The sequence below is a fragment of the Hippichthys cyanospilos genome, chromosome 7 (genome assembly GCF_059441005.1).
Source record: "Hippichthys cyanospilos isolate Australia breed blue-spotted pipefish chromosome 7, RoL_Hcya_1.0, whole genome shotgun sequence".
In the NCBI taxonomy this organism is placed as follows: Eukaryota; Metazoa; Chordata; class Actinopteri; order Syngnathiformes; family Syngnathidae; genus Hippichthys; species Hippichthys cyanospilos.
The window spans coordinates 9,527,013-9,667,759 of record NC_142375.1 but is presented as its reverse complement, the minus strand read 5'-3'; the positions used below and the strand labels follow the sequence as shown (position 1 = coordinate 9,667,759).

General features: G+C 39.1%; 3 protein-coding genes across 5 annotated transcripts; 2 read left to right on the top strand and 1 right to left on the bottom strand.

Moving 5' to 3' along the window:
• Positions 1-1,651: 1,651 nt before the first annotated feature.
• Positions 1,652-6,814, top strand: notum2 (notum pectinacetylesterase 2). 2 transcript variants are annotated; one of them, XM_088419843.1, is made up of 12 exons: positions 1,652-1,861; positions 1,892-1,959; positions 2,159-2,211; positions 3,155-3,250; positions 3,330-3,390; positions 3,479-3,591; positions 3,688-3,790; positions 4,139-4,327; positions 4,469-4,569; positions 5,332-5,479; positions 5,567-5,614; positions 6,511-6,814. In XM_088419843.1, the coding sequence occupies exons 1-12, from the start codon at positions 1,652-1,654 to the stop codon at positions 6,812-6,814; spliced, it is 1,494 nt and encodes a 497-aa protein (XP_088275969.1). The 2 variants fall into 2 exon arrangements, with proteins under 2 accessions (XP_088275969.1, XP_088275968.1); XM_088419842.1 differs by having other exon boundaries at positions 1,652-1,959.
• A 1,521-nt stretch (positions 6,815-8,335) lies between these two features.
• Positions 8,336-13,698, top strand: rps15a (ribosomal protein S15a). Its single transcript, XM_088420439.1, has 5 exons — positions 8,336-8,380; positions 9,115-9,252; positions 9,359-9,438; positions 9,591-9,676; positions 13,566-13,698. Exons 2-5 carry the CDS (start codon positions 9,120-9,122, stop codon positions 13,657-13,659), a joined length of 393 nt encoding a protein of 130 aa, XP_088276565.1. The 5' UTR covers positions 8,336-8,380; positions 9,115-9,119; the 3' UTR covers positions 13,660-13,698.
• Positions 13,699-38,231: 24,533 nt separating this feature from the next.
• xylt1 (xylosyltransferase I) lies at positions 38,232-126,384 on the bottom strand. Of its 2 annotated transcripts, none has more exons than XM_088420161.1 (11): positions 126,012-126,384; positions 84,281-84,851; positions 77,342-77,514; positions 75,332-75,510; positions 70,041-70,121; positions 67,248-67,464; positions 66,050-66,226; positions 59,344-59,609; positions 51,657-51,855; positions 45,344-45,677; positions 38,232-41,107 (listed from the first exon to the last, which is right to left on the bottom strand). In XM_088420161.1, the coding sequence occupies exons 1-11, from the start codon at positions 126,300-126,302 to the stop codon at positions 40,785-40,787; spliced, it is 2,811 nt and encodes a 936-aa protein (XP_088276287.1). In that variant the 5' UTR covers positions 126,303-126,384; the 3' UTR covers positions 38,232-40,784. The 2 variants fall into 2 exon arrangements, with proteins under 2 accessions (XP_088276287.1, XP_088276288.1); XM_088420162.1 differs by having other exon boundaries at positions 75,332-75,534; positions 126,012-126,369.
• Positions 126,385-140,747: the final 14,363 nt, after the last annotated feature.

Sequence of the window (140,747 nt, the reverse complement as noted above, 5' to 3'; positions counted from 1 at the left end):
CAATGACATCTTAAATTTTGAAGGTGCAAGGAATCGAGACCTTTATTTGGGTGTGTAGCTGCCAGTGTTTATTATTGTGATATACGCACTCTTAGTATTTGTGTCTTACTCTTTCGCTCTCCAAACATCCTGCATTCCATTCAGTCCTATCAACCCACACTGCCTTTGTATATTTGGCCTTTCAAGCATCCATCATTTGCTGTGATTGGCATGTTAGGATGGTGTGCATATCATTGATGAGAATTTCAGAGCCCCAAGGCTCATGATCAGCGCTATGTCACCACTGAGTTATCCCATGGGTACAGTTGAGGATCAGTTTCAAACGGTCTGTCTGTCTTCATCAAACGCACTCTCCAAGAGTCTGCAGGCTCCAGACTGACCTGGATGGAAACACAGCCACAGGTAAAACCCTTATGGCACTATCCTTAAAACATCTCAATCAAAGCCGTAAAGTTAAACATTTACTTTATGGCGCACAAGTCTCAGATAAAATTTGAGTATTTCCATTTCTAAATGGAGATAAAACAGTCAAATGCTCAACACTGACCAGCCCTAATGTTAGATACACCTGAACAATTTAAATCGGATTCATTTAGTATAAAAAATTCTAAACATGAGAAGTGAATGACAAAGTGATAGAATTGAATAAATTATATAAAAAAAATATACGAAATGATAAAGATAAAATGAACATTTGAAAGTTTGGTTTCAGTTTAATGAATTACTTGAGATTTTTTTGTTCACAATTGCCCTGCAACATACTGCTACAGTATATGCTTCTAATAGTTTGCCCTTCTCATATCTCAAAGTAATTCAAGTATAAGAAACAACTTCCAGGAAGATACTGTATAGTGCATCATTGCAAAATACACCCGCAACAATAGACTAATTGTTCCATGTAAATGTAAACAGAAGTATGAACTTCATAAAGGTTTATGCTGTGTTTTCTCTTGTATTCACCAACAGAAAAAGGAAATTTGCATTTGCGTCATTTGTGTCTTTAGCTTATCATAACAGAATAAACTGGCAAGGCACAGTGAATTGATGGTTTCTTGAATAAATAACATTTGGATTTGAATGACTTTTCAGTTATTAAAAAAATGCATTTAATATTTTGGATAACCTGTATCAAAACTAGTGTTTTACTTAACTGTTAAAAAATGAGAAATTAGCACAGTCGGGCAGTTGAGCAATCAGACGAGAAAGTGGGGAGAGGTAAGAAAGAAAAGGACGTGGGGGGCAGATATGTTCTTGAGCTGCGGTCAGATGGCAAAGTGCTTTGCTGCTGAATGTGTGCAAAGAAATATGTTAAGGAGATCTTTTCTCCTCACTACTGGTCATCCAGTACCTCCCCTTGACGTGTGTCGTCAGTTGGAGCTTCAAGAGAAAATGGGAGGAACTCAGATCCATATGGTGGCACTATAAAGCTCAGCGATGATTTGCAGGCTTCATAGAAACATAGTCCAATCTTCATTACACCTCAAGACTGCTGTCATCTTCTTCCACCTGATTTCATCATCAGGCCAACGTCTGGGCAACTTGAGCAACTGTCGTTGCTTGTTTTTAAAATAGGTATGTCCACTTCTTATTTTGACAGCTTTTAGCAGAATTTGTGAATGAATTTGTTCGTTGCGCTGTTTCATCTGCAGACATGAGGATAATTGGACATATTGCTTTCCTGCTTTTGCTGGATGGGAGCTGGAGTAAAAATACAAAAGTTCAGTCCACTAAGAAATCTCCTACAAGGGCCCAAGCAGGCAATGGTATCCCGCCTTCACCAGGGGTTGCTCTCACTGCTGGGAGCAATTCAAATAATCGATCAACTGGAAGCACCGGCGAAGTTGAATCTACAAGGGTTCATGTGGCAGGAGCTCGTGGAGCTAAAGTGCAGACAGACGAAATGAGACTGCACTTTCTTACAAACCCGCACGTGACATGTAATGATGGGACACCTGCCGGGTGAGATGGTTATTTGGAATATGAATTCACCTTTCTGTCATATTTCTTCTTTTAATATACAGCAGAGCGTGAATTCCGTTCTCCTTGCGGGATTGTAAACAACTGTAACAAACTTAAAAATGTGAAATGCTAATGGGAGCGCAACACGCCCACCTGTGACTCTCATTGTTCTCAAAGAAAATTATTTGTTCCTGTTCAGGTTTTACCTAAAAGAGAGCAAAGGAAGCCGCAGATGGCTGTTATTTTTGGAAGGTGAGTATTTTAAAAGCACTCTGGTTAATTTGGTCCCCAAGAGGTCAACTTGTTAGGCGTTGACGCCCCCTTTGGAATTTAGAAGGGGATGTCATCTTCTGTTTTTGTCCTTGTTTGGTTGCTGTCATCCTTCTGTGTATTTCGGATTGGGGATATGCATCAAGGTCGCTTCAACTAGATCGCTTATATATTGTAGTCTACCTCAGTGGTTCACAAATGGGCCTAGGTAAGATTTAAAAATACCGTATATTTGAAAAGTAGCATGCATGCAAAAATTGAACAGTAAATTATGTATATCTTTGAAGAAAATGTGTCAATATGAGTAAAGTAAACAAATGTTATATTAGGTAGGCCATTCAATTTCATGATTTACCCCCCCCCCCCCCCCCAAAAAAAAAAAAAAAAAACAGCAACCCATATCAGAATGGTTCAATGAAAACAGTCAATTTGCCACAACTATCGGTACCACCACCTGCAGCACTTGAAAACATAATTTAGCAGAATAAATTAATATAATTGAACTTAGATTAGACTTAGTTATGTCACCAATTTATTTTTGACAGCAAATTAAAAATAATTTCCTTTTTGTTATCCTTTTCTCCCAAATAATTCAAACAAAAACACTATACAAATGGAGTTCTAAAGTTCAATGAAAGAGACAATGTTGGTACTGCACTGGTTTATCTGATTAAACCATTGTAAGTTAGTGTTAGTGGAAAGTTGGGAATAATTTCACAAAATATGCAACTTCTTCATTATGTCAACGATGAAATACAACAAAGTTCAAATATTTAAAGCAAACTTAGTATTAAGTAAAAGGATACTGTACATAGCTGAATCAAGGCTGCAGTTGCACTGCCCTCCAACTATTAGTTATGGAATGATGCAGTAACATTTGGTTCTCATTCTACGCATATTTCATATTGGTCTCTTCTATTTTAAGGGGGCTGGTGCTGTTACAGCAAAGATACTTGTGATTCAAGGTACCAAAATATTCCTCGACTAATGAGCTCATCCGGGTGGCCCCTGACAAAAACTGGTATTTATTGTAAAGAACATTGTTACAATTCCCATAATCAATCCTCCACTTTGCATGTTAAACACTATTTGATTCACAGGTAGCGGCATACTGTCCTCGCAAGCAGCAGAGAATCCGTATTGGCACAACTCAAACATAGTGTAAGAACCTGCATTATCATGTTTTTGAGTAGCTGAGGGATCGTTTAAAGATAGTGGATTCATCAGTGGATGTATCTGTTTTCTGTAGAGTCATCCCATACTGCTCCAGTGATGTTTGGAGTGGCACTGGGCCCGCCCCGCCCCCTCCTCCAAACCAACGACAAGGAAGAGAGGCTCAACAGAATAGAGATGCAAATGCAAGTGCGTCTTTGCAGAAAGGAAATTAGATTTAGTCTGTCGTGTACACAACAGCACGTGCGTACCTCTCCTGCATTCACTGTCTGTATTTCTTCCCAGCTGAGTATGCTTTCATGGGATCGCTCATCATCCGTGAGGTTATCAAAGACCTTGTTCCCAAAGGTATCAAGCAGGCCAAGGTTGTTGTGTTGTCTGGCACAAGGTAAGCTCATTTCAGTGCTCAAGCTGATGGCACCATTTGTAGAAAAAAAAATAAAATATTGGCTCATTAGCAGGGCACTTTTAAACATCAAATTTTGACAAAACGCCGCTTGAAATAGAATTCCATGTTACTTTTAATTCCTTTTCGTGAGTTGACCTGTTGGACTAGTAGTTGTGTGTAGTTTGTCTTTCACAAGCCTTCAGGCTTCAGCCGCTAGGCCCTGACAATGATTTGGACATGTTGTACAAAAATGGATGGAGTTGGACTTTTGGACTTCATTAGTTTAGGGCACAATTCCTGTGGACTCGTGATATTGTGCGCTTAATGATCATTCTGATCTTCCTGCAGTGCTGGGGGTACAGGAGTCTTGCTGAATATCGAGAGAGTGGCCAGTTATTTGGAGCAGCTTGGTGCAGAGGCACAGGTCCGAGGTGTGGTAGACTCAGGCTGGTTTCTCGAAAGTAAACATCAGAGATCACCCAACTGCCCTGAAACAGTTACCTGTTCCCCTGAAGATGCTATCAAGATTGGCCTACGGTAAAGCTATCAAATCTGTTGGCCTGGATTTGTTTTTCTAATTTTTCCGCAAATGGTAATGCATGTCTTTCAAACTTTTCAGATCTTTTGACAATTCTAACGTCAATAAGTAAATCTCATATGTGATTTGCGGTTTTTCAGGCTGTGGAATGGCGCGGTGCCTGATAGGTGTCGTCGGCTCTATAAGAAAGGGGAAGAGTGGCAGTGCTTCTTTGGCCACAAGCTGTATTCTACCCTAACCTGTAAGTTGTCTTCAATATCAGATTACTGGTAAATTTTGTTGAATAGCTCAGTTTCACTATCAGACTAGCCCTCTTGATTATTTTATGCTTTGCAAGGTTGTTGTGAATGTATTGCATCTGCAATCAAAGGGTCCGATTGTTTGGTACAAGGTTTGCAAGTATGCGTATGACAACAAAAAAGTTGAAAAGAGTATTATTAAGAGCTAACATCCAGCCATTTTTATTGTATTCTTGATACTAAGCACCAAAATCACCCCACCCCCATTCGTTACATGACACAAATTTAATTTAATTCCAGGCGTTAAACAATAAAGTGAAGAAAACAAGGTTATCTGATATTTCTTTTCCATGGCCGCAAGTTGATGTTTTCATTTTTCATGGCATTTGAGTGGCCCGGATTGACCTTGCTATTATGGTTAGATCACTTTTTGGATGGCACGATACCTTGTGCTTGTTCAGATGACAACCAGCCGTGGCTTATCTTGCAAACGTTCATAACCACTCACAAAACAGGTGAGCCATAATTGGTCGTCACCTCATTCCTGAGCAACAGTGACGTAGTTTTCACAGCAAGTTGCATAAGGGCTGACCCCTGAGATGAATTAAAAACGAGTGGATTTTGTTGTTTAATTCATATTCCACAAACACAATTTTAATCAGATTTCTGTGCTTGGACTTGTGAGGCCACATAGAAAAAAGTACATATATCTTTTTTTTTTAAATACTAACTGCAGTTACAGCACATCCTTTTTTACTCCGCAGCCCCTCTATTTGTTGTGCAGTGGCTCTTTGATGAGGAACAGCTGAGGGTTGAGAACATCTACATTGGAGGACAGCACATGAGCAATGAGCAGTGGCAATACATACAAAACCTAGGCAGGGAGTTGAAGAACTCCCTGAGAGATGTCACGTATGTTGTCCATCAATAATTACTGGAGCATAATATCATTTAAAAAGGACCCTAACAAGTTACATTCTTGTGTGTGTGATTCTTTAGAGCAGTTTTTGCTCCTTCCTGCCTCTCCCATACAGTGATTACTAAAAGGTAAGATTAGATATGTGGTGATTGCACATTATACTAAGTTTTGTAAAATTGTTGTACCTGACAAACAGGGCCCACTCACCCATTAAGCAATATTATATTGACAGATTCTGTCCACAATCTAATACAAAATGTTATTTTACATAATTCGGTTCTTTGCAGCGACTTATGTAAGAAAGGAAACCTCTTGAATAACTGACAAACTACAGCGTTGAAATAAAAACTGATAAAAAAATATTATTGACCTTTGAATAAATTCCAGAAGTTTTCTGTGGACAAATAAATCTTTTTTCAAGTTGAGAAGCTGTCCAAATTTACAATATTTTGACAACTATACTTGTAACAAAAAACACCTAACATAGATTTAAATTTAAAGCAATGCTTGATTAATATTTCTACAAATGATAATAGTAAATACTTCTCCTATGGCTGATTGCTGTACTGCTAAGTCTCTGTTGAGGCAAGGGCAAATTGTGTGACCATGTCAAAATTAAATTGTGTGACCATGTCAAAATTACTCAGCAAATTAACTATCTTAGTGCGCTGGGAAGCAAAAAAACTGGACAGTAAGTTTCTATTTGCTATTGCTATTGCTATTCTATAGCAACATAACAATCATGAATTGAAGAGAACTTTCCATTTTATTTTTTGTGTGTGACATCCTAGTAAAGGTAATGTTAAAGCTTTAACTTCTCTTAGAAGTGTATGTAAATCATCAGTAGAGTGAGGTCCCCAAATCAAAACTCACCTCAGGTGCCGTATTTACTCGGGCCGGCCCAGCTAAAAAATATTTCTTCCTAAACACGAGAGATACCTCTAGACACATTGCAAGTTTTCACTTCTCACATTTGTCTTTACTTACATCCAATTACTTACTGCACTACTTGCTGCTTTCTCAGGAACTGGATGTCTTTCCAAGTTCGAGGCACTTCTCTGCCGAGGGCCCTCCACTGCTGGGACAGGAGCTTGGAGGCCACTCGTAACAACAGAACTCCAGCCAAAGGCTGTCCTTTCCACTTGGTGGACGGTTGCCATTGGCCTCAGTGCAACCCTACCTGCCCCACACTAGTGAACCAAGCAACCCAACAGGAGCTCACCTTACTCCAGCTTCTGGTAGCCATGGGTCTTGACCTTCGGAGGCTTGGCTTGAATCCCAAAGGAGACACAGCTTTCCTTGCGAGCATGGGGAGCAACGGTGGCTAACATTATAAACCAAGTGCAGCAAGAGTCAGATGTTCACTTTCAATGTTAACATCCAAATAGTACACAAACATTGCTCATGCCATTATTTTCCATTTGGCAAGCTTGTGATCTAAAGCTCAAGCTCTTTTCTCTTTTTTGTTGTTTTTCTTGAAACTTGTTTCAAGTTTTAGCAATGAGTAGGCAAAACAACACTTAAAAACTTGAACTGTGGAAATGAATGGGACTTTTTTTGCAGGACTCGTGGATCATACAAACATCAGCATCACTTAAACAAAAGTTTGTTTTCGCATGGTATTCAACTTTTTTTCTTAAACTTTTTTTTTTTACTAGCTTACCTTATATATTTGTACACTTTCTAAACAGTCATTCGTTAGTTCAGTTGTGTATTTAAACTGAAATTGAAATAGCCAAACTGAAAATGTTTCTAGAAATAAAATACAGTTTGCTGCTGTACATAATGTGAGTTTAAGAAATAAAAACATTTGGTTGTATAAAAAATAATTGTTCATTCATTATAGCATCATATTTTTATTAAGACTATATTAAGACTAGGTAAAACTTATTCATGCATTTATTTTTATTGCATCCTTGATGTACTGAACATCAAGTTGGTATTATCCATCCATCCATCCATCCATTTTTTTTGGAGCTGCGTATCCTCACAAGGGTAGCAGGCTTGCTGGTGCCTAGTTAAAATTTTTGTCCAAAAATGTTCCATTAATAATACATGTGTGTGATCTTCAAATAAATAAATGCAACAAAATCAATAAGAAAACATTTAAATGAATTTTATCACTGTTATCACTGTATCCCGTGCTTCCTGTGATATACTTTAGTTTCGTTCCCTTTTTGTTAAACAAAAAATCAAACATCCATCTGTTTTCTTTTCCATGTATCCTAATGCGAGTGAGCCCGAGCCTATTTTAGTTGTTGTCAGGTCAGGTGAGAGGTACACCGTACACTTTGGATTGGTCACCAGTAAATTGCAGTGCACATACTTTGCAAGCAATAATTCATAATCACATCCACACCATCAATGACCATTATATAAATGTTTTTCGTACGTGGGAATATGTGGTAATAACATACAGAAATTATAAACTACTCACAGCAAGGTCAGAGTACAGCTTCAAACCACCAACCATAAAACTGTAAACTGGATGTGCAAATCACGATCCAACAGACCACTATAAAACAACAATAATAAAAACATTAAATTATCCAATGAATAAGTTAACAATTTAATTAACTATGTTCTCAATAGTTGGGAACTTTTTTGAGGAAACATGTTATAGAAAAAAAGCTGTAGTTATTCATCCTTACCGCTGAAGGGCGCCCGTCTGAATTTGACGTATGTATTCTTAAAAAACAAAATAAATATTCTAAAACGACAATAAATACCAGAAAATGAACAAAACAATATGAGTGTTTAACTACAAGAAGTTAGAGTAGTTTTCTGAGAACATCTGAAACAAGGATTTTGTTATACGTGAAAGACGGTTGCACATTTCCCATAACGCATTGCAACAGCAGTCGACTTCCTCTTTCCGCCATATTGCAGAACCGGTGAGAAGTCTTTGATTATTGTCACGCACAATCCAGTTTATATCTACTTAATCTTATTATCAATACTTACATGTTGATAATAAACTCGAAGTATAATTGTATGATACTCATTAAAAGTGTTTATCGTCTTCTTTCTATCACTTAACGGTATCATTTGGGCGATCTTTTCTTCAGTGCCATCCGTTCTGCTTCGGCCGAGCTGTGCTTACCTTATAGGCGGCTTGGAAATGGCGAACTATTTGCAATGAATATGTCATTTTTGCCTCGTAAAGACAGCACTTCGTGCGCCGTACGGCGAACACTTTGAAGCGCTGTACCAATTTTTGCGTGTTAGTGCCGTCGTGTAAGCTGTGCCTCCTGTACCTCATATCTACACACAGCTAGTGTAGACATGGGATTGGTGGCGGATGGTGCTCCTAATTTCTTTCCAACCTAGTGTATAAAAAGCTTGCGTTTATACGGTGGCGGGTTTGTAGTGAAAATGAAATTGCAACAGGATCTTGTTTGTTCTCATCAGTACGTATTGGTGTCGGGTCTTGCCAATGTTCAGTATGCTTGCATGTGAATCGATGTGTTAATCCCTGTATTAATTTTCTCGTAAATGCGCAAACTACATTTATCTTATGATGCATTATCATAAAGATGAACCTATCCACACAAGTCTTGGGACAAATGAGTGAAGCTGAAAGTGAATTACAGATAGACTTTAACATCTCGTATTTTGTGTTCTGTAGGCATCATGGTGCGCATGAACGTTCTCGCAGATGCTCTGAAATGCATCAACAATGCTGAGAAGCGAGGGAAACGCCAGGTCCTCATCAGGCCATGTTCCAAGGTCATTGTGCGCTTCCTAACTGTCATGATGAAACACGGTATGTGTTTAGAGCCTGTGTTGTTGTCCATGCATGATTTGACACATTTGCCACTAAAATCCTGTTAACATATGTACCCGAACTGGGATTTTCACATTTCTTCCAGGTTACATTGGTGAGTTTGAGATCATTGATGACCATAGAGCCGGGAAAATAGTCGTCAATCTCACAGGAAGGTTGAACAAGGTAAAGTTTGAAGTTTATCAAAGTAACTCAATGACTGTTGCTTTTACTCTTACTTGCTTGGGGTCAATTTAAGCTTGATGTCAATGATATTTAAACGCATTAGTAGTCTCGATATTAATTTGATTTGATATTTGTGCTTTTGTTTCTTGTAGTGTGGCGTGATCAGTCCACGATTTGATCTCCAACTAAAGGATCTGGAGAAGTGGCAGAACAACCTTTTGCCCTCAAGACAGTTTGGGTGAGAATTGCATTTGTGCCTGTGCATTACACCACTCATTAGGTGTGGCTCGATACAGTTAACAAACTGTCCTGTCCAAACTGTAGTTTTCGGGCCCAAGTTTGGAATCTTTCAAGAATTAAAAAAAAAAAAAAAATCAATGTTCTCTTTTAATTTTGCGTGTCAGCAATCATAGCATTTTGTAGTATCTTCCAGGTCTACTATTTTTTTAAAGATGTTTGAATGAAAAATTGGCTCTCATTCATTGACAAATTGTGCATAAATTTGAAAGATGCTGTGAAAGTTAGCCTCCCGAGACCCAATGTGCTCACAGAAATTATTTTTTTGGCTAGGTTTAGGATTTTTTTTTTTTTTTTTTTAAATAAACCTTAAATCAATCTGATTACCGCAGTCAATAATTCCTTTACTACCTGTACTGTTTTTTTTTTTCCCTTTAAAAAAAGCATGTTATTTGTCCCTTTTAGAAGCCTTTGAGGCGCTTGACTTTCTTGCGTGCTTCATTACCAGGTTGTGAGCACAGGAGCAGCTTGGTAGTATTGTGTGTTACCTTAAAAGTAGGAACACTTTTCAAGGCCAACTTGAGAACAGTAAAATGTCATAATGGTTTTCATTCCCTTTTTGTCATTGAATTTGAAGCTGAAATTAATCCACACTGAATTGAGCGGTAGAATGTGGACCACTTACCATCAACTACCCCTTGCATTGATGTTTTAGAAGTTGGCTGCAATGCTCTGGAAGTTGATTTTTAGTCTAGGTTTTTGTGACTGCAGCACTGGTTAGCACACGCACACAACACACACACATATTGGTGCAACAATTTTGTTAGGCTTTCCCTGGTAAATGGCAATAGTTGCATTAACTCATGAACTTATGTTTTTGTGTCCACTGTTCATGAACAAAGAAGTTAATGTATGAACACGTTTTTTTAGGGCTTTTTTTTTTTTTTTTTTTACATCATTTTGCAAACAGTCACAGCAAGTGCCAACAAGTACACACTTTTTGCTCACAAAAACCCTCAATGACTTGAGAGCGCTGCTATTGAGCTGCCACGGATTGTTTGAATTGTTTCCTCTGAAAAGCTGGTCGTGCTCTCTTTGCAGTCTGGTGTGAGGAGCAGTTGGTGGTAATGCATGTCAAATGCTATTGGCAGGGCAATGTGCAGTGATGCTCTCCTTAGCTAGAGATCCAAGAAAACAATACTGTAATGAAAATCCTTTCATTTGATGAGCAATAACAAGCGCCTGTAGCCAGTAGGACCACTCTATCTTGAGACAATCAATGGTGCTGTCAAACATGAATTCTTTTCAGGTCATTTGTCCAAAAACCATTCAATTAGTGCAAAATCTCTTTGTTTATGCTATGAGTGTTGCGTCATGGTGGTGTGCAAGTTTATACAATTCAAGAATATTGAAATAATGCTCTTGCAATGTATGAAATACAGTTGAGCAACGGCTTTAGGACTACTTCATCATTATCTGACTCATTGTCAGAAAATATTTGCTTTACGTGCCGGTGAAGTGCAGTGCTAAGTGCTGGTTAACACCGGGGTTAGCATGACTGTCAATTTTACACCATGTATCCATCCAAAGGTGTTTGACCATGTTAGTGTGCTCAATATAATCTTAATGCAACCGTTGTACTTCAGTTTTACTGAGGTGACTGGCTCAATTCTTTGAAAATTGGAAAAACGTTAAGATACTCTTTGATTTTGCATTCAGGTTCCACATCCTTGTGTGTGTACATAATGCACTTCTTTGCTGGTTTGGTAGACATTGTTCACAAAAAGGATTCTTGTTCACTCAGAGCACTCCTCTGTGCTCCAAAATTCTTCTTGCGTGTAGCACAAATGTAACATTGTGTCTCCCTGCAGCACGTGGAAAAATGGAATCTGATTTTTCGCCCTGATTATTTTCTTATCAAACATTTTATTGAAGGCATTTTTATATTGATACCAATTGTTTCTATCATGATACCTATTGATATTGAATTTTTGCAAAGCCCTGATTCCTTCAAACAAAATTTAACAAAATCAAAGCTGGGAATTAGGCAAGGCTTTTTGCTTTCATTTCATGGAGATCATTTCAAGACCACATTATTGCTGCATGTAAATGAACTATTCACATGGCTGAATTGGTATTATCACCACAAATGTTAACTTTCACATACTCAAAACAAATTTGTAGATTCCCGAATTGGCAGTAGTCTTTCTGAACAAGCACCCCTGCCAACGCATAGAGGGATTTTGATGTATTTTTTTTGGATGTACAGCACATTCAAATTGCAGATGCATCGCATACTTTATACATAATTTATATCCACATCCAAGAGACCCAGTTTGCTTTAAAAAAAAAAAAATAAGATTGAATTGGACAGTTCACACTGCTTGGCTAAGGGGATGCATGTTGCATACGTGCAAAAAAAAAAAAAAAAACGTAATTCCTGGCAATGAGCATGGAAACAATTCAGTACAAACCATGTAAATTTGTCTGTTTAAATTGTTCTCAAACTGCCTGTTAGGGATAGGTATGGAGCCCTGGTACTAAACTGTCCCAACGGCTCTAATTTGAAAAAGCGCGGTGTAAACAGCTCCCGGTGTGATCATCGATCAATGAGGGCAGGAGTTATATACTCCCGCCCCAACTTCCACTACTTAGGTTGGATTAGGTTGTCCAAGATACCAGCGCCGATCTCAGTCAATAAACACACACGCTACTTTGCGGTTTTTCACTTATCGCGGGAGGGGGCGGTCCACGAAAAATGAGGAATCACTGTATTTTGGGGTGACATGGTGGATGATTGTTTTGAACGTCTGCCTTTCAGTGAAGTTAAATTTTCTTTAGGTGTATTTGTGCATATAAATGGTTGTTTTTCTTACTTAGTGCGCCTTTCGATTTGCTCACATACAGTTAAAGATGTCCCCCGCCTACTACCCGAAGACAGAAGGAATAGGGTAAAACTGAGTAAATAAATGGTGACACTTCTTTCTTTGATCATATTACATGTGTAGTATTCTATAAAAACCTCCATTGTGGCTTATAACCCTACTGTCGTTTTTTTTGAAGTTATTTTGACATGTCGCATTGGTATTTGTGTATCGTATAGTTTTCGCTGTTGTGACTGTCCCAAACCTATCTGATTGGGAGCATACACTGCAAATTGGCTGCCTTTGAAGGCTCCAAGGAGTGAGGTTTTACTGACGGCATTTACGTTAGTTCAGCTCTGTTGCGCGGCTGTGGCTCAGACAACAGAGCGGGTTGTTCAGTAACCGAATGTTCGGCTCTTCGAATCGCGCTCTGTGTCGTCGCGTCCTCTGGTAAGACGGTTCACTTTCCTTGCCTCCAGTGGTTGCATGACCGGCCGTAGGCTGAAAAATGGCGGACACACTTCTGTCAGTAGTCAGACAGTAACGCCTGCGAGTAGTTCTACAAGGTGGCGAGAGAGGAACATAGGGATGATGTCGATGCCCAATGCATGACAGTCAGTCGGTCCAAAAGAAACACAAGCCGTCTTGAACATACTGAAAATGTGCATCTCACCTCACAGGAGCGCTTTTTGCAAACCCAGCGACACCGGTCTTGTTTCTTTCACACTAAATTGTTTTTATGGGTACAAGTGATAATGATTTGTCAAATTTTCAATGCAAATTGTTTTACGGTCGTCATTGTAGTTGCAAAACATTTTTTAAAAAGTGTTCCAATATTTTTTGTGTAAGTTTTTGAAAGAAAAAAAAAGACCAATAAGCAAACTAATTATGGCACAGGATCAAAAAGCAGTTTTGTTAAGAGGAACCATATTGATAGAATCTTACCAATTCCCCATCCCAACTGATTGTATTTGCTGTGCGGGTCAAACGGACAAATTGTGAATTGTGGCCTTTCTTTCCTTCCAGATACATTGTCCTCACCACCTCAGCTGGCATCATGGACCATGAAGAGGCCAGACGAAAACATACAGGAGGCAAAATCCTTGGATTCTTTTTCTAAAATGTAAACTGAAAATAAAATTAACCAGGGGAAAAAAAATCTTGGTCTGGTTGAATTATTTCTTTTCACTCAACATTCTTAATCGAAAAAGATTTTTCCCTAATTGGGTTGTGTGTGCATTCGCACTGTAATTTCTGAAATACTCATTTTAGTATTTTATGTGCGCCAAAAGTGAACTTTTTAGTGCTAAATCTATTTGTACTCTTATTATCAAAATGCCCTGAATTGCCAGTATCCATGCTACAAATGGCCATTTGCTAGTTTCGTGGTTGCATGGCAATACGTTTCGAAAACACCGGCCCTTGGCAGAATTGTCAATACCCCTGCAAAATTTTCTCATAAATTTGCAATATTAAACATTTTTTAAATAAATACACTCCGCCCCCACCTACCAGCTACTAGTAAACATTTATACAATGGCGCTTATCCCCCCTGATTTTATTAAAGCAATTTTCGTGAAATAAGGTAAATATCGGATGTAATGTTGGCCTCGGCGTCAGTGTGATTGAGCAGCTCTCTGGTGACAATTTTTTTTTCTTTTTCTGAAAACGCCAATTAAACCTATTAGGTACCAATTTTACCTAACATGCGCCTAAGTTGTACCTCAATTGACCTTGCTTTATAACACTCCAGTGGCTACTAAGTGCGAATTCTTGCAATATGTTGTGCTGCTTGTACGAAGCGAAAAAGTCTTCCTCTTGTAGTCCTGGGACGTTGCAGAGTGTCATCTGAGTATTTTGTCTGGTTTCCACACGCCTTGTAGTTGTCATTTGACCTCATAGTGGACTTGAACTAACGGGCTGCTAATGGAACATTGCTGTCTTGCACACCGCACCGGTCCCCAATGGCTTCACCTCACTACACACTTGCACACTTGCTGCTGCTGCTTAGGTGTTTGTTTTTTCCCCTCTAAGGACATAACGTACAAATGATCTTTAACTGCTAATCAGACCTGTTACTCGCCGTGCGGGACCCCGAGAGCGCCTAAATGCTTCCGCCATTTTTTCCCCCTCGGAAAGCAATGTCGTAGCTTTGAAGTGTTGACTCAGAGAAAGCGTGTTTATATATGTGTGTGTATATATATATATATATATATATATATATATATATATATATATATATATAAACAAAAACACGCTCTCTCTCTCTCTCTCTCTTTCTCTCTCTCTCTGTCTCTCTCTCTCTCTCTCTCTCTCTCTCTCTCTCTCTCTCTCTCTCTCTCTATATATATATATATATATATATATATATATATATATATATATATATATATATATATATATATATATATATATGCAAATTATGTTTTGTCATTCGCAACTTGAGCCTCTTTGAGGGTCAGCATTATCAGTGAAGTCGAGATCCGACGATGTATACCAAGCCTAAGTGTAAAAAAGTGGCATAATCTTGTGGTAAAACATTTCCGCTCAGGTAAATGTATAGAGGTGTCGAACTCAAGTCCTCGAGGGCCGGCATCCTGCATATTTTCCGGTTTTCTTTCCCCAACACACCTGATTCAAATGATTAGCTCATTAGCAAGCTCTGCAGGAGCTTCAAAATGATCCCAATCGTTTGATCAGGTGTTTTTAAGGGAAAAGGTTTGAAAACATGTAGGATATCGGCCCTCGAGGACTGGAGTTCGACACCTGTGGTATATATGTGGTATATATGTGTGGACTATGAGGGTGGCGTCTGGACTTTCAGCGTGACCACACGATGGCAGTAGCGACGCGTTTGACTGCGAGTGTGATTGACCGATCCCGCATCAAACTGCTCGGCAAGCATCAGGACAATGAAGAAAAATAACGTAATTGTGACAAACGTCCTAAGTGGATCTGTCTGCTGAGTGTATCTATCTGCTAAGAGTCTCTATCTATCTATCTATCTATCTATCTATCTATCTATCTATCTATCTATCTATCTATCTATCTATCTATCTATCTATCTGTCTGTCTGTCTGTCTGTCTGTCTGTCTGTCTGTCTGTCTGTCTGTCTGTCTGTCTCTGTCTGTCTGTCTGTCGACCTCTGTGTGTGTGTGTGTGTGTGTGTGCGAACAACAGAAAGAAAGGGAAAACGGTCGCACCCTACCTAACCCACTGAATCCAAACACTTAAAAAAATGTACTGTATTCCCATTTGGTGTTCCCCACCTACTACTGCTTGAAGTCAGCTGGGATATGCACTGGCAAGCCTGCTGAATGCATAATAACATATATTTTTATTTATTTAAAAAAAACAAAAGAATTTCAAAACCCGGTGTTCCATGGAAATAGGGGTAAATGGCTAAGAAAATTCTGAAAAAAAACAGGAGGTTCGAAAATGTAAAAAAAATAAAATGAAAAAAATCTGTTTATGGGCAAACTTACTAGTGCCAAACTGCAAATATGTAGTGGTCAAAACTGTAATTTTAGGCTGTAATATCAGCATTCGCCACTAGATGGTCGACATGGCTTGCTGTGCTTACACCTTGGGTTAAGGGAGTAGATCATTAATACATGTATTGAAATTCTATTGAGTGCATATATTTTGCATGTACGGTACGTGTGTCCATATTTGAAAAACAGCAGCAAGTATTAAAACGTGTGAAACCTTTCTCCTTTCTCAGTGACTAAGAAAGAAGGAACATTTTTTCACTGACTGTATACTTGACTGTAGTTTGCCTTGCATATCAACCAAGTGATTGTATCTGACAGCCTCCATATTTACGAACACCTGTGGAAAGTGAACTGATTGGTCGTGAAGCTGAATATGAGTAAACCAACTACACAGCTATGACCAGATACCATCAAGATGGAGCTTGTCATGGAGAGCTTTTGACTGGAGCGTGAAGTTAATCCAGAATGACATTCGTCAGTGGTGCTGGAACGAAGAAGAGCTCTTCTCCCAATTGTTCCCACCGAGATAGAATAATGGAAATGTTGTGTCACCTGATACCCCAGGTATCAATAAAAGCTATTTTTGTCAAGGTGAAATAAGAACAGTAACTGCTTCATGCTGATAAACTTTCTTTGCACAGTATCAATTTCGCTTGCTTCCTTTTTTCACACGCTCCCTTGGTCTGTCCGCCTAATTTAACAGCTTGATCCAGGGTGGTGGGAGGTAGATGCACGCGGGGTGCAATATGATGAATGGGATAGTTAGGAGGCAGTGAATTTATAGCTGTGAATGCAGCCATCCATCGTGGCGCGCATCCCCTCGCTGTCCTCCAGGGCGTCACGCTCCTCCGGAGTACCATCTTCGGTGACTAACCTGGGGATCCCTTCGCTGCCGCTGTGGAAGCGATGCCATGCTGCAGCTGTCCTCATTGCATGTTAAACAACGCTTAATTAGCAGGCATTGAGCACAGGCTGTTAATGTACACATAATAGAGAGAGGCCATTGGGTGCCAGCGAAACGCTGAGTATATTAATTAGGCCTCTCATTTGTTCGCCATAGATCACCTTGAACAAACAGTGCAGTCTGGCCATCTCTGTGGACGGCGTAGGCTGTTTAATTGTCCAGCCATAGGGTAAGAGGTGCTAAGTGATGACTTTTCATTGATATTGAATAAAAAATGTTGGCATATGGTAGTTCCTACTGTGGTGAGAAGTCAGGGTCAGCAAAGCTTTCTCTGCTGTCCTAAACTTGGCTGCACTGCATGGACAGTGTAAATTATGTATGTACAGATATTTTGTCCAATCGGATTTCAGAGAATTGAAATTAAATTTCGATTTGAACGTCACAAGACATGGTTTCTGACTTTCCGTCTTCTGACTGGTTGATGACAGCAAAACTTGTTACAGCCAACGTTGATTAGCAAAACACAACAATAACATATACTGCCAGGTCAATTCAAACATATTTTTCACTTATATAGCTGTCAGTGGCAGCCAATGAGTTAATCTATTCCCTGCCCAGGAAAACCTTTTTTGTAGTGAAAAATTTGACGCATAATAATCAGCATTTCTGGTTAGTGTGATGTATTTTATTCATGTTTTATATTCATAGATTGTATGATACAGTGCTAAACATTCTACACATACCAGTGAAAATTGAACATTGTCATTCTTGGCAAAACCAATATGTTAGGAGCAGTTCTTGTGTCTGACCTCATTAAACTGCTAGGTCAAAATAACTCATACTGTTTTGCTTGAACTGAACAGAATGATAACTACTGAATAATAAATGATAATGGAAACTATAAGGAAGAACATAATTCAACCCGAGACACTGGTCGATTTTGAAGAATATGTGAATATTTTCTCATATCGAGTAATGTAAATAGGTATGCAGAATTAAATCATCAATATCTTAATTCCCTACCACAAATATTCAAACAATAAATTAGTGTATGCCTAACTTTAACCAAGGGCTCTTTTTTGGTAGACAATGCGTGTGTGTGTTGCCAGTGCCAACCCTTGTGCACCGTGTTTGGTGGATCAAGGGTGTTTTCTTTCTCTTTGCACACCTGACATTTTGGTGACTGAAATTAGACCAAACATTAGACCAGCTGAAAGTGCCTGATTCACAGAGGGGATCTGTTATCCCTGAACAGCTTGACATCATCTGCAAGTGGAGATCTGGCAAATACTAAATGTACAAACACATTTTGCGCATGTCAATACCCTGCATGGACTCCAGCCATTTAGACTGTGAGCAGGAATAAGAGGAGCAGCTTCCATTGGCCGGGAAGCAAGTCAGTCATGTTTATGTTCTTAACAGCCTAAACTCCCATGTCTGACTGTGCACATCTGCGTAAATAATAACTAAAAAAACAGAAACTGAAAACTTCACCACAGTGCAGAGTTTGCCTGTGCTTTGTGCTAGAATTGTGCTGGACTGGATAATGAGGCCCTCTATGTTTTACGTGGGAGTGCTTATTTCATTTTTTTTCTTTTTCATCTTGACATCTCAAATTCTTTGTTTTGTAACTTCCCTTGTTAAGCCTAGACTTTTGTTCAAAGTTGTACAAATAATACAAAGTGACAAAGATGCACAAAACCACAGAGTTAATGTGTAATACTCAAATATCAAAATTCAGCGTAATTCTGAATGTATATCGCCACGTTCTTTTTTCCCCTCAGAAAACCGAATTCTACGACCATAAATTTCGAGGCGTAACCATAAATCAATGTTTGAACTGAAACGAGCTCGAGCAAATTCAAGCTGGTGTGGGTTGAAGCAGTCTACCAATGTTTAAATAAAACAGAAACCAACAATTAATGTAAGCCTTTGTCGGGAAGTCTTCACTACTGCGTGGAAAGGCTTTAGACTACAGTTGAAATAATGTAATCTAAAACTGAGTAGACAAACCACTGCCGTCAAACTTGTTTGCACATTATTCAGACATTTTCTGCCAACTAGGAGGAATACTGCAGGCTCAGTTTGACGTGGCTGATGCAACACAGAAGGTCATTCATTCCTACACGAGTTAGTGAAGTACTGTGTGCTAAAATAATGGATTTCTCTCCATCATTTACACGCTCGCAAGCTAATTTGCGCTATTAAAAAAAAAATCTAAAGTTCATGCCCTATTTTGATTTGCAGTGTTGGATTTGATATGAATGAATCCACCACATTTATGTTACGTTTGTCAAATGACATTATCTTTGATTATCTCTGGATTACTTTCATTGATTTTATTCAGCATTTTTTTTTTTAATTTCAGGATAGTACCTCTATTTTTATTTCTGGATTTACTTTTATCTCCTTGCATATATATATATATATATATATATATATATATATATATATATATATATATATCTATATATATATATATATATATATATATATATATATATCTATATATATATATATATATGAATTCACCAATATATAATGAATGTTAGCGCTTTATTCTGATTGCCTAACTCAGAACAAAATTGAACTCTTCAGTGTTTTCCTTGATTTTTCTTGTATTATTTTTTAATTACTTCTTAATAGAGATTAAATGAATTCATAAATAATTGTGGTTACAGTGGTGTGCACAGGCAATGAGGTAATATTAATAACAATACTGTATTATTGGAGTTGAAGCTTGAAGTTCATTTTGAGGGTTTTTTTTAATATTTTGTTAATGTTATTTAGTATGATGAGAAGCAGATGCTTTTTTTTAAACCGAAGCAATCTTCAACCGCAATTATAAACACACGAACATTATTAAATACATACTTCACTGACACCAACACACACACACACACACACACACACACACACTGACGCATCACAAAGCAAAACTAAGCTCTCATATTGGATCTCCTTCGATGATGGATATTTTAAATAAAGTGTGTTGCAGGTGTAGCATGACCCACCACCAATTGCGTTTCATCATTTGCAAACTCATCCAATCACATTTGTTTTTGTTCAGAACCTGACTGTTTGATATTGAAATTGCCTATTGGTACTTTCTGTATAATCACAAAATGCTGGCCAAACATCTTGCTCCTTTGAGGATGCAACATTAGCTAGGGTTGGTCGCCGACTGGATTGACAGCAAAACCAGCATGATGACAGAGTCTAGTTGACGGTCGGCTTTTCACATAAATATCTGCGGTTTATAGTCCAGTGTAGTTTACCCACGACAAAAGATTATTTTGGCAAAATTTTTGCTGCTGCGGCTTATATACCAGTGCGGCTTAAATTCCGAATATCTGGTACTTTGATGCAAAAGCGAGAGTTGCAATATTTTTATATGTTCAATAAAATAATCAATCAATTAAACAAAGTTAGACAGAAGAAGGAGCTAACAAAATATTGATTTTGACTAGGAGATACTCCAGTCCGGCTAAAAATACTAACAGGAGTTTTGGGTCTTTAAAGGGAGCTGTTCAATCACAAACTTTTCAATAAAATGAGCTGTTCAAAAGACTTGCTATTTTATGTTTTGTTTTTTTTTTCCTCATAATTCCTCATAAAATAACCACTGGGATTAGTGAGTCACAAATCATCTCATACTTCAAGTCAGAGGTCATTAACGCAGTGCCCGTGGGCACCAGGTAGTCCACAGTGGCTTACAAAGAAACATCTATCACAATCGAAAAGACTTGATTAGTTTTTCAACCTCATATCGCTAGTCCAAAATCTGGTAGTTCCAGATAAGCGCCTCCAGCCTTGTATAAAATATCTTTATTGGATTTAGAGTCATTTGGTCCCTGTAGGGAAATTCATTTTCACAACTGTAGCGCAGACATTGTTCACACATCATGCAACAAGTAAAGTGAACAATTAAAGTTTTGTTGAAGTTTAAAATAATAACCGGTTCACAAGCTTGCTATTCTTTTCGAGTCCAATCCTTGCTTCCGTGTTTGTGCTGCACCTGTACACTGTGTGTTTGGGAAAAGAGGGAAAGCAGGGATGGTGCAGGGGAGACCTTCATTTACTTGACTTTCGGTCAAAGATTTTTGCCGTTGTACCATGGTCACATGTAATGATTGCATTTCATTTTTTAAAAATATTCTTTGGACAAATTCAGTTCAATTCAGTTATTTGTTTTTTATTGACTACGTTCAAATTCTTAACCTCGGAAGTGTTGCACAGCCAGGGGACCACTTGTTCATTGTGCTGTAGAGATCGATGGGTGGATTGATTGATTGATTGATTGATTGATTGACGTTGATTTGACAGGTTGCATGAGATAAGCTGCTGTTGCTGCTTCTCATCTTGTTCAAAGATAAAGAATTCCCTAGCAATGTGCTCCTAATAACAAAAATCCATGTGTAAATGACCTACCCCCCAAAAAAAGATTTATAATTGCTCAAAGCAACGCAACAAGATGGTACTAGTAGCTCCACAACTGACATCAGCAAAGTTTTTTTTTGCACAAAGATGACACGGGAATGCCCTAAAGCACTTCATGCAGCTTCTAACCTTACTTTGACGTACTTTCTTCTCACCAAGTTAACGCCAAAGCATATAAGACCCGACGGCTGTAGCTTTACCACAAAAACAGTGAATTATGAGGAGAGGTTCAAATCTGTAAACAGCGTTTATTTTGGAATTACAGCAGCATGTCACTGCTAAGTTTGACTTGAAGGTTTACCATTCAACTATGTTTGAACTTTTATGTTTTGAGCGAGGCAGCGTGACCAGATACATGCCAATACAAAAAACTGCGTGGGGCTTATGTTAATACTTTTTTTCTTTGATTCAATCATGGCTGTGTATTTGCAGAAAGATCACAGCTGTATGAATGTGGCTAGTGGCGTTGAAAATGTAGGTTGGTGTGGGTTCTTGGAGATGTCTGAGGTCAGAATGTGTTGACAGCTCCCTGAGGCAGATGAAGCAAAAGATGGTGTGCCTCACAACAAAACAAATTGTATTTGTCAGTATATAACACTTTCCAATGGTTTGTTATGGGATGGAGGTGTTTGATGGAACGCTGCGCATGTTAACTCAATATTCAAATGAAATCAATGAGTGCGACGATCCCTCTGAAGCCACGTATCCCCATAAGTAAATGACCACGATAAAAGACAACGTTTAATTCAAACTCTCACCTCCCAGGTTTGATCCCTCTGTAGAGGCAATAATTACTTCACTCCGTTCGGTCGTCATCTGGCCTCATCCTTTCTAGCTTCCAGGTGCAAAGGTCAACGAAGCTGTGATCCAGACAGCTATCCCATGAAGTAGGTGCCTCCCTCTTTACTTGGCGGGCTCCATATTGATTTGATTAGTTGCTAATTAAAACTTGGCAGGCTGGGTTGGGTGAAAAGGAGATCGCTCAATTAGCAAGGTGTCAGAAAATCTAATCCTCCAACCCAACCCCTTCTCTTCTTCTGCCTTCCTGCTCCATCACACATCTCCATGCTGTTTAATGAGTAAGATGAAAGAGTAAGGAGGGGGGCTAAGCATTTGAGTAAAGACACAGAGCATTCTCCAGGAGCTAAGGCATCCAGCCCTGTAATCCTTGGACTAATCTTTGCTTAAAGATGTGGTTTGTACATTGTAAAGAAATACAGCAGCTTCCAGCATACGTTTTCTTGGGCACATTGCCTCCAGCAAGTCTTGATGCTTGCACCATTCTCCTCTTCTGGCACAACAACTGAGAAACACATGGGCTGTTGCAGCTTGAGGTGTGCCTCTGGCAACACCAGTTATGAGCTTTAACACCCTCTCTTTGTCTGTGTCAAGAAATCTCTTTTGTTGTTCTTGTTTTCTTTTCTAAGTAGAGTGGAGGAGTGGTTAAAATGCATCCAATTTCTACCGAGCAGCCCAACCAAGTACATTTCACTTTCATAATGTGTTGCTATTGACAGAGGTGTAGACCAAACTTCCTGACATCAGTTTTTCCTTAGATGTTGCTCTTCAAAAAAGTTGTATTGAAAAAAGTTTAAAAAACACATACATTGTAAAGCGTTCTCCTGTTTTTTTTTTGTTTTGTTAATGGGGACAAGAAAACTGCGCCAAGCGATTTCTGTAGGATTTACCACCTGACAGACATTGTACATATATAAATAAAGTGCATACATTGTGTTTAATAATCCCTGTTTATTTAATGTTACATTTGCAATTGAACTCTCTTTCTCTCTCTCAACGGAATTGCCTTTTGTGTCTTTTGAAACTAAAGCAACCTATCAGGCAATAAAATAAATTACTGTTTGTTGTCATGTAAGACATATTAGCTATGAGCCTTGTGTGATCTCTAAAGCCAATGCGCTGAAATGTAACAGCTTTGAGCGGAAGGAAAAGAAATGAAAATTGTGAGTTGGCAGCAGGAGGTTTATGATTTTCAGGTCTACTTATTTATTTATTTTAGCAACACTGCGTTGTCAGTATACACGTCAGCCCGGCTTTTCAATGATCTCCCTCAAAGCGTAACTGGGAAGTCCGTGTCAAAATATATTAGGACCCGTATGTGACAAATCTAGGTTGACATACACAAAGAAGGTGAAACAATATCTTCTATAAGAAGAACTTTTCAGAATTTACAGAATTCAGATCCCACCGTATGGGCTTTCTCCAGAAGAAATTTTGTATGCTGCAAATGAGAAATTCTTCCCAAACTCACGCCTACATTTACAAACTGCACCACAGCTCTCAGAAATGTCTTTAGTATCAAGACTGGCTGCCACAACCCCACTAACCCTTTGCTGCCGCTAAACCAGACAGGCCCTGCATTCATTAGTTAACGTCACGCTCTTATATAATATTTACAAGTAGTACTTAATGAGACTGCAGAGTGAAGACTGAACCGGGCCCTGGCAGCAGGGGTGCTGGCAAAGCTCAAACCTCATCAACCGTGGCTTTTGCAGCAGTCCATTTTGTCATAGGGCAGCTGGTCTAAAATGTCACTAACCTGCCGGCTGTTGGTTCTTGATGAAGTTGACAGAAGGCCTGTAGCCCTTTCCTTTAAATAAGCCTACAAAAATCCTGCCTCTGGCGCAGATGGCCAGCTGTTGTGCATATATATAAAGAAACCTTTTCCCCTGACATGCAGATCTACCCTGTCATTCATACTGATACTGACTTTCAATTATTCAAATTCAGCGTTTCCCCAAGTCTGTTCAGCACAATTTACAAATGGAAAGATCTTGTTGAGAGAAGTCGAGTGTTTGGAGGATGGGAGGCTGGTAGGTGCGTGTGTGTGTGTGTGTGTGTGTGTGTGTGTGTGTGTGTGTGGTGGTGGTGGTGGGGGGGGGGGGGGTATCAGTGTCCACAGGTGGATCCATCCACACGTTAATTGTACTTTCTGCCATCTAGTGGAAGAGATTGATGTAAACGTTCTGCTTTTTGCCACATGTTGTTGGCATACAATCAACAGTTAGTTTGCACCAATTACATTCAATTAGGTAATTTCTCGAAGCACAACTGATTTAGCACACCTGTCAATGATCACTGTTAAACTGCTAAAGAGGGTAGGACAACTGCTTCTACTGTGCTATGATTTATTATGGAGCTGAGAGTGATATGGAATTCAGAATTTTTATATCGTTCTCATTTATCAGTGTGAACTACCGTAATGAATTTATTGCATGTGCAAACCATTTTCTGCCTATTCTGTCATTACAACGTTTGTCGGTTTGTGTAGATTTGGTACTTTGACCTGTCATTGCCTCCACCCTACTGCGCATGAGCTTAAAAAAAGGAATCAGTGCCCATTTTTATCAAGCAAGATTGTTGTGCATTGATATGTCAAATACAGACATCAAGAGTATTCTAGTAATCACAGAAACGTTTGAGAGGCAACATGATCAATCAGATCCATGTTAAGCAACGTTAGAGAATCTGAGAAGTCACACAGGCTGCGAAGTGAAGGATGTGTGTGTTTGAGTGTTTGTGCATGCGTGTGTGTGTGCGTGTGTGTGTGTGCATGTGCGTCTGTGTATGTGCACAAGCGAATCAAGTGACAATGAAGAATGGGGACATGGGCAGGTCCTGGTAATGAAGGACTGATAAGTCCTTATTTCCTGGGCTTGGGTTAATTGTGCCTACAGATAAAGGGTAATAAATTGACACGGGGTAATGGCAGGAGCCTGGACTAGGACCTGTTCCACATTCATCATGACTGGCTATGTCTCCGAGCAAGAATGCAGCAGGACGGAAAGGTGAGAGAGCTTGGCAGGAGTGTGGGGAAAAAAAGAGGACGAGAGACATGAACACGGTCTTTGTTTTTCAATCAAATCAACCTTTTAATTGTTATGTTCCGCCGATTTTGGAACGGCGTTACAAAGTTTGGAATATATGTATAAAGTGCAACTATTTTCTAATAGGGAGTCACTTTTCAATCTCTGCATGTTTCTTCTCAATGGTTTTCAATCAATCATATGGAGATTTTTACAATTTGAGGACTGCTTGTCCCTATCCACAACTAGTAGGCAGCCTGTGTGTCCAGTGAGAGTCAATCATAACCAGTAAGCTGTTCTTACTGAGCAGCACTGTGAATGAGTGATTAATACATCTGCCTCAAAGGTCTGGTTGGTGGAATGAATCCCGGCCTTGCAAAAACTCGTATGAATGTGAGTGAATAACTTTTTGTCTCCTCAGTTTGTGCATTTATATAGGAATGGTGCACAGCTTTTGAATCCAAATCCCTGTGTGAAAATTGAGCACAAAGATGATGAAAAATGTCTGCTTCCTCCCAACTTACCTTTGGTTTCTGCTCTTAAATGTCACTTTGGTTGTCTGTGTTAAAGGCAAATATGCAAAAAGTGATGTGTGATAAATGTGGCTGTGAGATCAAACTCAGTGCATAAAGAAAACAATTTACTGTGCATGTTTAGTGCAGCTCAAGGTGCCGCCTCGCCTGTGTGACAGCTCGCTTCCTCACACTGAGAGATTGTGCATGTTAGAAGGCGGCGCAGTGGCTGAGGAATGATGCATCCCTGCCATTAAAGAGCAGCGAGGCCCCGACTGAGCAAGTCGATGTTGCCCCAATGCGATGATGACACTCGGTGCGACGTGACGAATGTTTAGTGTACAAACGGTAAGCACATAGGGGATGGCTGATGGTCCTTTGACTGTTTGGTGCAGGTCACGGGCAGGGTAGAGCACGGCGCGGCTAAGAAGAAAGGGCATCCCTCATGCAATCCATAGGAGAAGGGAAAAGTGTGCCCTTGAGTTATCACGTCTTGTCTCACCAGAAAACAGCACACAGAGTTATGGGATGCGCCGCCCACAATACTAATCCATCAGAATTGCTGAACTTGCCCATAAAAATCATTTAACTGACCAAGAATGTTTGGAAGTGCAAGGAAATATACGTTGCACTGTCTTATGAAATTAGTTGTTGAGTAGAAATGGAATAATATGATTCTAGGTGAAAGAAAACTTGATTCTTGAAGGCATATCGATGCTGCCGTGTGAAAAACAATACCATAATGTTCTTTTGTTTTCACAATTGTAAACTAATGGTCAGTCCCCACTTACTTGAGGGTAAATCTATCACTCGCTTGGAAACTATACTGAAAAGATTCAAGCAACTTAGTTTCTTCTTCAGTGTAGGAACCTTGTGTTGTCTCCAGAATGGAAGCATGGATATTTTGGGTGATTTATGTCCACTTATTCAATTGTCTAGTGAGTTCTTTAGTTCTTAAAAAGAGAGAGAGAGAGAGAGAGAGAGAGAGAGAGAGAGAGAGAGAGAGAGAGAGAGAGAGAGAGAGAGAGAGAGAGAGAGAGTGAGAGAGAAAACCTTATTTTATTGCAACACTCAAAGCTGTCCAATTCTAGACTTTGGTGGGATGATGAAATCACTGTTGCTGGCATTTGTTATGCAATAAAGCCTGTTCTCTTCTCTGACACTCCTAACAAGCACAGACTTTTGATGGGCACAGCTGGTGACAGCAACATGCTCATGAAATTCGAATCAATGACAGTCTAATGAACTAGCAGTTTTAAGCTAATCAACAGCATTAACAACAACCATATATACACAAACAAGATAGGCACCAGCAAGCCTGCGACCCCTGTGGGGATAAGCGGCTATCGGAAATGGATGGATGGATGAACAAATATATAATATCTGGTTATAATGAGCTACACAGTCATCAAAACGTGCAATCAAAGTGGTTGGTTACATTTTTCCAGGCTTCTGATTGGATAATAAAACTTGACTGTCGTCAAGTGATCTTTACGTGTAAAGACTCCATAGATGTTGATCCATCCTATTCCAAAATTCTAATCCAGAACCCATAATACGTATATCCTAGCCAGTAACCACTAAACCACCATTCTGCATTTTGTCAATTTAATGTACAGTTTGTACTTTCGTATCCTCTGATTCAGCCACATAGGTGTAGATGTCAAATTATTAAGTTTTTATTTTTTTTTTATTATAAAGTAAAACACATTTTATACTTGTGTGAGCATTTTCTTAATGGCTTGGTTCTTCTGATTCATTAGATTGTAGGATTTGTTTTTAATTTAAAAAAAAAAAACACCAGAAGGTGTCTTTTTCTTTCTTTCTATTAAAACATATTTAATACTTAATTTTTTGTTTCAAATGACTAAAAGACGATATGAGCAATATAAATAAAAAGCACTAAATGTAAATATAAAATAATGGAGCTCAAAGGTCCATGCTCTCCTCCTGTCTGGACGCATGCGCTGTCTTCTCCCTGCACCAGTCAGTTTCTAAATCTTAGAATGACATTTTAACCAACGATCGCCTGGTACACATAGCAAAATGTCGGTAAGAAAGGCAGAAGAAGTTGATCGAAAAAGAAGGATCATTGAGACAATAATGCCACAGCACTTAAACCACCATCAGTTTTCTCAATCAGTCATCTGTCTCTCCATCCCTCTTGACAAAGAGGATTTCTGTCATTTCAGATAATAATAAAACAAAAATCAACACCAATAATCTGGAGATTCACTCAGAAGTAAAGGAAACTTTACTGTAGATTGTCGACCACTACCGAGCACCATTGACCGCCACAATCTTTTTTTCTGCCCAATTTCATGAAGCCAAGGGTGATAAAGCACAGAAGATTCAAAAAACGACACTCTTAATCACAAATTAAAACCTAAAGAGCCTTCAATTCTTTCACTCTTCTTTTTTTTATTTCTTTCACATCTCTCTCTTCTGCGCAGGCAGCCAATTGATTTCTCAATGAATCATTGGCAAGGTCTAGTTAACGGCCCTTTACACATCTCCCCAGTCGCTTCTTAGATGGACTCGTGTCTTGCCTTTCTCTATCAGTTCCTTTCTTTTAATTTATTTTGCCGCAAGAAAGCTTAGTCAAACTTTTGCGCCTGAACCGTTTGTTCACCTTGCCTGTCCACGCAGCACCTCTGGAATTGCTTTCTTTGGGGTGGTGGTTATTGCACATGTATTTGCAGGATTTCACAGACATAGCAAAAAAAAAAAAAGTGTGAGCTTCCTCTTATTCTTGCCATCTGTTGAAAACACATGTCAGTTTTGGAGTGTGCTATTGCACACATTTATGATGCCCAAACAGATGCAGAAACTCTTACAACTGAAGTTGTCTGAGGAATGGGACTCCTTTTTCCTTTCCTTTCCTTTCCTTTCCTTTCCTTTCCTTTCCTTTCCTTTCCTTTCCTTTCCTTTCCTTTCCTTTCCTTTCCTTTCCTTTCCTTCCCCTTCCCTTCCCTTCCCCTTCCCTTCCCTTCCCTTCCCTTCCCTTCCCTTCCCTTCCCTTCCCTTCCCTTCCCTTCCCTTCCCTTCCCTTCCCTTCCCTTCCCTTCCCTTCCCTTCCCTTCCCTTCCCTTCCCTTCCCTTCCCTTCCCTTCCCTTCCCTTCCCTTCCTTTCCTTTCCTTTCCTTTCCTTTCCTTTCCTTTCCTTTCCTCAGGAGCTCACGGACTGGTCGCATGGCTGAGCAGCCGGCCTCAGCGTATCATTCGTCAACAAGACGTGTTGTTGTGTTGAACTTCTGCTGGGAGCTGTCTCCTTGTCTCTGTCTCTTTCTCTGTGCCTCTTGCACATGTACGCATGCGCACACACGTATATACAATAGCCTTTTTCACTTACTGCCTACTTACTCATTCAAACACACTATTGATTGATATTGTATTATCAAACTTAGGGTCTTGCTGCAAGAAAACTGATGGAGTCATCTAAATGTGATAATATAACACAGAGATTTTGAGCTAATTATCTGCTCTGTCAACACTATTACACATATCGTATATATACCATGTAACTATTTTGAAGTACATCTAACCAGTTGATCTTCATCCTAAGACCTTTTTATTAGCTTGGGCACTGGTGCCTCAATGAAGTAAAAAACAAAACAAAAACAAAAAACAAAAAAAAAACACTTCGGAGGTGTTTAGGGTTAGCAATCCTTATAACATGGTTGAAATCTTTAAAAAGTTTAACTTCCATGATACGGTCCCTTGAAAAGTACTCAGTGATTTCTTTTTTTGTTTTTATTTTGTGTATTTTACAGTGTTTACTATTATTTATTTATTTTTTTTCTGGCCACAGTTGACAAACAGGAAGAAATGATTTCTAATAAATTAAGAAAAAAATAGCCATTTGTAAGAGACCTATTGTAATTGTATTTTCAATAGTAGTTTATTGGGATTTAATGGGATTTATTTGCAGTTGTATTTGAACTGTATTTTTCTACTGTTTGTTGCAGAAATAAACAGAGATAGACATATGACATTTTTTGCTGGTCCATCATCTATCAGTTGTCAGTACCCTGCTCCCCTTCTGTCATGGTGGGTCTTCCATTTTATCAAGCCAAAAATTGCAATCGTTGGTCCATCGCTCACTCCCTTCATGAATGCCCCCAGCCTCCCCCAAAAAATAAACCTACCATCCTAACAAAAACAAAAGTAAATCAACCTATGAGAATATACTATTAAACAGTATAGCTTGGCTTTAAACAACAAGCAAAAGCTGAACTTCACAGTTTCCACTTCAGTCATCCAAATTAAATGGATGAGTATAAAACAAAATAATATACTGGTAATCACGCACCGTAGTGCTTAGTGTGTGGCCCCTTAGCTGCCATTAGCAATATTGTTCATTAGGAAGCATACACATCAAACAGCATGTATGATCAATGTGTGACATTGGGACAAAACTGCCATTAGCAACCATGTCCAGTAGGAATCATTATTGTCCTTCAAAGGGATCTCAACCTCTGCAGTCTGTACATCCAAACTACGCATTTTCACAACTTGAAAAACAAATCTGTGACGGACAATTTAGCTCTTTACCTGAAGCTCTTTTGACAAGCCCTTGCAAATTTTCTCCAGAAATTTGACATGAGACATGTTGCATGCTGAGATTTTTTTCTTCCAGGTTGTTGGTTCAAACGTTTAAAAAAAGGGAGGTTTCATTCGCATTTTCAAGCTAGCATTTGAAAAAAAAAAATGATAGAAGATGAAATAAATGTTTATGTCCAGATCAAGACCAATATGGATAGCCTGCATTTAATCTTTATTAAGACCCAATTTTTTTTTGGTTTTGTGCCGACACTTTATTGTCCTTTTATGTATGTGGGCTTTTGTATTGTCGATTTATTGTTTTATGTGTAGCATGTTTTTTTTTTCATTTTAGATTATTGTTTGTAAGATTCCTATTGTCCTTTTGTTGTAATATGTTAGTGTTTGTTATAAAAAAAAATACTTTGCATTGCATGACGTTTTTTTTTTTTTTTTTTTTTTACCTTACCGTTGCAAGTAGTGTCCTGAAATCTGTCCTAACATTTTTGTCAGCCTTAAAGTGAACTTATCATTTTACTGGTGTGCAACCTTATCCCTTCTAGTTTGTATGAAAATTAGGTGTTGTTAATGCAATAGTGTCCCTTGCATGAAGCTTTGTTTGCAAATATCATCCTTGAGCTTTGCAACTTTTCTCCCTCCATACAAATACTTCCAGCTCTTCTTGTCCACCAAATTAGTAAAGGCTTGAGGTTTTCTCAGCTGCACCGCCTACTAGCTGTCAAACTTTGTTGATGAGGCTGAAATGTTGAAAAACACTGACATTTTACAGCGAGGTTTGACTTATCATGGGATCAAGAATAATTTTGTTAATTTATTTCTTTGATTTCATTTGTTTATTTATTTTCGAAAATACATCCATTATGATGACATCATTACTTTAGACATGCAATGCGTAGAGGGCAGTTGTATTGAAAAAAAAAAAAAAAGAGCTACCATATATCTAAGTAGACATTCAACAGTGTTGCTGGTCGAAAGCTCCCTTCTAGCTCTTAACGTTCTGCTGCTGTTATCTGTCGGACTGCTGATGTTTTCGGATGTTTCCTGGTCTAACACCCACACCAACCTGTCACCTCTCACTGCAACTCCCACAGTGCATCGGACCGAGCCTGCTTCCATCCCTACATTGCTCTTTCTTCGCTGTCTGTCAGCTCTTATTGAAATATTTAGCAACCACTCAGACTCACAAGGGTGTCCTGTCTTTCTTCTGCTTGGCTGGAAATACACTCACTGGGCAAACGATTTTCACCGCAGAGAGGTGTTTTGAATATGTTGCATTTTTCATGTAGCTAAATAAGGTAACCAAAATATTAGAGCGTGATGCTGCTTGTAGATTTTATCAAATGATAAATAAGGAAATAATGCCTAAAAACAATTTTCAACATACAGTATTTTCTTTCTACTGAGCAGAACGCAACAAAATGAATGATTCAGTGCATAAATGTAAAAATTCCAGAATCATTTTTTCAGCTACAGCTGAGATCTTCCCTAATACTTGAATAGTTTTAAAAAATTGCATTATTAGCTCTTAGCTGTGGTGTACGGCCTTTATCTGAGTCTTTAAAAACAGCCTTGCCCATATCTGTCAATATTTTACAATCCATTTATGAATATCGCCACTGGTGATTTAAAAGTAATCTGTATTTCTCCTGATATGTTTTGATTTAGCTTGGTGACAACAAATATAAACACAATTGACCAAATGCTCATTCATTTTGGTGGAAACAATGACCATCCAATGTGATTTCAGGACAAGGTTCCGTTGCTTGTAGTGACTGTCCACTTGTGACTCTCTTGCTGCAACAGGTTGTGCGTATTAAGTCAGCCATCCTCGGACATTCGTTCCGGCAAAAACTTCAAGATAAAAGCTTTTGTATCAAAATAACAAGGTTTTTGACCATACTGTACATTATTCAGTATGGTAAAATGTATTTTTAAGTCTCACCACAAAAGGCCGTGTTACCCTCTCAGAGCATTTAAAAGCTATACATTCTACAGGGAGACAAAATCTCCTGTCGTTCTAACCTCATGAAATCTCGTTCCATCCCTGACGCTATATATGCCCAAATTCCCAATCCACCTCACTCTGGTCTGTCTGTGTCGAGTTTGCATGTTCTCACCGAGCCCGCGTTTATTCTCTCCGTGTACTCCAGCTTCCTCCAATGCTATGAACATGCATGGCAAAGGCATTGGACATACCTAATTGTCCTTAGGTGTGATTGGGTGCGGAAATCATTGCAAGTCTTTTCAGCCAACTGACAACGCACAAAAAGGCCCTCGGGTGGGTCCTGACTATTGGTGGTGCCTCTGCACCAGACAGCAGTTCCGAGAACCCACCCTTTTTGGAGCGGGACTATAAGCCGCAGGTATATGGTGGTAATATGAAACTTTTAAGTTTTCTTCATATATATTTTTTTAATTGTCTACCAACATTGCACACACTGCAAATACATGATATATACAGTCATGGATTTATAAATACAATCATATATACTATATACCATATATCAAATTCAAACATCACAAACTTTTATACAAGATCTTATTCAATTTGGACATTTTAAAAAATTGTTTTAATAATATACTTTGAAGCTCTTTTTGAGCACAGTCATTGATTCACATCGTTTCAGTTCTATTTCATACTTGTTCCATAAACTGACTTCTTGAACACACCTTTGCTTGATCGGTGGGAAAAACCAGCAATAAACTCCATTGGACTATAAGCCGCAGGGCTCAAATCATGATGAAAAAGTCGCGGCTTCTAGTCCAAAATTTTTCTTAATGTTTTTTGATTCTAATGTAATCCTGTTGTACCTGTGCAAGTACTTTGAGAGAGTGAGGAGCCTGTTCTGCTTTCGATTTTTGTTTTCACCACAGCTCTCCCCTAGGGATATTCTCCATCAAGCTAGGCCTCTCAGCCTTCACCGCCTGCAGAGTTTTCCCCCTGCCTTTATGAATAAACTGTTGTCAGACTTTTATCCTGACATGCCTGACTTTTGTCATTGCGGTTTTCGAATGTCCCAGATGCCAGGCGATAGTTGAGTATGTCACACTACAAGGCTATGGCACGTCAAGCCAACTCAACGTTGGCCAGGCCACATTATGTTTGTCTCTGACACATCCGGCAGGTCAAAATCAGGCGACATTTATTCAGTCTGACCTGACGATTACTATACGCGGTAGTTAAAAACCTTACAATACATGGTTGTTGCCTTGAAAGTGAGAGGAGGAGAATAAGGGATGAATTGAGGGAGCCTGGCAAGAAAAGGCGCAAATTAATGAATGTCGGTAAATGACTGCCTGCAGCATATTATTAACAATTGTAGCATTTGTTTTTTTTAATTCTGCATACTGCAATTCCAGCTCTGGCCAGTCATGTCTTGTACTATGACACAACTTATTAATACTGGGGCTTGTGCCCCAGTAAAAATGGTCTGGCGATTTCACTCATATGAAGCACATCTCAGTTATTCACTCACATGTTTGTCATTATCACTATACTACCAGAGCACCATATTTTTCACATTTGAATATCTTTATGAAAAACTAACATTCAACTTAAATACACAATTATTTTTCAAAATTCCAGAGAGCCACAGCAGAAGGATGAAGTAGCCACATGTGGCTCTGGAGCCGCAGGTTGCTGACAACCGATTTAGAACTTTCAGCTAAAAATACCCAACAATGATTCACAGCCTATTGCGAACTGGCATTCAGTGTGCTGTGATCTAAATCTGATTAAACATCTGTGGAAGGATCTGAAACATGCAGTCAGATGGCACACTTCAAGCCCGGGAGAATTGGATGACTTTTGTCACTCTGAGGAGCTATTTAAAATATGTCAAGCATTGGCAATGAGTTAGAAAGAGATACATAGTTAAATTTTGTTAGGGCCAAAATTGGTCACTTTTGATATTTTATCAGAATTCTTTTGTACCACAAAAATATTGGTTTTAAAAAACAAATTTTGCATGGTTATATTTACTTTCTTTACGAAAGGCAAAATTGAAGAGAGGAGTTTCGCACTGCTGTCCGGGATGGAATATTTTGGGCTATATTCCTCATGTAAACACAAGAATTGCTCGACTGCAAATCAAATGCCAACTGATCTTCGCAAACGATTTTTGAATGACAGTTTATTGATGTTAAAGAGTGCTCAGTTCATCGATTGCTTGATGAAAATAAAAATGAGTGCGTTTCATGAAGGCGGCATGTTCAATTGACACTGTGCGTCTGCTGTTGAAGGAGGAGTAGTCATTTCAAGCGATCATGTAGGTCACATGTATAGGATATCCGTTTCTTGGGGTGAAACAAGAACTTACAAACGTATGCATGGATTTCTTGCTCCTAATTTTCTGCTCCTACATTTATGTTTATTTGAAGCGCACCGCTATAACAACAACAATAACAACATAACACGCCACAAACATACATTATATTGACATCAATGCAATATACTTACTAAGCTTTTATTTTGAAGTGTTTCTTCAACTCCATCATTCTGAATTATTGTCATCACATCAACTCTTTACCAAAATCAACACATCACCTTTAAGGAATCATATACTAACTGCATAGTTTCGCTGTCATTGTATGATATGACACGTTAAATACGCTACTAATGTGAGAATAGACAGACAGGGAACCAGAAAACTTAAAGAAAAGCCATGCAGGGATGGGGAGAAAAGTCCAATGGAACTAACAGACTTTTGTGCAGTGTGGGCATGGGTATGTGGTGTGGCCTTGTGCATGGTGGTTTTCCTCTCCTTCCTGTGCTGTCTCTTCACTGGAGCAGCGGAGAGTTTGGCTCCTTTATGTAGACTGCCTCTCCACGAGAATGAACAATCATTCATGCACCCAGTCACACCTAAGGAAAATTTAGAGTGTCCAATATACCTATCATGCATGTTTTTGGAATGTGAAGTGCCCGGAGTGCCCCATGCGGGCATGGGGAAAACATGCAAACTCCGCATAGGAAGGCTGGAGCCAGCTGGAATTTAACTGAACTCTAACGCTGATATACTTAACACTTTTTCACTGTGCCACCAATAATAGTCATAAAAATACTACTACCGCTACTACTACTACTACTAATAATAATAATGCAGTGCTATTATTGTTTAATAAAAACTGTTGCTTCAAGCTCCTGGAATGAACCTGCAAAAATTTGCTCCACAAATTAGAAAATTGCTCCTCATATGTAGTCAATGATTCACAAAACCGCATTGCAAAAAATGCCAATATTTTGAGCCTAGAGAAGTGTATCAAATATTGTAAATATATGACAATTCTTCTACAATGAACACCATGTGCAATTTGCCACGTAAGCAGTCGCTCCACTTCCAGGGTTGTTAATGAATCAGGCAGCGTGCGTGTGTGTGTGTGTGTGTGTGTGTGTGTGTGTGTGTGTGTGTGTGTGTGTGTGCGTGATGAAAATGATCATGTTTTGTCTGCCACGAATCCAATTCAGTTGCTCCCAACATCAGCAGGACAACTTTTAGTGGCTCACATCGCAATCAAGCAAACCAACGCAGAATGGAGCGGAGTGAAGTACAGAGCGAGCTCTTAAAATGTATCTTCCTTGGCTCACATGCATGTCAAGCTGCACGCTATGTTTTGACTCACTTCCATGCCTACTCAGGAGACACGCATGTGGCCCACAGGACTAATTACAGAACGCCTCTTGGGGCAGTCGCGATGTGTTGATTCTGTACCGGTGCTTTGATGAAGATCCGTCAAACACTCACTAGTGTGAGGAGCCTTCTGGGGAACACACATTACAGTCAAGTATAAAATGTCACCGTACTGCTCGATTTAATTTTTACTTTCAGTTTATCGTCCACAATGTGAGTAAGTTTTCCTCTTGTTACATTTGCTGGAAATGTTCTTTTAAGTGTTCTTTTCGGAGGCGCAATGTGGGTGTTGTGGTGAGAAGCTCAGTGGGGGGACATCTGTGGGTGATGATTTGGTGAAGCAAACCTCAGAGAAACTTAGAAGAAACTTAAGTGGTTCAGTTCATGGAAAAGCAAAGCCCAAATTCTTGCAGTCTTGCGTTTCACCGCACTGCTTACAGGAGAGCTGCCTCCACAATTTAAATAGTACTGTACATCATATACACATATACATAAACAGTATGACCTATAAATGAATCCATCAAAGCATTCATCAAACTTATCAAAACTCATCAAAATTTATCACCAACACAGTAAAGGGTGAGAAATAATGAAAGACCAAAATCACCATTTTTCTCATGCATTTTCAAATAAATGTATTTCTTCCCACAATATTTTATCATGTAGATGTGCATCAACAAACCGCAAAGCCAATAAAGTTGGGATATTGTGTAAAATCATCTAGAGTACAGGCTAAAGGTTTGGACACACTTTCACATTCAATTTCTGAAGGTAACGATGGCCACTTGTTTTTCTTTAGATAGGTGATTTTTCCTTTCCATAATATGAATTTTAACAGTTATCCATGATATGAATTGTCTGTGTTTTTATGTACAAAACAATTAATGGTCCCAACCCCAATGATACAGCAATAAATTCCACGAACTAACCTTGGTCAGTCATAAATGAAGTGAGCAGCATTATCGGTGACTACCATTTAAAGCTCTTCAAAAGACTGTGCGAAAGCTGTAATCAGAGCAATGGGTGGCTGTTTTGCCGAAACTACAGTACAAAATATGTTTTTTAGTTACTTCAGCTTTTTTTGTTAAGTAAATAACGCCGCATGTTCATTCTTAGTTTTGATGCCTTTATTGAGACTCAATAATGTATTCATGAAAATAAAGAAATAACATCAAATGAGATGGAATGTCCAAACCTTTGGCCTGTATCGTACATAAAGATAGAGTATATTCTTTTGCAAATCTTTTTAGTCATCGTAATATATTACACCAAAGAGATATTTATTATTTGTGGGAATATTCCCTCATTTTGAATTTGATGCCTGTAAGACACCCACAAAAATGGAACAGGTACATGCTAACCACTGTGTTACGTCAACGTCTCTTTTAAAAACACTCCAATGAAGAACTGGGATACTTATTATTGAAGGTCTGGACTGCTGGCATACCATCTCCAGACTCACTCTTTTACTGTTGTGGACTGTTGTAACCCGTGTCAAGTGTGGCTTGGTATTGTCTTGCTGAAATAAGCAGGGATGTAGCTGAGATTATGTCTTCAGTGCCATCATAATTTGCTCCAAAATCTGTGTGTCTCACTATTAATGGTGCCTTCAAGAACTGCGCAATTTACCTATAATTTGAGCATTACACCAGCCATACCCTTCAAAGTTGCCAGCTTTGGAACTTTACAATGACAGTGGATGGACAATCTGGATGGTCCTTCATCTCTTTGGCTTGTAGGATACAAGATAAATGATTTGCCAAAAAAACATTTGGACAATTTTGTAGTTTTTATCAGTTGACCTCTCTCATGTTCTGTGTTTGTGTTAGTTTTGGTTAGGTTTTCAATTGTTTTGTTAATATTTTCTTACCCTTTGTGCCCGTGGGGAGTCCACCTGTGCTTGTCGACCTGCTCCCTTGTATTATCCAATCAGTTCCCTCAACCAATTGTCTCTTGGCCAGATGTTCCTTGTTGTCCCATCAATTTGTCTTGTATGAAGTTCTCTGCTTTCTTTCAGTCTTTGTCAGATTGTTATTATGCTCACCTGTCTTTGTCGCTTGGTTGCTGCCCCGAGTTTGCCGCATCGTGTCTGGTTTCGTCTTGTTTAGATTTTTTCATTAAATGGTCTCCCGCAAAAACTCCCTACCTCCGAGCTTCCATATACTTGGGTCCACAATCTCCACATCACCTCTGATGAGCCGAAAGAAGCTGATGATATTTCTAGATGTTGTCACATTTTTGTTTGAGCGAGCCTTTTTTTTTTTTTATTCTATTCTTGACACGAAAAAGTCTTTCGTTGCATTACAGTACCACAAAGACAGTGCATTAGCAGGTTGCCCATTGAATTTTATTTAAAAACGCAGTCAAGAGAAAGTAAGACAAGCCAGCCACGGTCAACAAAACAAATCTCCCCCGAGGGAAGACAAATAAAAACAGATAATGACAGAAGGCCTGATGATATATACAACAACAGCAGACATCTTTTTTGGTGTTGCAGTACCAGTATGATATTAACTGATATTAACATCAGGTTTATTTTTATTTTTTTAATGGGGCAGAGAAGGTTCTAAAAGTCAGCTAAGGCACACAGAGCCTCCCCGGAAAAAAAACAAAAACAAAACAAAACAACCATAAAAGAAAGGTCTCAAAATGATGGGGGAATAATTTGTGCAACAGTTGCTCGACGATACATTCAAGCAAGAACAACAACAATCCGGCATGAACTTTTCTCTGAGAGGCAAACAGGCCCCAACACTGGAGCGGGTTATGTACTTTGATCAATACATCACAAATCACTCTATTTGCCCACATCAAAAACTCCTCATCACTCAATGTCATTGAACCACATATGTATTTACACATACTTCATCTTTTTTTCACAATAGTTCAGTACAAAATACTTATATACAATTGCTTCATTGTTGATCATTTGTGTTACAAAATAGGACTCTTACAGTGAGTTACAGCTATTATAATTTTCCTTTCACAAAAACTACCATTACATTTACATACATAATGTGGGCAATGCAATGCAAAGCACTGAGCAAAGATTGTGAACATTGTGTTGTACTCTTCTGTTTAACATTGGCAATAGGAGCAAACCAACAGAGAGCAACAAAATGTCCTTTAATAAATCAGCCCATCTAGTGCTGCTGCACGAGGGAGGGATGTGTGCTTTGTGTTAAGGGGAAGCTGAATTGGACATTAATTAGTACTAAAAATCTATTGATGAACGCGGGAAAAAACAAAACAAAACAAAACATGCTGTATGGTAACTAAACATTGGTGACAATAGACTGAATTCTAATTGACTCCAGTTGGTATTCTTAAAACATGAAAAGATTCTCAGGGTGTTGAATCTCAGTTTCTCCTAGTGATGATTGTCTTGATGACAGCTAAAATAGTTTTATCGTAGGTACTGTATTGTTTGAAAGCTTCGGATCTAAGTTTGCATTTATGCAATGAGGACACGGTACTATATTCACATGAAAATTTACATAGTTGTCACAGCATGAAGACCACAACCGCTCACGTGCATTCTGAGACTCACGGGAAGCAGGAGACACTAGTAGTGTCTCCTCACAACAATTTTTTCAAATGTTTGAGGTCACCGTCAGTTTTGGTGAGGTCGCAAAGTAGCTGACCTTTAACCCCTCAGGTTAAGAGTTGCTTTCCTTGGTAAACCAGGACAAGAAAATCTATTCTGGCACGATAATATTACTGACACGCGGGTATGGGCCGTAAAACATTACAGTATATGTTTGGGTTGTTGGCCTTTGTAAATAAAGGCAGTTTTTAAAAAAAAACAACAAAAAACTAAATAACAAAAGTAACCTATCATGCTGCCAAGGCAGCTTCGCACTTATTTAGTCATTGACTAAAAATATCAGTATAAATATAAACTTAAATTAAATAGCGACTCATGGACCCTCATTCACACAATTTTGAGACTTCTTTTCAGAACTTTACAACATAAAGTGTCACTGAAATGATCCGGAAAAAAAAAATATAACATTTAAGGTCAGCTTGGAATTATTGTGTTTCAAGTTTTGAGGCAGGCTGGTAATAAAAGTGAGCGGGACATAACAAATTATTTGTCATATTACCGAAAACTGCCATTTATTAAAGACAAATCCTAAACTGCTACCACATATTTAAGGAATGCTGAACCCCGTCTTGCCTGACTTCAAATTTTGCAGTCACAGTAAAGAGTGAGCTGAGAACGCCTTTGTCTTTGCATTTCTCTACGTATTTGTGACTGCGGCAGATGGTTTGGCCAGCCACCACAGTCCCTGATCAGGCACTCAACTGAAACAAGTTGTGATGTACTGTATTGAGTCTACTGATCACATGTTACACTAATTGGCTTTTAGAGAGATAACACGCATGTAACTCTCTTAAAGGCAATGATTCTTGGTTGATCTTGGAGTCATATGAAAATCTTTCGCTACCCCAGATACGGTGCTGTTTATGCAGGCATAAACCTTGGGAGGCACATAAGTTAATCTGGTACTAGGCATCCTGCTCGCAAGTCGCGCAGCTAAGGCCTTTTGTGGAGCACAATGTCACATGAGCCACTGTGCCCCATGCGTGAAAATCGAGATTCAGAATTTTTATCAGCAGCAAAGTAAATGCTTCAAATTGCAAGATTTGATCACAGTAAACGTGACACGAGAAGACAAATAAATACACCGCGAAACCGAAACAGCAGAGTCCCATAAATGGATGTCGCTAACACTGATCACCTTCATATGTTCCCTTCGTCTCCCGAGACAGAAGGAGAACATGGCCCCCCTCGAGGAGCTGCAACCAAGCCCATAAATAAATTAAGATCAACAGTGAATCTTGGGGCCTCCTGTCCAGCTGGAGGCCTCGCTGCTACCTGATGCGCCCATCGGCATGCGGCGATCTCATTTGGGATTTGGGGTCGGGGCTTAGGGAGCTCCAAGGGTTCTTGCTGCAGGTCTGCATGACGGGGCAGGCGGTCGGGCCCACGGCGCAGATGTCTGCTGCCTCCCACAGCTCGCCCACAAGGCTGTCGACCCAACGCTCCAGCTCCGGGCCGGTCAGGGCAGCGTTCCTCTTGGCCTGTTCCACGTAGCCCAGGCTGACTGGGATGTTGAGCACTGGGTTGAGACCGTGGAAACTCTGCTCCATGTAGCTGTTCTTGGAAGGCCCGTTGTGCAGCTTCAGAGTGTCCTCTGGACGAACGCAGCAGATAACCAAGAGAAGAGAGACGGATGAGAATACTCAGAGATTGGTTATTTGACTTTAAAGACAAAAAGCAAGCAAAAGAACACTGAAATATTCAAGCGTAGAGTGTGATTTTTTTTTCATGGTACTTGAAACTGCAGCTCAATCTGCTTGGACACATTTTCTTGACCCCAAATCTCCTTTTAAATGACAGACTGGATGGGGCTTTTAGTAGGGATGCACCGAAATGAAAATGCTTGGCCAAAACCAAAAACGGAAAAGAGAAACACTTGCTCAAAAACCGAAAAAAAAACCACAACAAAAAACTTTTTTCTGTCTGAGTTTGAACTGTCCAACTGCATATGAATGCACCACATTTAGTGGCTAGTGCAAAGGCAGGGGACTTGTTCCGTACCATACAATGACAGTGTAATTGTGTCATGATTTCTCAGCGATCAAATGTTTTTGTCTACGGCTATGGCATTGATGCACATGTATTATTTGCTGTGTTTGTTTTGAAGATCTTGTGAAGGCCCTCTCAACATGCCATTGGGCAGTGATGTGAAGTTGTTCATCTTTCTTGGTAGGTCTTTTTTTTTTTGCCTCATCCGTAGTTCCAGGAAAGAAGTAAAAGCTTTGCAGGGTGCTTTATTCTGCCCACTAAAATTCCAACAATAGTTGTCTACCCAGCGATGCTCCCCTCCTTCTCCGGTGTGGATGTGTGAAATACAGACAGATGCTTGTTTGGTTTTTGCATCATCGCAGCATCTGTCTTCAGATATTTTGTTCTGATTCTAATTGTCTTTAACCCAAAAAGCAAAAATGACATTTTTGTCCCTTTTTGAATTTCGAAAATTCGGCACATGCCTAACGCTTAGTCATTCTTCTCATAAAAGTAAAGTCCTTCAGGAAAGGTCAAGAGACACAATTCATCCTAAAATCAGCTTGAGCTCCAGTTCAGCTGCAAATTCCTCACTGGTTCTCTAACTGGAGTGCTAGCCATCCCTTTTAAGCTTGCTTGTGGAACACAAACGCTGTAACACCCGCATGCGAGCAGACATCAGCGCTTTTCATGTGCTGGTGACACAAAACAAAAAGAGAGTCAGACATGTAGGTGCTCCATCTGATGAGATGCCCACAATGACAGGAGCAGTGTTTGTTCCCTTGTCATGCACTAGTGACTTTATGTGGTTGTGTGTGTAGTCGGGCAGGGTCCAAAGTGAGTTTTTTTTTTTTTTTTCCCAGGTGCCTAAATCACTAGCAGCAGCAGCAGCCTTGTGTGTGTGTGTGTACATGCTGCTGCAAGTGCAGGTAGAGGGTCACGTTGTTAACTTTTACTGGCACAGCATGTAAGAGGATGCCAGACACGGCAGTAAATAACCAGCGTGCGGAAGGAGGCGCTTAGAAGAACAAACCGTAAAACTTCTTCAACACAGTGGTCCAAATTACAAAATCAAAAAACAAAAGCATGACCTATAATACCAACCTTATAACCTCATCTCAACTTTTTTAATAGGATGTTTACAAAAGCAGATAAATATTGTATTCATTTTCTACTGTATTTATAAATTGCCAAAAGGACAGCTGGGTTTAGCCTTGAGTCATAGCACATACATATATCAATTTGACCTAAAATCAATGTTTATGTAGTTTTTGATGCGATCTGTGTTTTAAGTGAGTTGTGATATGACTCTTTGGTTAAGGTCTTACAGTACTTAAATCCACTGATGGCTATCGTAACCAGAAGACCTAATGAAACATAAGATCTTATTTGGTATTCCTCTTGATGTTTAATTCAGTGTCACTATTTAATACAGAATGACATGTAGCATATTTTGGAACTCACATGACTTCAACAAGACTGGCCACTGAACGAGCCCAAGAGTGCTGCGCTCCCTTTTTTCCCATGTTGGCTGATTGACTTAAGTATGTCACGGTTTTGGAAGACTGAAATGTGCTGTTGTTAAAAATTTAGGTTTATCATTTATGAGTGTCTTATTTTGGTTACCGGGCCTCACTTCATGACGAGCAACCACAGTCTGCACGAGCCCATACAAAGAGCTTCATTGTGTAAGCATAACCTAAGGCTCGCTTGTGTGTACGGATTGCTGAGTATTCTGGAACACTTAAACGGTGAAGGGACGTCTTCATCGTAAAAACAAATATATTTTGGAGAGTCAGACAGATAATTGGCCCTTCAAAAATCATTGCTCTAGCTATGTATAAGAATGCGCTGACTGACTGGATGCAACATAAAGACCCCTTGTGCAATCTATCATACACCCATTTTCTATGGTACTTACCATCCCTACAATCGCAAGTGAGGGGGAGCCTACCCCAACTGTAGGTGGTGAGTAATTTGTATTTGTGTAATTGTAAAAATTAGCGCTCTGATTAATTTTCACCTAATATTTAATCAGTCCTCAAAGACTGGACAAAAACGCTCCAGTATTGAGTACTGATTTCTTTAATCAAAGCATTAATGTCAAATAAAATAACTATACAATAGAAATGTGATTTAGAAACTAAAAATAGCACTCTAAAACAATAATAAATTAACATTAAAAAATAACACACATTTGAAATCTAATTTATAAGATATAAAAAATAGTCCTAAATTCTTCATTGCAACATTACTATATCCATGGTCTTCAATGCTTTGACCTGTTCTTGAGTTGCCACATAAGGAGCAACTCAATTGTCTTAAATGTGCATCAAGGATCGATTAATTGAGACTAAGTAAAATTGCGGATTCACTGATATAACCTTGCAGAAATCTTTTACCAGCTCGACATTGATATATATTACCTGCTTTTTCATTTGTTTTTCTTAAAGCACACTCCTGCCATGGCACAGCTGATTTATATGGCTTAATGATTTCACCTTACAAACGTGGCACTTTCCTTCACGTGTTACAAACTGTTTGGATCAATTTCTTAATCTTCGGCAAGTTTACATAACATGTTTCATGAAACCTCAAGTTGGATATGTTGAAAGAGTAAAGGCACAGATTTGTTTAGATTAAAGCAGCGTTATAGATTGTGTCGATTCTTATTGATTAACTGTGCTTATGTTGTCATTGAGAATGCTCATATGACTCTTAAGTCAAGGTATTATAATAGCAAGTTTATACATACCTGTAAGTTTATACTTGGCTTGGTTTATAAGTTTTGATATCAGTGCTTCATTTACCTTATCCTATACAGCACATTATAATACATCTGATATTGTTTGTTGAACAAAGATGAAGTGAACTGCGCACTAACAGAAAAAAAAAAAAATATTAGAAAAGGAACATGCCAAAAAGTGAATTGCGATTTGCAATTTTGGAAAGAGGTGCCAGGTGTGTATGTGCGTGTGCGTGTGCGGACGCAGGGGGTGGGACTGAGGAGTCCACAATTTGATTATTTTCCAGTCCAAATGTAATTTTAGCCTGTGCCTCTTTTGTTTCTGCCAATGTATTTGCTTTCCAACTCTACTATGACTTCAACAAACAGTAGCTGAATTTAAACCCATTCCTAATAGGATGGCAATTACTAAACCAGGCCATAACTGACCCCTTATATCGAATGCTCATAATTATTTGGCAAAGTCTTGAGCTGGATGACATTCCTGAGGCAAACCACTGCATTTATTTATGTGTCCAATTTATAAGGGCTTTTGCTGCCTGAAGGAGGCAAACTCATAACATTGTGCAAGTGGTCTAAACGTTGAGGCCAGTACATGTATAATTGTCATCAAGTCTAAACGAATGCACCACTGCCCGCCGGCCCGCCTGTCCATCCATCCATCCATCCATCCATCCATCCATCCAAGTTTTTTTTTTTTTTTTTTTTTTTTATGTTTTTATCGCAATAGCCTTTGCCGCTTCATACCCAGCCCTACCTCAACTAAGGAGGCTGAATGGCTGCTTTGTCAGAGGCCTTATAAGAAATGATCGTTGTGCAGTATAGGGTAGTTTGGTTCATTTCCCAACGGTATGCAATTGCACAATCTTATTGTGCTTGTAATAAAAGAACAATGATGACTTTCCTCTATTGTTGACCTTTGTTTACTGTGTGATATTTCTCTGTTGAATTCAAATACCACACTATTATGATGATGACATGCTAGCTAACAGCTGTCAAATTCTCACCTACACACCCCTCAGTAAAAGCCCAAGAGTTTAACGATCAAAACTATATAATGGAAAGCTTAATAGAACTTGGCTTTTTTTGTTGAAAACGTTTAAAAAGCTATCTCACCTTGTCGTATAGGCTGGTGCTTTTTATAGGCCAAAGGGGCAATAAGGAAGCGCATCTCAGCCACGGGGCTCCAGTGGTGCAGGATGCGGACACTCCAAACACCGGGACGCAGAGGCTGGTTGAGTGGTGGGCGGTAGTGGGTGAACTCAGCGGTCGTGTCGATAAGAATGTCGTAGGTGGCCGCGATGACGTTGGTTGGGTCGATCCACACGACCGTTACTGTAACGTTAGGCCCTTTTGCCCATTTCTGCATTCCCACCGTCTCATCCATGGGACCCATCAGGCCGCCAAAATTTCGGAAAATCCTTTCTTTGGCATCCCACTCTGTACCAATCTGACAATAAAAAAAGAATTGGAAAGAGGAAAGAGGAGAGACAAATGTAAGAGACGAGGATGTATGAAATCCCTCCAGTGAACAGAAGGCAGTAACAGACTGCATCACCATTTCACCACACTATTAAGATAAGCAACACCCGAGCGGAATTATCATGGGAAATAATCGTCGGCACGTATTTTTCACCAAACATCCCAAGCCTGCACGCCGCAGTTATACAGACTGTAGTATAGATGCAAACAGGTCGATCGTTTCTTTTTTTTTTCATGTATTGGAGTCTGTTTGTCAACAGTTGTTTGGAGGAATGCATATAAATTCACCAGACATCCACACCATGTCTTTGACTGCATGCAGGGACATAGAATGTAAAAGCAGAGACGAGAGATTTCAGTATGACATTGAAGGGGAAAAAAAAAAAAAATCAAAAATATGGGAGGAGCCAGTTTTATCTGTATTGACACAGTGATGACAGGTTGTCTTTCGCACCAACTGGGGTAAACCGCATTGTCTGGGTTTAATAAATGAAGCAGTAATACATCTCATTGATGAGTGAGGAAAATATACCCTCTCTCTTTGGAGATAACCGGCTGCATTTATCACACTGGAATGTTTGCGCCAATGCAACACCTTTCTGTATGCAGAATGAGATGCAGAAAATAAATATTGATGGGGGAGGGTTGAACGGATGGCAGAGGTGGAGGTCGAACCCACAAACATGCGCTTGCACACATAGATAGGTGCTGGCAGAAATGTGAGATGGATGAGAGCTTTAAGGAGTGATCATCCTTACAATAGTGGCTGATTAACAAAGCCTCACCCTGCCGTACGATCAATGTCTGACTGGAATAGACTCTGTATGCCTTCCTTTGAGAGTTGAGAATAGGCTGTAGATGATAAATATAGACCGCTAAAATGAATGAGTGTGAATCATGTGTCTTGTGCAAAGGACAAATCACTTTTGTCTCAATTATTTGACTGACCTTTGCCATTTCTGCCACTTGGACCTTGGTTCTCCACTCTTTAAATTGCTAATCAACCCGTGTCTGGCACCTCTGTAGCTCATTAGGTTACCCGAGGCTGACTCACTGGCACTCCAGATCCCCAATTGATTGGCAGAACATATGGGAGGAAAGGCAGACGTTGCAACCTACCAAGAAATAGTCTTTGGTCTTGTCTGTAGCAAGGGACAAAGCTCTGCACGGTACTCATTTGACGCCATTTTCTCCTAACGTCCCTCCCCAAAAAAACTGACCCGTACTATCCAGCACATTTTGTCTTTGGGTCACAAGTCGCTGTGGGTTGATACAATTCACTTGTGTGTGTGTGTGTGTGTGTGTGTGGGGGGGGGTGCTAGATATATTTCTGCTCATCCATTTGTTAAACCATAGAGAATTGTCACATTTGTGTTGCCGTGGAATAAATGAATAAAATGGGAAGATAATGACTAGCGGCATGAACAAATACATTTACATAGTCTGTCGCTTGCTTAGAGATAATGTCAGCATGAAGCACTGCTCTGTTAGGTGCTCTTATTCTTTAATTTATTAGCGAGTACAAACTGTTTCACAGGTATGAGTCACATACTGACGACACAGCTATTGCCATTCTGCCTGCGCACCCCACGCTGGTAATACAGAACAACATTAACAGGGTTTACTGATTCCATTAGTACCATGGCAAACAGAGATAAACTGGATAGTTTGCTAAAACCACAATATCACAGTAATATGACGGATATTGTTGTGAACCTCTGTCCCCATTATTCCGCTATTATTTTTTGAATGTATTGCATCAGACACAAGAATGGAATGAAACAAACAAACAAACAAACAATGACCAATAATGATAGCAAAGGTGTTTCATTACAGTGGCTTCCACATTCTGGTGAAGTGACTTTGGGACACACTTGACTATTCAAGATTCAAGAGTTTTATCATCGTATGTATAGTAATACCACAAAATGAAATTCTTATTCTCTTCACTTCCTCAAGCAGACTACATTCACGATCGAGCAAATAATAAGGTAGGCAATAAAACAAAAAAATAAATGGTAATGTTCTCAGGGTGAGTTTCCCCTTCCATCTTGTTTCACCCTCACTACAACATGTGCAAGCAGTAGAGAAAGCCACCAAAACCAGGAAACTCTTCTTCAGAATGAAAATGGGTCAAACACAGATTAACTCCTGGCCCATTTCAGCTTCAGCCTATAGCTTACATTGACCTCCACACACAACCTGTCCCTTGGTGTCTATAACCCGGTAAGCTTGGGCTTAGAGCCAACACTCATTTGCTCACCAAGTCAGAAGCTTATGACCTTGTTGCATTTAAAGCTATACTTAGAAGATACTTCTGCTCCACTAATTCGGATTCGGCCACCTCATCTTAAACTGTGGTCTCTCCTTTCACTTTCTCTCTTTTACTCACACTGTAGCATCAGCGTTGCTGTAAAATGCTGTGGCGTTAGCACAGAAGAGCCTATTCAAATGCTGTTTTTAGATCAATACTTTTTATACTTCTTTCCTTTTCAGTGTGTTTCATCATTCATATTATCTAGAACCAGAACTCTGTCGTTCCTCACTCTCAACCCATTCACTCATGGAAAAATCATGCGGCTTCGATGGAAATTCCATTTCTTCTTCATGACACAATAAACCTTTCCTCTTTGTCACTGGTTTACTGGCGCCCACGGTATGACATTTCCATTAATTAAGGCAGGTCAATTTGATCAGGCAGCATCTTGGACAGTCACAGTCGGCATCTGGCCCTGTTTAAAACCTCAGGGCACGCATGCCCCCCAGGGTCCCATTTAGACCCTTATTAGTGGCCATGCTTTGTGGATGTAATCAAACACAGGTGTTCTAGGTGGCGTCGGCTAATTCCCCTGAGGCGGAGGTTATGCTACTGAAACACTGAGGCTCGGAAGGATAGAGACTAGCTAACAACATTTTAATGTGGATTCATTCATGAGGTTAGACATGGGGAAGAGCAGAGACGGCAATAAAGAGACACAACAAAAATAATAGTTGACCTGATTTGATCATGTCATCAGAAATAATCAATTTAGCTGGCAAATAAAGATCAGATTTTTTTTAAAAGCTTATAAAGCGACAACATAATCAAAGTGGTTTTATTTTACATAATATTACGCCTCGTAATGTTGCAAGACACAGAGCGTTCCATATCACTCCTCACAGCGTGTGTTTGAAAAACAAATGGCCACAAGCTGCAACTCATTAAGAAAAAGGAGGCAAGGAGTGAAACGTGCAAAGTGCAAACATTTGCTTACACAGCCGCCTGTTACAGTTGATAGGTACTATAAACTAGGGCTGTGTGTTTATGGAAGAAATAATATTCATAATTATTTTTGTGTATATTCAGATCACAATGCATACATATATACTTATTTAATTATTTTAAAACTTTTATTTATTTATACCAAAAATAAACTGTTCAAAACTATCATATTAGCCACCTGCTCATTCATCCCACGTGTTGAACATTTTTTTCTTGTAGGTATAAAATGTCCTTTAAAATATAATGTGAAATTCAAGCCTCCTTTTTTGTTGTTGCATTTTCTTTCTTTTGCAGCCACACATTGTGAAGGATATGTGCCCTTGAGTATTCTTGTATTACTTGTATATTTGTGTGCGAGCATTTGTGCGTGATTGTTATTTGGATAACTGTCATTCCTGGAATGGACGCAATTTTTTATTAGCATTTTAATGGGATTTTGTATTGACTTTAACATTAACACTGGCAATGCTATTAAAATGAAGTACCCGTATGTCATGTATTTATATACAATGTGCAATTCTTTTAGTTTTATGCAAATTGTGAAATCAAACAATTCTGGAGCACATTAACGGATGGCAGACTCATATACATGTCACACGTTTGAAGCAAATGACATGGTGCATTGAGAATACTTTGACATTGTCTTGAACTGACATATACACAGCACTGTTCTTTTCTTTTTTACTCTTTTTCTTTGATTATGTTTATCCAGAACAATGACATAAATGCACTTTACAACATAAAAAAATGTGATGTTTAATCTAATTATTGACAGACTAAAAATAGCTTTCAATCCAAGCATTTCCAAGGTTGAAAAGAACATAATATCTGTACTTGTTCTTGTATCTTGTACTTGTTCTCCATTAAAATGTACAGTAAAATGCATAATTGTTTCACAACAACAGCAACAACACAGGGCGACTCAGAGACACATGGGTTAGGAGGTCCGCCTCACAGTTCAGGGACCCAAATTCAAGTCCAGCTTGCTCCGGTCTTCCTGTGTGGAGTTTGCATGTTCTCCACAAGCCCGCGTTTGTTCTCACCGGGCACTCCGGCTTTCTCCCACACTACCAAAAGTACATGCATGGCAGGAGAACTGGACATACTAAATTGTCCTAAGTTGTGTGATTGGGTGCATACATTGTTGTTTCTGTGTGCCCTGCTATTGGCTGGCAACCAGTTCAGGGTGTCCACCTCCTACTGCCCGAAGTCAGTTAGGATAGGCACCAGCAAGCCTGTGACTCTTGTGAAAATAAGCGGCAACAGAAAATGGATGGATGGAACAACAACACAATCTGTCTTTCAAAAGGTAATAAGTGCTAGAGTGTTCTTCTATTATTGTGGTCTTAGTTTGGAGAGGTTTGACAATGAATTGTATGATAGTGAGAAGTGTAAAAGAATTTACTGTTGGCATTTTTCTAAAATTAAAGAAAGCACTAGATAGTATAGCTCATACTGCATTGATTGGAAAATTAGATAAATATTGAATTAGAGAATTGGCGTATAAATGGGTAAAACGTTACATAGATGACACAAAACAGTATGTACAGTTCAATAATGAAAAATCAGACCAGGTAAAGAAAGCACATGGGGTACCTCAAGGCTCCATGCTTGGTCCTATATTGTTTATATTGTCCTGTACTGCACTTATTATAACCACATGAGCTTAAAACTCCTGCACTACACCATGCTGTAAAATATATATAAAAGTTATTCAAAGTTAAAAGAAAATTCTTATCTGTCTTGCTTTACTGTATATAAGGGGAACACGTTGTTAAGCCTAGGACATGGTTTATCTCACAAGTTAAGTATACAGTATCGCTTTTGTATGAGGCCTCATATATTTTCTGACGACGACAATGCCAACGCTTTTATATAAGGTCATTCTGCTCTTGCTTTGTGAGACAGACTGACAAGAAGACTGACTGACAGCCACTGCACAGGGCTAGACACTGAACGCACTGTGAGGCTGAGCATCCAGATAAAAGCCACTGCTCACATCACTTTGCTGTCACTCACGGTTTCATGCGCCCAACACACAAGTGGGGGCTTAGAGAGCGGGAGCTGCATGGTGACTGGGTGTGTGAACTTCCTTTGCGTTCCCTCTGAGATTCTTACAAAAAGGTCAAACAGAGTCTGGGAGTGTCCAGGTAGACACAAGCGAGGGCTGCGGGCAGCAACGGAACAAACCAATCCGTTCATACATTTGATGACATTTCAAATGCGACCCCTGCTGCAAGCTAAGTGACGAACCAGAGCAAAATGTCAGTTTACATTCACTCAACTAAATGTGTGTATGCTGCAAATACACTCTGTGGCTGTCAGGGCAGAGCCCTCGCTGCCTGGTCCTACGCTGAGAAAGAAAATCAAGGCAAGCATTCCACTGTGAAGGTGAGAGGACATTCTTGTCGGGATTAACAAATGAACAGCATGTGGAACTATCCTTGAATGAATTCAATAAATGTACATCTTCCAAGACCATAAGATGCGTCATTTTAATGGAATGGTCATCAATTTTAACGAGCAAGGTCACGATCGTGTAAGGTCAACATCACACTTCGATGGTGTGTGGTCTTGTTTAGTACTTTGAAATTGGCAAAGGCATTTTGCGACTCAAGTTCACCCTAGAAGATGACACACAGAAAAGATTTGATGTGAGACGCACAAAACAAGAGGCAGACTCACCTCGGCAAACTGCAACCTGCTGAAAGTGCTTTTCGGAGGAGTGGTTAGTTTGAAGATCTTCTTAGGTGCCACCCAGGTCTCCATTGTCTCTAGTTTGCTTGTTGCTAGATTGGTGGCGTGGTGCCTGACAAGATAACCCTGGAACTGGTCGGACTGGAAGTAGAAATGCACGGACACTGGATGGCCCATGGGGAAATACCTGGCAGAAACAAAGATAAAAAGATATGTATCTGATGGATAACAACATTCTGACCCGTGCATCAACGAGAGCTGCAGTAGACAGTCAGTTACAATATGACTATACGTTTCGTTCATCTAATTGCTATGTGCAATATTTTGTAATCCAAAGCAACCCACAACTCATTATTGTAATTGTCACTACCTGTGTCACTTATGAACATTGCTGACGGTTTGTGGGCTCAGTTAAATCGTTCAAATTTCTTTTCTGCTTAGCTCTTGGCAGAGGCGAATGCAGTTAGCTCTTCTCCTCCTTATTCCTATCTCCACGCTTGCTGCAGTTTGTTGCGTGCTGTCCTCAGTTTTTTTTATCTATCATTGTGGCCTCTTGAAGTATTTCTTGCCCTTTAATCAAGTCATGTAATTGGTCACATGGGCTCTTGACTCAATCGACAACATTTTTTCCACTAGAAGGGCAAGTACGGGGGAGCCTTCTTGCCCGCCCAGGTCATTCGCTGCCAGATACACCAACGATCCGTGGAACAAGTGGAGGGTGGATTGTCTGTCAATTTTGTCCATAGAAGACGTGGAAGACATTTACATTATTGGATTTTTGATCAAAGGGATCCTCCTGATTGGAGCCGGCAGATTTCTCCTTTATCGACAAATTGCACGGGTGAGTGCAGCGGGATTGGAGGAGAGGCTGCAAGCACATTTTGAAGGCATAGCGCGATTGACCAACACTCAGACTCTTGCTACAAGTGACCCAAACTGGAAACCTGACGCGATTCTTGAATCCTCAAGCAGAAGAGTTGTCATCATGGAGAAGTTGGAGGCTCGCATCGAAGGATTTATTGCCAATTCAACTAATTGAAGCCCATTCAGAATTTCATCCTACGGACTCAAGGTCAAGCGCACTTTATCGGCCGGCTTCCAAAACAACTGCTATTTGAATTCTTTTCACCCAGAGGACAAGGAGTTCTTGAGATACGACCTAGCTTTCCTCTTCCTCCTATCGGGTGGCCTTAAGACTTTGGGTTGGACTGGACTGGCAAGAGCACTTTTATAAACACACACATTTACAGACTTCAAAACATACACACCCCACTTTCAACTTTGCAGCTGGTTATAATCTCCACCCACGTGGCGTGTCTATGCTGTGAAAGCACTGGGACAACCACTAGCTGCTACCAACCGGCCGCATCATACATTACTTACAAGCAGTCTTTGTCTTATCTATCGATATTTTACCATCGTTTAACTAGAAAATATCTCCACAGGTGATTTAAAAGTAATGTGAGCATCCTGTATTTCTTCTGAAGGGCTTGCATTCAGATAAAATGTGTTTTATTTATTTTTTGGAAAAAAAAAAAATCACAGAAGACCAAATAATATTTCCACTTAATTATGAATGACCATTTTTTTAAAGCAATTTTTTGTAATAATTGACATTTTTTTTCAGTTAACTTTAATCTGACAGACTTTAAACTCTCGCCATAATTATGAGACCAGGTGACATAAGAACCACAGAACATACATTTGAGTCAACCTCATCTGTTCAAAAGTGATCAGTAGGAACAGCATCTGTGTCAGACTGTCACCATCAAAGTGTGTAGTCAATTGCATCTTTCAAATTGCCTTTGAAAAGTAATCCAACCGCTCCCGCAAGCCTATATAGAGCACCCGAGTGCTGCAATCTAGCAGCTAATTTATTCTAGAAGCTGCGATAAACTCTGGCAACAGATGCCGCACAATAAAAACGCCAGCAAAGTTGTTTTTTTAGTACCCTGAATTGGTGATTAAATGATTCCAGAACAACATTGTGTTGTTTTGTATGGGGAGGCGGTATTCAGTCCAGGAGCAACAATCATGCAGTAGAAAGACGAGACAGTCAAGTCAGCCGTTGTCCCGACATGCTGCAGGGAAGTACTTCAGAAAAAAAGCTTACCAAGGTGTTTGTGTTCATATATTACTTGGTATTACCTCATTTGACGGCGTGTTTTAGCGTCATGCAGAGCAATAACGAGCAACACAAAGAAAGCTCTTGCGCTGTGCAGGGATGGGGTATCTTGTGCTAATTAATAATCTAATATCTAATATAAGGTTGAGCAATGTTTTCAATTGGTGTCCCCATTAACAGTAAGGGGAATTATGGAGAAGCACTTGTGTGATGTTCAAAGTATTTAATTAACTTTTATTTGAATCACTTTTCCTCACTTGTGACCTGGCTCAGAAAATACGACAGCTGAGACCACCACAAATTTACAAAGCAATAAAGAATAGTCATTCACGTTCGCCATTGAAGTGGGCACACATGCACAATCTGAAGTGGGTCATTCAGTCAGCTGTGGCTAAAAGCGGGCCTTGCCCTACCGATTGGTCTCTTTGTTTGTGTGTCTCCTGGTATACGTGGCCAGCCCTCGGGGCAGCACAAGTGACTTCTGGAAAAACAAAAAATGAGCCACGATGGCCACTGTTGGGGAACAATGTGCAGCTGCTCTCAGCACACGTCCTGACTCAGAGTTCTCATCCCTCATCTCTTCTGCTTCTTTAAATCCATCTTTATTTGCAGACTTTTCCACGAACGAGGGTGCAGGCCCACAGTAACACACCGACGCTGGCCACTGCTGTTCCTCTGTGCCCGAGGCCTCATCAGTATTCTGCAGAAGGGGCAGGAGTCAACCCATGGCGGTAAATGCTGCGCTGACAAGCAGAACAGCAAATATTTGCACCCACATGTACAACAGAGTGCATTCTTTTTCAACTATCCTCCTCACTGCTGTACCCTATTTGTACGTCTGTTTTCCGCTCTTGCCGCTCTGCTCTGTTCTCCCTTCATCATCCCTTTCTTTGTCTCATCGCTCGGCTTTCATTCCCCCCTTGCCCGCTCGTTCCCAAAAGACGGGCAACTGGCCAGAGTGTCGTCCGCACAGAAGCTCCATTCAGGCCTTTAAACCGCTCACAGTCACAGTGGGTTGCTAAAAGAGCCAAATCTCCCTCCTTGACATGCTCCCGGCCACTTATTTACTGACACATCTGCTGGTCACATGGCTCTATTCTAAATGTATGTGTCCTTCTTTTTGTTTTGTTTTATTTGCCATGATTTATCTGCCAAATACCTCTAGTATAGTAATACAAGCTAAGTATTCATTAGGCCACTGTCTTTTCCAGATGTATTTGGCTATTTTTTTTTTTTTCACATCATAGTGTGAATTGTTGTGTTTCTAATTTCATGTGACATTCTGAAGTTGCTCCAGTTCACTCATGAGTTTAAACGTATGATTGCAATAGCATACACACCAGAAAGATGAGAAGTCTCTTAAAATCTATTTGCTTCAATGAATCCAGCAAATAGTGGGGCGGGGCTGCCTAGGAAGGTGCGAGGTGATGCCAGGGTGGGCGCGGATGAAAAATGCAGAAATACGTGATAAGTGCAGGCCCTTTAGTGGCCCCCATACATCACGTAAAACTTGATTTCCTGGGAGCGTTTGTCAACAGTTATGCTCATATCAGGAAAAGTTTTATTAATTCTTAGCTTTAATGCTTCTTCCCTCACAAGGTTGGTGGGAGTCGGAGCAAAAATAGCTGACAAGTGATAAGAGGTGGCTTAAACAGCACTGACACGCGCAGATAAACCAGAATCAACACCAACACTAACTCTTATTGGCTAGGTAACATTAACTTCATATTTTATTTAAGTGGGAAAAAAAAAACAAAGCGCCTTGAAGAAACCCACACAAGCACTTAGATAATATGCAAATCTTACACAGAATTTTACTGCATAGTGTTCTCATAATTTCCTAGGGACAGTTCTTTAACAAGTACATTTACAGGATCCTTTGGAGGGTTTGAAATGTTTCTTCTTGTCTAGTCATACAACAATTCAGTTATGTTTCTGTATTATTTTTAATTATGTCAAAAAACTGAGGTCTGTTTTTTTTCAGTTTGTTTTTGTTGTCGTCTTGCACTCAATTTTCTCAGTTTTTCTCAAAGACTAGAATAATTGAGGACATGTTTTGTCTCAAGGTATGGAGGATCGCAAGTGTCAAATTTAAATCAATAAACGGTTCAATGAATAATTAAATAAAAGTGCCATTACTTTTATACATATATATATATATATATAAATATATATATATATATATATATATATATATATATATATATATATATATATATATATATATATATATATATATATATATATATATATATATATATATATACAGTGCATGTGTAAATATGTATGTATACATGTATACAATGCACTTATGGTTGACTCAATGCTAAAGGTGACCACCATAATAAAAATAACTGTTGTCTCCCAACTTTTATCAATTCTACTTAGATTCGCCTTTTGTTAGAAAAAAAAAAATCTAATCAATGCACAACACCAAGTGTGAAAAGAATGCCAGGCAGGTGGTGGAGAAAGTGAGATGGGAGGATTTTCTTTGCCAGTACTTCCCAACACTCAAAAGGTGATGCTGGTGAGCACTCTATTTTTTTTTTAATCAAACTAACGGCAGTTAATTTATTTCATCAGTACAAATTATCTAACTCACCAAAATGAAACATGATACTTTCTTTTTCATCACAAAGAGTTGTAATAATTTCTTCTTGTGTCAAACTACACTGCAACAAAGTGATCACCTTGATGTGCTCCCGACAACCATTTTACCTGAGGCAGCACATAGACATTATAGATGTTTGACAGATGGAGAGATGTTTCCTGTCTGTAGTGGGCTTCACCCACAGGACCTTACAAAACGCCTACAATGCAACAGGGGTGAGAGAGCGCGAGCGAGCAATGACACTGGACATGCTGTCATACTGAGTCTTGCCCTCGGGGAGCAAGCCATTGCAACTGACAGGCTTTTCACTTTACAACAGCAAGTGATGCTGTACTCAAAAAAAGTAAGGGATAAAAAATAGTAAATGCTGCTGAGTCAAATATGCACTGACGGCTTGAATAACCATCAACCGCAGATCAGATGGCACTGCCTTTTTTATATCGTAAAAACAAATGCTCTGTCCCAATTAAGTTTATTTGATCTTAGCGCACTGAGGCGAGACATTGTTATCATGTGCATATAAGATGTCATGTTGGAGTTGCAATGCTCCAAAGGTGTTGCTTTCGCTTCTTTTTTGTTTTGACAGTGTACTTTTCTCTGTCACAAATATACAAATGGGTATTTCACACCTCCGCGCTCAGTTTTTAATTTGCTACGGTTTAATCACTTTGCATGTGGATTTCATCACCTCAACAAAAACAAACTATAGAAAAGTTAATCTGAAAATGCTCTTACACCAGATGGCAGTGAGCGCTTATGCTGATGAAATGCTTAACAAAGAACATGAATTCAAAATGTTCAAATTACAATTTCTCCTTTTAAAACAATACATGGACCAGCTTTTCTGAAAGCCAGCATTTCTTTTCAAAATGTTTTGGTTGATTAAGGCAGCTTTCACGGCTCTGCCTTAATGATTATATTGGATGAGCTCCTGCTAAATCACGGCTCATCATTGACGCCTCCACCATATTGCAGATTTTTAAGCGATTGTTTGTCATGGGTTTTCATAGTCTACAAGCAAGGTTGAATTTGGACTTATATACCTTCAGTGATTCACGTTAGGCCACAACACAATGTGCAGCACTGAGGTCTACAGGAAGAAATGCATTCATAGCCATCAACAGCTAAAGACGTTAAGAATCCATTTTAACGGGGCCGGGAGCCCTATGGCACACAAAGAATATATATATATATATATATATATAGGTAAATTGGAAGATGTATAAAGGTATATACATTTTCTAACACCTATGCTAAATTCTGGGAGCCTATTTTTATCAAATATGGAATGTCACTAAAGGGCCACATGCTTGGGTGGAGTGTTGGCATATAATTGGTATGATGTAAACATTATGTTGACACTAAAATTATTCCTCAGTAAAACCTCAGAAGCACTTGTTTTTTGGCAGTCAATGGATTTGGGACACCTTAATATTGGAAGTGGTCAGCAGGGAAGCAAGGAAAGCATGATAACAGTTCCTGGTTTGGTTTGTCTCCTTCAGTTGCCATCTACAATGGTGAGCAATTGCTACAAACTTTGACCAATTGTAAAAACGATCGACGCAAAGTTTAAGATTAGAAACAAATAATCCGATGCTTGATTTTCATCCTTTTACATGCTGAAGTGGATACATGTGTGAATGTGCTTGGGAATATTGGTGATGCTGGGTCATAGTTTTTAGACATTCGGGACAGTATTTTGCAGCTGTCTGGCCTGTTTGCTAAGTAGCTAGCACAGCTAATTGTCCACTGCCGCAGTCGCCCAGGCAATGATCTAGTGCCGATAAAGCTAATGTAAATGGGATTAAATAGTCTTTTTAGGGAGGAGATATGTTGCATAGATGTCTGCTACTCTTTGAAGCGGTAAAATGAAAAAACACAGTTCAACATTTTGGTGATTAGATATGCAATATGTAATTGTCTTTTGTGCCAATTTTACATTAATTGAGTTTGGCTTACGTACATGCTTTGCTTCTTATTTAAGGAACGGTGCAAGCAAAAATAGCATTAAAAAGAGCTAAGGAACAGTGTGAATTGTAAGTTCAAGTATGTTTTAAGTTTAACGTGGGTAAGATTGAATGATGTAATGTCTCTATGTCTCAAATTGTCAACTACTGTGGGTGGATCTCAAACGTATCCCAGAATGTTTGCAAGGTCATGGTTTTCAAGTAGACATTATTAGAAAGTTTAAATGCAGTTGATATGCAAAAAGGATAGCTCACCTGCACTATGCTAAGCAGTTCCAGTCAAAGATGTACATCCATAATTCATCTTCTTCGATGATAACAGGCTGGGTTATTCAGTCATTATGTCATTAACGGCTGCTACAGATGGTTTTACGTCATCCGTGATGACTCAAACTAAAATAACTGAAACTCAATTTGTTGTTTTAATTTTAATTATTTATTTCACACAATATTTATTATAATCCCGAGGAAAGTTCAGTGTTTTAATTTGAGATTTTTATTTTTTTTACATGACTGTACAGTTTTTGGCTACCCACAAACTGTAAAGGCCAAATAATAACAACAATGATTAACATTTTTATTTTTATTATAAAGTGAGCCATCCAAACCGATAAACATTTTTCAAAATGATCCCCTGCAGTTCTAAAACTCTGCAAACAAAATAATAATCTGATATAAATGAGGACATCTCAAAGCTGCTATATACATCTTATTTTGCAATATATTATATTTTGCACCTATTTTGCTTCTTCTAATCTAAATCTATTAAAATCTATTAATTTATTGGTGGTTCATTTTTAGTGCCCTTATTGCTCTATTGCTGTTTTTTTGGTTTTGTTTTATTGCCTACCTTGTTATTTGCTCGATTATGGAATGTAGTCTGAATTTCATTGTGTGGTATTCTATGCATATGACAATAAAACTCTTGAATCTTGAATACCTGATCACGCACATACGTTTAGTTGATCTAACCTGCAGCTGTGATCCCTTGGGTTGCCTTGCAAAGAAGCGGCAGCACGGGCCAAGCCCAATCTTGAGAAGGAATGGTAGTAGGTGAGCTGCGTGTCCGACAGACTGGCCACACCATCTGGCTCGTCGTACACATTTTCCCAGTACGAGTTTAGGCCCGGCGTCCCCGGTGGAAATGGTCCAAACAGGTAGGCGTCCAGATGGTTCACTATCTCCTGGTTCACGCTGGCTTCAAACTTCCTGGCAAAGAAGGTGGGACGCACCGTTTGCTGGGGAGATGAGATAAAGAGTCAAAAAAAGGAAGGAGATTAAGAAATGGGTTTGTGCCAGGATGACAATAGAGCAGATGCGATGTGTATGGAGGGAATATTATCAGCAGAGCAGAGACAGAAAACAGAACACAGAAGAAGAAAAGTACTTAAACACAGGGACAGCTAACCTTACGGTTTCCTCTTTGTGAACTTACCTCTTCAATATATATAATAACTATGTCCTTTTCATTCACCAGTGATGATGGAGCGTATGTGTAATGTACTGTGTTTTAAGTGATAGCTACAGTAAATGTTTCTGATGTATACCTTTTTTTTTTTTCATTATTCAACTGGAAATGCCCAAACGGGGTTATTTAACACTCGTGTGCTATGACAGATCATAAAGGGGTTGCCACAGAATTCATCCTATTCCAATTACTTTATCCAAATATGAGAACATTGAATTTTTGTTCATCCCTTTTTGCTTACAATATGAAATAACGCACCTATCCAACAGACGGACGAAAGCTGGCGAATATCTCTGAGGGTAGCGTCTCTTTAGATCTCCTCAGGGTTTGCCAGAGCTCGCCAAATCATCACCAAAATATTGCCAGAGGTTGCCAGACGTTTCTGAACATGTTCATAATTTCTTTGTGATGAGCAGTACAGGCAAACATCACATCTTCTGAGATATTTTTCCGTGGGCAAAGAGGTGACATCATTCAAATGATCAATGGCCATATTGCAAAGTGACTCAAGTCACTGTGATTGGCTCTTAGCCAGAAAATCAACTTAAAAATGGAAAAAAAAAAAAATAAGAGACACTATCTAGTAAATTAAGCTAAGCAAAGCCTTGCTTTTTATTTGTAGTGACAGATGATATACATCACATGAATTTTGTTTTATGTTGTCATTTCAAAAGAATTCAGATAGATACTGTAAGTGTATATATGTGTATTCTCCCAAGTGGACGTGATTGCTAATTGCAGCTTGGTCCCAACTGCATACATTGAACACACATATTGTTTGATGTGTATGCATGATAGTTGACATTAGTGTTTATTCCACTTTAGTGCCGTGGGAACATATACTAAGCATTTTAGGTGTGTGATTAGTTTATTTAGTCTTAAGATTGTGTACTTAATTTGGATAAGTGAGTGATTCTAGTGAAGAGTGTAAAGTTTACCTTTGGCTTATTGTTAAGGCCCAGCTGTATAAGAGCACTGTTTATTAGTGTTTTTGTTTATTAGTGTTTTTTCAGAGGTTTAATTAATTTTTATTTTTTAATAGGATAGTGGAGGTGATGATGATAGGAGTGAGCGACAGATTGACAACTGGCTGACAAAGCGATGGACTGACGATTACAAGTTTCGGCAGATTGATTGATTGACTTTATTGAACATATAATTCCAGGATTTAAAAACAAAGTAGGAAAAAGAGAACCAACCAAAAATCACCCAAAATTATTATTATGATATATTATAATTTAATCCTACCCCTTGTTATCTATTTTTCACTCATGTCATGCCAGTTATTTGTATCCCAAAACAAAAACAAAACACGCTCATATGATTAGACTTAAATATGGAGAACAGTTAAGACTTGTAGACAATAGGGACATTGCATGAAATCAGTGCATGAAATCATTAGTATAGTTGTGGCGCTTGGAAAAAAGAAAGGCCCTGATTAGTGACCTATGAGATAGAGGCGGCAGCTGTGGATATTATCATGATGTCGTAAAACTGAAAATGCAAGCTTGTAAACCATGGCAGCCCTCGATGAGATGATGGTGATGTTGTTATACAGGGGCCTTGCGATTCAGACAAACCTACTTACAGGGCCCTAAACATTTGCAGGGACTAAATGCATTTCCTTCTGTGCTGTACTTTAGTTTGATTTTGCCTGAAGATGAGTTTATTGTATAATTTAGAACCACGCTTTATCCTGCTTTTGAAACGTTTACAATTATCTTCAGCCTAAGTTACTTAGCTTCAAATGTTTTTCATGTTGCAACAATATCTTTAAATATTTTTAATACTAATGTTTATAATTGACTAAAGCCTGTCATTGAGACTATTTTGCTCAGGAAATTGGAGAATAATGTCCTAAATATGTATGCCTAAACTGATAACACATCTCAGAGCATTTTGTTAAAAGACAAATACTACATGGTTGGAAGCTAGCAAAGTCAAACCCCTGAATGCGAAGAGTCCATTTCCAAAATGCTTGAAATCCATGGACTATTCTGAAAATATTTTATTGACATTGTCTAGCAAATGTTACCAAAGTTTATTTTCATGTTCATGTTCATAGTGCACTGTGAACATATTCAAAACATGTTATAAGTCAGACTGGCATCGCAACATTGACCTTGTTTTGGAAAAGAGCTCATTTTAAGACAAACCAAACATAGCATCGTTGTTAGTAACATGCTTAACAACACATGAAGTGACACGTTTTATCAAAGAAATTAAAAACATTCTCCTAATTACTCCTTATTTGTAATAAAAATATTTGAATCTTTTTTTGAAGAATGAATGAGTACATTCTTGACCCGTGTTGGTTGGGACATGTATTTTTTTGTAATGAAGCCAGCCAGTCAGTTGATTTTACTGCTCCATAATCAGTGTGACGGGCAAAATGTTGATCAAATCATTTTCCTCATTTAAAAGTGGTGTTGTTTTCCACTGCAGATGTGTGATGTTAAGCTATCGCGGATCCACATTTTTTTTTCATGGGTTGAAATGTATGTAAAAGCAAGCTTATGGTAGAGGTATTTCTAGAATGTAAACCAAAAGTATACGGGAATACCATTCCAATTTGGTGATTAACTTGAGCCATGGTATATCTTGTCTCACACCTTTGTGCATACTGGGGGCTTAGTCATATTCAAAGATTCTAATCACAGATGTAATGCCAAGTGAGTAATACTGTGTAGACAGGGGTGATCATCATTTCTTTTTCTCAGGTTACTCACATGAGTAGCAGGTATTTGGTACACTTACTCAATGTCCTTCTCACTGTCACGCGTACATTAGCAATGCACTTGCGGTATGCACACAAGGCAGCCTACGTCTTCAAAGTTTCATAACCCTAATATATTACTTAGTAAGTACAGTAATGTGTTTTCATTACCCGTGACATTCACCTTTGGGGACCCGAGATCCCCGTTTTGAGGTTTAAAACTCTATCAGTTAGGGTTTTGTGGGGTTCGTTTAGGACCTAATTTAATTAGCTCAAGCAAGTAAGAGCGATCAGTATGATCAGCTTCATGAAAGGCAAAGAGAAAACTATTACAGAGAGATTGTTCCCGCAGTTTGTCTTGCCACCTAGCAAGAGGAGCGATTAGCTATCGGTTCGTGATTAGCTTGTTTATTAGCACTGGGTTGCGCTACATTCAGGTGCTCTTTTCATATTTGTCAAATAAAGGATTTTGACCCTGTATCAAATGCACTGTTTTGTCTGCTAGCTGAGGAGATGAGAAGTAAATCTTGCATTTATGTGTGCATGAAGCCACGACACATCTTGGAGCCACTTTCCGGGAAAAAAAAAAATGTTCAGCTCAGGCTCGGTTGTTGTCATGGGTGAAAGTTAGTTAGGGTACGCAAATGCACGGAGTGAAGGACGCGACGATAGCCATCACTGATTTCTGTTGCGCATGTGTACAAATTATGTGCATCCCTGTGTATAGAGAATTTAACAAAGAAAGTAGAACACAAAATGCGAACACGCAAATGCAATTTTTGACGTAGAGTATTTGCTGTAATATGAAGAAATATCAATCAGCAGCTATTGCACACTTTTGTTCATTCCCATGAAAAGCAGTCCATTCAGTCAGCAGAGTAACTGTTCAATTGTACTCACACAGATTGTACTTTTTGCTTTGCCTTATTTGCTGTTTCCATCCATGCCAAGCTCACCCTCTCTGTCCTTGCAACTGTTGCTTGTTTGGCTGGAAGTGCATGATGAAATCTGCCGCCTCCACAGCTTGGCGTTTACACAAAGACTTGTCTTGTCAGCCACAGACACAAAACTATTAACCAATAGTTAGCTAGGACCTAGCACCTTGGTGCAACCAACGAAAAAAGGAGATCAAATGCACCTTTGGCGCATTTTGGAGATCTCAGCTCTTTCTCACGTTGCAACTGGCATCCCAGGCTGCCGGCTTGATGTTACATGGCACCAGATGATTGTGTGTGGTTCTAGCAATTAAATGGAACGTGTAGGTGGGAAATTTTGGTCCTTGAATGTTCCCAGAACTAGTGGGTTTTGACATGCCCTTTGGTGCTGTCATAGCCAGTCTTTCCCACATGCTCCCCAAATGCAATGTGAAATACATTACTACACTATGTTGACCCATTTAAAAGGCGCACCGCCACTTTCTTTCTCAAGATTAAGTTCTGTAAGAGAAATGGCAATTCAAAATAATTATGCTGCAAAGTGGACAGTTGTAACTTGAACTGTCTTAATGTGAGACGATTTCCAAAGTCATTAAAAAATAAGTGGATGTGACATCAGTGTGGTCTTTTAAAGACTTAATAGTGGCACTTTCATTTGGAATAATACAATAATGGAAACCGTTACCATCATTACGTTTGCATTATAACTGAATTAATCCCAAAGATAGATTTTTGGTTTTGTCCAGACATTCAACCCCAGGTAGTTGGTATACCTAAAACTGTGTCCTTTTTCACATTCACAAAACAAAAATGCAACATAAATTAACTTTCAATAAGTCAACCATTTTTACAGCATTTGTACAGGTTACAGCGTTAGTCTAAAAAAAAAAAAGCCAAGTGCTGCATGCAAAGATGCCAATCCTTACTTTATTACAATTAGAATTTGGATGGCAAAAACAAAGCCTTATCTCTGGGGTCATCCGTGCCCCCCTGTGGCCATGAAAATTAAATTTGACTTTACTGTCAAATTGTCACAGCAAATAGTCAACTGCAAAACAGCCATACCCTATTGTTACTTGACATCTACGTCAGTGAGAAACGCTATTTAAAACCTTAGCTGCATCCTCTCCCAACACCCCCCCCCCCCCCCCCCCCTACACACACACACACACACACACACACACACACATACACATCAGTTAAAGGCATCTCTGACTGCATGATGTTTTAAAGCTAAAGGCCAAATCCCCATGTTTTATACAGGCTATGGTAATGTTCTGGTCTCTATCTCTCGTATCGTTAAGATTCAAAGAGAAATTCAGATTTTGTGCTCAGTGGGAGATGTAGTCCTATTTATAGTGGGGCCTGGCACGCTCCTGCAAAGCCTGCTTTTGTTCTCTACTTTCTGCCCAGGGATGGCCTTCACTGATACCATGGTGCCAACCCAGGCCAGCAGCACTGCCAGGGAGCGGTGGTAATGTGTTGGCACCAGAGTCAGTCGAGACAGGCAGCGCAGCAATCTGGCAAAGAAGCCAAGTGCTGCGGCTGTGACAGCTATGTGAAGGACAGGAGTCACGGTCGAAAAAGTATATGACTTCAAGAGGTATTTAACCATGGCAGAATGTTTTCATTTTGTGCCACCGATGGAACTTTTTAGGAGCTTATTAAAAGTCCAACTGGGATTCTTTGACAGGCTCCTGGGGTCACTGCCATTCATTTGATTTCATTTCATAAAGCTCTATGCTATTCCGCCTGTTAATACCCAAGGCAAGGAGGGCCTAATTACTTCTGAGATTTTCACTCTGGGTCACTGAAACTAAGATATTATTTTCTACTTATTGATTATGAGGGCTACGGTGTGGAGGACAAAGCTTCAACTAATAAGCTGCATGCTTGGCACTTAAGGGGTAATTTAAGACCAATCCCATTGAGACGCAAACATTTTTGATTGCCAGCAAAGTCAACAAAATGTGTTAGAGGTCACCAGAGTTTGATCAAAGTTACACCATTTTTTTAAAACTGTTTCAGAGATTTTTCTTGTCCGTTGCCTCAAGAAAAGTAGAGCCACATGTCTGATGAACGTTTGGCAACCTTTGGACAAATATTTGTGACTTTTTTTTTTTAGGGTTTCATGCTTTGCTCACAGGCACTTCAACAGTAGTCAGAATGCACATGAGCATATCTTAAAGAACTACATGGAACGAAATGGACTTAAGAAATTGGAATGGCTGTCGAGGGTCAGGTCAAGATGCCCATTACGACTGTGTTCCATAATAATGCAAAACTTATTAAAATATATTTTTTTCATAAGGTTGTACTTATGAGAAAAGGGTATATAACAAAACGCATAAACAGTCATTAATTTTTCAATTTCTATTCATTACATTGTGTTTGGGGAATGTACAAGCAAGTGTTGATATAATTACTTGAAAGGTACCGCCAAATGTCATGAAATAAGAAACGGGTTAAACGTGACAAGTGCGACTGGCTGTGTCTCAGGCAAGTTCATCAATCATTGCAAAAAGCAAAAGAGAAATTAATGGAGGGTGTTATTATTACCTGGAAGCGGTGGAAGTCTACAGGCTTGAAGTCATTAGGGGAACATCCGCACCAGTCAACGATGTGCTTGTACTGGCATTTACAGCCCAATTTACGATTCCAGTTGGTGATGCGCAGGTTGTTATCCACCATGCTCTCACAGTAGGCACTGTTCTCCAGCACTGTGTGGAAAAAAGACTGGCAGAAGGAGAAAGAGATATCAGAGTGAGGAAAAAAACTTACATTTGACACTACAAAAGTCTTTTTTTAAGTCAGTGAAAAAGCCTTGTGATCAGAACTATGTTCTTATTTTTTGTCTAAAAAGGAAAAATGTCTTGTGTAGCAAAAAAAAAATCTTGAGAAAAGAATGGTTTTCAAGATATTAAATTATTATATTTTCTTATCATTTCTTTACTCAAAACATTCATATTTTTCCTCATAAGATAAAAAGATTATTTTGAATTATCTTCATTTAAGACCAAGGCAATATTTCTTAACTTGGAAAATGATCAGAAAGTCATCAGAAATATTTTTGGGGTTGTTTTAAAATGATATTACATGAGTGTAATTTCAAGAAGAATATTACAATAAAGATTAATAAAAAAAAATGCATCTAGATAAAGTTTGCTTGAATGTAGCAAAACTGGCTAGAACGTTTAAATTAATAAGAAAATATTGCTAACATTGTATTGTACTGTATATTAGTACCATTGGGTTAACTCTTGGCTAAAATGAGGAAAAAATGCCTTAACTACAGCTACTGATTTTTACTGGTGGCTTAGCTCAGTGGTAGAGTGGTAGAGTGGCCTGCCAACCGGGCGAACGTGGGTTTGATTTCTGTTGAAGTCCCTTTGAGCATGGCATTGAATACCCTGTTGCTGCTGATGTGTCATCAGTAGGTCAATGAATAGTCAGTGTAAATCTCTTTGACTACCAACAGTAGAAAAGCGCTATGTAAGTGCAGGCTTATTTAAAATGAGAATAACTTTAGGTTTGACTTCATAGTGAGAACTATTTGCTTATATTTGGTTCAGCACTAGTCTTCAGCCTTTTTAATTTTTAATTTAACCACTTTATGATTTCAAGTTTTTTTGCCTGGAAACAGCAACGGCAAGAAAATCTGTACTTTTTGTGCTTAAGAGCAATGCATTCTGAGTATAAAGTTTTGCTTACCTGCCACTCAGTTAGGAAAAATGAAAATATGTTGTCTGAGCATTACCTCGGCAGGCAGCAGAGTGTAGGCGTAGAAGCGCTTCATGTTGGTGACCAAATCGTCTTTGGAGTTGATGACATATTCCACAAACATGCGGTTCAGAAGGAACCAGTCGGATCCACCATCCACGGAGATGCCTTCTGGGATTTTACGGTCACCCAGCCTCCACATGTGGGTGTCGCACTCATAGAAGAGACGATCCAGACCTTGTTTACGGATAAACCTGATGAAAGCAAAGGTTTACTCAAATGAGTGAGCCACGCAGTCAAAAGCTAGCAAATGTTATTATACTGAACATTAGCCTTTTAGAAAATTAGCAGAAAACAGAACAACAACAATTCAGTCTACATGAGGTCTGCTTTAGAAAAAAAAAACGACAACTTAATGTTGGTGCTTTCTTATATATTGATGTTCATGTAACAGCTGCCAGTAATAAATTAACACCTGTTTGAATGTGCAAGAGAAAATATGCCCACAACAAAAGCAAGAATAAAAGGAGTCTTAAATAACAGTTTCTTGAAAAAAAAGTATATATATTTACAATATATAATATTAAATACATATCATAAATCTCCATTTCTACTCCAATGATTTTATTGAACAGGATTAATGGTTATAATGTTTAAGCTTAAATAAATACTAAACATTTTTGATATCGGATATTTGTTTTTTAAGAGTTTTAGGTTATGTAAGATTACTATTAAGTCAGTCAGATTGATTATGCCATTAGGTTTTGTAGGACAAACGGTACATGAGCTTCTGTAGGGAGAATCTTTACAGTCCGATAAGTATTCCAAAAAGTAGATCCCGAGACTTATTTTTTCTGACCTTGAAACCCTTCCAATAGGAAGGGCGGGGGCTCTGAAAATGCAAACATGTATCACTGTGGGAGTGTGAACGTACTCAAAGGTATACCTGAAGGTGAAAGGGTTTCTGCAGATATCAGAGTATCTAATTGTATGTTTTTAATGCCATGAAATGGACAGCACATTCTCTTCTTTCCAAACTAAGAGCAACTTAACTGGATCACAAAACAATCTATTGCTATACTGCATTATAGCGACTATTATAGACTAATTATTTAAATTGTGATGGTTAGTGGGTACAATACATGGCTAAAAATTTTTCACGAGAGGCAAACCATTGAAAAAATCTTGAGAACTTCTGATATAGGGGACACCTTGTTGCAATAAATACATGAAGAAATTAATATAAGTCATACTATTGCCACAAGTTGCAGGCTAAATGTGTTGTTGATTTTTTCACAGTACACTTCCATCAACAGTGACAAGTTACACATAAATAATGCATAGTTTTAAGGCTGAACATATCAAGTGTTAACGGCAAAGAGTCAGGTTCGGGTCAACCAACTAGGCATCTTCAGATCGAGTTGGTTTCACAGGGAGTGCGACTTGTGTGTCTCAGCTGTCCAAATATACGCGGCTTAACATGACCAGGATCTTTGGGGGAAATCACAGATCGGCAAGTTAAAAGAAAAAAAATAAATGTGCACGATGATGTGAATTGAATAACCTGTTTATTAACTGGATATACATTGTGCTCTTTACTAAGCGTCAACAGATGTATTCTTGAGCATTTTTGCCAATGTTTATCAATCAGCAAAGAAGGATAGGAGGTTAAAAACAGGAACATGATGTAAAGTCAAATTGAGTCAACAAGCAGAAATTGTCTTTTAGTGACAGTTTCTTAAAGTGAAATACTAGAGCAGAGTGTGGAGTGAACATTTTTGACTATAAAACACATTCGAACGCATTTACATATATATTTGAAGGTATTTCCAAATACGTTCGAGTATACTTGCAAATATGTTCAAATGTATTTTTAAGCTAAATGCTAAAACATCGCATTTTGTTCCACAATGCTACAATATGTTAGCCCCAGGCGTTATGGGAACAAATGCTATGTTTTTAGCATTTAGCCTAATAGCATCTTTGCACATATATATGCATTCAAGCATATTTGAAAATACGTTTGAATGTACTTGTAAATATGTTTAAATGTACTTGGAAGGAGGTTTGAGTGAATTTGCCACTAGCTAGATCGATACTATAATCTATGATCACACGTTTTGTACTTCAGTCATTTGAGTTTCTCTAATTTCAATTTTGTGCCAGAAACAAAAGTGCTGTTATCAACTGGCAGATGCACACAGATATCATCAAAGAAGCACAGTCGTAGCTCCATGAAGCGACACAAATTGAAAAAAAACAATATTGCGTAATCTATAAGGTATGGAGAAAATTAATTTGTGCAGGCCGACCACAAGTAAATTTGTACATACAGTAGGCTACTGTATAAAGCGCTGCGGCTCCAAAGTCTTTTTTTACAGACCTCGTGGTAAATTATAAACATTATAGCAGATTACAACAGGTGCAAAAATTCTAAATTTGAGCCGACAGCTAAGTCTAATACATCAGTAAGAAGATTAGAGATATTTTTAATTTCTTCAGCAATGCTGAGAGACGATTCAAATGATCCAATGTGGCTACAAAGGCACAGAGATACCGATGACTCAAAATGAGTCACGCACGCAAGTGTTTGGGGTATTTTTGAGTGTAAAGTGTGACGCCTGCTTGGCCAGTGGAGTGAGACAAGCACATAGAGCAGCGGGTGGCACTAGCAAAGATGGAGACCTCACTGCGTCACCACAATAGCAGTGCTAATCCATAATTCACCAACTGGCAGAAAGAATGGAAGCGGGAACCAGTGCCCATCAGGAGAATTGTTCATAATTGGTTAGTTTTTTAGATTTTTGGCAAGCGCTTTTGACAAACTCACCTGGCGTTGTCCCTGCCATGAGACTTGATGAAGTTCATGTCTCTGTATTTGGATAAGAAGGCCACCAGCTGATTGTTAGTCCTAAAAATAGAAGAAAATGTCATTGTGTTACCTGAAAAACACTTGCATGCCATGTCAAATTAAAGCGTGTGTCCTTCACTGTGTCCTTCACTTTGAGCAAGATCTCTTTCCAGTATTTTTCAATTTGAAAAATGTAATACGGTAAAGCAATCAGAATGAGAAGTTCTTTTTCAAAAAGGCCCCGTGAATGAAAATTAATAGGAATATAATCAATTGAAAATTTTGGGCAAAAACTGAAAATCAAAAATCAGAAACACTTGGCCAAAAACCAAAACACTGAAATAAAAAAAAACGAAACAAAACAACACATTCTTCATATGTTGCCTTAAGGCAGCCAATGGATTTTGGGAACAAAGTGTAACGTCATTGGCAGCTTCCTCCCGCACAGGTCGGTAAATGAATGACGAGAATCTGACAAAACTACATGCTATGACTCTGAATATTATTCTTGATCAGTGTTCAGTCCGTGTCGTATTTGGTGTGTACATCTTAGTGTGTCTTTTTTGGCTTGCCTGTATTCTCAGTAGAGATGTGGAAGCTCAGTGAAGCTCCTTCTGCTGCGTGCTTGTGTCAAACTCAGACAGACACTTGCTGACAGCTTTTTTTGGGCCATCACAACATCCTTTTTAGGACGTAATGTTTCAATTTTAATTGTGTTTTCAAAACATGAAAAAATATTTATCTGATATTTTCCGAGGGAAATTTCAAACATCCCCAAAGGTTTGACATGAAAATGAATACTGAGGCTGTTTTCAAACATTTACCAGTTGCTGTAATGTAACAAATAAAATTGAAATGTCTGTAAATGTAATGATAATCATTTCAAACTTGCGCGATACATGTAATAGGTCAGAATGACCATATCAATAATCATAACCTGAGTACAGATGTCATAGTTTGTCACTTTCAACACATTTTAGTCAAGAAAAATACAAAACGCAACAGTTGAAGACCGATTATTTCATGACCTTGGCACCAGTGTTTGTTGTTCCCGGCGGACTACTCGGGATCATAGAAAAGATTGTGTCGCCATTATTTTGATGAAAGACTCCATGCTGGTTTTTCATTGTAGGGCAGTCTGCTCTCATACACAGGCCAGACAGGCTAAAAGCTTTGCTCTGCAGGCTATATGCCCCAGTCATTTCATCTACTTTGGAGCCTTTCATGACGCCTTCGGAAAGAGCTGCAAGGCTGTGGTTAAAAAGCACAAGGATCAGTGGGGGGAGGGACAAGCGCATATTAATGTCATTTTCTCTTGAAGGAGCAATTTCACAGCCTGGGGGGCTTATCGTAGGAGGTCCTGAGCCATAAAGTCGAACTGATGATCTGCTGTGCAGACACACAGTCTTCTGTCTCCACGCTGCATTCCACCCACACATGCATGCTGTGTGAAGGCTAGTTTGCACATTGCCAATACGATATACATGCACCGAGGCACAAAAATGCTTCAAGGCGCCCTCACACACATGCGTGCAGACACGGGCGCACACATACACACAGTGCGTGTCATACTCCAACTCTCCCACCTGATCGGTCACCCTGAACTACGTTGGGTTGAGTTTGCCTACTATCAGGCCTACGGTAACTGTTTCTCAGCTGTATTCGCACGCACAAGATAACCCACACACGCACACGCGTACACAAACACACACACGCACCCACACAATATTCTTCTTTCACACCCCACAAGGCACACCAAAAATGTGCACTTTGCCCAATATCATAGTCAATTAAATTTCATCCCGATGCCACTGATTCACTTCCATGGTCTTGTTAAATTCATAATGTGCCCTTTTTATACAGAGATTTTGTTATATGATCTCTGGGCGGAATAGAGCAACTTTCCAGTTGAGGGATTATTGCAATGCACTCAAAACCATCTGACAAAAAAAGATAAAAAAATACATTTTACTTGCACGGTGTTCTTTTGTTTCATATGTATGCAATCAATCAAGCGCTCTGACAGCAGAGGTTGACGATCATACCCAAGCATATCACTAGCAATAATATTAGCATGTGTGACACAAAATTAAAGACAAGGAACCTCCGGCTAGTTGTCTCACAAAGCTCAATCATTTTAAACACTGCTGTAAGTCAATGAAAGGGGCTTAAAGGGAAACAGATAAACACTAGGAGACTGTGTAGATGAAAGCTGGGAAAAAGAGTCATACACTTTGGCTAAGCATGTGTATAACTCAGTCACCCTTTGGCTTCTCCGGACACGAACACAAATATACACTCATTCACACACAGCCCCCTATTGGTGTGACTGGCTCTGCATTTGCTTTTGAGAGGCAGCCATGCAGCAGGACAGACATTATCAGGGAATTAGAGGGGAAATAATGCTTGTCTTCCGTCCCACTGATAACAACGGCAGTAGTCAGGACAGGGCAGTGCAGGAGAGACCCCCTTCACCCCCTCCACCCGTTTGGATTCTTGTCAATGCTGGATGGCCACAGTGGAAATACTCGCAACCAGCGTTCTTTAATTTTATAGATTCATATTATGACAGGGCACTGTTTGTAGGATTATGGTTAATAAACATTACCTTTTAGTTGTCTGCGTACCTTGTTGCATAATTTAGTCAATTGAGGAGAGTGTTTCCCGACCTTTATTGAACCCAGGTCCCCGCCAAACGTGTTGCAAAGAGTATATTCTGACATCACGATGATCTTTTCTCAGTTTAATGACAAATGTACTTCCATAGATTCATATTATGACAGGGCACTGTTTGTAGGATTATGGTTAATAAACATTACCTTTTAGTTGTCTTCGTACCTTGTTGCATAATTTAGTCAATTGAGGAGAGTGTTTCCCGACCTTTATTGAACCCAGGTCCCCACCAAACGTGTTGCAAAGAGTATATTCTGACATCACGATGATCTTTTCCCAGTTTAATGACAAATGTACTTCCAAGAGCAAATCTTCTGTGCGAATGGATCACTTCTTGAAGCGAGTCATTCTTCACTCAGCTATGACCAATACGTAGCGAGCGTCAAGAGTGTCAGCGGGGGAAGGTCTTTACTGAAAGAACTGCCATGCCATTGGCATTCACCAACGAGTCAGTGAGTAAATATATGTCATTTCCCGTTTGCAAACCAGTCAGTGCATAATTTCAGATCACGAAGAAACAGACATATCTCCATCTGGATTTTGATCTTAACTGGGAGAAAGGGAAGATGCGTGTAACATCGTTCAATATTTATATAGCAGAATACAAAAAAACCCCCAAAACATTATGACCAACGCTTCGCACATCAGCCAGTCGTTGACAGATGCCCACATTTTGGTGAGCACTTTCCGTGAGTATCTTATGATGTGAAGCCTTGTATACAGGGACTTAGAAGGATGGCCGCTACTGGCCCAGGTGGACGGCTGTAAACCCATTTCAGTCGGTGCTATTTCCATATACAGGTACTATTCCAAAAAATTTTTTCGAAGACAAAATCGTGTTTTCTCTATGCATCATTTTTTTCAAATTTATTTACTTTTGTTTTGACACATTTGGCATTTTATTACCTCACACACTTTTAAGAAAAAATATCTTATTATTTGGGTGTGACATAATAGCAAACGGTTTCGTATTTTAAGAATATTTTTTTTTGTCAGGCGGGCACAGTGAGCCAAGCAGACGTTAAAAGCCGAAGATGTAGAATGCAGGCGTTGTGGTGTCTCTGAAGTCCAAAGAACCTATTGATTCTTCCAATTATTAAGCCGTATTAAGATGGCCACATTTGACCAATGTTTACAAGGACAAACAGTTGCAGTAAATTTATAATTACATGAATACTATTTTCACTTACAAGTAAGGATGGGCAAGTAACCATGCTAATGCTTAAAGAACTTTATATGTGAGATGCTATCAAAAGTTATGTTTATTTGCTCCCCCAATTACTGCATGGATGAGAAAACACACGCACACAGAGATACTAATACATTATATTCATTGCCCTAAAAAAAACTCCTCCCCACACTTCATCACACATTAAGATACATATATTGGACTACAAGTAGAAAGACCACATTTCCTAGTCGACAAGGTCACATCAAATACACTTGCTCTGTAATATTATAAGACATAAATTAACATATTTCAGAATTGCATAACATCCATTTCTCCGCGCTTGATTTTGCTTCCTGCCTTCTCCCTGTCATTTCTGTATCTCGATTCCTTCTTTTGGTCCATCATTCGTTTAATTTCCCACCAGATGGGTCTTAAAATCTCAACTGTCAGCTATTTTTCCAACTCCACCACCCTCATGCAAATGAGGATGCAAAATATGAGCGAAACAGTGCCTTGGCACGATCACAAATGCATTTAATCTTGCAGTGACAGGATAAGTGCGTAGCATGATGCAAGACAGGAACTCAGACATAATGAAGAAACATATTGACAGCATGTCAGCAGCATTTATCAACATGATGGGAAAGTCAAGATTAAACTTGTCTCACTAAATTCAATTACTTGGCTACAGTTTTGAAGACATCAGATTCTTCTTGCCTTTGTCCGTTCCAACAACTTGTCTAAATCCAACTGCTGGACATTTGGCTGTGCAGTAGAGATAAGTCCCCTTTTATAGAAGCATTTTAATTAGTTGCTGCATGGCTCCTTCAGAAAGGCAGCAGAGCTTGAACTAGCAGATACATAATAAACCCGCAAAAAGGAGGTTTCCACAAAAATTCTCCCAAAGATTACCATGATGACATTGTGTCTAGTTCGCTTGAGCTTTATGGCCTTTAATTACCTTCTACAGCCACTTTAAGGAAAACATGTTCAAAATTGAGAATTGGACAATTCAGTACAAAGCAAGCAGAGAAAGTCAATATGTATTGACCCTGGGCAATTAAATTGTAATCAGGTCACCATGTAACCCATTGAATGGGATACACACAAGGAAACAAAGACTTGGTAAAGAAAGTGTGAAGGGAAAGCGTTGGAGAAGCAGACATTGGACTTAATTGATCTGTTTGTTTTGGAGTGATAGACTCTTTATTCAAATCTCACAGTTAGTCACTGAAGCCCCTGCATATTGAGCTTCCCCCATATGGACTGTGAGATCGCATGATGTCCAGCATTCCCAGTTCTTGCCCTCTGACAAGATTCCAATCATGATTTTTATGGCTTCATAAAACACACATACAATCTCATCATTTTTTTTCCTGCGAAACTGCCCCATACCTCCAAATTTACTGATGACATTCTCCTTTACCTGATTGGGTAGTCAGCAGCGCTGAGGTTGATGAAGAAATCCCAACTCCAGTCCCTCATAGACAACAGGTCGGCCATACTCCGAAGGTACATGGTCAGGAGACTAGCACCCCCCCAGATGGTGGCCATGCGCCATGGTGTCACCCTCACATTGGGGTACTGAGCAGCCAAGGCCTTCACCTGCCGATGGAGGTAATTGGAGCGCTGCAACAAAAACGAAACATTACAACCAAAAGAAATTCCCTAAAATGTTGATGGGCTATGAACATGTTGTGCATACATGAAGTACGTGAAGTAATTAGATTCATAATAATCTCCACAATTGCACCCTATACAGTACTCTGTTTTTGCACACTTTTTGCACACAAGGCTCAAAATATTTTTTTTTTTACAGGGTAGTTTTGTGGATCATTGACTTAGTTTGAAGAGCTATTTTCTAACTTTGGGCAGCACTTTTTTTTCCATCAATCCATTTTTTAGAGACGCACATCCTCACAAGGTAAAAATAAGTACTCAAGACAAAAAACAGCAAAAACAAAAAAGAAAAAACAGCGTATAAGCAACACACAAGTAACAGAGCACAGAATGAACTGTAAGTGGATAGGTTATGTACAAATACCTACAATAGTGTGCAAATGTGCATGGAAATAATGTGCATGTGTGCATGGGTGATTAGATACAGCTATTTAAATGTGGTGAGCAAAAGATTCTTTTTCTTATTATTATTAACATATTAGGTTATTATAACATCATTATTATTACAACTATTAACATCTCATCACTGCATTGATGGTGTTTTATTTTAGTTTGAAATTTTTGACTGCATTTGAAAGCACCATCATCATGTTGTGCTGTACCATACAATGGCAGCGTGACTAAAAGGCAGTTTATCACCGTCCTTAATCTGCGAAAAATAAGCGAAAAAAAATTGAGGAATGATATCGCACTGACATCCTTGTATTTTTATATTTTTTTTATTATGAAGTTAGCCAACACAGCACATTCTTGGTATCATTTCAGCTTCCATGGCACATCAAATAAAGAATATAAAATTGATTAAAAAAAAAAAAATCCTCAAATACATTTTTAAGTAGTGCACTACTAAAAGACTCGTTTCAGCCCTAGATGCCAAAATCCCCTCATTAATGTGTCTTCCAACATCCAGGTCGGTTTTTCTCATCTTCCGCTTGACATGAATACTCTTCTTCCTTCCTCCTCTGAACGAAACTTTGGTTCTTAGCAAAAGCTTGCCCTGTTGATTACGACTTGCCGTATATTGAATACTTTTCACATAAGATGAAACACAGATCCGAATGTCAGCCAAAGAAAAAATAAGAGATAATAAAAATAGAATTCTAGAAATCATGGTTGACACTTGCCATATATAGAGCTTTCAATGAAGGTAAACATTAGGTGAGATGGTCATCTATTCACTTCTTATTTCACTTTTTCATGTAAGGCTACATTTATTCTATATTTTTTGTAAATATTTGAGGGTGCCGTGAAGAAATTAATTTGATTGAAATCATATCCTATGGGAAATTGTGTACATTTTCATTCTAGTCACTTTCTGGAACATCACAAAACGTTTGAGAGGCAGGACCTGGTGGGATGGTGTGTGTTGTCTGCGATGTGTCTGTGGATGTGTTATGGCAACAGCTCACTACTGCAGGATGCATTGGGGACAATGAATCTTCTCGCACACAAGCAGGGTCATTATAGTGGAAACCAATCAAAATGTATTGCTTCAAACCCCATGCTATTTTTTACTGGTTTGGTAACAGTAATTTAGAAAAGATTTGAGCTATTATGATATTAGATAATGATACAACACAATAAAGTACAGAATGACCAGTCCGCAGAAGCTAATGGCATATTATATAATCAGCGTGGGTCTTTTGCAGCATCCACAGCTGAATAGAGTTAATAAAAAAATTTTTAAAAAGTAATTGAGAGGAAGTCTGCAGTGAAATGATTTACTTTAATTTTTACTATGCTAACCAGAGCTCACCTGATCAACGTGTATATAATAGTAGTGGGACGTATGGTAGATGGTTTTGAGGAGCCGCTGAAACTGACGAGAGGCGCGCCCATGCACCACCAGGACAAAGGCAATTCGCACTGGATTTGGTGGGAAGCTCTCAGCAGAGTCCTCATCCCACTGGATGTTAGCATTGGCTTTGCCTGTACCAACAAAAAAGACAAGAGTTTACATTTAGTGAACATTTTTTAATTGCATAATGTAATAGATGGATGTGGACCAAAGACGTCATACTGATTCTGTTCAAGATTAATTTTTTTTTATTTCCTGGATCTGGTGGTGAAACAGTGACAATTTTTTTCCTTCTAGGAATAATAAAGTTTATCTTAAGCTTCAACATACAGTATGTAGTGACTTACAAAATAATTTCCTATGTAGTTGTGCTTTACAGCATCTTTTTTTTAATGATTGTTTTCTCTCCAGGCAGCGGTACCACCCACAGACAGGGCCCTATTACTTTGCCTGTTATTTTGCAGTTCAAAGTTGTTTACTCTCCAATATAAAGCAGTTCCACCAAGATATACTGTAGTGACAAGTTTATTGTATCACCTAATCACAGATTTCAGTCTCATTTCTACATGTCTGATAGCTGAGCAATTAGCATGGCTTCGCCATCATTGTCCCTGCCCCAGGTTTATGATAAACATACCCGTGACAAATGTAGCTCATTCAAAGGTGATGCTTAGTCACTTGCACAGCTAAATTATTGAGCTGGCATTTTGTGATTTCCATCGCTAAATCTGGACGATCAGTAACATTTGGTAGCTTTGGGGAGTAAACAGAAATACTACTCAACAAGGTTGCGATGGAACCTTTTATGCGGTGAGGTGTTTACCCTATGTATCAATCCATTCTTTGGTCACCAGGTTTTAGACTGAGTCTAAAATAAGAACGTATACTACATGTTTTTTTTCAAGTGGAATCCTTTTTGTAGAATTTGACAAAGTGCCATGATTTCTTTCCAATGCAAATGTATATTTAACACAATGACAAACAAATGGAAGCAAATCTTGACTCAGCTGCAGCCTGTCATGTCACTATCAAAAGCATCTGGAGTGTTATTGGAAACCTCACATTACTTCAAGTTGTGCTTTTATACCTCCCCTTGCAAAATCGTTCAGGATGTGAGCTGACAATTTCTCAAGTGTATAATGGACAAGGAGGTACTTGTCTTTTATTAAAACAAACACATACAACCCACTTATATGACATGTTTGTTTACAATGTCACGTCTTAAGGAGATTAATGACTATAATTTAGGAATGTGATTCTACAGTGAAGACAAAGAAGGAATACACAAGCTGTTTATTCCCTAGAGGTCATGTTTCCCAAAATGCCCATTCCGATTCAACACAGTGTTTGGCCCTAGGGCCCACAAATCACATAAATTTGCCAAGTGAGTATCAGAATGGTATTAGAAGCCTTCACACCGCTATTTACCAAACATTAACTAAATTAAAGGAGAGGTGTCCGGCAGGATGTTGTCCAAAAATGGGTTGGGTTAAAAACCTGATTACAACTATCATTACAACCTGACACTCCGTGTTACCTGTTTTTTGCACTTGACTGTACTTCAGAGACCCAAGGAGGGAAATATTTGTAGTATGTCTAAGACTGAATGTTAATTACTGGTGGGCTAAGAAGGTTGACTGGTTTGCTTTCCACATGGATAATTGGGCCAGTTGTTTTACAAAAGGATCCTGAATGTGTGCCATCTGAGATAGCTGAACTAATGAGCACTGCTAAGTGCATGAACTTCATTTGTGCTGTCGCTATTGTTAAGCATTTGCGATTTCACCATTGAGTCATTTTGATCTACAACACAATAGATAGGACAGCAAGATAAAAAAATAAATTAAAAAAAAATCTTTCCTCTTGATCTGGAGTGTCTTCATCCTTCCTGTTGGCATAAATCTTTTAGCTCGTTTATCTTCCATCCTTCTCTTGTCTTCAGTTATCTTGCGTAACATCTGTTTTAAATACTCATTCAAGCTAAAAATAAAGTAGGACTGAATCCCTAAATCTATGTATGTTTACCAGTTTACAAAATCACATACAGGTTTGACTATACGGGCATTGAGTCTTCTTTTAAAATGGTTTCCAAATATATAGAGGTACTAGATCTGGGGTGTCCAAACTCGAACCTCGAGGGCTAGTATGCAGCAGGTTTTCAAGATTCCTTTCCTCAACACACCTGATGCAAATGATCAGCTCATCAGCAAGCTCAGCAGAAGCCTGATAACGATCCCATTCATTCGAATCAGGAGCCCAGAAAACATGCAGGATATCGGCCCTTGAGGACTCAGTTTGGACACCCCTGTACTAGATCTTAAACTGAATAAATAGGTCCAAGCCTTTTTGAGTCTTAGACAGCATTGTTCTTCCTGTTCCATGGAGGATGGGCGATAAGGGGGCCTTTCCTAAACCATTGAACAAGTCCAGTGATGCCACTTGTGTCCAAAATAATAATCACGATTATTTAGGTCAATATTAAAATCACACTTATTAAGCATAATTATTCATCATGTTTGGTCAAACGTGTGTATTAATTGCATTTTTTTAAAACAAGTAGTATATAAACAAGGCTTCAAGGCTTGATACTTACAAATAATAATATTAAAAATAAACTAAAAAAAAAAAAACAGTACAGTAGCAACTACTACAGCCTTTTTTATTGGAGGAAAAACAGTACAAAAGTAAGAGCGCGTATGGACTTTGAAGTCAAAATGTCAAAATCTCATGTTTGGTCATTTTAATAAACCCAATTTATTCCAATTTATTCCAATTTTTGCCAATAGGATTCTCCAAAATTGATCTCTTTGACAGGTAGCAAGGTTTATATTAGGAATAAGCTTTACCATGCAAACATGTGGGAAACATTGCCATCTAAAGGCTTTTAAGGTGGAAATGAAAATGAAGTCTCAGAAGAGCGCCCTGGAAGCCAAATTCAGTGTCGTCATTGTGTTCCACTCTTGACACGCGAACACTAGGTGTGGAAAAAACACATGGAATCTCACCGGTACATGTTTTTCAGTACTTTATAATCGGTGTGGCTTTCCCCCGCAGCAGCCGGTATTCTCCCATACTGGTGGAAGTAAATGGGAGTCAACAGCATACAAACAACACTAGTAGATTCAAACGTTTGAACTTCTTCCAAGATTTTTTTTTCCTTTGGAAACAGACCTCTCATCTCTCCCCTGGCGAGCGCCAGGAGTTGTTTTTGGTTTTTAGGTCGCGGTAGTTCTTTTCAGTCGAATCGTGAAGGTGTTTGTCCTGGTGAATTTTCATACGTAATAGTTTGTCTGCCAAACAGACGCACAGTAAAGAAATTCTGGAAGGGGCGCGTTGGGGAAAATCTGGTCATTTTGAAACTTGCGGACAGGTCAAGAATAAACCAAGCTGCCACCCTTATTGCAGGATTTGCTCACTTGCTCTTTCTTAAGCTTGAATAAGTCTTAACCCTGTGTGTGGTAGGAAGACTGAAAGTGCTTGATTTGACTTGTACATAGCCTGCTTCTAGGATCAACTTAATTAATCGTGGCAGCCAGTATTGTGATCATGATTACATTTCGATTCATTGTGCAGCCCTGGTGTCCCGCTAAAGAAAAAACTGTTCAATCACCATGTTTTTGCTTCAAATGATTGACATACAGATTGACCCATCACTGCATGAAGATTGAGTGATGCCAGCCAATGACAGCATAGGTACACTATAGTCAGAGATCACCTGAGACCATCTGACCTAAACAGAAAGCTGAGATCACATGCAAAAGAAAGTATACCTACTGGGGCAATGAAATGCTCCGTGGTTTTACAGTCTTGGCCAGATGTAATTTAGTCTGGCCGCAGGAGAGATATACATCGACTATACAGTGAGATTTGGGCAGAAAGTCCCTCGAATGCTACTGTACAAAGGCCGTGCCAAACTCTGGAGGCTCAAAACCCAAACATATCATCATTAGTCAAGTTACCATACAAAAAAAAAAAAGAGATTGACCATGTTCCTCTAGCATTCTATGATGCAAATATCATATCTAACACAATTGCTAATCCAGTCAATGCCTCAAGGACGCTACACTGATCAAATCAAATTGGACAATTTTGCGCTAACAAGGTTAGGGTTTGAATTGGGACGGGAATAGAGGAGCGAAGAGGGAGCGATAACCCAGTGGCAGGCATCAGTCAGGCAGAAGGACAGTAAGACAGACAAGTGATTTAATTTAGCTGTGGCGTTGTTATTAGGCCAGCCACCAGGGGAAAGGCTTTTTCTATTTCTTGGTTTTTGATCGCACCGTCACTTTGAATGGGTGCTGAGTTTCTACGTGAGACAGATCTTGGCACAGACAAATGACACCCTTGCTCTTGGGAAGGGGAGTGTACGAAAGTCGCAATGTGACTGTAGCTTCTTTTGTTCTCGGAGGAGAGCAAAGACCTGCTGACATGGTGTGTTCATTCCATCCCCATCTGTGTAAATAGAACGGCTTGTGTGTACTCCTCACTTAAGAATGGCCACTCGTACGAGAAATGTGTAGTCAATGAGGACTGATTAGCGCCGATTCACTTGGATGTGATCCTTTGGTTTTGGACGAAATTGAACCATTTTCATCACTTTAAATTGGTGAATAATTCGTAAAAATAACACCAAACGTTTGAACTGACCAAGAGTATAGATTTTTGATCAAATATGAAATTTGCTAAAATGTGACCTGAAGTTTTGGCCCATTGCCAGTGATATTCAATAAAAATTGGGACATAAAATGATAAACAATATTATAAGTAGTCATTAAAGTATACGTAACTGACATTATACTGTGCCCTTCATTAGTCAACATTGACGAAAAACATGTCCACAGCATGCATCACATTTCCTACAATTTGAAGAGTGTGAAATCCTATTAGCCATTTGGGACTCCAAAATGATTATCAGGGTTAATCCCCCTTGGCCCTCTTCCCCTGCACCGTGTAGGAATGTTGCCAAAATGAGCACCATGTTTGGCATTGCTGCTAGTTGCTTGGACTAGAAAAAAAAATGCTACTGTACATACTGCAACTGTAATTCGGCAACACTCAAGAAACAAGTTGCCACTCGCAGACATTCTTATCAAAATAAAACCTTTACAATCCAAGTGCCACATATTTAAGATGTATTTTTAATTTCATATACACTGCGATGATTATGAAATGCGTACGGTGCGCGGTAGAATAATTTTGGGCCGAAGACAGTGCAGCACACCGTCATCAAAACAGTAAGCATTTTTTATTTATTTATTTATTTGGAGTGAATGGTGTTCATGCCTGGAGCAGACTTACACACACTAATAGAATCTATGCCAAGGCCCGGTGAAGCTGTTCTGACAGTTGCTACTGCTGGAAAACATCACAAAGTGCTATTTATGTTGTTTTGTGTTTGTCGCCAGTTTGTTGTAGTCCTCCGATTTGGTTGGCATCCTCCAGAACCAAAGTGAAGGTGAAAAAAAAAAGAGCTTGAATGTCTGTTATCAGAAATAACTTTGATACATGGCCAGTTTGAAATAACACGCAAATGACTGTTGGAAAGCAATTTGGAGAGAAAGCAAACAACATTCCCAATTATCTGCAACATCAGCTACACAAAATAAACAAAAAAAATGATTGTTCGCTTTTATGGAGATGGCAATTGTCCATCCAATATTTTTCAATTAATTTAAAATGCTGGTTGGAAATTGAATACAATTACATGGTGTATCTCACTGTGGGTGTGTGTTCATACAGAATATTGGATATAATGTACAGTATTCAAATTCAAATTTAGCGAAATTTAATATTAATTTTACTGTGTGTACTGTCTATTAAAGCACTACAATCCTTATGCATACTTCAAAAGAGGGCCATAAAGACAATAAATTATGTGGGACACACAAACTACAAAACACTGTTTATAAAATTATATTTGTTGAAATATATGGAATTGACCAAATTGAAAACGGCACAAATAATGTACAAGGCAAGATATCAACTCCCAAAACTATCCAGAAAATATTCAAAGACCGGGGGCAGGGTAGAATATATAGGGAGACCTAATCTTCAAACCACAAAAAGCTAAACTGGAATCAAACACTTGAGTGGGGTGACTGTGGAGCAATTTGGGAATTTAAAAAAAAAACAGTACGAATACAAATAACCCTAAAGAAGTATGAGAAATCAATTCTGTGCACGTATAGAGAAAAGGAAAGGTGTTAACCAGGACTAATAAAGATACAAGTAAAATAGTAAAACTTACACCTTAAGTGTTAAACGAATGTTTCATGGATGACATTATAATGCATTGTGTCTATTAGTAGGCGATACGATGGTGGTTAGCACGTCCGGCTCACAGTTCAGAGTCCTGAGTTCAATTTCAGCTTCCTCCAGCCTTCCTCTGTGGAGTTTGCATGTTTTCCCATGCCCGCAGGGGCTCTATCCGGGCCCTCCGGCTTCCTCCCACATTCCAAAAACATGCATTGCAGGTGTATTGGACCCTCTAAAATGTCTTAAGGTGTGATTGGGTGCGTGAATGGTTGTCCCCGTGTGCCCTGCAAATGGCTGGCAACCAGTTCACGGCGTACCCCACCTACTACCCATTGACTACTGGGATAGGAAACAGCAAGGCTGCGACCCTCGTGAGGAAAAGCAGCTGTAGAAAATGGATGGATGGATAATTTTAGTATACCTGTATAATTCTATGTAAAAAAATTCTAATGGTATTTATTTTTATACCGAATTAAATAAAGTTTACTCTTTTTCCTACTCCTTTTCCGAACGTGTGTATTTGCTATAGTTATGGTATATTCTTATTCTCGATGATTAATTTAGTCCTTTTTTCTTTTTGGTGAATGTGTGAAATAAATCCATTCATTCAGTATCACAAACACATGTTTTTTATGGACTCACCTTCTAAGGGGCAGTAGCGTGTGACCTTTTCGGGCATTAACTGTCCCTCTTTGTGTCTGCAGTACACTTCCGCGATCTGCTGCCTGCAGTCCTTGCTTTTGGCCCTGGATAGAGCTGAGATGGCTTCCTTCCCACTGATTTCACACTTGGGTGGTTGGTCGTAGGTCACCTCCAGGGGCGCTGCAGTGGCCTGCCTTCTGTGCGGATGCTGATGCCTGTGCTGAGCCTGGTGTGGCGCATGATGCCGCGGCCCTACTGCAGCCATACTTTGACCAGCAGGGCGTGAGTTGTTGGCCACCGCCAGTGGCTGGTGGCTTAAAGGTAGCACTTCATTGGAGCTGCGAACCAGGTTGGGGGAGCTGTCGCGCCAGACGTGCTGCTGGCCGTGAGCCTTCTCCTGCAGATGCTCTCGCTGCTGCCTCCTGCTGGCGGCCCCAACGGTTTGCCGACGAGGCTGCGAGCGCGCGCCAAAATTACTATTGTCTATGTTATCAAAGTCTTTTGGCACAGAGTTTTCATTGTTGCTGTCCACCCTGCTTTTCTCCTTCGGTCGATGGGAGTAGTATCCATCCTGCAAAGGATGGAGAGACGAGAAAGAGAAGATTGTTAAATGGGGAGGGATGCGGAAAGGGGAGCCGCACGATGAAGAAAGACACGAGATGAGGAGTGTGTGAGCGTGGTACAAATCATACTCTACTTTAACAATCAATGTGGCATGTTTGAGTGGGCAAAAATTCACTGAAGTGTGTGGCATGAAATTAAGTATTGAGGTACTGAGTGGGATGACTACAAGGTGCAACTTGACTGGAGGTGACGCAGGGCTGTGAAGGGTTCTGTCGCTCCGTGCCATCATCAGATTAGTACGGTTTCAATTAAATTCTCCCTCAAATGGCCCCAGCTCACCGTAAACAGATTAGCCAAAGGGGATAAAGGGCCAGAGTATGACTGCGAGTTTGTGTGGGTGTTAATACTTGACTGTGTGTGTGCATGCATGTGGACATTTCCTTTCACTTGGTGCCACGAAATATGAAGAAACGCTAGTGTGGCATGTGACAAGGAAGGCTGTGTCATATGAGATGTGTGCGCGTGTGTGTGACCGAACAAACAATTTATCTTTGAAGCGGAACAAGCTGAACGTGGGCGTGGGGGCAGTGGAGAGTACACAGAGAGCAAAACATGTGTAATAAGAAAAAGTGGGGACTGCAAGTTGCACTCCCAGGAAGCACTGGCCTGTTGCAGCAAAATGTGCCGCCATGCTTCAGACCGAAAAAAAGAACGCTGCCTTGCCGTCACATCACGGTTGCACACCTTGCTAGACACATGGGAAAGGTTGGGGAAGAAAATAGGGAGTATGGGAGGTGGAACAGCAAAACAGCAGCTGGGGAAAGATAGAGCTCAGAACAACAAGGCTCCCTTGATGTGTTTCAGAATTTACAAGATGCAGAAAAGAGGCGCCAGAAGAGGTGGGGGAGAGCGGAGCTTTGTACCACACGAGGGAAACAGTAGAGGTGACACAAGGGAAGTGAATTAGCTGCTATTTGAGATAGCAGCTCAATATGGAAATTTCGTTCTACTATGAACACTACGGCTGTGACCTCATTCACCACATAGTTCTGCACTACATAGCTACATTCTGCGTAGTGATGCCGACATCTAGCGAACTACTTGCTTCTCGTCGCACGCCACGTGACCGTTGTACCTGTCATGATGCACTGGCGCATTGCAATCGTTTACTGCCTTATTTTTTGGCAATGGGGTACACTTAAAATCCTTTCATTTTCTTAAAAATCCACAGTACCTTACAATCAAGAACAAGTTGGGTATAGATGTTGACTTTTGCGTTTCAAATTCATCTCGCTACGTATACAGTAATTTTACATATGTCTGCAAATGATATATATCATCTGTGGCAATACAACATGGTGATGGGCCCCAGTGGATTATTTTTTTTTGCCTTGCCCTAAACATAAGCTCGTGCACACAAACGGGCAGAACCACTTGAGTGAACTGCTACTTTTCTCTTTTAAATACATAATGTTTTTTTTTTTCATTCTATAATCTCTTTTACCATCTTCAAATCTGTTTGAATAAATGCAAAAACCTAATTGCAACACCAAAATACAACTAAACATTTTGCCAAATAGATTCAAATTGACAACACGCAAGGATATGCACTGGTACGTCAGACGTGAAAAACATCTCAAATGAAACAGTCGTACTTGTACTTGATTGCAATTGTAGAAATATTACTTTTTCATTGCAGAAATTTTTAATTAAAATGCAGCTAGAGAGACTATAATCCTGGTGCGCCCAATGGTTCGAAAAATATGGTACTGATTGTGAATACAAAATATTTAGTTGAAACTATATTTTTTTTCCTTCATTCTACATATTTTGTAAATAAAATGAATCTTGCGCTGCTGCTCGCTTGAGCATTTTTGATATTCTACTTGTAACGAATTGTCAAAAGGATTCTCTTGCATTTCCATTGTCCTCACTACATCAAGTACATTATGGGCTATATTGAGTGCACTTCATTTTCTCATGGACATTTGGACACCCCTACGCATTGGCGTGACCCCTGGGTGCACTTTATTTGGATTAGTGTGGACAATTGAGCACAACCTATGTCTTTCTTTAGCCTCGACACTATTACCTGTTGAATTGTCATCAACATGCAAGCATCACAGCTGATACACTTTCCAACTCATATAGTGAAACAATAACAACACTACAAACACAATAGCAAAGAATCCTGCGGTGAAACAGCATCCAATTATACAGTGCGCCTGCAAAAGGACTGGATTTTTCGGACCATTAGGTGCACCATACTATTAGGCGAAATATGAATGAACGGGTCTATTTTATGTGAAACGTTCACACATAAGAAGCATAAGGCACATTGTTTTTGCGAAGCATTGTATGTTAAGTATTTTATTTTAATTTGAACCATATATTTACTTGATGGATTTAGATATTTTAGAAATTCTGACTACATGGTGGCATGGGACTGTCTTTTCATTCCTATCCTATCTCATTCCCACAGGAAAAAGTAGTTCTGGTTCCACTTTGAATAAATCATGGATGCCTGCTAGCGATTAGAAACGGATAAGAAAAAGAAGTACATAGGAAGGAATTTAACTACATTTTCTTCTCCGCCTCGCAGACTGCAATGATATTACCGTCAGACTACAAGGTGCGTTGCTCATTTTTGAAAAGAAAAGAAAAAAGAAGTAATTTAGGTGTACCTTGTGGTCACCCCATTGTGGGTTACAATTTGTTGATACAAATAAATAAATACATCACAAATATGCTCTTTTATCATCAATTTACTCATTTATTTTTCATGCCAGTAGCCAACCCATTCACAAGCCTGCAAATATAACCTATGGAGAAGTAATGATGAATGAAAAGAAGCTCCCTTTAAGCTGCTTTTCCAGCAGACATTTCACAATCCAATACACCTTTGAGGTTCTACCTGTCATCTCACGCCTTTCTTTTCTTCTTCACTTGCTCCAGTCCTTTTTTCACACATTTCTTCACACAATCAGGATCCATCCCCCTGCTTCTCTCCTTTATATACATTCCCCAATGTGCAGCATGCCTTCCTGCATCCCCCTTTCACATCACCCCTCTTTTTCTCTATCCAGTATTATTTCAGCTCCATCGCTCTTCTTCCTGTCACAACCATTGCTTTTGCCCCCTCAACCACCCCTCTACCCTGCATGGATTAATAGTCTCACTATTTTAGTTCAAAAGATCATGTTCTTTTATAGAAGCTGGTAAACCCAACATGTAACAACTGCTTATGCTACTACTGATCACCATAAAGAAATTCAGACCTGAGAAGAAAACACTTTAGGGGGCTGATCTAAGCATTGTTAGTAACTAAATGCTTGCACAAGTAACAACAACAACAACAACAAAAGAATAACCTGGGTGCCATTCATAATGAATTGCATGCTTCTTGCCCAGATGTAACGACTTTGAAGCACATTGTGTATCAAACAGATGAATGCTGGATGGGCATAATAGATTGATTTGACTTGATTGTTAAAAATTCAGTTTATTGAGAAATTCAGAATCAGACGGTACCATGTATTATTCTTATTGGGCAAGCTGTCAAGCATGTGGTTTCCACTTCTGCCCTTACGAATGCTTAGCTGCACGTGTCATGTGATTGACTGGCGACTGGGCTATGCATGAAACGATATTACATGTCCATGTGATGCACTTTCACAAAATTTTCAAGGACATTGCAAAGGCATCCATGTAATTGTAACTGCGATACTTTTGTCCATCCTCCCTCTTTTGCTTCTCTTACGCCGTGTGTAACTGCTCACTGAGAAAACGACTATTTGACTTCAACGAGGCAGCCCGTTTACTCAAGTCTGCAAGCAGCCAATTGTATGGTGCCTTGTTTCGAAATCTCGTCAAGAAAGTGAAGGGCTCATTACCAGAGACAGACAGCTTTCGTAGTCATTGAAACCTTGACCGTTTAAATCTACGGTTTGGTATACTGTCAAAGCACTGATTGGTCTATGCCTACCTACTGGCAACTATAGTCTAGCATGGGTGTCGAACTCCAGTCCTCGAGGGCCGGCATCCTGCATGTTTTCCAGTTTTCTTTCCCCAACACACCTGATTCAAATGATTAGCTCATTAGCAGGCTCTGCAAAATGATCCCAATCATTTGAATCAGGTGTTTTTGAGGGAAAAGATTTGAAAACATGTAGGATACCGGCCCTCGAGGACTGGAGTTTGACACCTGTGGTCTAGAGTGCAACCCAACTCTCTGCCAGTTGGGAGAGGCTTCAGCTCACCCGTAACCCAAAACATGATAAAGCAGTGGAAAATATCTTGATCCACAGTGATGTATCTGTTTTCATTATGGGATCATGAGCCGTTCCAAATTAATTTGCATGGGTTGGATGAGACAAGCCTCAAGTATATTGTAAGTGGGAAAATGGGGAATTTTTCTTGATAAACAATCTCCACACTGTGCTCCTTCTCTTCTTTCTCCTCCTCTTCCTCTTCAGGACTTTGTTGGCAATGTTGCTTTTTAATCTCGTGCTGTAAGAGGGAAGCTGTGGGGCAAAGAATTAATAGTTGGACTGGAGATGGGGCTGTGGGCGTAGGGTTAAAGATGGATTACCACAGGGACAGCTTTTTTATTTTTTTTTTTTACTTTTGAGTGAATTGGAAGGCCGACCAACAATTGCCTGGCGTGCTTTCCAGCATTCACACAAACAATAAAGCAAAGAAGGTAAACATTAATATTATCAATCACTGGTGGTCATAATCAAAGGTAGAGTGTTTCAGCCTCCCCCCCTGGGAATGGTTTAGTCCATTTCTCACCTATAGAACCGGCTGGTACCTCAGACCTTTCCTCATTTCCTCTGCCCCAGGGGAAAATATTTCACCTGTCCCTTTTCTTTCTTTCCCTTTCCACTTTTCTTTTTGCTTCACCCAATCGCTTGCGTGGCTTAGGGAAATGAACTTATCTTTCTCCCCACACCTGTCTGTTTCCTCCCCTGGCCCTCGTATCATGTCCCTTGCTCTAAGGAAGGAACAAATCTGTAATGCCTATTCCCCTCCCCCTGAATGCCGTCTTATACGTCGCAGGGACAGCAAGGAGCCACATCAGTTTAACCACACATCCCCAGAAACCTTCCTTTCAGGCAGATTGCAGCAGTGGGAGGAAGGTAAGGTGAGCCATTATGTGCGCCAGCATCATGTAGACACACAGCTATGTCGAGAGCCGCACCAGCCATGGACATATTGTGAAGTTCATTAAGAAATGCAGTTGGCCATCGCATGCACATTAGTGTGTACACAGGAGTTGGATCACCTCAGCTGCGTCCTGGCCTGAACGCGTTTGCCATATGGCTAACGAGCTCAGATTAATTACCTGGGGTTAATCTCCGAGCAAGATGCGGAGTCTTGTATGACACTGGACTGTGATACACAAACACCCTTAGTTCACAGATGTTCTTCCACCGCAAGACAACACATGGAATTTTGACAAAAAGAAAACAAAGAACCCATTATTTTGCATTAGCCTAAGAATGGACTATGTTCAACTTAAGAAATGATTGAAATACTGTAGATCATAATGATGACTCATGGAGACATTCTACAATGAAAGAGAAAAGACTGGTTTATGCAACCTTTTGGCTTCATGTATTGAATATTTCAAATGTTTATGCAGCCTTTGTTTTTCTTCTCCTGTCTGATCAAAGTTGTATCGAGGTTAATAGGAGAAGAATGCTGGTCACATGTATATATGTGCAAATGTATGATTTGCAGCGGCTCTGACTCAATGGGCGTTAGTAATGCACAGAAGCCACTTACGTACCCTGCAATAATAAGTCAAAAGGGACCTTTTATGGTTGTGAAAACACAGAAAGCAGCTAGAACGCACAAACCTCATTGCCATATCAATTCAACTTATAATTGTGAATACGTTTTTCCATCGTGGTAACAAAAAACAAAACAAAACAAAAAAAAACGCATTATGCTTCTCAATCCCTTTTCACACATTTTTATTCTGCACTCACAGCCTTGACCAATACATTTCTTATTTCTGGTTGCTCTAAGCACAGCATATCTTGCCATTTTATCTATTGCAATTAATACATGTTGCTCTGGATGAGAGCAGAAGATAATGCTTGAAATGTAAATGAACCATATAATGGACCTAATTTAATTAAAAATTCTGCTAAGATGTGGAAACAAAACTTGAATAAAATGAATGTTGTGAATTTTGAGGTGGGGGGGGGTGGTGTATGAGTTGATGTCAAGATTATCCTTTGAAAGAACTTTAACCCACGCTTGACTGAGGTGAAATTGAGCTAAGGGACAACCTTAAGTGACCTCAATGGTTTACAGGGAGAGAATGTACAAACGACACACTCTCAACAATGAGCTCAAATCCCCAAAGCATGTGGCAAAAGTAAGGCCGGCCTGCTTAAACCTCACGAGGTTTAGTTTGCTTCACCTCCATTTGAAAAAAAAAAGTTCTTCTGCAACCCAGTGGCTTACACAGATGGATTACTAAACCAAACATTTACAGTCACACTTTTCTTCTCTTTCTATTGAACAAACCAACCTGCTTGCGCACTCGCATACTGCTTGCCAATGGGACTCATTTATCCTGCAGGCTGTGTGCGTGTGCGTGTGCGTGTGTGTGTGTGTGTGTGTGTGTGTGTGATAGGGAGAGAGATAATTAGAGAAATATTCATTGGCATTGATGGTGAGCAGGTTTCATATGGATGTCATTACCCAACTACATGGCTGTTATCAGTTGTCAATGATTCTGAAATAGTGCCCACTTTCCTGGCTGATAGGCTCAATAATACTTTCAAGGGACAGGTAATCATGAGAAAATCAAAGAAGGAAGTCTTATAAAATCAATGCTGGACAGCCTTTGTTGCAGATTTAAAACAGATGTTGGGGTATTCTGTAAATTAACGAGCAAAATCCACCTATATGTGGCCATCTCAGGGGCGGCCATTTTGCCATTTGATGCAGAATTCACTGTTGCTTAGGGCTAATTCAATTCAGCCTACCACTGCTAGTTGGAATTATAATCCCCACAACACTAAAAAGCAAGGACTGGGGCATTCTGTGTTGCTTTATTTAGCAAAGGTAATAAAGTAAACACAGGCTCATATTCACCTAGTGCTTATCACAACTGATGCTAGGTTATGCGACACAAAGTGGCTAATGGCTTAGCCTGTAAAAAGCCAACCAAGTCACCTCTCACTAGCTGACTTCAGCAAGTCTTAAAATGCTAGACTTTGCGCCATCTAGTCACACTTATTCAGTTACAGATGGGCGCAGATACTGCAATACGGTACTGTACAATGTGAGCATTGTGACTGTAGATGGACAAGAATAATACTTGCATCTCAAACAAATACATTTAGGTATGAAATGAATGCTGTAAAATAGACAGCATATAAATAATGAAATTAATATTTCATAAGAACTTTGCTGAACTTGACCTGCTGCAAACAGTGCTTCCCTGGTCATCCTGGAAGATGCCTCCCCCCAACATCGCTACCCATAATACTGTACTTGTACAGTACGCTAAATACTAACTGTTGCGTACTCAAATGTTGTGAAGATTTTGATAGCGTTGCTTATGAAATTTCTTATCGTTATTTAAAAGCAATAACTTAAGTGTCCACTGCAATAAAAAACCATCAAAGCCATTTTCTATCACAAACCCCTTGTTGACCTCCATAATAGTTTTTCGTATAGGGCAAACTATGTGCGTTTTGCACATGATGGGAGGAATCTAAATTACATAGTGACAGGCAATATATTATGTCTATACCACTGAATAACATGAAAGCCTTTAAAGAGACCCCAGGAAGACACTGGCAGCTCTCCTGCTGAGTGCCTTTGCATTCTCTCATATTGTAGTCTATTTTCCCCCGTCCGTGAATAAACCCCCGAACTTTACAGCTCCAGTTTTGAATGGGGCCCATCAGGCGATTGCTAAGCCATATCTCACAAAGGCATGAAAAATCCGTACCACCCCTTATCTTACACCTCCCTGTTCAGCCATGAAATGACACTCTTATTTAATCAATTGCGAATCATGAAATTTTGCACAAGAGACCCCTTTTCTTTGCGTTTGACAGTGATTGAACTGCACAGCCATGCAATTCCATTCACCACGGCGATGAGAAGAAAAGAGTGGGGGTGGTGTCTGCCAACAGTTTGTGAGAGAGGACGAGATGAAGGCGATTTCCATGCGACGCCACTCATCCTCATTTTAGTGGCACCGCTACACTCGAGCTGCATGGGCATGCTGCACTTAAGCGGCCAGAGGTGTATGTTTTTTATATCCATTTGTGAGTAGCCACAGATGAAGAGAGTCACACACAAGGTTACCAAGGTCTTTTTTTTTTTTTTTTAAAGGCCAAAATTGAAGCAAAGCAGCAAAGAAATTCATGCAATGAATATGATAAGTGTACGAGGGTGAAGGGGCCATGAGAAACAGTAGCAAGAGCAGAGATGGAAAGAAGAGCAGTGAAGGTTGAGATTGGGGGGGTAGAATGGGAAGGCCTCCCCCTTTGGTCCTTTTGTGTTGCATGAATGGGCTGGTGGGAACAACATGTGATGTATGGTCTGCAGCGAGTGTGTTTAGGGAACACTGCCAGTATTCTTGCATGCCTTCGGAATCTGCCTTCTTACATAACAGTGACCCCAGTGGTGGGCCTAAGCCAGAGGTCAGTGGTTCAACTCTACTGTGTAATATCATGTCTGTGCAACATCACTTTTCCAGATTTATTTTCTTTTAACGCCGGTCGTATTGAGTGCATAATTGCCTGACTGCAATTAAGGGTGTCATGGCTCTATTTGCTTCATTAGTGAAAACTGAAGCATCAGTTCTTGCTTCTAACAGCTTAGCCTATAAATCAGTTTAACCCTCGTGCAGTATTTTGTCAAATTCTTTGATCTTTACATCATAGACATTTCACACCAAAGGGAAGGTAGTGAAAGAAGAAACCAGGGAGCTGAAATTTCACCCAGAGGGCAACAACACATCAAAGTTCAACATGGCATCACACTACCAGGAGCACGCCATTCTTTGGCTAAAATACTGCAAGGATGATGTGGAAGAAAATGACCCCAAAATAGCAATGTTTAAAGTGTCAAACTAAGTGTTATTTTGGCAGGTCAACAATTTTGTCATGTCATCTATGATATGTAATGTTTTTGACGATAATTTAGTAACGCATAGTGATTCCCAAGGATTAGTATGAGTATCAGCTATCCTTGTGGGCTCCTGTGATTTCCAGGGGAAATTATTTGAATCTGGCCACTGTCTTCTAGTCACATATTGTCAGTCAGACAATACGGTTTCAGGCTGTGTCGCATGTTTATGTAGTAAATGAAGACAATTGTTGGTGACTGCTGAAAGCACCGGAATGCCAAATGTGTTTGATGAACTTCTGTTTAGCGAATTGTTGTTTTGTTTTGTTTTTCAAAATGCAACCAGCTGAGTAACTGCGCTAAAAAATAAAGATCATAGTAATTACTGAGTCAGTTTAGTGCATTTTGTACAGTTGTTGAATAAATACATTGTCTTCCTTTTATTATTATAGGTTGAGCTGAATGGCCATGAGTTCAATGTCATTGTCACAAAACAAACAAACAAAACACACACACACACACAAACACACACACACACACACACACACACACACACAATTCAAGCTAATCTAAAAATTCAATGAGTGACATTTTGTCCAATGTCTAACCCAATAACAGGGAGATGCCAATCAAATGAAATCAGGGAGTGTGGAAAGAAGATGAAAAGGACTATTCCTTATTGCAGGCCAAGAGACCGATGATGTGATCACACCGTAAACAAGTTTTTTGTGTTGTTCAAGCATTGAATATGAGTGACAAGATGGACATTAAAGTAACTACACAATTGTCAAGGGCAGAATATTATGACCTTGCAAGTGAAACTCAAAACAAATATATTTTTTACAAGGTTGTTAAAGAGTATACTTTATACTTAACAGGTACTAAAGTTAATGTACTTTTTATTATTTACTGTAAATACAGTTTGTCTATGTGTGCCCTGTGATTGGCTTAGGCTCAATTTACTGTGTATCACACTTCTCGCCCAAAGTCAGATGGGATAAACTCTAGCACACCAGCTCTTCTAGTGAGGAGAGTCACTTATAGTAAAGTTCTGAATAATTTATCAGTGAAATAATAAATGAATAAAATAATAATAATTACTATAATACTCATGTTGATAATGATATTAAGGAAGAAAATGTTATCAAACTGCATGACATTACTTTGGGTTTGTATTGTGTCTCATTACTGTATGTTGCAGAAAGGGCAGTATAGTTTCCTTTCTTATTTTGGTGTAATGTACGTATGTAACATCATGCTACACAACACAAATAAAGTTCTGTCTCCTGTAAACTAACATAGGTCTCTAATGAAACCAGTCGTTGGTGATGCATCTCCTGACCAAAACAAACTGTAGTTGTCAACTATATTTGTCATGAAACTAAAGGTCTAATACCATGACGGTAACTCTTAAGTCTTGCTCATACAAAACATTCACACGCTGATCAGAATGAATCAACATGTGTGGCAGCATTTATAGCTAATCAGCTCAAACTCTAAAAAGACATCCCCAACAAGCGCAAGACTCTTTCGATTGATGACTTTGCAACTCTAATCCTACATCAGAACGCATAAAGTCCCACCAAAATCCCAGCAAATCCTTTAGCCCCCACATCAAAAGCTGTTTGTTAGCAGCGGGACTGCTGGACCCGGCCACACCTTTCAACAAGTTGCAACACAATGAAGTCCAATTACAGTGTTGACCTGACATTTTTCTACCCTTGAAGGGGACCTTAATGTCCCTTAACTACCTGGCAGGAATAAAAATAGCGCCCATGTTTAGCAAGGAGACACATCCGTGACAATCTGGGCTTCCATTACCTAAGCAGATATGCACGGAACGAACTGAAGGAGAAAAAGTCAGCCAGTCTCTTTTGCAGGTAATTGTGTCTGTAGTTTGTCCGCTCGTGTGGAGGAAAGACAAGAAAAAAAAAAAGGCCCTCAGAAGACATTCATCGATCTCCATGTTTGCAACCAGAGTTGTAACGGTTAATAAATTAATCGATCTCCATGTTTGCAACTAGAGTTGTAACGGTTAATAAATTAATCAACAACTAAGCAATTATCAAATTAATCGATGACTATTTTTGGTACTCAATTACCAATTGGTTGGACCTGCAAACATTTTCCAAAAACTCGGAATTCCAGTCTCTTGACATTAATTGTTCTCAGACTTATTTTGTCACGTATAAAAGCAGATTGATAATCATTATTCACTGGAAGGCATTCAAGAACGAGCCAGCCATAAAGTGAAAGTTCAGTCACCAAAAACAAAAAAGGCTTGATGCAACAAATGGCAGTCATTAAGATACTATATTTTATTCAAATTACTTTACAGTGGCAAGTAAATACTGCAAATAAGGAACTGATGCAAAGCACACATTCCTAATACCTATAGGTGAAGAGTCATACTCGTAAGTTAACTACAAAAAAGTTAACCACAAAAAAAGAAAATCATCCAAAATAAAATTTGCAAAGCTTTGCAAATTATGACCTTAAAGGTGATTAGCTGATCACAAGTCTGCAACAGATTACTTGATTATTATTTAATTATTAGATGCAGCCCTGATGACAATTAAACATGCGGTACAGTATTTGGAACCGCTACGTGGCAAGCTTGGCAGGACTGTTCCTTGATTTCTTCAGTTCCTTGCACTAATGGGCATATTCAGATTTTGAGTTTGGCAGTCGCCTGAATTGGACATATGACCTTCCCCTTGAAAACATAAGCACACAATCTACAAAGGTGTAAAACAGCAATGATGCACTTTTTGAGTACAAACAGACACATTGCAGAAACACACAGGCACACCTGCACACCTACACACGCACAAACATTATCTCTTTTCTGCCAGTCCTGCTTGCTCGCCTTAAATGTCTGCACACACTAAAGGCGAACCGTTGGAGGAAAGCGCCAATTTGTAAACGATTTAACCTTATAACGGAGAAAATAATGTTGTCGGCTACACCGAGTCCCTTTGGACGAGATGCCAGAGACACAAAATAAAAATTGCCGCTGTGATTTACATATCATTTAATTGCAGTGTCCACTTATCGTTGTGCTTCGAGTTTTGATGTGATTTGTCTGCTGTACGTATGCCTGTGTTGCTGGAGGATTCAGTCTGGAGAACAAATGTCTGTGCGTGTGTGAGCATGAGTGTGTGTGTGTGTCTGCGGTCTTCAAAACAAGCTAGTGCCAAGGCTTAGCTGATAGGCTAATTAAGCACACCACAGGGAATAAATGTTTCCTCTCTGCCTGCCATTTGTCACACCTGGCATGGAAATGTCACGAGGAAAAGAAACACACTTGTGTATGCATGCAAACACTGCCTGCACTGCGAGAAATGCTGACGTGACAGAGTTACTGTGAACGGTTATGAACACGTAAAAGAGGAGAAAATGAAAAGCAAAACTGGGAAAATGAGAAGAAATACTTTAAATTAAAGATGCATTGGGAAAGGAAGACAAATTAGATCAGTTTTAATGCCAGACAGCAGAAAGTGTTGCTTATCTCTTAAGGCAGGATCAGTACAATTTTGTCATGCTCACCAAGAAAGGGGTTTGGGAACAGTTTTCCTTTATCTAGAATAAATAAATAAATAAATAATATTTGACAGTTCCTTTTTATAGGTAATACTTATGCAATGTATTTTAAGGTAAAACTAAAACATATTTTGTTTTCCAAAAGTGATTGAAAAACATTTCAAACTCAGATGAAAAGATCAATGTTGTCATGCTGTGGATAGTCTAATTTACACAAACAAGTCCACAATGTAAGTGCTTTTTACTCAGGGAAATAAAAATAATCAATGCACATACATGGTGACAGAACTGGAGACCAGATTTACATTGCAGCAGGTGTGGGAAAAGACATGTACTATAGTATTGTTTTTGGCTGAAATCTCCCCACCTCCAAAATGATAACTTATGAGAAAATATTTAATATAGAAAATGTTCCAAAAAAAAGCTTCGCTCAAATCTGCTAACTGTCCTCATTACATGTTTCCCTCACAACAAGTTGTCATAACTTTTCAGACTCACGTCAACACAACAGAACCCTCAAATGTTGACTCACTAATTTAATACGCTGAAACATATCTTCTAATCTATCACACTGTTCTTGATTAGATGTGGCATGAACAGAATGCCGTACTGGCAGTCACATTCAAATGACATCCCCAAAATAGTTGCTTAAAACCATCAGCGTTACAATCCAACAATGAGCTTAATAAACCTATTTATAACCGTAAATGAATCTGCACTTAACTATTAAAGGGACACAGTGTAAGACTTAGACCGTTTTCATTAAAAAGGAATAAATTAAATTTGTTAAAAAATATTTCTTAATGACCAACAGTATGTTTTAAATATAATCTTAGGTCTAGTTATCATTAAACTATATTGCACTTCTCCGGAGGCAGCCATGTTTGTTATAGCTACAGACAATGGTAAATGCAACACCTGTCCGCAATGAAAAACAGTCTAAATTTTACACAGTGTCCCTTTAATGTCTGATGTTGTTTTTAGTGGATACAATCAGCATTGTGGCTAGGTCTTAACACACTTTAAAATTTGCTGTTAGTTCACTGCAATTTTAACAAAGCAAATCCACTCAAATATTTTCAGCATCACCTTTTCTTTCATTATTTTGTATAATAAATTCTGAAACACACGAGAAAACATGCTTAAAATGAGTATTAAACAAAGTTATTGTCTTACTTGAATTTAAATATGCAGTGTATTTGTTTTAGTTTTGTTTATAGTAAAACTCCAACTGTCGTGTAAATAACAGTTTAAAGTACACATCTCTTATGCTTACAGCACAAGCAACAGGATGCTTTCAGGGTGCTTTCACACAATAGGAACTTGCAAACACACCCCGTATCATTTGGCACACACGGTTTTTCTCCAATCATAGTGATTATAAGATGGTGAAAAGCCGAAATCGAAAACACAAATGCATTTTGATTAATTGCCCAGCCCAGTCTGCCATGTGTAAGCCATGTGTCGTGTTTGACCACTGGCTGCAGTTTTAATTTCAAATGAAAGGTTTATGCTGGGCAAAAAAAAAAAAAGACAAGACAAGACAAGTTGGTTTTAGTTGCTGCCGGTTGTTGCTTTGACATCAGCGTGCTGTGCTGTCACCACATCAGTCTGTCAACCTCTCTCCTTTAAGGTGCCACTGACCTACTTCCCTTCTCTTTCCAACAAACTCACACAACAAATGCGTACGCTTCTTCAGACTGAGGCCTACTCTTCATTATGGGGCATGACACTTTCAGTGGAGTGCAGCCCCCCCAGCCATAGTGCCACTATCACCAGACAGAAACAGTCCTGTAGGACAGTGACACCCACAAAGCACATAGACATATTGATTGAAATCCCAAAAGAGATTTAAGGTTGAGATAATGACTGATGACAGAATTTGCGCCTAACCACACCTGGCTGATACAATACTTTGTCGAGAATTGAGAAGGGAGGGGGCGGCCGGGCACTATTGCAACCATCTCTTGTTAGATTGAAACTAATGACCTGCTGCTGCTGCTGCTGCTGCTGTTGCTTTCCTTTTGTGGTGTGAGGCTCTGTTTTGCTTGGCCTGGTTCACAAAGTGTGTGCATAAGAGGTAGAGAGTGGCATGGAATTTACTTTTATTTCATCCTGCGTGGAAACCTGAAGTGAAATTGCTGTTCTTTTGTGATTTGACAGTCTGTTCACTGCGGAAAGATCTTATATTTTAAGATGAAGGCAGTCTGACCTATTGTACAGCCATCAACATGGGCCACAGCCAATAAGCCGGTCAATAAAGGCTAAGTTAAGGATACTTGAACAAATTGGAACTTTCATGCATCAAATTCAGTAGAAGTGGGACCATTGATCTTGGAGTTGAAGTAGCCCCGCAAGTAGGCATGGGATGACATCAGATTCTGATGGTAAAAATATCTCATTAGGCAACCGACTTCATTTGTTTGGACTAGGGGGAAATGTCCGTCTTGTTACCCACAATCCAGGTTGATACACTGCTTGAGTCCTACCTCTATATCACGTAAAACTCTTCTTGCAAGCAGCATATGATAACATGAGAACCACGTTACCTGCACTAGTTAGCTGCAGCAGTAAACTTATAATGGTACTGAAGGGGACAAACCAGGAAGTGGACAATTTTATTGGCTGCTGCAGCAGAGGAGGACTCACGTATGATACACTAAGAGTTGCACACTGCAGTTGCTTGTTAAGGCAGATGAAGAGTTACCGGTTTTGACAGATTTGGATGGTTTTAAATAACCGTGACTTTTAAAATCAGAATGTATTGCCAATCCGGTGATCATCCCACGCCTACTGGCAACTGAAACTTAGAAAAAGGTGTCCTTTCACCATTTCCTCATTTAAATTTGTCAACATGTGACAAATTGGTGGTGATTCTTACGGCTGTGCCTACTTTTTTCTTCCTCCCACTCTACTTGGCCGTTTACCACCATCTCTTCCCTCCACTGTGTTGACAATCGACATGTCGATGTCATTTGTTCTAATACACTCTACAAGCAGTCTGACAGCATGCGTATGCTGTCGTATCGCCTTGCACAGCAGAAACATGCCGGCCCCATATGGAGCTTACCTACAGGGGAATTGGATATGGGACAGCAGGTGATGTGTCTGGAAGGATGTTGCTAATAGACTGGGAGCTTTCCAAGTGCTGCAAAAGTGAAGATATGATGACCTTCAGCAGCCTAAACGGAAAGGTGTGACAATATTTTGAGGAGCCCCGTTGCTTCTTTTTAATTATTTACATTGTTCTTTTCTTCAAGACGTTGCACACATAGTACCTAGAGAGGGAGAGAGAAGGAGGATGAGAATAAAGAAAAATAAAAAATTGTACTCGGATTCGTAAGTACAATAGCTAAATGAGGCAATCACAATACTAGTGATACCTCTTGGTATAAAGGAATACATTTATATACCAACTACAAGCACAATAACATATTGTTACATTAATATTATTCTGACAGTGCCAACCGACTGTGAGCATTCCTATCACCTGCAATTATTCTTAAATTCTTGTGCAGTTAGTGCGAGTGGACAGCTTACTCACCCTAGTGGTATACAGTATATGTCGCTACATAACATAGGGATGCACAAATGAGTACAGACTCGAAGTTTCATACTTTAGTTTCTCTACTATTTTTTACAGAGCAGAGAAAATGTCTTTAAGACATGCATCCCTTGTACTGCATCTCATTAAAGTATGTATGTGTACATGCCTAAGAAAGAGATACGTGCGTGTATACTGCAATAGTTAACAATTAGAAGTACCAACTTGTTCTTGTTAAAGACCAATGTTCTAAGCAGCAGTGATAAAAAAAGAAACATAGGAATCAGACAGTAGTGAAGCGAGTGCCTCTTAATCTCGCCTCTTCTGGCTCAGCCTAACTGACATTTCCTTAATTCATTCCTCTCAGGATTCTAGCATTTTAATTAGGGCACTCCAAATCTCCTCCCATACAGCTTTATTATAAAAAAGTATTTTTTTTTTTTTTAATTCGGCATTTGTCATTTGCCTCCTTCGTCTTGCATTGGCACATCGTCCCTTTTTTTTTTTTTTTTGCCTCATTCAGCAGGTTATCTCCCAAATTATGTACAGGGGTATTGCAAACCAATTGCACAGCTGCCTACATGAATACTGTAAATAGTGCAGAGGTAAATAAATCATTTTACGGTGACATTTAATAAATGAATAATCTTCAGTCTTTTTGTGCTGGGTGGAAAATACTGGCATTAGCAAAATTGATGACAATGGTACATTGTCATCAAGATATGTAGTTAATATTACATTTGTTTTGTATGTTGCAGTACATCCCCACATTGATATGTACTGGCTCTTCCGTGTGCGTATCGGTCTTTGTTATACAAATCTACCCTGCGACCTTTACCTCAATATTCCTGGCTTATCTCCACTTTCAGTGGACACATAAGCAAAGTGTTTTTTTTGTTTTTTTTCCTTTTGAAAAAAGTGTCTGACAAAGCCAAATCTTTTACATGCTCTTCATTGGAACAGCAGGACCTTTATTATGACCTAAGTGCTTTGCTAAGGGGATTCAAGAAAACTGAGGTTGCGCCTTGGCAGTTACATTTTTTTTTTTTTTTTACGACATGCCTGTGTAAAAAAATCCTGAACACACTGAAGGCAGGTTGTCAGGGGCCACTGGATGGTTGCTTGTCTTACTGAAAATTTTGTAGTTTGTTTGTGTAAGTTGCACCAATTGCTGGAGTCTGATTTTATCATCCATAAAGAGGATCCTTAGCAAACTTTATTGGCAATCTAATTAGCAAACAAGGAATGCATATCTGCATTGAGCGACCACTGAGTGTTTGATGCCTGTGGGTTTTTTCAGTAAAATGTCATCATGAGAGTATGTTGCCATTTTCCTATTGTTGTTTTGGAGGTTTGGTTTTTACTAAAAGCAAGTGTGACTGCACTATCTGTATTGTGACTTATAATCACTTCAATATTACAGCGTAATATTTTTCAACTCATCATAACAGGTGTACACAGCATCAACTGCCACATTTTTCAGTGAAGTACCCCCTGTGAAATATATTTTCAGCCAAATAACCCTTGACAAGTACAAAGCATTTTTTAGTTAGAAAAAAGACAATTAAACTTTAGAACCTTTCAAACTTCATTGTATTGGTCTACAGAAAATTAAACAACACATAGAGTTTTCTTTTGGATGATAGATGAGATTTGTTGTCAGAAGGAAAAAAACTACATTATTAATAAACATGTGTCTATAAAAAAATAATGAACAAAAAGTGTCAGACTTGTTCTCAAAAATGAATAAGTACTGCATAAATATTTGTCCACAGAAAAATATTCAACATAAAGTGTCAGATCTGTTCTCAAAAAAAGAAATAATTATACATAAATATTTATCCCCAGAAAAATATTCAACATAATGAGTCTTTATTTTGGGTTGCAGTAGAGATCGGTTCACAAAAGTAAATAATTACCACAATTATGAATCAATATTTGTCCCACCCAAAAAATTCATCAAAAAGTATAGATCTGTTCTCAAAAATAAATCATTATAAATATGTCTCTAATAATATAAAGTGTCCTCTTTTGGTATCATAGTAGAAATGTGTTAACAAAAATAAATTATTAACTTAACAGGTTACGTGACAAGTTAGGTGGAACCTTTCTACATATTATGGGGGAGAATCTGGGTTTTTAAAAATATGAAATTGAATAAACAACTGGACATATAACGTTTGAGAACCACTGGTCTAGAAAATATTGAACTTCGTGTAAAAGTATGACCTCTTCTCATGCTGAAAAAGTTTTCTTTTCATTTCAGGGAGGCAATAATGCACCTTCATGGTATACGAGGTACGATGATGCAGTGTTGTAATATTTTACACTCACTTTTATGAAGCTATTTCAGGATTACGGTAAAACAGAGGCTGATATTTTGATGTTGTGGGCAGTACTCAGGAAAGGGATCTAATTATAGTAATTCTGTGGATGGCGAAGAACCCTTTGATCAAATCCGTGCAGGATGAGCTCCACCTCGGTCTTCAATGTAGCAGGAGCTTTGCAAAACTAACCAACCCTCGCACAATCAGCAATGACACAGAATACGTTTGGAATGGGTTTCAAAATAACCTAAAGCATGGCAAGCAGTACAGAGAGGACCTAGTATTTCTGAGGTGAGTAGAAGATGAGATCAAACAGATTCACTGAGGAAATGATGTGATTGATTGGACAAGAAAATGGGACATTTATTCACGCGCTGATTTCTTTCGATTTTTGTTGTTCTGTGACTGTTACTGATAAAACCTACAGGAAATAACAAAACACTTCTAAAAGACCCGCGTTTCATCAATCAGAGCACAAAGACACCCACACTTTAAGTTTTTCCTGGCTGAAATGGCCTATAATGACCCCCTTCCTGTTATTCGGGAAATGATGTAAACCTATGTCCTCTCTCCTTACTATTATACACATAGAGTAGAGATGCAACACGATGCAACTACACTACAAAAATTACGGTGACACACCTCTTAGTCAATCATTGGTTTGGGCTACACCATTTGTTCCCATTTATCATCTCTGTTTCATCTTCTCAACACTTTTTGGATTTTTCTACGATTCCAGCTTTGTGGGAAATCTCTTTAACTCCATCCTATGATCTCCACTCCAGGACAAGCTTTCCCAGCTCAACATGCCTGACTTCCTAGGCAGGTGGATCACATAGCTTTTGTCAGGGCAGAAGCAACATGTGCAGCCGGGGAATGTGAATTTTCAGCCATCGCGCTAATCTCACTATACCGATGACTTCAAACTTGCAGCCCAGCGGCCATTTACAGCTCGCAAGATGCTATTTTGTAGCCCCCTACTTGGCATATAAGTCTATTATCAGTGCAGCCCTCACATATTTTGCTATGCTTTTATCCTGGACGTTTTTTATTTCTTTTTTTGTAATCACTTATAGGCTACCAAAGCTCAGGCTCGTGACAGCATTTGGCTTAGTGTAATTCTGAAGTGACACCAAATGGAAAGAAAAGATCCTGTCACCGAGTCCCAGTCATGTCTTTCATCAAAACCTGACAAAACGGTGACAAGAACAGCCAATATCAAGAAAAGCAAGAGACAGAATGCATTTTGTTGAGCACAGGGGCAGCCTGACATTTTAATTGAATTAAAATTTTAGTTCAATTTTAGTTTAATTCACAGAAAAAGTTGTGGTATTCGAGAAATCAGACATTACTCAACATTCGGTTCTGCAAAGTACCTGTGAAATGAGAGAGAGGACCCAGTCCCCAATCTCGTTTGTTATCCGAAGAACCTTTAATGTCCTAAACTTTTATTAATAAGGATTGAGAAGATTGGATTAATTATATTTATTTATCTTAATAAGTGATATCCTTGCTCATAGGACAACCATTCCGATTTATACACTTGTCTAACTTTCCTAAAATCCCTAGTTTTTAACAAAGGTGCTTCTCCATTGCTTGAGTTTACTTCAATAAACTGCTACAGTGTGAGCTTGTTAACTTTGTACTAAAGCATAAGAATGAATAAGACTTAGGCAACATACTAGCTACAAGGCCAAATGGCAAACGGTTTCTAATGCATGACCTTCTGCAGAAGATAAGTCGGCTCAATCTTCCTTACTCTGCAGTGAAGGTTATGAAGGCTGAGCTCCAGTCTTGTAGTCTCATGTGCTCAAGGCTTTGCTTAAGCGCGTCTGCAACTGCAGGATCATGCTTTGGAATTGCCTTGGGAAGCGACTCAGTCAAATGAGTATAGTAATTATGTGGTTAGCCTTAGCGAGTGGTGTGGACTAGCTGATTATTGGTGCAGCTGATACTTTTGGAACTGGCCCGCTAAGTGGTGACAAACCAAAATAATTCTGGAGCAAAAACGCCTGCCTCTGTGAGGGGAAGTGAGACACAGAGTCCCCTCTGTGAGTTGGAGGCTGTGATGCAATGTGGAGGTCTACCTTGCCCATGGATGAGGTCACACTGTCAAGGTAAAGAGTGCTTTGTGGACTTGGCTTTGGGCGTGTCATTGACCCCAAAGTGATGCACTGTAATGAAGGCAAAATGGATGAATTTACTGCATACCAATTCACTCACAAGGCACGCTATTTTTAAAACGTGTAGTCTTGTGTTAAAATCAGCTTTTATATTGTGAGACCTCTCTAATTGAATGTCTTTATTGGTTAAACCATTTGTAAAGGATGTCAATTGAGGGCACGAAAAAGTTAACTGGAGGCTTTATGCTCAATCCTATAAAGCAACAAATTTCACTTCCAAAATGAGAAAAGAGATAAGATTACTCGAGGATATGAAAGAATGATAAAACACTTTTTTAAAGGAAATGACACAACCTCAACATTGATGATGTGATGTGGGTAACGCTTACCCAATATTTGTAACATTGCAAGCATATTCACTCATCAGTTTAACTAAAAAAAAAAAAAAAAAAAATCAAAATCTGAATAAATGTGACATCAACTGGCATCCTGAAATGAATAATATTCAAAATTGTAGGGTCAAGGGTGCTTACATTTTTCTGATCAATCCAATACTAATTTGACCGTGCATTGCAGCCAGTCATCCTACACAAACAAAATATGCATACTTTTCTATCCAAATAAAGCCAACTGGCGATATGGGGCCGGGTGCACTCTTAGCAACAGTTCAAAGAATGCTGACCAAGTCATAGCTTATACAAACCTTAACAGAGCGTACTGAAAAGGACCTTTATCATTCTTTTGTCATTGATTTCATTGTGATTTTAGGTTTGATTTAAGTCATTCCCCTTTAAGAATGAACCATGAACAATCAGTTTGTCATGTTTGCCTTGTGAATGTGTATGTATGCACATGGAAGCAAAGTAGAAGAAAACTTCTCACAGTTTGAATATTTTAGTTAGAGTAGGCTACATGCAGATGTTGCCAGTCATAAAAGGAGCAGTTAGCCCACCATGCAGCATCAATCCTACAAGATGTGCCAGCAGAAACCATTTGAGGCCTGTGAGAGCAAGAGCACGGCGCCGGAACGAGCAGCGAGGTCCAAGGTGGCCCAGCAGGTGCTGCACGCGCACAGCTGGACAGCTATCAAAAAGTTACTCATGGATTAATGTACCGATTCAAAACAAGCGCACTGTAGTGGTAATAAAAGTCTACCACACAAACCTACTATGTCTTGGCCCTCACCCATACTACATATGTTACACAAACAAACACACAGCTGCCCATGACATTAGCAGCTGCTGTTGAGGGTCAAAGACAGTGCACATCATGAACAATGTGTCCCCTGAATCATCATGCATGCTGCAGGGGGTGGACACAATGTCTAACACACACAAATGCACGCACATGCAGATAGACACAAACCATCACCTTCACTGACCTTTGATGTGCAGTGCAGTATGCAAGCCCTGACAATCACATATGCACTTGCAATTGATCTGCGACATGGCTCTTATCATTCTGGTGCATCTACATTTTTGTGTATGTTAAATGGTAATGTGGTTTAGTGAACATTTAATGAAAGACAATTTTATTTACTCTGAGTGAAACAATCACTCTTACTTTTGCAAAATTTGGACTTAAGGGGAATGCCAGTCCAGTAGAGGAGACTTGAAGGTACACTTGAATAGAAAAAATTATAGATGTTTGTGTATCTTGGTGTCGTAAACGGAATTGTGCATGGTGCACATATGTTCTCATTAATGTGCCATAGAATAGCTAATTTTTGTGACATTTTGAATAAATTCGGTTGAATTGCGCCGTAGCAGAAGGGACATTAAATTTTGGGCCGATTGATCCCGGTTTGTATGTACCGTACATTGGTTTTGAATGGAGAAAGGACGTCTGGTTCTCTCCCACACATCATTAGATAAAGGGAGGGGCCATTGCCATATTACTCATTTGTAAAGGGCGTTTTGAAAATCGTTAGTTATTTAAATGAGCTTTGAGATAGAATCTGCGTTTGGTAATGTGTTTGTCAGTATGCATTTTCTCATCTTTTTAAGTAGAAAATACTCAAAAGATGCACCGTAATTCTAATCATCAGCTACAGTTTACTGAAACCAACATAATGAAGAGGCACGGTGGTCACAAAACACCCACGCACTGTGAACTAACCAATTAGAGAGAAGCTGTCTTCCATATAAAATCTAAGAGAAAACAACCCTGATCTGAATCTTGTATATTTTTAAATATTACTGACAAAACAGACTGTTCAAAATTACTGATATTTTTGACCAATTAAAAGCTCGGGGGAAAAAAAGGCACCCTGCTCATTTCCATCCCTCATTATCACACAAAACCAATTAAAGGACTTTAATCTGATTTTATTTTTTACAATTGTAGGAACTTTCCTGTTGTGAGTGCCTTTTTGAAAAGAAAAATGCTATACTTACATATATTTTTCAAACAAGGTTATTGCAACAGCCACCTGCCTTGCTCTCAAGTAACAAATGAAATATAGTTGGCTGAACATATGACGGAAAAGGAAATGAGAAAAATGAAAGACGGGAGGAATTCATTTCAAGGCAATAATAAACCTCACGCTCATTAATCTACATTGCTGCCAGTGGACATAATACCAGTGTAAATACTGTCCTATTCCTTTGATTATTCCACTCACCTTGGAGCAACTCACACCAGGAAAAAAAAGTTACTTACTCATTAGACTGCCTCTCTATTGCCATTAAACTGCACTCATTTGTGTCTTTTAGGCAAATAGACTTGAGTGCTAAGTAAGCAGACGTGTACAGGGTGATTCATAATTGTTCTGACCAAATCTCTTCAGTACTTTCAGCATAGCGATTACATCAGCACAGCACGAACGGCGCATGCATTTGTTCACGACATAAAACATTACCATCCACACCAGCACAGTTAACAGCAAAGATGTTCAGTTGCTGAATGAGAACTCACTTGGTTCTCCATGACAAAGACATATTCATCAGCTCTGAGTAAACTCAGCAATTTACAAAATATTGTCATAGGCCAAAGCTAAACAGATTTGCCTCCCAGCAGTTAAGTGGAAACCTGAGGACAAAGAGAGTAGTCAGAACCCCTGACTAGCCACCAAAAAAAAGAAGCAGTGTTCTTTGTTTCAAGTCACACATAGTCACACGTGCCAGCGTGCAGGCTTGAAATCCGGTTTGACATGCATTTGCTTCCCTTAACTTCTGTCTGTGTTTACACCTCAGTCTGGGTTTCTGCAAGTCAATTAACATTGCCTTTCAGGATTTCCCTTTTTGTTTTTTTACCATCCGCCATGATGTTTTAATGGCCTTATATTCGTTTACATCCATAACCATGGGCACTATATTCCGCTAAGGAGAGAAAAATAATGACAATCCGAGGTACTCGTGACTGACAGCCCTCGGAAAGAGTCATTTCGATTAGGCATTGATGTGGTAGGCCACAAAGGGATTTTTTTTTTTTTTCAGGGTGCCAAATCCCTGGCGGCGCCCCTGTCCATGACTGCTTTTTATTCCTACTCCCCTTGAACCCGCTGAAACTACTACAATCACAAAGGCCTTTTATACCTGTATCGGTAAACTTGAACATTATGGAAAATGTGCTGCATTTATAAAGCCCATCTTCATCCCTATCTTCAAAGTACTGAAGACTATGCTGCCGTGTTCATTCAATTACGACGGGAAAGGAAAGTAGCTTTCACATTATTTCTATTCTTCTAGCAACATCTCAAACTTAATGATGTCAATCACATGTCATCATCTCTGTATGTGCTTTGGCTCTATCTTAGAGAAATTGTCTTACATTTGGTCTTTTTTACAATTTCATGACGCCAATAGTGCGAATGTGACAAAAATAAAATTTGGGCTGGTAGTGTGAAATAGGCCTGTCACTCATGGGCTCAGTCCAGGGTGTCTCTTGCCTCACACAAGAAATGACTGGATCCACCACAATGCGACGCCGGAAGTCAGTATCCTTGTCTGGTTATTTTAGAAAACGCCTATGTGACATCATTGCCATTGGCAGGGTGTTGGGAGGGTGTTTATGGTGAATTCAACATGTTGACTTGGAGTCTGCCCGTCAAGACAATTGATATTTCCGATTGGCTGTTAGCTAGTAAAAACAGAAGGCGATGAACGCGGATAAACAGTAAGTGAAGGAAAGTCTTGTCAATGCCGCTTCATTTGCACAACATCACCCTCCCCATTTTTAACATAGTGTCTGTCTGGAAGGAAGGGCAAGATGACTTTGTCACTATGGTACAATAGAGGCTGCAATTGTGTTGTATTAGCATAAGTGAAGGAAGCCTCACAATGGGAAGATCCGGGGATGCACTTGTACATACCAGGTAGGATTAATGTTGGCATTGCACGATACTGTGTCAAGAGCATTTGGGTTTGCTTCGCGTTGAGTTCAACGTGAGCAAAAAAGATCTCGGTATGCATTGTTTACGTTTTTATATCCTGTCCTTCTAAAGACCTTTATGGTTGGCTTTTTCTAAGAAAGAGGAACAGTAACTCCCACTACCTATGGTATTACTTTTTATGTTCAGTGGGGAAGATAAAGTCATACAATTCTTTTGTATTAGGCAGTGGCGGACTATTACCAGTGCATAACTAAATGAAACTTAAGTGTTAAGAGGAACAAATTAGTCTAAGTAGTAGATAAATGAGCATCATTTCCCTGGTCTAAACACCTAACAGTAACGTCCCATGCCTTCATCTGGAAAACATTATTGCTTGCTGTACAGAGTGAAAAAGGATATTTAAACAATCATTATCTCAATTACCTCTTTTCACACCCTCTCTTCAGCATTTTCTTCTTTACCTTCTAATTTCTATATACCTTTGAGGCATAGGGTTCATTGTAATGGAACGTAAATGTGAGGGATGACTAGAGTCAAATGAGAGGAGCTGCTCATGAGGAAGCAGTCACAGAAAAGAGAAAGAAGGAAATTGGAATAAAATAAGTGGAACGAGAGCAATTGAGGAGAGAGAATCGAGCAGGTCAACTCAAGCGGCGATGTGTGACAGTGTATGCGGAGCGTTGCTGATGCAATGGCATGATGATGATGATGATGATGATGACGATGATGGCGTTGATGATTCAACGCTGGAAATCAGCGAAAGAACGCATTATTTCTACGGAGCGCTCAATTACAGTGTAATTTCTCCCCGGCGGCGGCAACCTCTGCAGGGCTCCTCATTGAAGCTGATTTGGGAGGCCTGTGGTGTCTGGAGCTCCATTGAGCGACTCAGCGAGACGTCCCTACTTGACAGAGGGGAGAGGGGGATGTGAGTTGGCTTGACGGGTGAATGGATGAGTGGCACCGTACAGTTATGAAGAGGATGAGGAAGCAGACAAAGCGAGGAAAGCCAGTGTGGATGTGTGAGAGCGCACCTTTAGGCAAGTAAGTAGAGAGCGGACAGAATACCACACTCGTGGTGTAAACACCTGCTCAGTAATGAGCTTGAGCTAGAAATCTGGTCTAGGTGCTTTAGTATGAATACTGAAGAGCTGCTTTTCATGTGTTGTGGAGTCTCAGACAATTTTATTTACTCTCAAAGTGTCAATGTTCATAGCAGATTGTAAGGGAATTTTCGATGAGTATGCTGGATTTATTTATGATCTTTTGAAAAGTCGAGAAGATATTTTGAGATTGTAGGTGCAGTATATGTGTATGGAAACTGGATGTAGGTAAATGTGTGGATCCTCAGTGGTTTCACCTTACTTCAAACAACATGTGGAGCTATAGGGCCTGAGGCAAAGGCAGCCTTGCCTCACGGCCTTTGAGATGTCAAAATGGCGCATTCTATGGTCAGCATGTGAGGTGGAAATATGAGGTGATATTGTGAAAAAAATTTGCACTGTTAGGCCAGTGGCACATTACAATGTTTAAAGGGAAATTCAAGTTTAAAAAAATCTTTACAATATGATCTATGAGTCCCTACGAGTCTAAAAATGACAATGTTTAAGATTGTGTTTGTGGGAAAAGAATTAAGCATTGGGTGACCAGACCAGAGGGTGACCAAACCATGAAAAAAAAAAAAAAAAACCAGGACGTAACAATTTTGCTGAAAAACATGCTAGAAATCTTCACCAGAAATAATAACAAATTCAACATTTTGTCAATCTGGTGATTGATGGTAATGTTTTGCATACTTTGCATTGTGCAGCCCGGTAGCTTTTGCTGGCACATGAGGAGTTGCTTGTAATTAAGAAAATAAAAGCAAAATTACTTTACATTTTTTGCATGATGCGTGTTGGGCCGCAGCCAATCTCTTTCTGACCAGTGAAAAGTTACTTGGAATAAATGAAACAAAATTGAGTTTCAACAGTTTGCCATCTCTTCAGGAGGACGAAGGATGCTCAGAAGATGCTGATTCATTTTGGATCTTCCTCTACATATGAAAGCATTCTCACAAATAAAGTTTACCAGATCCAGATACAAATACCCTCTTACAGAAGATCATCTGTCATGTGTGCTTCACATCACCTCAAACAGTCAACCATCCTTTGATGCACTTGTTGAAGTCCAACATAATCAAGATTCATCTCACTAAACAAGAAAATAATAAACACTTGTTTAAAATAAACATGTTTAAAATTTGTCTGCATTGTTTGGCAGTTGGGACAAAAATATTATGAAATACAATATTAGTGGCTTGCAAAGACATTGTGGTATCAATCATTTTTTTTTAACATGGGTAACAACAAATCTTACCTGCTTCTGTAAACAGTGGCATTTACTTTTCTTTTTTTTAAAACTTAGGAATACAGTTGAGTAGATTTCAAACTGTTGGCCCTATAAGCATTAGTTTTCTCATATTTATGCTTAGGAAAAATAATTGCCCATCCCTGCTCTAGACCTACTGTGATTCAAACTTCAGCATCCTTCCATCTCTATTTTCACTAGCTCTCCTCCAGACATGTCCGAACCATCTCAGTCTGGCCTCTCTGACTTTATCTCCCAAAACTCTAACATCGTTGTCCCTCTCGTGTGTTCATTCCTGACCCTATCCATCTTGGTCAATGACAGAGGGGAACTCAGCATCTTCATCTCTGCAACCTCCAGCTCTGCTTTCTGTCTTTTCCTCATTGGCACCGTCTCCAAGCTAAACAGCATCGCTGGTCTCACCACAGTGTTGTACACCTTTCCTTTCATTTTAGCTGAAACTCTTCTATCACATATCATACCTGACACTTTTCTCCACCCGTTCAAGCCTGCCTGCACTAACAAGTCAATGTATAACCACTAGGGATTGGCGAGTACTGATACAAGGTATCGTATCAGATCAATACCTGACTTTATTCCGAGGTAGGGCCGCACGATTATGGCCAAAATAATAATCACGATTATTTTGATCAATATTGAAGTCACGATTATTCCTAATTATTCATCATGTTTGGTAAAACATGTCTATTTATTACCCTTAAAAAAAAAAGCAGTATATAAACAGTGCTTCAAAGCTTGATACATATAAATAATAAATTAAACTAAATAAATAAAGTAAATAATTCAAAAACTCACAAGACATTGCAAAAACTTGGCTGACAGGGCAACACAGCTAACTTACAAATTTTAATCAATTAGCAGTCAAAATGTCATTTTCGGTCATTTAAAACTCAATGTATTCAAAGTTTTTGGCCAATTGGATTTTTCAAAATTGACAGCTAGTAAGGTATATAAAAGTAATCAGGTGAGAAACTCAATGCCATTTCACACAGGTAAATAATATATTAGGGTGAGAAAAGCTGAGGCTTTGGTCATGCAAACAGGTGGTGATTATTGCCCTCTGGTGGTAGGATGACAAAGTGCTTTATTTGAATTGTAATTAAAAAAAAAAAGTACTTCACTTTTTAAATGTTAAAATCGCGGAGGATCATCTTAATTAATTGTGGCAGACAATATCATGATTGCGATTAAAATTCGATTGTGCAGCCCTATTTCATTACTTGCGACGGTTGGCCATGTTAAGATAGGGAGGTAAAGTCATACATGTCTGTGTAATGTCTATTAAGATGTAATTTTGTTTGTATAGAAATTAGCGGTGCAAGAGATCATCTTTCGAAGGGTCCGCTGATTGTTTGGTAAAAAAAAAAAAAAAAAAAAATGTGCCTGTACAAATGAATTCTGCAAGTTCAATCCTGATTGCACATTCGCTTGAGCAAAATCATGTCAAGCGGAAAAGAGAAACCCTCCTGGAGCATGTGAGTCACATGTATGGGAGCATCTGGCAAATAGGATGAAAAAACTCCTTTTGAGAATGCAGGGACCTTTTTATATTTATTTATTTTTTTTATATATTTACTTTTATGTTCATATATTTAGTTCTTTTCATCTGATGCAAACCATTCAAAATAACATGACAGGAAAGCTGCAACAATATATTGCAAGATGTCGACAACGTGTTACGATTTGAAGTCAAATCCATGCCAAAGAGAACCAACCTCTGATCTATTGCACAACTGATCGAACTCACCATAATCCAACATTGTGCAAATGTTTTGCCAATGTAGTAAAATTTGGATCACCTGCCACTGCAAATGGCCACTGCCTCTGCAATGTGCTCCTGGTCTGTTCTGTTCTGTTCCGTGCATTGAATGAGTGTCTCCATTGATGTTTGAAATGTACTACTGTGTCAGTGGTTTGATCATGGACATTTGCAAGGTGAGTCGCGATTGGTAGTTAACTGCGTTCTTAGCAACTGTGATTGCATTGTCAGTCAACAGCAAGTTCCAAAACGGCCGCCCCCTTGAGATGGACAAAAATGTGGGGATTTTGCGGCTTAGTTTATATTACACAAATGCAGTATTTAATAGAATATTATGTTTTGACTACCTAGGCCACATAGAGGATATTGGAAATAACATTTTTGACTTTCCCCTTAAGCCCTTTAACCAACACTTTATGTAATCAAGTGATAAAGGTTTAGGAGAACAACATTGATGAATAATGCAAGCTGTGGTTGTATTAACACGTTGTGTTAACAGTTGCAAACCATGGTTGAGCCTAATCTGCATATGGAGATGAATTGTCTTTAAGTAGTTTAGAATGTCTTGTACCCGCACGCACGCCTGTGATTGAATTTAAATGGTCGCACGGATGCAGGTGAGTTAATGAGAGCGAAGCATATTGAAACGGCAGAGACCAATCAGGAGAAACATGCACGACTTGAGTGCGGTGCCGCAACTAACACAACGCTTCATCGGTGATGCTTGAAATGCTTCTGTGTTATGTAAACAACGCCACCCGTCGATTCAGACTCGGAGAGAATTGTCAATCAATGCTGCACATTGTGGGTGATGAATAAAACATCAGCAAATCATATAGCCTACAAAGCTGCTCCTATGAATACTTTGAACAACTTGCAACAATGTCAGTCACTTTTAATTATAACCTTCAAATACCAAACAGTTTGGCCATATTTCCAATGTGGGGTGCAATTCAGCTGGATTCAAGGTTTTGGAATAATATAACAAGACACATGGAGACAATCAGCTTTTTGTGTTCTCTCTTCTGTAGATAAATCGTGTATTGGGGTTTTGCATAAGTGGCAGAATGCTGGAGCAGTTGTTTACGAGACTTGTAAACTACTTACCTGATTGATGTATTTGAGCAAGTTATGGATATCTAGCAATAGCTATTGTTTTGCATACACTATGAATGTTGTAAGGGGTATGTTATACCTGATTCAAAATGCTTATGCTTTATTGTTGTCTGAATATTTTGTACATGATTTGTTTTTAATAAATCTAACCTTCCTTAACTGAATGTGTATGGTTGTAATCCCTTAATGACTAATGTCAAAGGACAAGCTTACAAACTGTGAAGCAATTATAAGTTTGTATTAATACAGGGGGGTCCATCGATCCATTTTCTAAAGCCACTTCTCCTCACTAGGGTTGCCGGCTCGCTCGTGGCTATTCTAGCCATCTTCCAACATTAGGAGGGGGACACCCTGGACTGGTTTCCAGGAACTTGCAGGGCAAGGGACGAAAAACTATTTACGTATCCAATCACACCTAGGGACAATTTGGAATGTCCAATACAGCTTCCATGCATGTTTTTGGAATGGAGGAGGAAGCCAAAGTGCCCAGAGAGAATTCACACAGGCAAGGGGAGAACATGCAAACTCTACACAAGAAAGTCGTAGCAAGCTGGAATTAAACTTGGACTCTAACTGTGAGGCGGACGTGCTAACCGCCCATCCACAGTGCTGTCCCAGATAACCTACTGTATGTGAGAATTAAGTGGTAGTGTTTGCTGTTAAATGTAATCGCTAGCTGACTAGTGTGAAGCTGGATTGCTAACCGATTAGCATAGGCATATTTTGTTCGCGTCTAAATATTTGCATGTATAAAAGATCATAAATAATGAGTAGTTATATCTACTCCAATTCAAGTTCAAACTTCTTAAATGTTTTTAAAAAGTTTTAGAACATTTTAGTTTCAAAAGAGGGGGGGTTATTTGATGAATTAACGGAACAATGATAGGATAATCAATTTGAAAAACATCCCTACTTTGTGCTTACAACACAAAAGTTAATGTTACAGTTTGATATGAATTAATGTTTGTTTTGAATAGCTACAAATATGGCAAAAATTACTGTGTTTATATTGTCAAAACATTCTTGAGAAGCAAATTTAAGATGATAAATTCAACCTGTTGAGGGAAGAAAAATATGGGAACATTCTTGAGAAGCAAATTTAAGATGATAAATTCAACCTGTTGAGGGAAGAAAAATATGGGAAGATGGGGAACACTCCCAATGTGTTGACACAGTTTAAAATAAATAAATTAAAATCTACATTAATTGGTTTGATGGACATCATGGTAACCTCACCAACAGGATGTGAAGTAAAACAACTAATCCTTTTGTTCTGGGTTCCTTTCAACAGCGGTTTGTATCCTATTACACAATCTTTGCCTCAAATGCTTTACACTAACAGGCCTTCAAACCAAACCAGGTTTCTGTGAGGATTACTCAGGATTTGAGTCAATGTTGGATTTTTAGAAGGAATGAGACATTTATCTGTTCCTTTCATGATTTTTTTTTCTTTTATCTTGTCTCTCTTTGCCATCTTGGTCTCTTTCTTTCCTCTCTCACTCCTTCTCTTAATCACAAATAGATTCAAGTCTTTTGGCCAGTTGGCATTCATCTCCAGCGGTGAGGAGAGGATGAAAAAAGAAGGAAGAAAAAATAAAAGTGTCACTGCCTCTACTCGCGTAGGGGGACAATACGTCTTTATATGAAAGGGAAGATGCTCTACCACCTCACCGCGAAATATCATCACGTTATTGTCACAGTCCTTTTATTCTTGCTGACATCCTATTTTAATACAGTCACAAAATGGCCAGAGATTAGAGTATGACGTGGAGGAGAAGATAGCAACAAAGTGGCTCATGCTCAGTGCCACTATTGGTCTTCGTGAGTGTGATTACATGTTCTTGAGAATTTCTGTTACATGTGGATGGCCGTGTTGCATGTCAATGCGGCCGCACTGCAGAAAAGTGGGAGAGCTAGCGTTTATGCTTTCTTAACAACAGGCTGCCAAGTGATTTTCAGCATGATGCGGCCATTACGGCTGGGAGAAAAAACATATTCCATACTGTCTAATGACGCTAACAGAAGGCTGTACATGGGGTATGCTTCAGGGAACACAATGACTACAAAGAAGGTGATCAACACTGAAACACCAGCAACACAAACATTTCAGCACTCGAAAATGGATGGTTGGATGGATGTTCATCTTCATTTATTTTTTTTTTTTTTCAAAAAACAAGACAATTTTTCACTTTTAAATTTGGAAAAATAATATTTTTTTTTCATGAGTAGTAGTTTAAAGGTTTGGTAATATAAAAAATTACGCTATGAAATTGACCTTTTTTTCTAAAGTAAAATGTTTGATGTTTGCTAATATATTGAAGGGTGAAAATGACTTGAAGACAATAAAACATCTGTTCACTCAGAAATAAATGATAAACGGGTCAAATTTACACTAAAACATTTTTTGTTTTATCTTTGAATTTTTAAGTAAATTTGTATCTTTTTCAAACAAATTTTCTCCACATTTTTTACAGTACATGCGATTAATTGATTGTCGAAAACAATTGACAATTAACTTGACCTTTGATTATTTATGGATTAACCTTTAGACGTCTAAAAGGAATTATGATACATAAAGGGAATAGGTCAATGGGCCACATCAGCACCATCCAAAAATTTTGCGTCCACATCTGTGGGAGCAGAATCAACCTTGGGCATCAGACTTCCAAAAGCAAGGAAACTTCCCCTCCCTTTCCCCTCCCCTTCTCCCGCCTCGTCTTCGTATCTTTCTCTTTGTCTCTCACGAGGTTGTCTGCTAAGCCTCTTACCTACGGGATTATTGGCAACGCTACGCATTATACAGCTTCATTCATCTGGATGATGTGTTATTAATGTGTTGGGAATGAAACCATCTGTAACAGCAGCAGAGGATGATGGGAGGATGAGAGGAAGATTGAAGGTGGGGGCTGAGAGGGTACCTTAAAGTAGTTGGCGAAATGGCCTCAATTGTGGTGATAGATGCTTCTAGATTAGAGGGTATCATGCTAAACAACTGCATACCCTCCCCGTCTCACACACACGCACACACACCACATCTTTACACCTGTGCAATCCGTGCAAACAAAAATGGAGTGTAAAAAAAACAAAACAAAAGTCGTTAATTTGCATTGAGATGCTCGACAATCTGGGTGAATCAAAGCTTTCTGTGTGATCTCATAGGTGGTAACAAGATTGCAGTTTTAATCTCCTGGCTTGGATTTCTTGTTTTCCAACAGCGGATGGGGAAAAAAATGTAATAGCGCACATCACTTTGTGGTTGGCTTCAATACAACACTCTGTTCCGTCATAGCAAAGCAGGGACTCCTTTCTTTCCTTATTTAGTATGGAGATTGGCGAGACAAACCGTCCCTTTGCAGACAATACCTTTCACACATATCAAGATGCAAATTATTTTTCAACTACATTATGGTTGAGCCCTGTAAGCTTGAACCAAAATGCTTTAGGCCCACTGGTCAACGTCCAGTTTGTTAGAATAAAATATGCAAAACAATGTTTTAAGAACAATTTTACCATATGACGGAAACAACACAAACCTATTTAAATCACTGTCGCAACATAAAAGCAGCAAGAGTCTTTAACTCATGTAGATGGTCAGACAGGAGGGCTGTCCAAATCTACCGGGTTGTTGATAGAGTCGATACTAAAGTCAATATTGGTATCATGTCGATACCAAATGCTGTATTTTTTAAGTACAAGTCAATTTTGAGTATAAGTCAAAACTCTGTTTTTTCTTTGAGTGAATTTTACACACAAAAAACAATTACATTACTTTTAGAGGCATTTAATATTATATTTTGTAATGTTATTTAGTATATATATATATATTTTTTTTTGTTTCTTTCATTTCTTAGGTTTGTATTGGTTTTGTTGTCCCCTTGTGTCAGTGTCTTGTTTAGTGGGATGGCGTCCACCTGTCCTCAACTTCCTGCTTCCCTTGTGTCTGCCAATTAGCGTCCTGTCTTGCCTAGGTGTTCATTGTTATCATTTCAGTTTTTAGTGTATTTAGTTTCCTCTTTCCATTCAGTTCTTTTTGGGTCGTTGTTGATGTTGCTTTAGCATTCGTCTCCATGAGTTTAATTCCTGCTTTCCACTGAGTCTGTTTTTCAATTGTTTTTGTGGTAAATTTAGATTAAGTCAATTTTGATTATAATCTCTGTGTCTGCAAAATGAATATTTTCCATTATATTTCACGAACCTAAAAGGGCCTGGTATTATTAATGCAATGGCATGAATCAATACCAAATGCTGAAGTATTGCACATCTCAAATGGTCAGGCTGAATAGATTTTGATGCCTTTGGAGCCTTACGTTCACATAGCTTCTGACATAAATTCTTTGCTTTCTTTTCTTACAGTCTTCTTGTTAAGCCTTGGCAAGGTTGTTTCTTCTTTCCCTTCAACAATTGACAGCATCTTTTCGATGAAATATTTTATTGAACTAATAGTTATGAACTTTGTTATATTCAGCCTTGCAGGTTCCACGGAATTCTGAAATGTAATATTACATTGGTATTTACCATGTAGATCTAAAATGTGTCAAACGCATTAAAAAAATTACAAAACATTAACGGGTGCACAACACAAAAAATGACAGTTATTTATGTAAAAACAATTCTATGAGCCCAGGATGACCACCAGAAGCAGTACTTTATGAAAAGTAAGCTCTTCGTGGCTTCGCAGGTCAAAAATGCACTCTAGCGTGACCCTCGGTTGAACCGGAGTGAAAGAAGTGAAACAAAATCCAACCCAAAGAAAATGTTAGCCGAATGTGTTTCTTAGAAGTAACAAGTGTGTACAAGGATTTATATGGCATTTTCAAGTGCATGAAAGCACAACGTTTACACATTTTACATGTACAGAAGTTCCATTTGCCTCCACATTGCTCAACTTAATGATGCAGTAACCACGTACCCTGTCAAACATGATGCCCGTGGAGCTTTCGCCATACCCTCATCTCCTAAGTGCGAGTCAACAGATCTGACAAGGCAGAAATGAGTCATGCCAGTAGGTTTTCTATTCCTGCTTGTGTGTAGTATTTCTAACATCTTGACACCTGTTGATCACTTGAGGGCCGTGGGTCCTTCACACCAAGTCAGCAAAGAAGCAGAAGAGGACCCTCAGACAGCTGACATGGATACCGCAATGAAGAGGCCTACACAACTTTCAGCTCCAAGGAGTGTTTCACAGGTTCGTGCCAGTGTTTGAGCTGCTATGGATACGCAAACCTTTAGTCTGCACACTATAAATAGTCGGAAGTCTTAAAATTCCATGACAGCTCCATGTGTCAAATCAGCTCCAACTCTTTTTTTTTTCTCTCCCTCAACTTGTATTCCAATAATAATGAGAGGTTGTCCCAGTGCGAAATTTGAAGTGTGATGGCATCACGCGTATGAATTACACTTCATCATCAAAGTGTCTGAGGTTTTCGATTTGCCTCTTTCAAGTCTGAGGTACATCCCACTTCCCTCAGATCTGAGTACGCGTCCACCTCCAGTTAAGACTGAACGGCATTTGATAAAGTGTCTCAAAAGACCCAAGATGGAGTGACGGACTGATCAGCAGTCTGTACTTTGGTTTTCCTTCATTAAAGGTTTCACGGAGAAACAAGCACGTTATTGATTTAATCATTTGGATGTTTGATTTGTTTTAAACCACTCAGTGCATTCGCAGAGTTGTTTGGAGGTCTGTTTAAGGCAAAATAGCTCAAATTGAGGTGACATTTATTTCCATGGGAGTGCCAATTTAAAAGTCAATTACCACTGCTAAAAGGGCTATGCTATGATACACAACACTGACAGTGACTGGCACTTGAAATGGGCTGGAAACAAATGCATTTGCCAATGTTGCTATTTGAGATACACAGCCATATGTTTTTACAACGTTTTCACGCCAGCAACACATGCTATCAGACATCACACAATGACCGTCTCACAATAAACGTCAAGATGATATGACTGCTTCAAATGCAGTATGCTTAAAACAAGCCAGACTTTAGAGCCCCAAAAGTTAAAGGATAGTTGCGCATGCAGTTAAGTACAAAGACATATAAGTATGTGCATGGGGTTTTTGGTTGAAGCCGCACACGTACAATTATAGTACATAATTCTCCGAACACACCACTTTCAAAGTTGTCTTAGATGTCCTTCTCAGTCCATTTCTAAAACGGAACTTGTAGAGAAGAAAGTTGACAGAGAGTGCTGTTGCTTCCAAGACAATTGAAAATTGCCATGTTCTTTTACTGAAATATGAAACAACATGTTTTCCTGGTTTTCTATAAAAATGTTCACTTTACTATTCATAAACTGACAATATTAAAGCTCATAGTATAAAAGAAAGCGCAATATTGTGTTTGTGTAAAAAGGAAAGTAGTGACAAAAAATAGGCTTGTCAGTTGGCTCACCTGTACAAAGCATCATGGTCTACATAGTTCACAATGCTACGATTGGATTAATTGGATGTTTTTTGGCAAAGTTATGCTACATTTAAATCGGAACATGATGGCAACATTGTGGCAATATTAACTTTTTGACTACTACTGACGTGAAAGGATGTTAACAGAACCCAAACCCTACCAAGGAGCATCATTGACGTCAACTACTGTACTTTTTTTTTTTTTTTTTTAATGGAAATAGACAGAGAAAAAGTAACGAAAAAAAAAAGAAAAAAAGAAATACTAGCCGTGGTCAGTCAGGATGCTTAAAATTAGTTGGCCGAAAAAAAATAGCTGACTTTAAAAGAGTTCATATAATTTTCTTTACATTCCTATTAGCAGACATGACTGAGAACAAACACCAGGAAAAGTTAAAGCAACTGGAAGCTGAATGGCTGGTTTACAGCTCATTAAATCTGGCCCTGTTTGCAAAACGTTTTGACACCCGCATTGTAGTTCATGCTATCAAATCATGCAAGAAGGAAGGGGCATTAATCCGATTTGATGTACTGTAAATTTTAATTTAATTCTTTGTTTTTGCCATATACCTATACTACCTATACTACCAGAAATAGACGTGACATAGACATGTCACATCCTTTGGAATATCAAGTTTTCATAATTCAACTTTTTTTCAGGGCCTGCCCATCGGTTTTCTTTTTGCCAGTGATTACAAAAGGCATTCTGTCACGCATTCATGAGAATAAAGATTTGGGTTTTTTTTTCTGATTACTGAAGAAAACGAATCATATGCATATTTGTTAGCTTAACATCATTTGCGGTATACGCTGTCAAACTACAGAGAAATTGTGGAGACAGCACAGGGAAATATGACATGCAATACCACCTTTTCCTAAATTGCCATTGGAAAGATGGATGACTAATTTGCACAGACTGTAGTAACGGAGACGGAAAAAAACCTTACAACTAAGGTAATGTACCACATCATACAATGACTAACCGGGAAACTCTTTACAACGTGGACACCCGCTGGAAACATCCTGACTGTATGTAATGGCAAACGGGAAGAAAAAGCTGACGACCAGATGTGAAGCCCGAAGAAACTTTCTCTGCCTCCTGCTGAAAGCAGATTGCTTAAAATCTGGCGGATTTGCGCATTTTCTCACATCAAGCACTAAATCGAACTTGTCTCAGTAACAATGAAAATGCGATGCCATTTCTAGTTCTGAACCGATGACGTACGAGAAAAGCAAGCGGAGGGTCTCATAATTAAATGGCAAAGGTTAGCCAAGGTTCTCTGGTTAGGACTACGCAAAAATATACACAGAGTAAAAGACGGGATTGCATCAAAAGGAAAAAATATCTCCACGCACTTGCATCACTTCCCACAAGAGGACAAAACAAACTCTAATGACAAGTTTGACTCCTACCAGCTGGAATCGCACATCCAACATATCATTTCCATCCAGGACATGTTGCCACATCAAAATGCAGATACTGTCATATTGTAGCTCCTGGCTCCTTCTGCTGTGGATGAGAAGTGCTGCTGTCCTTTCTATGAGCTATTGTGCCTCACAAAGCGTCACTTGCTGTTAATGTGTCACCCTCAAGGCAGGACAGCTCGGCTTTGCTAAACCACATTCGCAAACATCCACTCACACACAACACCCATAATGGGTGGTAGCTGTGCAAAATAAAACAAAAAATAATAATGATTAGCCACTTAAAGCATTTGTTCAAAATAGTCTAGCTCAGGGGGGGTCCAAAGTCGGTCCTCGAGGGCCGCTGTCCCACATGTTTCCCCGGTTTCTTTTCCTGACACACCTGATTCAAATGTGCAGCTCGTCAGCAAGCTCAGCAGAAACCTGATAACCATCCTGATCTAGACCCCTGGTCTGGTTGAAAATGTCCAATACAGGGACCACAGTACTGCCAAGAGAATGCCAAGCAAGAAAGACCATTTAAATGAGTGGTGGATGCTCAAGACCTTGCCAATGACAGCAAAAGGTCACCAATGCACTGAAAGAGCAAGTTTTAATTACGTAATAATAATTTAATAATTTAAATAAATTCAGCATGGATAAATTATGAAAACAAGATCTTTTGGGTCAGAAAAGAAAAAGTAAAAAAGAACAGCAAAGGTAGAATTGAACGTCTGTCATGGTTGAGTAATCCTGAAACAAAATGTCCGTCAAAGATAAAGCTGACTCAATGCTATCTTTCAAGGCTGGTATATTATGTCTTTGATACTGAGAAAAATGAAATAAAAAAGTTTTTTCCAATGCCAGCAAAAAAGAAAAACAAATAAGATGTGAAAATTAAGAGATTGATTGACAACCAATTGAAAATCACAGGGCTGCAATGAATAATTATTGTAATGAAGTAACAATTGTTTTGATTTAATCAAATGAAATAAATTAAAAAAAAGCATTCCCTTTATCCAAAAATATTGAAAATACAGGAAATATTAATTAACCATTTTTTTAAACTATTAATTACTGGTTTGGTGTGTAATGTCAGAAAATAGAAAAACATTTTGATAGTTTTCTAAAATAAAAGCAGATTATTCCAAACATCCTATAATATTTCACAATGATCAGTCTCCATCACAGAAGACTGAGTCAATGAAAATATCTACTGTCGAGAGGTTGAAATTCTGAGGGTTTGAAGTTTAGGTCTTCAAACAATTGATTATAAAAAAAATTATTAGTGATTGTGATTGTCGATTAGTTGCAGATTAATGTTTGCATTTAATTTTTTACATTTATTTAAATAAAATGTAAAGTAAAAATATTCATCGTAATAAAATCATTTAATTTGATAGAAGTCACATTAATTGACTTCTATTTTAATACTTGAATAATTCTTTGCAGCCATTATTTTTATTTATTTATTGTCACTGCCCTAATTCGCACTTTTATCTGGATCCATAGCAAAATTAAATTAGTTTTTTTCTTCGAAGGACTTTGCTCGACAACTGTGACATATATTGTTCATAAAAATCCCGCTAACAACCTAACAACACAAACAACAAAAAAATACATGAACTATTCTGTCAAGGTAACGAATTAACAATAACGTTCAAAGTTAAAAGAAATCCTAAAGTCCCTCAGAGCATCTTAACGTTATTTCATTAGAGATAAGCAAGGCGTCCTTGGTATGACTTTGTAGTTAACATGCCGGCAGGTGGGACAAAGATTCCCACCAGAAGAAAACGAGTGTCTCACTGTAAAGTCTGCGGAGGAGACAGATGATACAGTGCATAGCTCAGAGGGACTGACTGTGTGCGAAGGCCACAGTTTATCATAACCCATCACAGTTGTCTACAGGTCGCACGCAGTCTGAGGGGCAGGCTCCCACTCAATGGCTGGCAGTTTTATGAAGGGAATATGCTGCGTGAATGCCAGACACAACTGCGTCGAATTTCTTTAGGGCAGCCGAACATCTTGTGAGACCGCGTGAAAGAGAAGTTCAATTTTGCACGATTTAATGCCAGCCATCAGGCTGTAAAAATGACTAACATGCTGGGCAGAAGTCCTGCTCAAATGCAAAGCTGCTCACTGTGCAACCTCGGGGGCACAAGGAGTGTGCAGATAAATATTAGGGGTTTTTTTTGTTTTTTTTTGGGTAGCTAAGGCATTGAATCGACTCTTCTTTTGCTGATTCCCCAGAGATGCAATTGTTCTACATGTATTTAAGTTTTCCTTAGTTCCACAATCATATCAAGCAATATGGTTCAAGTTTTCACAACCCCCCTACAATTTGGCTGCATCACATGACTTAAAATAATATCATGGGTATTTTCAGGTTCAAGTCAACATTGTTAATTTTTGTGATTTCAGTTTGTAGTGCTCTCAATGTTTGTTGCAAATGTTTATGAGGGACAGATAGATCCCATCTATCAGTATGCTGTAGATCATGTTAAACGATTGCAAACTGAAACTATTGATCAATGTTTTTTTTCTGGCAATAATAATCAAAAATGATCATTTGTATTTTACAAATGCTCAGTGGATTACCGCCAACACTGTTGCATTTCATAACGCGGATGTAAAAGTTGTGGCTTATGGGTCTTTAATTTCTTCGCCGTCATGCAAAAAAGCTTCAAAGGTTACAGCAAAACCTTGCATGACGTTCAATTTTAGATCTAAAGTGGCCTTGTTATCTGTCATCTTATCAGCGAACGGACCTCTGGAAGAATGTGATGTGATGCCATGTCGTCATTGTGCCCGGAGTGGCCAACACCACCGAATTCACATATCATCCACATCTTTGAGCATTTGCATTTCCAGTCGGGAGGAGAGCGTCGCGATGTGCTTTCTGTCCTCAGCAGCATCAGAGGAGCCGTGTGGCCACACGTGTGCGACTGCAGGCATGCCGTTATTTGCCTCCCGGGCTGCCGACGTTCAAGACAACATACTGTAATAAACGTGCAATGTGAGGCCCGGCGGTGCGCTCGTCTTCCACACCGGAGGAGAAGGCTACCAAGCCAGCAACATCCACCGCGGCAACACGGCTCGTCCAAAGCGGGGATAAATCGTAACGTGTGTCTTACCGGCTGCTGTATGTGGCGAGCGGCTCCTCGTTCAGGCGGCGGAAGATGCTGCCGCCGCTGCCGCTGCACCCCATGCTGGAAATAGTCGCTGGCAGCGGCTGCTTTGTTACCCGCCCCCCGGTCCCTCTTCTCCCGCACGTTGGAGCCTCCGTCCCCCCGGCTGTCTTCGCCGGAGTCGAGGCTGCTGAAGTTCCACACGATCAGCGTCTGCACCAGCAGCACCGTCAGGGCGACGATGAGGGCGGACCGAGACCGGCGGGCCAGCCTGCGAGCACACGCGCCGCCAACCATCTTCGCAGCGGGCGGCACAGAGCAGGAGGAGCGGCGGTGTGCATGCACTGAGCGGCGAGGTTGGAAACTGAAGAGAGCTGTGCAAGTAGGAGGGAGGGGGGCATGGAGGCAAGCAAGCAGGCGGAGGGTAGGCGGGAGGAACAGCCGCACGAGCGTAGAGGCTGGAGGAAGCTCAGCATCGACAGGAGAAGGACGGGGCCACCGTGTGGTGGAAGTCGGTGTGGATGTCCGATCGCAGAAATGCTCCTGGATCGGCGGCGATACAAAGCTCTACTCTACAGCCCCGGGCCGGTCAGGCCGGCCACACATGTCAAACGATAAATAAATAAAATAGTCTAGTGGAGTATAGACAGAATTGCACTAAAGGGCATGAATGTTCAGATGTTTGCCAGTCAAAGCAATATTGGTGCCTTAACATTCAGTGCGTGCATGTTACCCATGCCATGGACACCTACACAATATCAAACAATTACAGATGTTGGCTTTTACTTTTGTTCTTTGGCCTTGAGCACATGACATTCATTATTACATTAATTATTATTAATTATACAAAAATACATTGAAATGTGGGCTCGTCAGACCACAGCACACTCACTTTGCGTCAGTATGTCTCAAATGAACTCAGGTGTTTCTGGGTGTTAATGCAAATAAAAGCATATTTTTTTTAATAAACATTTACTTCAACAATGTATCTTGATCCAGATATTTTTGTCGTGTCGTACCACCTGACGAAATGCAACTGAGTAAATCAGCACATCTGACCAAGTGTTAAGGACCTCACAAAGGTGTTTTGATGGTGCCCACATTTTATTGTGTAATCAATGATGCTGGAATATGATGCTGACTGAAGGTCCAAAGGAAACTGAGGGTGGAAACTAAAGAAATTGAATGATGCCGATTTTAATGATAGACTATGTTTTGGCTATAACATGTCAAGCGTTTGTTTGTGGGATCGAATATGTACAGCATAGGCAGCCAAAAAAAGAAAATGATCATTTTAAATATGCTGCTGTGGTGTTTATCCATTGGAAGTTCCTTAACTGTCTCACACATTTAGCAACATAATATGTAATACCCCAAAACAGCAGCCACCCACCGCTGCCCTCCTTGACATGCCAACCTTGTGTTGCTAAACTGACAGGGCAGATATTCCTGACATTTCAGACAAGGGCGGAGCCAGAAAATTATCAGTGTCCTGGTTGACACAATGACACACTAAAGGGTGGCCATGAGACAACACATGCGCATATACGCATACAAACCCGTACCCTCACAACACAAAAGTTGTCAGGTGTGTCTTGGCTTCACAACAGCACACATGGCCAAGAAGTCATGTTTATCATGTCTTCCACACTCGGGGTTTCATAGAATAAAATGCAGCCATTTTTACCCAACATACGGTATGCATAATACAAGCAGGAACAAAGCAAACTACTGTAACAATGCCGTTGGCCTATCTTTGCTCTTCTCGTAGTCTACATTTTTTTTTTTTTGCATATATTTACTTGAATGATCAATTGTCAATAACAGGCAACATCATTTTGCATGTTTGATTGCAAGTTCATTCAAATCATCACCAAGAAGCACAACAACACACCAATCTTATTTTTTCACATTCTGAACATTGCTTCCTACTTATTGATTCTTACTAGAGTTTGTATTTGTCAATGTTGCAAGATGTGTGCAGTTTATTTCATGAAACCCTGACTGTGGATAAAATGACTAAATAATATGTATTGTGTGCTGAGGTATGAAAGAAATAATCTTGACATATAATATGTACGATGGCCGGGGTCAAAGTTTCTGAGTGTAGTCCAACGCTGTGAAAACGGCAATAAGGTGGAATTGATTATCTGTACCACAGAATCACGTTCTTCAAAATCTTCCCCTAGATGTGAGGGTGTCCGGGGAGTGACCTGCCCTGGTTTTCCGAATATATGGGAGCTTTAATAAAGATGGTGAATTGTGTCATGATGTGCAAGATGCTCAGAGAGCCGAGAGCAAGGGAGAGTGAGCAACTGCACAAAATTAATGCACCGTTAGTGAAAAACAGACAGCTGGCATAACAGGCGCTGATGATCCTGTCTCCACTCGGTAGTACAGTAGTTGAGACAAGAACAACGCCATCAAGTCAACCGTGGCCTCGAGTATGTTCATTTTTGGATATCGGAAGAAATAAGGACTAAAACACTATCCAAGCATCCCTTTTCCTCAAGTGTTCTCTCAATGAAATATCCTGTCAAATCACTGTCATGTTTGAAAAAAAAACCATTCTCCACACACTCTACTGTATTGACATGTCTTTAGTATTTCACTTGCAGCGTAAATGATTACCTTGGTGCTCTATCTACAGGCAAACAGAGAAAACACTCCATAGATAAGATGTATGTATGACACTCCAGCGATAATTGCCAAATTTCTACATGCCAAGCCTTTGTTTATCACTGTGAGTAAGAAAGACGAAGACTGGATTTCCAAAGGAGCTAGAAATGCAAAGCCAGTAATTACAAAAAACGTGAGCATGACAACACAGGATGGAAGGCAGCGGGGGAGATGATACAAACCATAAAATGGTAGCAAAAATGAAAGAAAAAATGAGATGAACACCGAAAGTAAAAATAGATATTCCGAAAGTAATCTTTCGAGAAGCTTCTAATGGCACGCAATCAGAGCGTGTAAGGCTCACATGCGTGTCTGTTAAAATAGTTAGGGGATTGAAATGTGGCAGACAGATTCGTGCTTCCATCCGCCTATCACTGGCAGAGAGTGGGCTACACCGTCGCCACAATGACAGAGTGGCGCCGGATGCTGATAATAATTCGAGCTGACCACGACACTCAATAAGAAACCGACTGGGACCTGTGTGTTTTGTATGCGGAGAAACCATCAATAACGTAGTGGTAGAAAGGGGGCATGTGGAACCAGCTGGTGGAGTGCGCATGGGACAGGAGGGGGTAGACTACTGGTGGGAGCAGCACAACATGACTGTTGAAGCCCGAGACATCCTGTGTTTCATGTTGTCGGACAGCGTGCTGACTGGGCTAGATGAGCACATCGAGGAACACAGCAGCAGGCAGGTGGCCTTGACAGCCTCTCCTCACAACAGCAGCGGGAACCTTTTTGAAAATACAGTATATGTGACGAGCCACAGATGCTTCCTTACGATTGCATATGTAACTCTTTGCATGAATTGCACGTAATAGTGGGAGGAGAAACATTTTACTTTCACTAAAGCCTTACCATTGTGTCATTGACAAGGGCCAATATCAACAGTCGCTCAGAGCCCCCTTGGTTTGGAGCAATACAACCTTTTTTTCCTGGTCCAGCTGATTAACTTAATTTGACATGCAGCTGTCATGATTTTACTTGGTCAAAACAATGTTTCCATGTACCACCTGAAATATGAAATATTTATATTTATATGAAAATGAGTTAGCTTACATTGTCATTAGGGAGAGTTGTGACGGGGATCTCGCTGACAAGGTTTCGAAATGCTGATGAATCCACTGTGGAAAGCGGCAGCATATCTTCTACATATGACACTCTGTCAAGAGTCACCTGACCTTTTGATGTTGATGTGGCATCCCTGAGCAAGAGAAAAATTATTTTGTCTGCTTTATTTTATCACCACTCTCAATCGTCTGCACGTTTTCTTTCCGCTAACTTCACAATACTATGGCACCGCTCTAAATGGTTTGTCATGTTACTGGTGCTATTTCGCGAAGTGGACAGCTCTTTAGGTGTGGTACACAAAGTGCACCTAACTATTTTGTTCTTCATGTCTTTGTCTTTATCTCTGACGAAGTGAAAGTAATGGGCGTATGTCCATCTTGTGTATGTATTGTTCATATTCAACCTGCCGTCTGCTGCTGCCGCACTCATCTATGCCATTAGTTTCTACACTAATAATAAGAAGTAAACCCGACTTTTCTCCTCCGTTCTCGCTGTGTTTTTGGTGAATTTGGAGGGAAAAAAAACCCCCAAAGAAACACTTTTGCATTACTTTTATTTGTACCGAGTAAATTATTACTTTGTGTGTGTGTGTGTGTGTGTGTGTGTGTGTGTGTGTGTGTGTTTGTGTGTACAATGCATTACACTACAGCAAAAAGAAAAGCATTACTGTAATTACATTACTTTTGTAATGCATTACTCCTAACACTGATGATCCCTGTGTGATTGACATACCCAACACAAACAATTGGCTTTGTGGAAAAAAAAAGAAAGAACATTGGGACATGACCTACGTATAATCGGGATAATTCAAAATCTGTCGGAACTGTGGACACGAGACTCACAATTGGGACATGTGGGCCAGGTGGTCACCCTATTTTTGACCCAACACAACAACAATTAGTCTTCTCTAATACAACACTAAAAAAAATCTGAAAATATTTGCAATCATGGTACAGAACCTTTGATTTGGTAGTAGATCATCCATCTATTAATCAGTTGGTGCACCTCAAATTGTTTCATATTCCAGACTGAATACATGCAGTACATTGTATTTGTTGTGTTTGAGTTTGTTAATTTTCCAAGCAGTTTTGAAATATGTTTCTGCGGGGGTTGCAGTGACACTCGTTTGCTGGAAAATTGTGTGGCTCATGAGAACAAGTAGTTGCCTTACAGTAGGTTTAGTGAAGTGTGCATGCTTATTAGAACAAGCAGAAAAACTGAAAGTGGGACTTTCCCTTTGTGCCCTCTGGCAAATTATGTTTTCACATGTTATAAATTTGGGAGTCATGGGGTGTAAGCAAAAACAAGTCCCTTCCGCCTTTTGTTTGTTGCAGTTCTGTTTTGCTGTGTTGAAAAACCTACATTAAATCCTTAAGGCTTGTAAAGAAGGAAACGGCATACATTTTGAGTGCAACATGTTTTTCTGATTTAAAATCAAACAGCCTGGTTTGCTGGTGTAAATCAAAAAAAAAATACCAGTCATGTTATTCTGGGACTTAAGTGGACTTTTCATGAGCAACAGTTCAGCTTGTAGGATGTCAGCATATAATAGGGAGCAAGTTTGTTTCCCAGCAACAAAGATACAAGTAAATGTTGTGGACACTATCACATATACAGTCAGCTTTATTTATTTATTTTCTTTTTACATTATAAGGTTGATTATTACATTGATGCATTGATATGACATTGATTAAAAAAAAGACAAGATCTAATGTGCCTTATGGATTGTAATTCTCCATGAATGAAATAATATTACTTAAACATTACTAGTGCTGGCCAATTATCCAACTAATTGGATTAATTTGTCATTTTAAAAACTGAATATTTGCTAAACCGTGACATCTCGGTTTTGCACGTGGGAGAATGCTGAAAAGGTGTTTTATGAGATGTGTAAATGATTACTAAGTGCTTCATTGTGTTATTTAAGCAAGTCATGAATAGATTTTTTTTATACACAAGCTATAAATGTTAAGTTTACATGAAAACTAATATAAAATTAGTACACACTATTGTTGCCTGAACATTGTGCACATATTAATTTTTTAATATTTTTTAATTCAAACCTTTAGTGACTATAGATAATGGATGGATGCCAAACCTTGAAACAAATGTTTGTCGGACAGTGACTGAAAATTCCACATTATAATTTTAGCACAACCCTATTACAAAATAAGAGATGCTTTTTTTTTTTTTATTATTAACTCTCATTGCTGACTGAATCACTTAAGATGGGTGAACCAAAAACCTTTGGCAATAGATGTCGAGGCAACTGCATTTATGATTTTCTGAACAGTTTGTTTGTGTAAATGCTGCATGTATTTATTGTAAATAAAAACTTTGTGAAGCAAAAGATGAAGATGATGAAAATCAACTCCCTTGCACCTCTAATTGAGATGTTCTGAACATACTGCATTTTTGTTTGTGTAAATGCAATGTTAAATTGTTATAAGTACAAACATCCTTGATAACAGAGATACTGACAAAAAACAAAGAAACAAACAAAAAAGTAGTGGCAGCATTATTTAACCGTTTTGCTCCTCCTTGTCTTGCATCCATGCCTTTGTAATAAAACATATACATTGCTGAATGTCACATTCTTCAAGTTAAGAGCATCAGGAGGGATTTTGTGTTCAACTTTATTTTTAACAGTTGATAAATACTGCTAAATGTTGGTAAATTAAACACCATAAGAGTAATTTCATAAATTTTGTGACTGATGGAATTTAACTTGTCTGCCTCCTTCCATTTGCCTTTAACTTTTCAGTTGTATAAGACTTTGGGGAATAAAACTCTAAAATATTTATATTAATATTCTGTGACCTTTCAGCTATTCAGTCCCTGAGCAAACGCCTTAAGAGGAACAACCATTTTACAGAGCAAATTTACTTCCATGCACCTTCATTACTGTACTGAATAATTTATTCTTCCTACATCCACACATTTTGCTGACTAGATAAAAAGTAAAGCCCTGTTAAAAAGGCTTCAAGGATGCTCCACATTTGACAGATTGAAAACAAATGCCTTGGTGTACTCTAACTACTGCTACATTCTAATCCTGAATGATCTAAGTTATGATACAGAAATAAATACAGTGGACCACCAACACTCATGGATATGAATTGGCCCAGCCAGCGAGAAGAGAAACCCCCGTATTATTGATGGCCATTGAAATCCACTGGAGGTTTGAAAAAAAAAAACACATACACATAAATTACATCCATCCACTCCTCAATCCCCACTTATATATATATATATATATATATATATATATATATATATATATATATATATATATATATATATATATACATACACACACACTGTAGACCCCTAGGTCAGGCGACATTTTTTTCACGTTTGGATAGTTTTTTTGTTCCCTCTTTAAGGCATTTATCCCGTTTTACAATTAACATCAACAACTGTCATGACCTGTAGGGTTGGTTGCGTTGGTTGGTTGTTTTGCCTCCCTCTTGAGGCGTTTTTGAGTAATTGCACCCTTTTTTCTGTTGGCGTCAAACTGCCTTCGCTGCAATGCGTCACTAAAATGCTGGTCTGCTATTGGTCGGCGTCTCGACTCCTTAAGATACCGGTCTACTATTGGTCAGCATTATGGGTCACAAAAATGCTGGTCTGCTATTGGTTGGCGCACGTGGTCACAGATGGCTGCCTAAAGACTAAATCTCGCGTGAAAGTGCTTTCATTATTTATTTATTTATTGATTATGTATTTTAGTGCTTAATGCAAACTTGAATTGGCTATCCATGAGTCCCAAGATTGCTAGTGTTGTTAAAGAGTGAAGTAAGAAGATGATTTATATGGAAATGAAGCTGGAGATAATCAAGAAATACGAAGAAAGCTAAGGTAGCCCCTCCTAGGCTACCCTACTAGGGAATATGGCCTATCAAGAATCTCTCAAAGGTAAATAAATCCTTTATATATTTTTTATTTATGATGTTATTTATTTGTATGCTTGTACTGTATATTATATAGCACTTACTATACTATTTTGATACCAATTTTTTAAATGTGCATGCAATTTTTATGATTTTACCTGGGATTATATTAGCATTAGCTAATTAACATAGGATTAGATTGCCCGCCATACGGCAAATTCACGTTATGATCCCAACTGTGGAAAGGATCAATCTCATAAACCGGGGGCCCACTGTATATGTAAAATGTGCTTATATCATCTTTTCTGCGTAAGTATCTGACGTTATGACCTGCGGATTGAAGTTCGTTGGAGCTTAACAGTGACACAAAACATTTTTTTTTTGTTGCGGTTTGTTGTGGTTAAGACGCCATTTTATATTCCAACGACAGCTTTGGGTCTTTATCTTGCTGGAGGACCCATTATCTTCAACTCAAACCAGGTTTTCTCACACTGGATAAGACATATCATATACTATACTATACTATACTATACTATACTATACTATACTATACTATACTATACTATACTACACTACACTATACTATACTATACTATACTATACTACACTACACTACACTATACTATACTATACTATGTAAATATATATTTGCAGTTTTTTGTTTGTTCATTTGTTTGCCTCATTTTCCTTTATGCAACTCACTTGCAAGGTCCAACCACATTTCTTCCCCAAAACCCAGTCTGAATTAAATAATTTTTTTCAAAATATCCCTATATGTCTACGCCTTTTCATTTCCGTCAAATTGAGTGGAGACACTAGTGTAGCTTTGCTTCTTGTCCTTCATTTGCACATTCTTTTGTTTTTCTCCGCCGCGCTACACACTCCTCTTTGACCAAGATTGGTAAAAATAGCAACATAACTGATGATTTGAGAAGAGAAAAAAGGAAAGCAACACAGAGTTAAAGAGGCGGTCAAGGAGAGAGTGGGAGCCTGGGTATTATGCACGAGTGGGAGCCCGGGTATTATGCACAAGTTTTCAGAAGCCCAGAGAGCAGTCCAACTTTGAGCCACGTAGGTGAGACACACAGTATTTTATGCCCCTGCTGATTTGTCTGATTAGCATTGACCTCTGCTAATGAAACAAGCAAATAAATCTTTATCTCACTTGGGTTACACCTAGAGCAAACTGCTCTCTACAAACACAAACGCTGTCAACATTGCATGCTGATTGTGTTAATACGCAGAGACGCAATGGGTCTTTGGATGTAATCAAACCTCTCAAATTAATTTATGGATGATTGTATCTAATATAAAATTGATATATATTCTATTAGCAAGTTAAAATTATTCAGGTTGTTAAATTGAATATTTTTTCTTTACTTTAAAATGGTTGTTGAACAGAATCACAGGAGACTGATTTGTAAGTAAACATCTTATTTTAATGTGTATGTTTTTCTTAGCACACATTTTTCTGCTAGAACACAAGTTTTCTGCTTGCTGTGAAATAATGAAAGCAATCTCTAATTCAGATTAATTTGTGCTCCTTACTCATTTAAAACCACAATGGAAACGTCTTGTATTGTATCAACAGAAGAAATAACCTGAAATGAACCTTGATATTTATAGTTTTAATAACCCACAGACATTCTTGAATATATTGCCTGAATATCACATCCAACTTTTAGCTTCAGTGGGAAGATGGAAGGAAGGTCAAACGTTAATGTCACATAACAAACACTATTTTTGGCAAACCTCGTGGCAATGATAGAGAGAAAGCCCTTGCTCAATTGAGTCCTTACTAGCTAATACAGCAGTTTCCTTCGAGATCGTTCTTGAGTCAATAATATGTATTTGCTACTTAACCACATCAGGGAATCATTTGGGGGCGATGGTACTCACCTTCCATCTGAAGGCCCTGCATTCCTGATGTCCACTTGTTGTCAGTGGTTACCTTTTTCGCCCGTTAATGGAACAGAACAGAGTGCTTTGATTTGTTTGTACTGATGCAAGTCAGCATGTGTTCAACAATCTCTCTGCGCCAGTATGTATCTGAGGCAATGTTGCACCTGTCAAACATGGCGTTATTTCAGCAAATTTGCTTGCTTGGTGCACCTGATGGTGTCAGAAATTACTTAAATCAATGAAATGCCCCAATGCACAAACAAGCAGCAAGCCTTAGAGGGAACATTACTGTATGTACTCACGTTAGTCTTGCTCAGTGGTCATGGTGATGGATGAAAGCTATTATAAATGATGCTCGAGCATTAATTTTTTCAAACAAATACAGACTCTGAAAGACAAACATCTGCTAATGCTTGTGGCTATGTGCTACAGTTATAAACATTGTTAGCATCGGTGGCGGTGAGTGCAATTTTTATACTGTACATACATTACCAGTACCAGTGGTATGTTAAGTGTATGTCCATAGCAATAATTACACCATACAAGGTGCTTAGACACTTTGATCCCTTTAGGAATGGCCACTGGATTACTCATAGCTTTACCTTGGGTTTACTGTAAACTATTATTCCTGTGTAACCTCCACAATTTGTCAGATATTAATGAAATGTATTTCTTTAATCTTATCTGTAAAAGTTCTCATGGTATCTGTTATAAAGAGTGATACTGAATATTCCTTAGGATAATGTTTTCTTAGATCTTCACATAAGAAATACGCAAAATAAAGAATAAAAAAATACACCAAATTTCAATTAACTGCATTCATCAAAACTGATGAAGTCAAAACTCACAAAATAAAAACTAAATGTATACAAAACTATTACCAGTGTAACCCCTGGTGACAAAATGGACCTATTGAAATATTTCAAGGTAGAAAAAGCGTCTCTGTGTTGCTGCTTTAACATAGTTATCAATAAGCATGGGCTGATCAAATATGACTCCAAGGTTTCTTAAATGTAATGTTACGCTACGTTACGTTACATTATGTTATGTTCACTCAGTCTGTCTACACGCTCCAGAAAAAAAAAGCAATAACTAATTATCAACAGGTCAAAACATACTGAATCAAGCAAAAAACTATTTAACAAACTATTCAAATACTGTACTCTCAAATTTTATGGTATAGCTAAATCTAAAACAGCTAAATGAAGGCATAAGCTATTCAATAACCAACTTTGTAACAATATCCAGAAACTGTTTGAAATTAGAAAAGGGTGTTGTTATGATTTAAGGGTTTTTGGTGATTTAAAAAAATGAAAAATAAGAACAAACAAAGAAAATGTGTGTATCTTCTAAAGGTGTCAATTTAGGGAATAGTTATGAAATAGAATTAGAGGGTTAGGGTTAGGGTTAGGGTTAAAAGACGTACATCTATGGCTGTGTTCAAAAAGAGCTTTAAAAATATTGTATTAGAAAAGTACAAATGATCATGAATAAACCGAGTAAGATCTTGTATAAAAGTTTAAGTTACATGTGAAAAATAAGAAATACTGTATGTATGTGCTTGTATGTATGTTTATGTGTGTATGCATATGTGTGTCTATGTATATTTACATTCAGTATAAGCATATACATTTATATAGAAATACCATTGTATATATGAATTACATGAGCTTTTTTATGTTAATGATGACCCGTTCTGTCTTTCTGATGTGAAACATGAAATAATTATCTGAGTAAATAGAATACAAGGAGTAGGACTAAATAAGTTGTATTCTTCTTCCTACTTCCTTTTGAACATGCAAATCTTATTGAAGTGAAGTATTTGCTTAATTTTGAATTGTAATCATTATATGTTCAATACAATCAATCAATCAATCAATCAATCAGCGTTATGCAAGGTTTAAAAAAACAACTTTGAATGAACTTCCATTTGGATTTGGCGCAATGGGAATAAAAATAAATTTGCTTAAAACAAATGAACCTTTAACACATCCAAATAATCGTTCTCTGTCAAACACCTGAAGAAAAGGAGACATTAAATTGAAAGCCAGGTGGTCTGCCATGAAGTGCATATCTATTATAAGACAATTGGAGTTGCCCTTTATTCACAGAAAGGCTCTTGTGCTGGGGAGTTTTCATTATGGAGGTGTGTTATGACTATTATAGATTGGATTTATCTTACAATGTAGCAAAAAGTGTGAACCGACCAGCTGTTCAAACACCAGAAGAAGAGACTCCCCGCAGAGTCACCACTGGCTTTTTGCCCAAGTCTCTACATTCTTGCTCCTTTTAAACGTGCTCTATCTATCTTTTTTTCAAAGCTGTCACTCATCTTGGATCGCCAAATGCCTTTCTTCATTTTAGCAGCCCGTTTAAATATAGAAGTCACACTTGTTTCCTGTCTGTGAACACATCCAACTTGTTTACAAGCAAGCCCAAGAAGCTGGTGCCCACGTGAGTGAAGGTTGTCTCCCCGGAGCCTTATTAATCAGATTCTATGCAATCTTAATTATCTTGACAGTCATGAGGTAAGAGCGGTTGACCAGCACGGGCGGAGGCGTACTCTCACGGACACAGTGTTGTCAAGGTCCTTCCGTCCTTTGCCCATAGCCCCTGGACATGACTGGCTCTGTTGTCTGAGCAGATTAGCATTTAAAGTACAGCTCAGACAGTAAGAGTATACACACGTGCTCGCCTATGCATGAACAGCCATATGTACAGCGGTGTGCTTCAAGCAGGCGAGAGTTGCTGGATGCCAACTGCTGCTGCTGCTGCTGCTGCTGCTGCTAGGCAACAGCGCACATAAAAAGAAGACAATTCTTGACTTTTGACAGAGTAAGCCAAAATTGTGGTTTGAACTGGAATACGTGGGTCTCCAGCTGGAATCTGGAAAAACAGTGGACTGTGTCTGGACACCGCTGAGCTTTCTTTCTGTGTCTTGGGAACAATTTGGTATCTTTTAAAAATAAATCGACACCATTTGTGCATCAACAACAAACATTTATCCAGGATTATCTGACCTGGTGGCGTCGATAATTATCTTTTGACATCCATTGGTATAGAAAATAATAAAGCTGCTTCATTGCCAGGCTGCTGAATTTTACTTGTCAGTTGGATTGCAGTTCTATGGGTGACACATGACCAATATCATATACTCCGGTTCAGCAACTTGTATCAACAATTGAGTATTTGTTGACAGAAGCTAACCCTGATGGTGCAGTTAGCAGATGCTAAACTTCCTCCAACAACTGTCACTGTTGGGCCAATTTTTAGTGGTACTTACTCAGAGACACATTTCCACTTTACTATGCAACTCAAAAAAAAGTGAGCGGATAAACACTTAATAAAACAAATATTTATTTCATCCATCGACAGACAGACATAGTTGAGTCTGGACTCAGGCCCAAAATTACCATTTCCTAATCTGCCTACATCAGCAAATGATTGGACACGTAACCTGATAAAATGACTGATTACCAGGAAAATAAATCAAACTTAAAATCGATGGAAAATATACGATGTCCAAAGCGTTCATTCAATTATTTGAAAACAGACACAGTGCTGACCCATTGTTCTAACTAAGTAAAGTTTATCTTTCAAGGTTTAAATTGATGACATGAGGTACAATCTCACGTTGCATTGTGGCCAATGACAGAGTATTGGTCAGTTATTGTACACATTGTGGCATAAGTGGAATAAATAGTCCTTGTGTCAAGACAGTCGTGCAAAATTTGGATGCTAGCTAGTTATCAAAGAAGACCATGGATATGCAGTAAGTACCAAAAGCGCAAGACTTTGCTTATTGATGACATGCATTGTGGCCAATTTACTAGAATTCTTTAGTGACTTGATTGTTTTTTACGAGCATCAGACATCCGGCTATGATACATGCAACAACATGTGACTTTTTATAATCAAGGCTTAAGACAATTGTGGGACTTGCTGAACAGAGCAAACGCTCAGAGAAAATGATCTATGTACCGGTGTCTATGTGGGCCCCTTTCTTCAAAATGTACATCAAAAACCTTGTTTTCTAAACGATCGCATAGTTTTTCAAACATAGTTCTGGTAATGGTTCTTCACCTATATTGGGGTGTACATAGTGCTTTACACTTACTGCTCATTACCTATTTATGACAGAATATCAGGAGCAACTGGGTGTTCTGTCTTGCTCTTTGACACTTTGACACGGTCACGAATGTCGGAGGGTTGATCTGACAACCTCTCATTTGGAGATGACCACTCTATCATTAAGTCATGCCAAAACAATGCAATCTTAACTTACAACCAGGAAGTAAAAAGAAAACAAGAAAACATGCTGATTGCATGTGTATTTCCTTTACATCAAATCAGGTTAGAAGAATTGTAGGTGTATTGGACACACTAGATTCTCCTTAGGTGTGATTAGGTGCATGAATTGGCCCTGCAATTGGCTGGCAACCAGTTGAGGGTGTCCCCCGCCTACTGCCCGAAGTCAGCTGGGATAGGCACCAGCAAGCCTGTGACCCTTGTGAGGATAATAGACTATAGAAAATGGATGGACAACAACAAAAGTGCATGTAAATTTGCACAAAGCACATTGTTGTCATACCGTGAAAACAGCTGGACTCAACCAAGTCAAGAAAAATGATTTGCCAAGTGCTGAGTAGAAGAAACGTCTGAGTCCAATGTAAAGGACTCACAGTCAAGTTCTCAAGTCAACAAAAAAAAAAGTAAAGACTCGAGTATTACAGCTGTATTTTGTAGGCAACAGAGCTAAGACCTGTAATTGAACAACATATATCGGTCAAAATTTTTGTTCACTCAAAATCTGTTATTCACTCAAAATCTGTTATTCTATTTTAAATTCTGTCCAAAGTGTCCAAATTGAAAATTTTACTTGTCCATCAGCGCTGCCCCTAACTGACAGATATGAAGTTAAAACAACTTTGATCCCATTTGGTTAATTTGCTTTTCTTGTCACCTACTTTGAAGTAAAGTAATGATAGAAACATCAGACAAAATGCAAAGATACCACACAGGTCCTTTTATTCTTCAACATCTAGTGCCAATGAAGTGTGCAACCAGGAAGGTTGTGTAGGAAAGTCGAATAATGCACAAAGGGTTGGACAGGAACCAGCAGCCGTTTAACGAGATGGAATGGGACAGTGATAGAGTGAAACCTCCACCAAAGTCAGACAGAAAAGAGAGGAGTCTC

Coding starts and splice junctions, on each gene's coding strand:
- notum2 (XM_088419842.1), top strand. CDS start 1,652: ATGAGGATAATTGGACATATTGCTTTCCTGCTTTTGCTGGATGGGAGC. Junction 2,212..3,154: donor ATGGCTGTTATTTTTGGAAG/GTGAGTATTTTA, acceptor TTCTATTTTAAG/GGGGCTGGTGCTGTTACAGC. Junction 4,328..4,468: donor GCTATCAAGATTGGCCTACG/GTAAAGCTATCA, acceptor GCGGTTTTTCAG/GCTGTGGAATGGCGCGGTGC.
- xylt1 (XM_088420162.1), bottom strand. CDS start 126,302: ATGGTTGGCGGCGCGTGTGCTCGCAGGCTGGCCCGCCGGTCTCGGTCC. Junction 77,515..84,280: donor ACGCTACTGCCCCTTAGAAG/GTGAGTCCATAA, acceptor TTGTTGGTACAG/GCAAAGCCAATGCTAACATC. Junction 66,227..67,247: donor ACACTCTGCTGCCTGCCGAG/GTAATGCTCAGA, acceptor TCCTTCTGCCAG/TCTTTTTTCCACACAGTGCT.
- rps15a (XM_088420439.1), top strand. CDS start 9,120: ATGGTGCGCATGAACGTTCTCGCAGATGCTCTGAAATGCATCAACAAT. Junction 9,253..9,358: donor AACTGTCATGATGAAACACG/GTATGTGTTTAG, acceptor CATTTCTTCCAG/GTTACATTGGTGAGTTTGAG. Junction 9,439..9,590: donor TCACAGGAAGGTTGAACAAG/GTAAAGTTTGAA, acceptor TGTTTCTTGTAG/TGTGGCGTGATCAGTCCACG.